The sequence below is a fragment of the Dysidea avara genome, chromosome 12, assembly GCF_963678975.1.
Source record: "Dysidea avara chromosome 12, odDysAvar1.4, whole genome shotgun sequence".
Taxonomy (NCBI): Eukaryota; Metazoa; Porifera; class Demospongiae; order Dictyoceratida; family Dysideidae; genus Dysidea; species Dysidea avara.
This window is the reverse complement of record NC_089283.1, coordinates 10,515,816-10,624,710: the sequence shown is the minus strand read 5'-3', so window position 1 is coordinate 10,624,710 and position 108,895 is coordinate 10,515,816. Positions and strand designations below refer to the sequence as shown.

General features: G+C 38.1%; 5 protein-coding genes and 2 long non-coding RNA genes across 11 annotated transcripts; 4 read left to right on the top strand and 3 right to left on the bottom strand.

The window, feature by feature from the left end:
- Positions 1–4,209: 4,209 nt before the first annotated feature.
- Positions 4,210–36,545, bottom strand: LOC136240851 (neurogenic locus notch homolog protein 1-like). Its single transcript, XM_066031911.1, has 10 exons — positions 36,330–36,545; positions 28,655–28,851; positions 20,959–21,095; positions 20,367–20,458; positions 16,752–16,828; positions 14,027–14,368; positions 10,236–10,430; positions 9,441–9,608; positions 6,380–6,520; positions 4,210–4,473 (listed from the first exon to the last, which is right to left on the bottom strand). Exons 2-10 carry the CDS (start codon positions 28,845–28,847, stop codon positions 4,379–4,381), a joined length of 1,440 nt encoding a protein of 479 aa, XP_065887983.1. The 5' UTR covers positions 28,848–28,851; positions 36,330–36,545; the 3' UTR covers positions 4,210–4,378.
- On the top strand, positions 31,176–33,600 carry LOC136239829 (52 kDa repressor of the inhibitor of the protein kinase-like). Its single transcript, XM_066030579.1, has 5 exons — positions 31,176–31,305; positions 31,542–31,546; positions 31,613–31,744; positions 32,126–33,140; positions 33,203–33,600. The coding sequence occupies exons 1-5, from the start codon at positions 31,176–31,178 to the stop codon at positions 33,598–33,600; spliced, it is 1,680 nt and encodes a 559-aa protein (XP_065886651.1).
- A 6,701-nt stretch (positions 36,546–43,246) lies between the features above and the next one.
- LOC136240548 (uncharacterized) lies at positions 43,247–91,342 on the bottom strand. Of its 2 annotated transcripts, XM_066031541.1 has the most exons (9): positions 91,112–91,342; positions 86,676–86,878; positions 71,047–71,192; positions 67,930–68,021; positions 63,914–63,999; positions 53,446–53,670; positions 48,918–49,079; positions 44,272–44,403; positions 43,247–43,525 (listed from the first exon to the last, which is right to left on the bottom strand). In XM_066031541.1, the coding sequence occupies exons 2-9, from the start codon at positions 86,872–86,874 to the stop codon at positions 43,407–43,409; spliced, it is 1,161 nt and encodes a 386-aa protein (XP_065887613.1). In that variant the 5' UTR covers positions 86,875–86,878; positions 91,112–91,342; the 3' UTR covers positions 43,247–43,406. The 2 variants fall into 2 exon arrangements, with proteins under 2 accessions (XP_065887613.1, XP_065887614.1); XM_066031542.1 differs by lacking the exon at positions 48,918–49,079.
- On the bottom strand, positions 58,269–62,562 carry LOC136240549 (uncharacterized). Of its 4 annotated transcripts, XM_066031544.1 has the most exons (7): positions 60,742–62,562; positions 60,640–60,687; positions 59,807–60,310; positions 59,428–59,593; positions 59,154–59,378; positions 58,608–58,836; positions 58,269–58,549 (listed from the first exon to the last, which is right to left on the bottom strand). In XM_066031544.1, exons 4-7 carry the CDS (start codon positions 59,587–59,589, stop codon positions 58,500–58,502), a joined length of 666 nt encoding a protein of 221 aa, XP_065887616.1. In that variant the 5' UTR covers positions 59,590–59,593; positions 59,807–60,310; positions 60,640–60,687; positions 60,742–62,562; the 3' UTR covers positions 58,269–58,499. The 4 variants fall into 4 exon arrangements, 3 of the variants coding, with proteins under 3 accessions (XP_065887616.1, XP_065887617.1, XP_065887615.1); XM_066031545.1 differs by lacking the exons at positions 60,640–60,687; positions 60,742–62,562 and having other exon boundaries at positions 59,807–60,544; XM_066031543.1 differs by lacking the exons at positions 59,807–60,310; positions 60,640–60,687; positions 60,742–62,562 and having other exon boundaries at positions 59,428–59,796.
- On the top strand, positions 65,747–66,239 carry LOC136241640 (uncharacterized). Its single transcript, XR_010694362.1, has 3 exons — positions 65,747–65,822; positions 65,871–66,071; positions 66,122–66,239. It is a non-coding gene; the product is annotated as an uncharacterized lncRNA (long non-coding RNA).
- On the top strand, positions 66,422–67,082 carry LOC136241641 (uncharacterized). Its single transcript, XR_010694363.1, has 3 exons — positions 66,422–66,673; positions 66,901–66,978; positions 67,036–67,082. It is a non-coding gene; the product is annotated as an uncharacterized lncRNA (long non-coding RNA).
- A 1,125-nt stretch (positions 91,343–92,467) lies between the features above and the next one.
- On the top strand, positions 92,468–97,875 carry LOC136239828 (uncharacterized). The gene is made up of 3 exons (XM_066030578.1): positions 92,468–92,512; positions 92,578–96,582; positions 96,694–97,875. Exons 1-3 carry the CDS (start codon positions 92,468–92,470, stop codon positions 97,873–97,875), a joined length of 5,232 nt encoding a protein of 1,743 aa, XP_065886650.1.
- Positions 97,876–108,895: the final 11,020 nt, after the last annotated feature.

The window sequence follows — 108,895 nt, the reverse complement described above, 5'->3', positions numbered from 1 at the left end:
ACTATAAAGCAGTACAATAACAATAACAATATTGATCAAGTAAAGCCTAAATATGAAGGGGGGGGGGGGGCTTCAGCCCCCAAAGCCCCCCCTGGATCCGCCCCTGATAGGTGTCCTAGCTGTTCCCTACCAATAGGGAAAGTCTAGATACGCCACTGAGCCACTGAGAATTTATATGCCTAAATATTTCGAGGGGAAATTTTCGCAGATTTCGCGGTTTTGGGGTTATCAGCGAAAATTTTAGCTTTGAAATATTTAGACCTCCATATAGTCTAATACATTTTGGGAGTGTTTGCAAATCCGCGAAAATTTTATTTTCAGCAACATTGCTCAACCTCGAAATATTTAGGTGCGTAAGGCCATACCTATTTGAAAAGTTGTTGCTCGGACCCGACCGACCCTCTTTTTATAAAAGACCAAAAAAAAACTCACGTGATTGTTATGTTGGCGGACTTGTAGCCGAAATGGCGGCTAATGCGTGGTTATCTGTTATAGCGAAGAAAGGAGCTGTTGTTGTGTACCCTCGTACAATTCGTTGTCAACAATGGAATGAAACGTTTGGAATGGTTTTTAAAAAAATATGATGTTTGTTTTCCCCGACCTACCGACCCTAACTTTTCCTTTAAAAATCCGAGCAACAATTTTTCAAATAGGTATGGCCTAAAAATCACCAAAACAATAATTCTTTTTAGAAGCACCTATTTCGTGTAAACCGCGAGCCGGGCTAGCAATTTCAAGTGATTTATTATTATTATCAAACCTCAATTGTAGACTATAATGCATATATTAGCTACAGATTCATTAATTAATACTTGTGTAATTCTGCAGTTTCTGTGTAAATCGTTACATGTATAGCTATATCGCCATGAGAGCCATCTTTGCATGTGAGAACACTGATGCTGTTTTGTTGGTTGATGCCAGTAATGCCTTCAACCAAGTTAATCATCAAAGTTCCTTGCACTGTTCACCTATGGGGTGCCTGTTAGACTTTTTATTACTGGAGCGGGGGAAATAGCTTCTACAGAAGGCACTACACAGGGTGATCCTCTTGCCATGGCAATGTATGCTTTGGCAGTTACCCCTCTAATCCGCTTTCTTCATCAGTCTCAGCGGATGTTTCGCAGGTGTGGTATGCTGATGATGCTACTGCAGCTGGACAACTTGCCCCTCTATTGCTTTGGTGGAAACATCTTTTGACGTATGGCCCAATGTATGGCTACATTCCCAATGTAGCAAAGACATGCCTTGTAGTAAAACCTGATCAACTTGATTCTGTTCAGACAATATTTAATGGCACTAATATCTAGATATCTTGTGAGGGCCAACATCACCTGGGTGCTGCAATTGGAACAAGATCATTTACTGAACAATATGTCTCCAAGAAAGTAAAGATGTGGTCTGAGGAGATTCTTGCTTTATCTAATATTGCTCAAACACATCCCCATAGTACTTACAGTGCTTTTACTCACAGTATCAAGTATTGCTGGAATTATGTAATGCATACCATTGAATCAGTGGGTACATTGTTTCAACCTCATGAAGATGCTATTCACCAACATTTTCTTCCTGCCTTAACAGGTCGGATGCCCAGCTCTGATTGAGGTAGAGAGAGAACTACTTTCTCTTCCTTGCTGCTTTGGTGGATTAAACTTACCCAACCCCACCTGTAGTAGTGATTTTAAATTTTCATCATCTAGGTTGCTGAGTGCTAGCTTAGCAGCCTTAATACAGCAACAGACTGAGGATTTCCATATCCCCTGCCTTCAGCAGGCTCGTTCCACCATTCATCGGTCCAGACAACAATCACTGATATCCAGCCTATAGGATATTAAGTCTCGTGTAGATTCTCAACTTCAACAAACCATTGATTTAATTAGTGTAAAGTGTTCCTCACTTTGGTTGACTACTCTTCCACTTCAGGAACGGGGATTTCATTTGAATAAGCAAGAGTTTAGAGATGCACTGTGCCTCAGGTATGGCTGGCAATTGTCAAATGTTCCAAGTCACTGTGTTTTGTGGAACTGCTTTTAGTGTTGCATGATCATGCCATGATTTGTCAACATGGTGGCTTGACTTTTATCCGTCATAATGAATTATGAGATCTCACGGCAGAATGGTTACAGGAAGTGTGTCATGATATTGCTGTTGAGCCTCCTCTGTTACCTCTCGCTGGGGAATCCATCACACCATCTTCTGCTAATTGTAGTAACAATACAATGGTTGATATCCATGCAAGGAGCTTTTGGGGCAGATGGCAGGGTGCATTATTTGACATAAGGGTTTTCCACCCCAACGCACCAAGCTATCGCCAGACCCAAGTTGCTTCCCATTTACATGAGCTTGAGAAAAAGCATGAATATGGAGATCATATATGCATGCAATGTTGAATGTGAATCTTTCACCCCACTTGTTTTTTCACTTTTGGTGGCTTGGGCAAATAAGCTACTGTTTTCTACAACCATCTTGCCAATCTTGTATCCCAGAAGCATGGTACTACCTCCTACAACCAGACACTATTCTGGATGCGTTGTGTTATCTCATTTTCTTTATTACTTCCTGCTGTGCTGGCTATTCGAGGGAACACAACGCCGCAGCCATCAGAGCACCCTGCTGTCTCCACTGAACTGCATTTAGTGGAGAACCGAGTCAGTTAATTACAATAGCATTTATACACTTGCTGTATTTAATTTTACAATATGCTATTTCCATTTCTAAAAGTATTAAAGGAGTTCCACAACCTAATTGCTGAGGGGAAAATGAATGTTGGTAAAAATCACAAGCACATTGTAGGTGTTGTAGATGGTGTTAGTGCCTACGGGTGTTACGAGTAACAGATGTAAAATTATCAGGGAGAAATAAAAATCAGATTCTTTAACAGTTTTGTAAGTTAAATTTAGTTTTAAGTATGATCTTCTAGTTTCGAGGGTTGGCCAGCCAAGAGAGTTCAGCAAGCTAGTAACACTGATATTGTTCTGATACGTGTTAAACACAAACCTAGCAGCTCTTCTCTGAAGCATTTTTTGAATGTCCTGGTTAGTATGGGGAGCCCATATCATAGAGGCATATTCTAGAGCTGCATTAACTTTTGACAAAACTTGTTTGATATGTTCTTTCCAAGAATCTATCACTATTCCTAAATACTTAACAAAAGTTACTTCTTTTATAGGGACATTGTTAATGTGGTATATACCACTTTGACACCTCAGATCAAAGGAAATCACAGGGTTATATATCACATATTGTCCTGACCACAGGGCGATATCTAGATATTGCCCTGTGGTTAGGGCAATATCATGATATAGCTCTGACCACAACTGCCTTTGATGCTGAGGCAGCTACAAAGCATCAGTTCCCTTTGATTGTTTATATAGAGATGCTTAAAGTTTTGCATTGTGGGTTTGAGTTAAACATGACTTAGTTAGGGGCATTGTTGTGAAGTAAAAAGAATTGAGTGAATCAGCATTGCATAGTTCAGTTACTAAGCATCACTAAATAATCATTTTTGCAATGTGGGGATTGTTTTTCTACAGAGTACATTTCAACTGCATGAAAAGATGCCTCAAACATTCACAACCTATGTGTTTAATTGTTTATTTTAGCACCTTAGGTAACTTTATTCATCCACAAAGTGGTTATTTGGTTTAAAATAGTATCACTACAACCAGTGAAACCCATGATCATTTCTTTTTGTGCCCACAATTTAAACCCACAATCGATTTTTGCAAACCTTTGTATAAAAGTAATGTGGTGAATGCAGGTTTGTCTTCCTTCACCTATTAGGTGAGCATGCCAGAGTGGTATATATTACTTATACCATGGCCACTCGGGATTTGCCTGATATATATGCCCTCGGGCTTGGGCATATATATCAGGCAAATCCCTCGTGGCCATAGTATAACTATTAAATGTAAACTTGAGAGGTGACCTTCTGTTTGTAACCTTAAGAAATTCACATTTAGATGGATTAAACTCCATTTACCATTCTTTAGTCTATTTTTTCTAATATATACTAACAAACCCTTTTGAAGCTGAATGCAGTCATTTAACATGCTTATAGGACTATACACTAAGGTATCATCGGCATACATTCTTATTTTACTTTTAATGTGGTAGGGTAGGTCGTTGATGTAACAGATGAACAATGATGGTCCTAAGAGTAGCATAATTTCAATAGCATAATTTCAACCAGATAACCAAGTCAAAGAAAACTTCACACAATTTCTAACAATTATGTTTGAATATTCAAATGTACATGTATGTGTACATATATGTGACATATGTGTAACACCTAACCTAAATGCAAGAAAATATTTTGGTAAGCATGCATTCTATTAACTATAGCAGTTCAAATCATCAGTTGGTTTGCATTCAGGAAGAGCTAGTTAACAAACCGAAATTTCTTTGTCCTACTCGCTCTGACAGTGATGATATGTTTTCCAGCGTTTTGGACCTTAAAGCTGAAAGGACTTTCACCTATAGGTTAGACAATTACAACAGCATAACAAGATAAAGACTCAAGTCTAAGTATTAATATATGAACACCACGATTACTGTATGTACAGAAAAAGTATATCAATACCAGACTTTAATGATTTCCATTTACCACCAACATAATAATCTGTTATTTATATACAGTGGTTAGCTAGTCCTCTAACATAAAATAGTTGCACATGTATATAATCTCTCAAGAAAGTATGCAGCACATTCATAGGCTAATTGTGTTATGGATCGTTGTATTAAACTTTGCTTTGCAGCATGTGCCTTCTGGCTGATAGTAATATGTTTACATGCATGTGCTTTATTGCAAGGTCTTGCACAATATGGCAGCATTACCTATTAATACCACTAATTGCTTAAAAAACAAGTTGATGTTGTGTTACTTCTAAAAACCAGGTGCCATGCTCATCTGGAATTAATCAGCTATGTATGCATACTACATGCTATATTTTAGCTAATACGTTTTTGTTTTGTGTATATATTTCAATTTAAGTTATTGTAATTTTGGATTTTGTAATTCATGATATACTACATATTAGTTATGTAGTTACAATGCTATGCACTGCTAAGGAAGCACTATTCAAACAAACTACTCTAAACATAGTGAAACCTCAGGCAGTCTGTTACATCATCTGTATTTCAGAAATGTCTAATTAAAAATTGCATGCTATTATGCTAAAGTGACTGATGTTGTTATTGCTATCAGTTAGTAGGTAGAGGGGGAAGTCACTACAGAGCATTAATGATCACTCCCATGAACTGCAAAAATGCATTATCATCTAACAACCAAGTGGTATTAGTAGCCACCAAGCAGACCTCTAGTCTCTCTCCTTGTGCTTTCAACACAATTTCCCACTGTAAATAAGGTTAACAGACAAGGAAGCCTATCTATAGTTGGCTGTGACTATGTCTACCATAGTCACGTGTCAGCAACCACAGTCTCATGTTCCCCTGAAGGGGAAGCAAAAATGTGACTGGATTTTGGAAAAACGATCCAAATCGCACATTGGAAGTTCCGAGATAAACGGTTTTAAAGAATTGAAGCCAGCATAACTCTCCAAGGATAGCAAGCACGCGTATGAAATTTACACAAAAGATGCATCAATCTGTTACCTTTCAAGTCACTTCCAGTACTTGTAGCTGCTTGTACAGTTTCCCGCCAAATAAGATAGAAAATCTGAGCAGTTGGACGAGCGAAGTAGTATCACAAGTGCTCACAAAGGGGTGGAGGTTGGGGGGTGGCGGGGAGGGCAAAAGTTAGACCTCAAAATGGAGGCAGACCACGATTGGAGTCCAGACACGAGATTACAGGGCTGTGCTGGCTCCTTAGTGGCTGATATGTAGCAAAATCAACAGAGAACACGTCTGGCCAACATTATAAGGCTGTCCACCAGTAAACCACTGACTCTTGCCAAGCCAGGTCCTTCACAAGGCCTGAAACCGCCATTTGAGCACTCCACACCACCCAGAAAAGACGTGTGCAAAAACCAGCCTCGTGTAGTTTGAGTAGTGCTGAGGGTCAAAACTTGTAGTACGATAGTGTAGCTATCCACTGGTGGTGTTAGTTTGATTTTGCCTGATGTGCGATTTGGATCGGTTCTGTAAAATCTGGTCACAAATATCTATGCATGTAGATTACACAATCTTTTGTGGACTGCAAGGCTGCAGGCCCCCAGCACTCTTAAACCAACATTGACACTGTTCACATTGGACTTCCCCGTGCTGTTGATGTACGAGTTTTTCAGGTGCACACACACACACACACACACACACACACACACACACACACACACACACACACACACACACACACACACACACACACACACACACACAGAGTCACATAGCAATATTTTGGAAGAAGATACGAATTTTAACTTACAACTGATGTAAGGATGCTTGTCAACTTGACATTCTGTAGTAACTCCAGAACCAGCATTGAACTCAACAGTTGCAGTCATTGTATCATTATCATACGTGACGTCACCAGTAATTTTACGAAGTTTACAAGTCTTATGATTAGCTATGTGTAAAATAACAGAATTTTGTGCACATTCATCTTTCCATCCATGTAATAAAGCAGGATGTGTATGAAACTCATATATATATATATACACACACTCAAACATCTATTCATATAATTATGTTGGTATTTTTAAATTTCATTGACATTGTAAAGGTGAAATTCCATTGACATTGAAAAGGGCATTTAACAGGGGACTAGCATTGTTTGTAATTGGCAAAGAAAGATGTGTTCAAATTATGTTTCTTTAGCAACAAAACTGATGAATTGTGAAATACAAAGAATTGCTTTATACATTTAATAACAAGTACACAGAAAAATTTGGGATTTTCAACTAGAGTAGGGACCATAGCACATCGATAAAAAGTACTGAAACGTTCATGATATTAAATCACAGTAAAACAATAAAAAGTGTTATATCCCTACTGTGCATTTCCATTATTGTATCTTGAGCACAGCAGGAATATAACACTTCTTATAGCTTTACTGTGATGTAATATTGTGCACTACTCCAGCTTGTTTCAATACTTTTTATCGATGTGCTATGGTCCCTACTCTAGTTCAAAATTCCAAATTTTTCTGTGTACTTGTTTGTTGTCAGCTGTGTTCAACCCGTTACTCAGCACTGTGAATCGAGAACTGTTCGAAAAGCACCTCTGCAATAAAAACAGCCACTATGAATAATATGAACGATTTCCATTATGAAGGGAAGCCATCACGTGCTATCGTCAAATCGACACTTTTGCTGTCAGCAAAGATGAATGGGACACAAAGGAGGACAGTGGTAAGTCCATGAAGAATGCATTGTATGTACTGCGGTATGCCAAAAGGCACCTCTCAGGCTGAAGCGACATCGAACAGTGAAAAAATCAAGTCCGTAGCCTTAGCAGTTATCGAGTTACACTTGTCTGAAGGTATCAGTCAGTCAGTCAGTAAGTAGAAAATTCTATTAAATATATTATTTTTTAAATTCTGTAGCAACTTGTTGAAAGTGTTTTGGTCAATCTGAAAGCTTTTTTGAGCTTAGTTTTACCTAACCAATACTGCCTCATCGTCATCAAAGAAAATTGAGGCTGGTTTTTGGGTGATGTTATTTCATGGGCCACTCCTACTCCTTTGTGGTCCCTACTATACAGTACTATCATACTGTATGATACAATTACTGACAACAAATTAACAAAATGGAGGTACAGGTAGTATTAATCGGGTGCTTGGAAGTAACACATCATACTATCACATAGCATAGCTAACTAGACTATTTATAGGTTGTAGATTGTCAGGCCTCAGAATGGACGGGATGTTTCACTGACACACCTAAAATAATACAATGGTGATAAATAGCTAAACTATGGTGTGTAAATTGACAATAACTTCATATTGACAATAATCATAAGGAATTGCTCATTTCAAATTTTGGATCAACCCCTAACTACATATTATTCTTCTGTTGCAACAACTTCTTGGACCACTGACAAATTACCACGTCATCCTTTATAACATGCAGCAAACCAATTGCCAACAACTAAAAAGTTTACCCTCAAAACTCAAAGAAATGGCAGAACATTCAGTGTGCAGGCCATACTAATGAACGGCATACTACTAATAACTCTACATTACTATATTTTTTTAAAATTGTTTAATTTAAAAATGAAGTAGGGATCTGTGCAACAAAAAGTAGTGAAATAAGAGACAAATGATGGTATTACAACATAGCTCAGTGGGAAAGTCCCTACTTTGGCATTGAGCAAAATAATTGTTATAGCTAATGTGCCAAAGTAGGGACTTTCCCACTGAGCTATGCTGTAATACCATCATTCATCTCTTGTTAGATCCCTACTTCACTTTTAAATTAACAATTATTAAAAATACTAGTTTGTTTGGTTTTTTTGTTGTAGCACAGCTAGCTACAATGTAACTTGTGACTGTTGTATTAGAATGACTGTTGTATTGAGTATGTCTCGAGTCAGCCAAGAGGTGTGCAGCTAGCTAGACCAATAAGGGGTGAGGTCATCTTGTTTACTGTTAAGTAAAAAGCTAGATTGGTTAAGAGGTATGGTCTCCATACTCTATCGTTATTAGTCCACCTAGATCTTTAGTTGATGGGCGTGGTCATGAACCTATATTTATTATTATATTCCGAACTTGCAGATATCTAGCTAGTATATCATTTATAGTAGCACCCGGACTGATGCGCTTCTGAAATACAGCTCAGAAATTATTCTGTGACGTCTATATTATGCTGCTGAAAGAAAGCGTTGAGACAGAAAATTAATGCCTCGATATGGCTTTGTTGGATGAAGAAGAGGACAAGCAGCCTGATTGAAGATGAAAGAAAAGACAAGGCGCAGAGGGCCTACACTCGTCGGAACCCCAAAAGACACATCCCAATGGTGAGTTTGTTATTGTGGCATAAAATGGTGGCTGTATGCTGCTTCGTTTGGCCTCTAGCCTTGTGACTGTGGTCAGTGAGGTTATAAGACTAAAATTTGAGTTTAGGCGATTTTTAAACTTTTATATTTGGCCACTTGTAAGTGTTTTGTTGTATTTAATACTGCTTTATGTATTATATGGACTAGTGCTATTCCCTAAAGGTGATTTTTGTGGTGTAAATGTCCCTAGGATGATTTTTAAAGGCGGAATTTTGTGTGGCACACGAAATTTTCACTGCAATTTACCGTACCGTTTGATCACCATTTTTACTCACGCATTAGTGAAATAACAATTCTCCTATAGTTGCATGTATGAGAAACATTAATTATGCCATCAAGGATGCATCAATTCACTAAAGTGAGTTCCTAGACAGAAACTAGCATGCAGTATTACAAGTTATAGGTGTTGGGTTGGAAATCAGATTAGTTTTCAAGTAAAGAGAAAAAGATGTTTGAAGACAAAAACAACCATACTGTAAAGTAATACTTACAACAATCTTTTGTCTTAACACAAGTATTAATTTCTTCATCAAGTACCTGTCCCAATGGACAAACACATCTTGGAGCATCACACAATGAAGGAGGGTTTGGATTATTACATGTAGCATTGAAAGGAAAACAATCCACAGTATAAAACTGTCCTTTTCCTGGGCATTCCACTAGAAAATGAAGATTCTTTAACATATGCATCACACACCATAGGGATTACCAATAATTATAAAGGTATTGTAAAGACATAATAATTATAATGATGACTATTTATGGGGAAAATAGTCTTATCTTTTATTTAAAGTATCAAGAAATGCCGGTCACCAATTTTTGTTGCTATGTGTACCAAATTTCCACATGTTTTAAACCAATTCCTTACCTTTCAGACCATCCACTGTACAAGTAGCCCATGCCAGCAGCTAAATTTTCTGCTAGTTTTAAACCTGAGGTTGACTGTACCAGCAAAATGAAAGAGTAATGCGTAAGGATGAATTAGGCTAAACTATGGGCCATTCAGGTCTCAAAATTGGTTAAATAAAAGGTCTCAAAACTGGTTAAATAAAAGGAAATTTACTGAACAAGTCTTTGTTCATCACCACCATACCAAGATGTACAGCCACATATAATCTACCCCAGGTTGGCCAGAGCACCATGTAGGCCAATGCTTGCCATTGGGTTTGCAAAACAACAGCTAGTGAAAGCAGGCCAGCCTGTATTTATACGTATATGTATGTTTATAACCCTAGTATATAGTAGTAATACAGTGTCAACTACCAACCGACTGCTGTCACACTTACCAGGTTTACATTTACTACCAGGTATACATTCATTCTTATCTTCATTAATGAGTAGTCCATCAGGACATTCACATCCATTGACAACACAAACTTCAGGACATGGCAAGAAGAATAAGAATCTGTTGTCACATGTGCGATGACACGAAGAATCGCTAGCACAAGGCTTTCTGATCTGTCCTTTAATTGGACAAGGTGCTGTAGGATACAATTAACACAATACCATAATCATTAGTAGTGCATCATATTTTTAAAATCTTGTCTTAATAAACTATATACAAACAAACAGACATACGCACACTCCACAAAGACACATTGCTGCTTTTCGATTACAAAACCATATGGATGTTTATAGCAGATCTGTTAAAGTACAAACATGTAGTATGGTTTTCTGATGTATAGTTTTACTTTCTAGGATGCGTAACACAGTATCGTGAGTCTTGGTCACTATGGTTAAATGCAGGTACAACTACAACTTGTGACATGTACATCACTTCACGACTATAGTGTACTCCTTTAAAAGTTGGAGATTGAGAGGAATTTCAAAGCTAGAGGGGGTGATGCATATACAAGGAAAGAGAGCACCTACAGAATCAGATGAGATAAAAGATCACAATGTGATGAGTGAGACAAAAGGTCAGTATCACTACACTAATGTGTTACTAATAGGAAGAAAAAATGTGACTTCACTCATTCATAGATAGCTCCATATTATGTGTCAACATCCTAAGTTTGAGCATAATCATCCCAGAAATTCCTCTTCAAAAATTGACTTATATCTTCCTTTTCTTCTTTTTGCATACTTATATAAAAACCTCTGTGAAATACTAAAGAGCAAATGTATTGGCTATAAGGGCTCACATTAGTACCATATTGTGTTTGAATAGTCACAGAGTTATACCAAATTTTCACATAAATAGACCGATTGCTTGTAATGTCTGCAGGATAAACTGTTTATGTGAATAAGTTGAAAATCAGTATGTCTAACTATATAGATTAAGCTATGATGTGTATGTAGAGTATCCACAGAATAATTTTCAACTACCTCACATATGAGGATTGTCCTGTATGACTGTAGGCATGACAGACTTTATATGAAAAGTAAGGAAACAAGCTTACAGCTGAAATGAGAATGATAGATGCAACAAAAAGAAACAAGTCAAACAAGATGAGGTGAATACTTGCTAAAATGAACCACATTTTAATGCCTACTTTTGGCTAACATCTTGAAATGACTAGCTATATTGAATTAGCCAAAAGAGTAGTGCATCTCATTTTAGCAAGTAGTCATCTAGTCTTGTTTGACTACTTGCTAAAACTACTTGCTACTACATGCTAGTTAGTCCTTACTTTTTGTTGCATCTACCATTCTCTTGTCAGCTGTAAGCTTGTTTCCTTACTTTTAAAGCACTATATTGTATCTGTCCCTACTTTCTCTTAAAATTAACTTTTTATGTTTAGCTAGCTAGCTATATTGTACACAATCACATTCTTTTACTGAATTTTAACAGTAGAATAGAGTGCAGGGCTGGTCAGGCAAAGTAATGGTTTGAGACAGGTTACTACTAAATTGGGTTATTACTAAAGCTGTATGCAAAACTAAGCATGCATGCTTTTTAGGGGTCTGAATTTCCCCCATCTGGAACAAAATTCAAATAGCCACTCTGAGATTACATCTTAGAGTGTTTCGAGATAGAAATCAGCAGGTTTATTTGATGACTGTTATATTAGAGAATTTTATTGCCTGTCTGTTCTATTAGAGTATATTGATCTGTACTTTTTAATCAGTAAAACCTGCTATGGCCACTGCCGTAGTGGCTGTATAGTGCCTTGTTTCCTTTGTTCCATTCAAAGGCATGATTACCTCACCAAAAACTAAACTGCTAAGACCATAAAGCAACTAGAGATAGCGACTCCTTGACTACTATGCCCGTTCATACTTGTCTTACGAGGACACTTTACTAAAATCATGTGCAATAATCACATGTTAAGGAAGTAATGTGTGCTACAACTATCAGTTATCTTTCGGGGAGAAGGAAGGCCAATGAATGATGAAAGAGATCAGCATGGTGCAGTGGACAAAACGTAATCGAAACAACAGATTTGTGAATCTGCCATCATTACTTTGGCTGTCTGGAATTTCTGGAGCCGTACACCTAATGCTACCGTGTCTTATAGCAGGCAGACAGGCCGGCAGGCAGGCAGGCAGGCAGGCAGGCAGGCAGGCAGGCAGGCAGGCAGGCAGGCAGGCAGGCAGGCAGGCAGGCAGGCAGGCAGGCAGGCAGGCAGGCAGGCAGGCAGGCAGGCAGGCAGGCAGGCAGGCAGGCAGGCAGGCAGGCAGGCAGGCAGGCAGGCAAGCAGGCAGGCTGCTAAGTTAAAGATTAAAAGAAAAATGAATATTGCTTACACAATTGCTAAAGAAAACCTTGCCTTCACTAAGATGAAAGTTATTTGTGACTTAAAGTTATCAACTTAGTTACAGCTATTACAGTTTATCACTTACTGAGAAATCATATGACTTCGTTAATTTTTGCACTTTAAAAAGCAGCCTTGCAATATATATTTCCTGAAAAAAACCACCTGGAATGCATTAGTATAGCTGTAATGATGCTGTACCTTGGTTAAATGAAGTGAAAAGTCGACTGTTTCGATGTACAGTGAATTTTGAAAAATTTGAAATTCCTGTGCATTTCACCTGCCTGCCTGCCTGCCTGCCTGCCTGCCTGCCTGCCTGCCTGCCTGCCTGCCTGCCTGCCTGCCTGCCTGCCTGCCTGCCTGCCTGCCTGCCTGCCTGCCTGCCTGCCTGCCTGCCTGCCTACCTGCCTGCCTTTTTAAATGATTTTCAGACATCCGTTTCTCCACCGTTTTCTTCACTACCACATGCTTCCGCAGCCATTGCTCGCAGTACCTTTACTGGCTCACTTTTATCTGGACAATTTGACCAGATAAATAGAAGCTTATTCAGACATTCCATGTATTGTCCAGATACCAACGTCTTTGAATTAACTATTTGGCATCAACTTGTGATAAACAGAACATGGATTAAGCCACTATTGCAACAAGTACAGACTACTAGTTAGTGACCAGTAACACAGAAGACTAGATAGCTTTTAGTACAGCTGAGCTATTAACAATAATAATTGTCATCCGTGAAGTTGTGAAACATTGCCTGTAATATTTGTTACAGCAACAGAAGCCATTTCTTTACATGACTGGTTACTACACCTATGTATATTACACAATCTGGCACAAATACATAGGTCTTACTCACTAGTAACTGATGCAGAAGTGCTCTACTCACCATTTAGCATACCATACTAAAACTACAATTAGCTTTGCCACCAAAAGTTTGTACGAACAATGCGAATCCTCTTAAAGAAACATTCTTTACTAGTTTACCTCTACTTCCTTTCTTCTTCATTATTACTCTCTGAACAGTATATAACACTTGTGATAAAATTATGGCCCTTTTTTCATACAGCTTCCATTAGCCCAAACTGTGAAAAGGGTGCCAAATAAAAGCTAGGGTAATATGTTGGGAAATCAAAGGTGGCAGCTAAGAATGGCTAAAGTGATGCCAACACCAATCATTTCTTAACCAACACCATTACACTTTTGACATTTCCCTCTGGCTTTTTGGGATATATATATATATATATATATATATATATATATGAATATAGGCATTCTCTTTTTGATTATAAGAAACTGCACATTTCACCACCATCATTACGTTTTAGTTGAATACAGAACTATACAAGATAGGAAATATCAATCAAACAGTCATCACTAACTTATTTCACATCGTGCTCCGGTATAACCATCCTCACAGTCACAAGTAAATGAGTTAATTCTGTCAGTACAGATTGCTCCATTCTGGCAAGGATTAGGGTCACAGTCATCTATATCAACATCGCATAATTCTCCGGTATAACCATTCTCACAGTCACAGGTAAATGAGTCAATTCCATCAGAGCAGGTACCTCCATTCTGGCAAGGATTAGGGTCACAGTCATCTATATCAACTTCGCATAACTCTCCAGTATAACCATCCTCACAGTCACAGGTAAATGAGTCAATTCCATCAGAGCAGGTACCTCCATTTTGACAAGGATTAGAGTTACATTCATCTACATCTGAAAGGTACGTAAGAGTATCCTTTACTTGTTATGCTGAATAGTACATACGTACATACTTAATTACCATTATCATTGGTGTCTATTATTTCAATTTTGAAATGCATAAAAATTCCTCTAATTTCTTATTAGAATTTATAAACCTTCTTTGAAGTGTATGTGAGAGTGTTGTTATATGATTAAGTGAAATTTACAAGGAAAAATTTTGTAGATAAGGCACACCTTGCTGCTCTATTGGAGTCAGTGGTAGTATGACTGTTACAGTACAGCTCAAAGGTAACGTCGCGAGTATACACATGCGAGTAATGCTCGTGTCTTCTCGCAAGATCATTCTTTTGCAATGTACTGTACAAGACCTGTGGAACATTACGTGGATAAACACTAGTCACGCAGAAGCTCGCCATGCATGAGAACACTCGCCACTGAGTTTAGTAACTGTGACCGGATCTGCAAGAATCCCATGTTTGTGCAAGCCTACAGTAGCTACAGTAGCTATAATTTTACAGCCAGTAGAATGCAATAAATGCAGGATTAATTTGCAGGACGCAATGGGTGGAATGTTTACAGGACGCAATGGGTGGAATGTTTACAAAAAATTCCGTAAATTTTAAAACGCTTGTTTCACAATGAAGTAAAGTGATAATACCAAAAACCTTGGTAGCATCGTGATCCCCACAGCAAGAGGAGTTCCAATATCTTTGTTTCGTGTCAGTACGCCTAAGGAGACGGAAGATATGAGCATTAGTCTGCCTTGCATTGGACGAGCGGTTCACTGTAACTTTACTTATCACATTTTCGCCTTCGCCGGTTCACCCTGGTCGTAGGAAAAGCCCGGAAGACAAAACTTACCCAGCAATGGATTCGCTTGTTCATGGAGAATCCGATGGTCCAACTTGTGTCTTGGTAGAGGACTGCATTCATAAGTTATGATCATTTTATTAAGCACCTGTAGCTTATTATCGCTGTACAAAGCAATTTTTGCTGTTGCCACTTTTTAGCACTGTAACTTCGAAAGTTTTTGGCTTATAGAGCTGAAACTTCGGTTGATCATTAGGTGAGTCCTGTTATATCTCGCCTTGCATGATGCTCTAGAGTGAAGTTTGTTATCATGGAGCATTACTGTAGCCTTGCTGTATCCACGTGGGTCACTCGAACGCACCTCACGCATGTTGTGTGTGTACATGCGACATTACCCGTGAACTGTACTGTATATTAGCATGTCTGACTGCACTGTTGGAGCATGGTCTATCTTTACTAAATGGTTGCCTCATAGCTATATCGCTAAAGTAGGCTGGTAAATAACATGCACTTATTCCTACACTTTTAAATTTTATGTAAGAAGTTTGGGTGTGGGGTGCCAGAATCCTTGATTCATGAATTGTCTCTATCTGTAGGTTTTCATCCAACATTAATTTTGACTTGTGCCGCAATTATCAATTTAAACCAACACAGCATGTTAATTTGATAAACTCTGTATGTGTAACTATATTTGGTCACCATTATAAGAAGCATGGTAACTATTGTTATAGTAGTAATGGAGACTTTCACACTTATAGTCACCATGGCTGAGTAGAATGCTCATCACACATATTTTCTGTAGTGAAAAGTGAAGTAGCCCTCTGCTTTGTTTCCAGCTATGTTCCACCCATTATAGAGTGTTGGAAATAAGAACAAAAAAATAGCACATAAAGTGCCTCTACATTCAATCCACTCATTATGGACTATTTTCATGATAGAAGGCATGACACTCTCTACTAGTAAATCAACATCTATGTGGTAGTGAATAAAGAAATTATGTGACACAAATTAGAACAAAGGTAAGATGGTTGCATGCACTGTAACTGTTGTGGTATGCAAAAAAGGCACATTGTAGACCTAAGCAATGTCAAACAGTGAAGATATCAAGCCATACATAGCATTGACCATATAGTCAAGCTATGCTTGCTGAAGATTTCAGTCAGTTAGTTAGTCAATTATTCAGATTGTAAAAAATTTAGTTTGTTGGAGGCATTTAATCGGGTTGCACTAAAGGCACGTTTGGGCTTTGTGAAAAAAATGAGGGTGGTTGAATGTGATGCTTATGTGCAGAAAAGTCCTTCTCTTTATGGTCCCTACCATTGCATGACTGTATGATTACTGGGCAAAGGAATGATGTGTGTGCTTTTATATCTGTTCTGATATACTAAGAAATATACAAATGTTTATCTACTGTAACACACTATTTTCTACCATTCATTAGTGCTGCCAAACTAAATATTTAATTTTAAGTAAATAATATGCTGACACCTCAAAAAAAACCCTCTCTATGAATGTACATATTTAGTTGACTATTCAGAAACTGTATTAGCAGCTTCAACCTGTCACGAAATATCGTGTCACCAACCTTCCTTTATGCAATCTGACATCTCATTGGCCCAATATCTGCTGTTGCTCCCTGAATTGACCTCCACAAATGTGTACCTGTAAAGGTATGCAACTTTTATCACTACAATGTCTAGGAAAGCTGTGAATCAGGGTGAAAGAAGTTCTGAAATCAATTGTGGTGGCAGCTAAAATTGGCTGCAACAATGCTAACATCGTTATCTTTTGAATGAAATTTACACCATTGCAGCTATTTCTTAGCTGCCACTTTCGACGAGGGCACACCATTTTTCACAGTTGGCTGTTTTGACATAGATATCACTTCATATTACTATTAGTCACTTTCCCACTAGAGACCTGCAAAGAAGGCTACTACAAGCCTGTGTATATAGCAGGGATTCAGAAACATGTTGTTAAAACATTTTAAACTATCTTTTTTTTTCTTTTCTACAGGAACAACAGAAAGGACGTTCATATGTTTTAAGTACACTGTAATGTGTTTTTCTTTACAACTGTAATTGTATTAACAACTTTCTTATGTAATTTTGGTGACTCTTGATCATGTACTTTCTACACATGTTCAATTTTCCACTGAAAGGCTAATGTACTATTAATCTATCCACATACCAATATTTAGCTCATTTCTTTAAGTGGTTAGCCTTATCAACAAGTAGTTTTTTAATCCATGAAATGTGATCATGAGCATGTTACAAGTGCTTGGTTTTGCTTTGTACCTCAATGGCTACTATTCCAATCTACTTAAAACCACCAATAAATACTTCTGCAATGGTTACTCTATCTATAGACTAGTTTTAAACCTGATATGCATTGAAGTGATTCACCCTACAGGTGTGATAACAAACCAAGCTTTTAAACATGAATGATTGGTCAGTGAACTTCAGATTGTCATGAAAATTAGTAGTGGTGTTTGCATAATTATAAGCTGTTTTATTTGTGCTAAATTTCAGCAGATCAGGTAATGCATTTGTGTTTTCAAAGTGTAAAAAAGAAGAAGATATAAACAAAGAAAAAAACTGAAACCTTGGTCACTCATATTTTGGGAATGTCAAGGACAATTTTGCTGAAATGTGGTTGGTCTGCCATGCCTAGTGGCAATTCCGCTGTAAATTATTTATTAGAAGAAGGAGCTACATATGTGTAAAAGTAGTGTTCCATATGTTAGTAACCCATGCTGGCTTTTTGAGTCACACAACACACTACTGTGTTTCTTTGCAATTGAATGACAGTGAAGCAGTAACAAAGATTATTAGCACAGTGGATAAAATTGCAGTAGCATTGTATAAAATAGTAGTTTTTATAAATAAACAATAACCACTATGTACACCCAGTACAAGGAACTTAATGGTATGAATTACATTTCATTGACACACTTCATCTTGTAGTGCTTTTGTGTTGGTTTAGTCCTTTGTATTTTGTTGTACTGTTAATTTGCGCTTGTTTGCATGCAGGTCCAACATTTCTGTGAAAATCTTGTCATTTTAAATTCCATAAGCCATGCCATTCTTAAGTTTTTGCTCATGTTTAAATCATGTAGTACATAGGCTAGCCATCATAGCAGATGCTTTGAAAACAAACATATTACAACTACACAGTTAAAAGCAACTGTACATCATGGGGTCGAGATACAAAATAGAACAGTCACCATGGGGTAAAACACTTTACTTGAACTTGGTCAGGGATCTCCATGCTGAACACTCACATCCTTAACCACTGAACCACTGCTATCACAGCTGATCACCTCACTTAAGTTTTACTTTATAACTGTAACTAAAATCTACTTAATAGTAGTTCATACATCTACCAATGGAAATTCTAGATTGTTCTAGAACATTCTATAAAATTATTCATTCAATTAAGGGTGCTCGCTGATATTTGAAGCCGTTTAAGTGCCAGCCCAGAAACCACATGTGGCTATTGCATCATAATTGGCATTACTACGCATACTTGTAGTATCGTAGTATCAGTGTTAAGCGGACATGTTTTGCGCCAGAGAACACGAGGAAGAATAGCATGTTTTTTCGCTTCAGAATTGTCACTGAAGTGTTAGCAAATGATTGTCTGATGGATCAACAGTTACACTAACATGAATTAATTTAAAAGTAAGTGTTATTTAAGGCAACAAGTGTGAACGCACTTTTCGCTTGTAGGTGACATGCGTTTGTGCCTTGTTTTCTCGAGTGACAGGGTATGCTGGCAGTTAGTATTGTAATTGTAAGCTGCTTATGTAGGGGACAATGTTACCAGCTGGAATCACAAGGCGTTACAAGCTGCTGATGGCGTGCCTAGTGTAACCTATCCAAGAGCGACTTGGAGACTCCAGGCGGAGCAAGAAGCTGTTCCTGTGTGTGAAGAAGAGAAAACACAGCTTTTTGTGTTTAGAACAGCGTTTATGACATGTTATTTTGAAAAGTTGGTGATTGCGGTCAATAGGAATTTGTGTGGTTATTGTATCAATAATGTTGGGCGCATGCAATCTTTGCACATGTTTACTAAAAATAAAACTAGTTTTTGAGTGATAGCCATGAAGGCTTCAAATTTTGTGGGGAGATTCGCTGATAAATTCTCCAGAGGTCTATGTTTAGATTTTGTCCGTAGCATTATGGCTTCATGAGTTACGGCACCGAGAACATGAGGTTTTGAATGGTGTAGCACACTTTTAGTACTAACTTAAGTTCTATGTACGCTGTGTACTAATACTAAACATAGAGCTGTGAGTTATAATCTGAAGTTTGTTCAACGTGGTTTCCAGTGCGCTACTGTGATAAATGGAGGACTAGTTTCGATTTAAGCACTTCATAAAGAACTACGCATTGTTATAAAATGGTATAGGCTAGAAGAATTCTGTTTGGTTTGTGTTGAAGATAAAGAGAAGCACTTCCAACGCAAGTAGCATATGGATTCATTTTATACATCATGTGAGTATAAGCAACAATACAAAAATTGCATGTTGTATGGCTTCAAATAGCCGCGAGCACCCTTAAGAGTATTACATATGTGCAAATTTTTGAGCTATGTAATTTTCATGGATTGACAAATTTCAGTGGTTTTATTTTTGTGGATTGCTCAATTTTTATTCATGCTATCTAGCTGTTATTAAGCATAGGGATAGTCGTGACAATTATTAAATTTCAAGGATGAAAAATTCGTGGACAGCTAAACAACCATGAAATCCATGAAAATTACATCCCTCAAAAAGATTGTACATATATGATATAACCAAAAAATCAAATAAAACAATTATAACTTCTGTCTTCTGTTGTAAGAAGAAATGTGGGTAAAATAAACCCAGTTATAATATATAGGCTGGCTTTGCAGTCATATAGACAACAAAAATGAAATCCACACCCAAAAAAACAGCCAAGCTGTGAAAAAGAGTGTGGCCTTCAATAATCTGGGTGAAAAAAGTTGCAAAATCAAGGTGGCTGGCAGCCAATAATGCTAATAAAGCAGCCAAAAATCATTATTAAGATTTATTAGCTTTACCCATCATTGCACCTTTGATTTCACAACTTTTCACCCAGGCTATTGAAGGCCACACCCTTTTTCACAGCTTGGCTGTTTTTGTGTGGATTTATTGACAACCAAATCACCATACAAAGCACATATACTTACATACCAAAACCTGATAGCACCAGTGTTTGCAGGTGGTGCTGTCCACTGAACTGTGACACTTGACCTTTCTGAATTGCTTGTATGAGTTGCACCAGTCTGTAAGAATTTGAAGTGTTAATGTGTTGCTAATAATTGCAATAGTATACAGTATTCTCTTAAGTTCTAATCTGCTTGGTGGAATAGTAGAATATCTCGACCTTTTGTCGTACTTTAGGTGTGGTTATAATACCACATCATGAGAGAATTAGCTAATAGGAAAAAGTTTATACCCTATTAAACATGTATTTGGTTGTTCTAGACTGCTTTAGTATTTTCACAGCCCTTTCCCTATTTAACACATTACCTAAATAGAATTCTGCCTATAAAATTGAATGGGCTTTATGTATAGAAGGCCATCTTCAGTTGGCAAATCTTAAGGAGAAGGTAATTACTGATGCTAAGTCTGTTTTCTGACACTCCATGGAGCCAATACTAGTATACATAGCAAAATGGAACTGTTGTACGTATCTTGAATGCATAATAATCATAATATTTGTTTCACAATGCTGTTAGCTACATTTTATGTACTCTAATATGCAATACAGATAAACACTTACATTGCCAGAGCAAAGCTGTTTATACGCACTTCCAATAGAAGGCTTACTAAAGCTTCCCACTGGAGTATTATCTGCACATGATCTAGCTTGAATCAGAAATCCTTTAAAATTGACACTGCTTGTACTTTGAAGTAGAACTACATGAATGATTCAAATTATAACATCGTGTTTATCAATTAATAACCAACTTGCTAGGTTTTCTCAGTGCATATATACTGTAGATGACAAGTAGGGCTGTATATTCTAAATTCATACAGAAATTTACTCCAATCATTAACCATAACTTTGTTATTAGTTATTAACGAAGTAAGGATTTAAGTGATAAAAAGTATACAGTGAAAGAAGAGATGAATAATGGTATTACAGAATAGCTCTGTGAGAAAATCCCTACATTGGCATGCTATAGCAATTATTTTATTCAATGCTGAAGTAGGTATTTACTATGCTTTAATACCATCATTCATCTCTTGTTTCACTACTTTTTATTGCTTGGATTCCTACTTCATTTTTAAGTGTTTTTTTTTTAAATACACTACCGTATAGCAGGTTTTTCTCATGGACAAATTTGCTTGTGAAAATAAAATCATGTGACACTTAATCTTGTGAGGTGACAAATTTGTGACATTAAATTCCTCGCACAAATATATTATTAGGATGGAAAGCTATGAAATTTTGTCGTGTTAGCCATGTTTTTCTTTGTATCTGTGCTTGTATCCATGATGAATTGATGCAGGTGCCTGAAGTTTACCAGGAAACGAGTAAGGCAGCCATGTTCAGTGATGTTTGGTGAAGAACACGTGTTTTGTAGGGGAACGAGCAACTGATAGAGCTGTTACCAACAATCAGCAAGCCCACGTGATAAAATGTGTCGCGAATTTTAATATTGCAAAGTGCCCAAAATGCAAGATTAAAGTTCTTGCGATAAAAACCCACTATAAGGTAGTTTGTTCAGTTTTTTGACAGCTTTACACACGTGACTGTTCTATTAGGATGACTACTGTATTATAATATCTTGAGTCAGCATGTTGCCCACTAAGGGGTGTGGCCACTATTCCTTATTTCACTATTATACAGCTAGAATAGTAAGGGTGTGTGGTCAGTAAGTAGACACGTGGTCTCTTTGCTTGACTGTTAATAGTCAACCTAGACTGTAAATGGGCATGGTTTTGAAAGTTACAGGTATCTACTGGGTGTCCAATGCCTTGTACAGTAGTGTGAGTGCTTTGAAAATTTGAATAATTTTGCAGCATCTACTATGCTGCTCAAGGAAAGTGTTGATATGGAAAATTAACATCCCAATATGGTTTTGTTGCATGAAGAAGATGACGACCAGAAGACAAAAGGAAAGACAAGGTGCAGGGGCACACATTCGTCAGAACCCCAAAAGGCACATGCTACTGGTGAGTTTGTTATTGTGGCATACAATAGTGTTGTACTCTGTTTATTTTGGCCTCCAGGCAGGCAGGCAGGCAGGCAGGCAGGCAGGCAGGCAGGCAGGCTGGCAGGCAGGCAGGCAGGCAGGCAGGCAGGCAGGCAGGCAGGCAGGCAGGCAGGCAGGCAGGCAGGCAGGCAGGCAGGCAGGCAGGCAGGCAGGCAGGCAGGCAGGCAGGCAGGCAGGCAGGCAGGCAGACAGGCAGGCAGGCAGGCAGGCAGGCAGGCAAAAATTCAAGTTTAGGCAATTTAAAATAATATTATATGTCCGGTTCCTCTACATAAGTATTTTCTTGTTTTTAATCCTGTAATTGATGTTAGATGGACTAATATTATTCTAAAAGGTAACTTTGTCATGTAAGATGACTCTAGGATGATTTTAAAGGTAACATTTTAGATGATGCGCATCATTTTTGGGGATTCCCTACTTCTGTTTGAAAATGATGTAACTAACTGTAGAACACCCTTCTATATCAATCAAGACACATGGTAGTGTGTTGTGAGGCCAAGAAAGCCAGTATGTGGGTGTATTGACAAAAAGAAAGAAATCAGCTTTTTTCATGCATGCACAGCTCCATGGTCTCTCCTGCAAAACACGCAATTTTTGTATTTTAGCTATCTGTCAGGTAGGGTATGCTGCACAGAAAATTTGATTAAATTCATACCACTCATTTGCGAGATATGAATGTTCAAATTTTTTGATTTTTTCTTCTCAAGTGATAGGGGGTCTAGAAGGGGCTTTGAATTCTTTTTGCACACTTTGCAAAAATCAAGGCAAACATATAACTCCATTGCCACGGATTTTGGCACAAATAGGTGATTTACATTTGTTATGAATCTGATATATATGACTGGATCTGGGAACACTGGTCTTATCGCCCATGTCAGCAGATTTGATTTATCAAGAAACAAAACTACATGAATAAACGTTCTATTTTCACAATCAAAATCAGACTTGAGTGGTCTGCTCCTGCTGGCTGCTTTTCCCAAGCCCATGTGCAGTGTGAGTCTCACTGGAGTTCTGGTCAGCCTGAGGATGGATTTATGTAGCTGTACAGATCTGTGGTGTGGAATAAAGACCTGTGGTGTGGAATAAAGACTTATGTTGTAAATTTCCTTTCATTTAAGCCACTTTTGAAATCTGAATGGTCCATAACTTGGCCCTCTTCAATTTTTAAAGCAGCCTCTTGCCCTCCTTCCAGGCTCCACCACCCACCCCTTTTGGAGCTTACCTGATACAGTCAACCTTGGCTTAAAGCTGTCTAAAATGGCACTATTGGCTACTTGTACAGTGGATACTCTGGAAGGTAAGAAATTGGTGTAAAACATGTGAAAATTTGATACACATAACTTCAACCATTGGCGAGCTACAACACACTAAACACTTAAATCTGGGATTTCTCAATACTTTTGAATAGGTGATAAAACCAGTTTGGGTCCCAAAATATCCATAGAGTTGTGAACATTTATTTTCATTGAAAAGATCAAACTTTGCTCTTAGCTACAGGGCAAACCAAGCATGGTAATAACTTGAAAATCGGTATGCACATAGGCTAATCATTGTAGCAGCACCTTTGGATGGTTTAATAATCAATGGAGTTACAACTAGCTACAGAGTTATAAAGCAAAACTAAACAAGTGTAAAATTGTGGGATTGAGATACTATAATAATGCAGTCATCGTGGTGCACAAAAAAATTGGGATTTGAGCCAGGGATCTCCATACTTAATATCCACGTCTTTAATTAACCACTGAACCACTACTATCTTGGCTGTTACCTTAATTAATGAATATTCTAACTTACTGGTAAACATTTGTAATTTCATAGATCTACCAATTGAAATTCTAGGTTGTTTTAGAAGATTCTATGTGTGTTCTATTAGAAGTCCTCAAAAATATGTGCACTCCATTAGAGTATTATGATAATATTAAATGAAACATGCAATATCAAGACACACGGTAGTGTGTTGTGTGGCCCAAGAAGCTGGCGCCCCACACCGTGAATATATCTACAGGAAGAAAGAAAATGTCATTTTCACACTTTTGTATCTCGGTGATCCCTTATCCGAATTTGCTACAGAGTTGCACGCCAACCAGAGGAGTCTACATTCCAAATTTAAAGGAGATCGCTCCAGCCATTTCCGAGATACGAGCTGCCAAAGTTTCTATTTTTTTTCTTTGTTTTTTTCTTCTTCGTCTTTTCGCACACTTGCAAAAATTGCTATAAAATTCAAATGCGTACTCCTATCACCTTGCAATTTGGCACACAGAAAGGGAGTCCAAAGGTGAATCCTAGCATCAACTTTGGTGCAAATCCGATGAATGGTTCAGGAGTTATGACCGATTATTCGCGTAAAACAAGATCGATTTGTTGTCACGCCTACAGGGTAAACCGCTTCATGGAATGAGATGAAAATTGCTATGTAGATGGAGTAACCATCGTAGGAGTGCCTTTTGGTGGTTTGAAAGGAATCGACATAAAGCCCACGGAGATATGATACAAAACCCAACCTGTGTCACAATTATGCGATTGATTTTTATGAATAAAAAAGTATTAGTTTTTACGCCTACTAGGCAAACCGCTTAGAGCAATGAGCTGAAAATTGGTGTATAGCTGGAATAATCTTCATAGAAAGTCCTTGCAGTAGTATAGAAGAATTTGATTACAAACCACTGAGTTATGATTCGAAAGCCAAATCCGTGTAGCAAATGCGAGATCGAGATACTCTAATAGAACAGTCACCCTAATAGAGCATTCAGCTATTTTATTTGGCTTCATTAAAGAATTCTATTACATTGCAAGTTATTCTGTAGGGAGTTCAGCTGCAAACAGTTAATCTTATAGAAAGTTCAGCAAGAAGCAAGTCATGCTGTGGAGAGTTAAGCTACAAATATATCACTGTAGAGATTCAGAACATTACCAGTCACACTGAAGAGAGTTCAGCTATAAACAAGTCATGCACCCTGTAGAGACTTCACCTACAATTAAGTCACTCTCTAGAGAATTCAGCTACACAGAAGTCACTGTGGAGAGAGATCAGCTACAAACAAATTATCCTGTAGAGAGATCAGCTACAAACATAACACTTTGCAGAGTTCAGCTACAAACAAATCAACCTTTAGAGCAATCAGCAACAAACAAATCAACTTGTAGAGAGATCAGCTATAAACAAATCAATCTGCAGAGAGATCAGCTACAAACAAATCAGCTTGTAGAGAGATCAGTTACACACAAATAACCTGTAGAGAGATAAGCTAGAAACTAGACACAATGTGAGGAGTTCAGCTACAAGTAAATCACCCTGTAGAGAGTTCAGCTAAAACAAATCGACCTGCAGGGAGATCAGCTACAAACAAATCACCTTATAGAGAGTTCAACAAATTACCCTGTAGAGAGATTGGCTACAAACACATCAACCTGCAGAGAGATCAGTTGCACACAAATCAACTTGTAGAGAGATCAGCTACAAACAAATCACCCTGTAGAGAGATCAGCTACAAACAAATCACCCTGTAGAGAGATCAGATAGAAACTAGACACAATGTAAGGAGTTCAACTACAAGCAAATCACCCTGTAGAGCGATCAGCTAGAAACAAATCACCCTGAAGAGAGGTCAGCTACAAACAAATCACCCGGAAGAGAGGTCAGCTACAAACAAATCAACCTGTAGAGAGATTAGCTAGAAACAAATCACCCTGTAGAGAGTTCAGCTACAAAAAAATCACCGTGTAGAGACATCAGCTAGAAACTAGACACAATGTAAGGAATTCAGCTACAAACAAATCACCCTGTAGAGAGTTCAGCTAAAACAAATCAACCTGTAGAGAGATCGGCTACAAACAAATCACCTGTAGAGAGTTCAGCTACAAGCAAATCACCCTGTAGAGAGATCAGCTAGAAACAAATCACCCTGTAGAGAGTTAAGCTACAAACAAATATCTCTGTAGAAAGATCAGCTAGAATAATTCACCTTGTAGAGATTTCAGCTACAAAGAAACCACCCTGTAGAAAATTCAGCTACAAGCAAATCACCCAGTAGAAAGATTAGCTAGAAGAAGTTACCTTGTAGAGAGTTCAGCTACAAAGAAACCATTCTGTAAAGAGCTCAGCTGCAAACAAATCACCTGTACAGAATTCATCTGCACACAAATCACCCTGTAAAGAGATCAGCTAGAAGAAGTTACCTTGTAGACAGTTCAGCTACAAACAATTCACCCTGTACAGAGATCAGTTAGAAGAAGTTTCCTTGTAGAAACTTCAGCTACAAACAAATCACCCTGTATAAAGATCAGCTAGAAGAATTCACATTGTAGAGATTTCAGCTACAAAGAAACCACCATTTAGAGAGTTCAGCTGCAAACAAGTCACACTGTAGAAAATTCAGTTACAAACAAATCACCCTGTAGAAAGATCAACTAGAAGAATTCACCTTGTAGAGATCTCAGCTACAAAGAAACCACCATATAGAGAGTTCAGCTGCAAACAAGTCATCCTGTAGAAAATTCAGCTATAAACAAATCGCCCTGTAGAAAGTTCAGCTAGAAGAAGTTACCTTGTAGAGAGTTCAGCTACAAAGAAATCATTCTGTAAAGAGCTCAGCTGCAAACAAATCACCTGTACAGAATTCAGCTACAAACAAATCACCCTGTAGAGAGATCAACTAGACGAAGTTACCTCATAGATAGTTCAACTACAACAAATCACCCTGTATAGAGATCTGCTAGAAGAAGAGTTACCTTGTAGATAGTTCTGCTGCAAACAAATCACCCTGTAGTAAGATCAGCTAGAAGAAGTCACCTTGTAGAAAGTTCAGCTACAAAGAAACCACCATGTAGAGAGTTCAGCTAGAAGAAGTTACCTTGTAGAGAGTTCAGCCACAAAGAAATCATCACGTAGTGAGTTCAGCTGCAAACAAATCACCTGTAGAGAGTTCAGCTACAAGCAAATCTCCCTGTAGAAATCAGCTAGAAGAAATCACCTTGTAGAGAGTTCAGCTACAAAGAAACTACCATGTAGAGAGTTCAGCTACAAAGAAATCACCCTGTAGAAAATTCAGCCACAAACAAATTGCCCTGTAGATAGATCAGTTAGAATAAGTTACCTTGCAGAGAGTTCAGCTACAAAGAAACCATTCTGTAAAGAGCTCAGCTGCAAACAAATCACCTGTAGAGAGTTCAGCTAGAAACAAATCGCCCTGTAGAGAGATCAGCTAGAAGAGGTCACCTTGTAGAGAGTTAAGCTTCAAAGAAACCATCCTGTAGATAGTTCAGCTACATTTCAAGTCACCCAGTAGAGAGATCAGCTGCAAAAATATCCTGTGGGGAATAATTGGCATGTAATAAATATATGTATATAATTTGTATAATTACTAATAAAATCAAAAATAATTGAAGTATTAAAAATCTTCTTTAAGTTCTTTTCTTCTTGCTGTGGTAAAGAAAAAAACACATGAGTTAAAAAAGTTCCAAAGGCAGCCATAGGCCGACTTTGCAGTATACAAATACAAAAAGAAGTGATATCTAATCAAAAACAGCCAAGCTGTAAAAAAAGGTGTGGCCCCCAAAAATGCCATGGTGAAAAAAGATGTGAAATCCAAGGTGGCGGCCAAGAAATGGCTGTGATGGTAGGTTAATGGTAAAAATTTTAATAACGACAATTCAGGTGAATTTGGTGCCGCTTGGTCTTGGCACCAAATTCACCTGAATTGTTGTTATTAAAATGTAACCATTAACCTACCATCACAGCCATTTCTTGGCCGCCACCTTGGATTTCACATCTTTTTTCACCATGGCCTTTTTGGGGGCCGCACCTTTTTTTACAGCTTAGCTGTTTTTGATTAGATTAAACATTTACAAGTCTGTCTTCAGTAATCATCATTATATCTGTATAGATAAGAAGAAGAAATGTGAGTAATAATAAATCCAAAGTCAGCCATATAGACTGGTTTTTGGGGCCTTATAAGGTACAAAAAAAAGTGAAATTCACACAAAGCAGCTAAGCTGTGAAAAAAATGGTGCAGTCCTTATAAGCTTGGGTGCAAAATCAAAGGTGGTAGCCAAGAAATGGCTGCAATGATGCTAATGAAAATAAATTGCACAGAAAATAAATGCACAATATATTTTCGTTAACATTATTGCAGCCATTTCTTGGTCGCCATCTTTGATTTAACAACTTCTTTCACCCAACCTTATAAATTATAAAGGCCTCACTATTTTTCACAGCTTTGCTGTTTTTGAGTTGATTGTATATGTGAAATTACTTACTGACATAACTTTGGCCTGGGACATAAGCACCAATTGTAGACACATCCACTTTGTATGGAGAAGGACCAGAAGCTTGATTAGAGCTATGTAGAGGTTCTAAACTGCTGCAAGCAAAACTTGGTGCTCCACTTGGATATGCCTCAGTATTAAGAAGTATCATCAAAGTTACTGTTATTCCAATGAGCTTCTTCATTATACTAACAAAAGACAATAGCAAAGTGTATGCAATACATTTACTTATAGAAATTTATGTTATAGTTAAAGCACCTCCATGTGTGTGTATGGAAATAGAGTATGAGGGGGCGTGTTGAGAGGCTAATACAGCACGAGGCGAAGCCAAATACAGTTGAGACAACCCCTAAGTGCTATATTTTTCATACACGCAAGCATAGGCAGTGCTCTAAGTGTTACATTGTACTTCCTGGTCATCTGGCCCGGAGCGATTTTCTCTAGTACTCAAACCACTGCGATTTTCGGTGATCAGGATATCAGTAAGTGTTTAACTAATCTATTTCTGGTCGTAGAATGAACTAATAGGATTAATCTGGTTAGTTTTAGCGATATACAATGTCAGGTACGTGATCAATCGTGCTGTCTTGGAGTCGTGTTTAAAAAGCTTCATGATCAGATGATCAGTAAGTGTCTATACAATCTATTCCTAGCTGTAGAACAAACTCGTAGGATTAGTTTGGCTGGTTTTAGCGATTTACAGTGTGTTGTTTATGTAACATTCCTTAAATAAATTCTCCACAGAACTGTACTGTATTTGCCCAAGTGTGCTGTATTTGCCCAATTATAAGTGCACAACTGTACTGTATTTGCCCAATTAGCTGCATAACTGTTCTGTATGACTCATACAGTACAATTATGCAGCTGATTAGTACTGTATGGACAATACGATATGCGGAATCGCTTTGATCCTCCCACGCAAAGTACAATATATTACAATATTTGTGTACTGTTGATTTCATTACAGTTTAGAAACTTAGGCTTTCATTGCACGATTACTGAACTAAATGATAACAATAAATGAATGAACACTGCATCAAAGAGCCAAACTCAAATTGAGCTACCTTTAGCAATTGGGAATGGCTTTATGTGGTTTTCTGATACTTTAGTACTGGACTAAAAGTAGTTCGCAAAGTCCTAGACTTGGGGGTAAGGCTTCATTTGTCAGAAATTACAGAATTAAATGAGAACTGCCCATAATTTTCACACTAGATCCCATGCAGTTGCGGTGGCGGATCTACAGGGGGTTTCAGATTCCACTCAACTTCAGCCTAGCTGCAAGTCGAAGACCAAAATAAAAATAAAAAAAAGGTCACAACCTGCTGTTGAACTCCATAATTGTAATTTCAAAGGCAAAAGTATGAAATTTCCCCAGTAAAAAGTCACTATATATAACTCGCGGTGATTTTATTACCCACACAATAAGTCATCAATAAATTTGGGGCGAGCGCTATTTTCAGAGGGGGTTTCAGCTGAAACCATTGCAACCCCCCTGCATCCGCCACTGAGTTGAATTGAAAGAATTGTTTATAAATAATTGAACATGCTCTCTATGTGTAACATTGTGCCATGGAAGACCATACATTGCTGAAAATTAAACAAAATGGCTAAAGTAATTAGTATTAGTGCAATTAAAAATTATCAAACAGTACAGTAGTACTGAATAAGAAGGGATTGCCCCTAAAATGATGTGTACTGCCTAAAATTCCACTTTTAAAAATCATCCTAGAAACATCTTACTATTTGAAAATCACCTTATACAGCATTAAAAAAAAGAAAAGAAATCACTTGCAGGTGTCCGGTTACATGTCCAAATTTGAATTTTCATCTGCCTGCCTGCCAGCCAGCCAGCCTGACCACATTCGCAAGACTGGAGGCCAAATAAAGCAGCATACAACCACCATTTTATGTCACAATAACAAACTCACCAGTGGCATGTGCCTTTTTAGAAATCTGCTGAGTGTGTACCCTCTGTGCCTTGTCTTTCCTTTTATTTTCAGTCAGGCTGGATATTGTCTTCCAAAACAATATTGAGGCATTAAGTTTCCGTACCAACAGTTTCCTTGAGTAGCATATTTAGATTGCCACAAAGTTATTTAAAGCATTTATGGTACTGTAAAAACTCGGTACTTCATGATAGGTTCAATCCCCCATTAATGATCTCGGTTAATTAATGGAAACCACACCTCTTAACAATTCATTTACTTGAACACAACAACTACATCTCCTTATTGCTTTAGCTGTATTTATAATAATAACACAGTAAAAATAAGGAATAGTGACCATGCTCCTTGATGCTTGGTTCACTAAGACTTTGTTGTGCATGATATTTCTATGATGATTTTTAATGGCAGCATTTTGGAAAGTGCTGTTCCAGGGGCGGATACAGGGGGAGGGGGGGGGGGGATCTTTGGGGTCTGGAGACCCTCCCTTCAGGATATATTTTTATAGGCGCTTACTAACAAGTGCATGATGATAATAAATAAAGCGTTGGCTATTACTCATGCGCGATATGGCTGCAAAGCATTGCAGGAGTAGTGATGAGGCTAGCAACGTTTGTGGACAGATTTCTGAGACATTTCCAGTGACAAGAAAGCCAATTTGCACTGTTATTTTCCAAATACAACGTCCACGTGTACAAGGTTAGTTACAACGCAATGAGGCTGACATGCAGCTGCACGCCAGCTGAGCTACTGTGTGGCTTCATCACTAATTATAATTTTAAGGCTTCTGAGTTGCTAGATAATCCGTAAAATTAATTTTAACGTATCATCGCGTATCATAAAGCTAATTGTAACTATAATTGTAGTGCAATGTAGCTAGCTAGGTAATTTAAAACTTACAGTATAGTTATGCATTATACTTTGTATTGTCACAGCACTAGTACTGTTGATGACAAGGCTAATGAAAGAGCAGTTTCTGATGATGATGTGATTGTGTTGGATTCAGAAGAGGGATCTTCACAGCAAGATGATCAGTGATCAGGCCATTGTACTGAGTGAGGAGAGCAATTCGGACAGAGAGTCAGAAAATGACCTAGAGGAGCATAACACTAGTTTACGCATTACTAGTAATGATGACGTTGTAGTTGACACCACCAGTCATCTATTACGGTCCACTCAGTCAGAGATTGCTAACAGCAGCGATCTTACCACTTGTGATGCCTGACAGTCTGCTAGTGCTGGTAATGATCAGACTCAATTAGCTATTCAGGATGCAATAGGTAGTGGGGATTTTGGAAAGATTGCACAATTAAAATCTCGAATCAATCTCACAGATCAACAAAAATATTTTCTGTTGAAAAGGCATTATGTTCCTTCTATCAACTACAAATTTCCCAGTCATGTGATTAACAAGATTCATCGACATTTTCAACACAGATGACTAGAGAAAAATCATGGCTTGGTATATTCTGAGTCACAAAGTGGAGGATACTGTAAGTATTGTGTTCTATTTGGTAAGACCGAGCCAACTGTGAAGGAACTTGGTGTTTTTGTAACCAGGCCCTTCACTAACTTAAAAAAAGCCTCAGAGCTATTAGGGATACATTTTTATGGCCTTGAAAATTCTAAAGGAAACAAAGCTCATCGAAATCTTGCTTTTCGTGGTCACTGTGATGATAGATCTTCTGTTGAAGAAAACCCAAACAACAATCATGGTAATTTTCTTGGTTTGCTCAAGTTTCGTGTACAGGCTGGTGATAAAGTTATTTCAAATCATCTTGAATCTGCTGCTGGCAATACTATATACACCAGTAAAACTATTCAAAACAATCTCATTGCAATTTGTGGTGACCTAATTCGTAACAAAATTTTAGAGAAAATTCATCACGCATGTTGTTTTTCTGTCCTAGCAGATGAAGCTACAGATGTGGCCAATGATGAGCAGCTATCAACTACCATCCGTTATGTTGATGAAGGATCTCCAACAGAAGTGTTCATGGGATTTTATAAATGTGTCTTGGGGGTTACTGGACAAGCAATTGCTGATGAAATGCTTTCACAACTAGAAAAATGGCAATTGCAGTTGCAATTTCTTCACGGTCAAGCATACGATGGAGCTGGAACTATGGCTGGAAAATCTATAGATGCAGCTGCTTGTATAACCACAAAATATCCTAAAGCATTGTACACTCACTGTGCTTCACACAGACTAAATCTCTGTGTGGTCAAATCTTGCACTATCAGAGAAATCAGAAATACGATGCAGTCAGCTGATAAAGTATCACGATTCTTTAGCAATTCTCCAAAAAGGCAGTTGGCTATGGAGAAGTGTATTGACAATCTGTTTGCCAATGAAAAGCATAGGAAGATAAAGGAGATGTGTCGTACTCACTGGATTGAGCGATATGAGGCTTTTGAAAGTTTTGTGGATTTATTTATGCCAATTGTATGCTGCTTGGAGGAAATAGCCAACAGTTCTCCAGCAGAACGGAATGCTGAAACCAGATCAGATGCTCAGTCACTGTTTTTACAGTGTTCAGATTTTAATTTGTCATAGCTTTGGTGGCTACACATAATGTGCTGTCATACATCAAAGGGCTATCCGTGAAGCTTCAAGGTCGCTATGCTGATGCAATTCGGGCTCACAAAAAGATTCAGAATGTGAAATCTACTTTGGTTAAGCAAAGGTGTGATGTGGAGAGATTTCATTTGCAAATATACAATGAAGTTACAGTATTATGTCAGAGTGTCAGAAATGAAGAATCGGTACCAAGAGTTACTAACAGACAACAAAACAGGCAAAACCTTCCATCCGATAGTCCTAGTGAGTATTATAAGTGCACAACAATTCCTATGCTTGATCACCTGGTCAGTGAACTAAATGTTCAGTTTACAGAGGCATCATCTCAATTTTTGTTACAGTTTGCTCAACTTCTACCATCAGAACTAATAAAAACCTCACAAAGACCAAGAATACAGATTTTGATGATTTAATATAGTTTTATGAAGATAATTACCTCTGTCTAAGGATTTTTCTGCAGAATTAGAGTTATGAAAAAACTACTGGTCATCAGAAACATGTAAAGCTGATGCAGAAGCCTTAAACACACCTGAGAAGGCATTAAAACAGCTTGACAAGGATTTGTATCCTAACATTTATACGTTGTTGACGTTGGCTGCCACTGTTCCAGTCACTAGTTGTGAGTGTGAAAGATCCATCAGTATGCTCCGATTAATCAAAATTTCTTTAAGGAGTACTATGACACAAGAAAGACTAAATGGCTAGCAATGATGCAGTATAATCATCAAATTCCAGTTGAGGCTGATGAAGTAGTCAAGAAGTTCACCACTCGACAGCCAAGGAAACTTCTGTTGTAATTTACCTGCATGAGGACAATTCAGAACAGCTAATATATTCAATTGACATATGTAGTAGTAATCTACTAGGCTGTAGCTACCTATAATAAAATACACTGTACATAACAATAACATAATTAAGTCATTCAATCTAAGTACATAAGTATGATATATGGATCTTTAATGTGTACTCATTCCAGGCCATAAATTTGTGTCAGATTGAATCTCAGAGGGTTGAATTTTCAAAATTTTTCTGGGGGGGTATGCCCCCAGACCCCCTAGAATGCTCGTCCTTCGCACACTGTGCAGTGACTCCTACCTTTAGACCCCCCTTCTAAAAATCCTGGGTCCACCCCTGTGTTCATCCCTACTAAAGTAGTACTACTACTTTACTGCTTGATTCAAGGTTTGCATAATATGTCTGGTGCCTTTTATTTCATTGATGTTATAGAAAGAAAGGCTGAACAGATATGAAATTGTTTTTGGTTTCTATGACAAGAGCAAATAACCCATTATTTATGCACTTTTGCCTGTTGTGCAACTCTAGGCAGAGACTTTTCATGAAGAGGTGCTGAGGTGGAAGGCAGACTCATTGGCAGGGGGCACAAACCCCAAGATACTGATGACACTTTAATAATTACATGGCTCAAAATCATTAGAAATTACACATTTGTAGACAATTACAACAATGATTTTCACGTACATACATATAATACAGTAGCTGCTTGCAAATATGAATTACAATCCTATAACATTGCATTGCAATTGTGCTGGTATAGTGTCTATATGTAACTGTGAGGATGTATGGAAGAATGGCCCAATCAATCAATCAATCAATCAATCAATCAATCAATCAATCAATCAATCAATCAATCAATCAACCAATCACTCAATCAATCAATCCATCAATCAATCAATCAATCAATCAATCAATCAACCAATCACTCAATCAATCAATCAATCCATCAATCAATCAATCAATAATCGATCAATCATCATTATTCCAATATTATTTCATTTCCTAGTGTTGAATTCAGTACTGAAATACTTTAACAATTAAAATATCATCAATTCTGTTCTGAAGTAAATGCATTAATAGTTTGTTCAGTTAGCAAGCACTCCTAATTCTTTGTACACTAGAGAAGGACCTAACTATGTGGAGTATGTATGTGCTGTTGTAATAGTACCATCAAAAAGAGGAGGGGCTGCAACCAACACATGTGCACGTACTCAACTGAGCTGTTAGCTATGTGCTCATCTGCATGGTTCTCTTCAGTCACGGAAGTGAGCGCTGCTTACATACTGTCATTGCTGCTGCTGCACATACTGTCATTGCTGCTGCTGCACATACTGTCACTACTGCTTGCAGCAACTCCAACAGCAGGAAATCAACAACACTGGAGTACTTAGCCTTTTGTACTCTTCTTTGCTTTTCCTGTCAGATTCCTTATAGCTAGCTGGCCTGGTTGCATGTGTTTGACAACTTTACCATATTGCAATGCGTATGTACTACAATAAACATGTTCTCATATTTATTAACTGCATGCATGCTCTTCACAGCACAGTAAAAACTAACTAGTGAAGGTAACTACTAAATGTAGTGAAGGTCACTGTCACAATATGCACTATTTTTGTGTAGTGATGTTTACTACACAGAGTAGTGAACGTCACTACTTAATAATAGTGAGTATTGTGGCAGAAATTAGTAGTGAAATTCACTACTAACTTTTACAGTGAGACTGATGTGGGGAAAGATCTATGGAGGTGCCAGACAGCTAGGATTCCGGCTAGGGCCATTATATTAAGTAAGGCACATAGACAAAACAATGTTGCGGAATTCGACCTGAGGGCATATCAAGCTGTTATGGAAACAGATTTGGGTGGTGGTCGATACTACGTACGCGGTTCCTCTAGTGTGGTTGATAATGGGCATTTTGTGCATGTTCTGCTGGCGCCTACCACACATATTGGCTAGTCCGCCTGTAGTTATAGGATGCCAGCATAGCTAGCTCAGCACGCGGTCTCGCGCGATCAGCCTGACGGATTTGTATAGCTATAGGGAGAAATTTCTCCGCTATAGTTATACCGCGGCCGAGAGAGAGCTGGAGAGAGAGAGAGAAAAAAAGCCACAGGCGGCGGTCCGGATCAGCTTGTAGCACCTACGTAGCGCCTATGATATCTCATCATGGCCGGATATAGCTACGTAAGTCCACCACGAAGACAACTACATGTCGGTAAAATTGTAGGTAAAGTTTTGCTGGTTGTTCCACATCTGAGTATAAGATCTCGATCATATGATAGATATATATAGGTACGCAACTAGTATAAAGATATATACAGTGATAGCTAGCTATATCATGACATACCTGGATCTACTGATAATCGTTTGGATGACAAAATTGCTGCAGAGTAGTGATAGCTGGTCGCACTATGGTCACACTGACAACTCCAATCAGTATACTGCCTTATTGCTTGCTCTCTGTCGGCTTGACCTCTGAGCAATATTAAAGCTTAGTAGGTTAGACGGTTGCCGCTATTCCAAAAATCAAATTGTTCTTTTAATACCGTACTGCTACAAGTCACCAAATAGCTAATTGTACACACAGCATGATTAGCTCAGCCTATATACTAACGTATAGTGACGTCATGCATTATCATGACTTGAGAACATGACTAAACAATGCTCAAAACAATGCATGATTGGCTATATGACTATGATTTTGCTTAGCTACTCAAACCACCTAGCTACACAGTTTGTATAACGTAGAGCTTTTCACTGTAGCTATAGCTACTGTGAAATATATCACTTGAATCATAGGTAGGGTTACTAGGGTATATACTATCTATGCTTGAATACATGCATTGTAGTTTATAGCTATAGCTAGCTTATTTGGCAACATCAGTGATGCATGCATGCATGCCCTTCTCCATTTCACTGCAGTATTACCAGTATATATATATATAGGATGAAGGTAACCCTTTTGTGCTGATTAAAACTTTACATTGTATATTATATAGGTTTTGAGGCATATACACTGTAAATTCAGAAGTATGAAGTTCATACTAATGGTATATATAATGCTACCTGAGGTCACTTAGTATGATGTACGTACTTCAGAAGTATGATATACTAAGTGACCGCAGGTAGTATACCAATAGTGTGAACTTCATATTTCTGAATTTACAGTGTATGGTTGGGATGCTCCAGTCTAACCAATCATATTGTCTTGCATATATTCATGAGTTAAGTAGTTATACACTTAAGAGTTCACCTATATAGAGTCACGCAGTGATTTTTGGGTTTACCTTTCAACTTTGATCATTAAAAGTTCATGTATACCTAGCAATGGTCTTGTCCCAGCACTATATAAGACTAATTAGCTAAGTGATTGTAAGCCCAGATATACTCTGCATGTATAATAGCTATGTTTATTTATTTTATTATGCATTACAATAACAGGAGCCTACAAGCTAAAGAGATAGCGCATGTTGTTATAAAACATATAAGCAGATATAGACAATATATCAACATCTGGCTATGAATTATGCCATTCACCTTCATGCTGTTTGCTGTATTGTACAGCCATATAGCTACATGGACTACCGTATTACTATATGTAATGCATGCATGCTATCTTGTGCATGAATTTGTGACTGGTTTAGACAGTGCCACTCCTTGCATTCGTTCTTGTTTTACTCTGGGCTCCCCCTTAATTGCCATCATCATATAATATGATTGCAGTACATGGCTAATGTATACTCTGATGATACTCGCAATTAACACATTGCAGCATAAGAATTAAGCTTCATCATTGTAATACTGATATGGGACAAATTGTAGCTATATAATGTGTATTGATTAACAGAGTTAGTCTAAAAAATAAATGTACAATAATGCAATGTTTGTATGACTATATGTATAACAGACCTCAAAATGCATGCGTGATAAGAGCATGCACAAGACAGCTATATGGCACGTGTCTTGCTCAATGTACACGCTAATCCCAGCTCATAATAATTTATTTAATTGCCCACTGCTATACATAAATATTTACTTATGATCAGTATTGCCTCATGCTTATAGTAATGACATCACAACAATAATATTAAAAATAATGGTGCATCACTCATAGTCATATGCATTGTAGACTTGTGAGGCATAGTAACACATGTCAAAAGGATAGTGATAGCTAACTAGATTTGGAAATGAACATGCTTATCATAACTGAAACATGCCTATTATGACTGGAATGCAATACCTACAATAACAATTCCAAACCACAAACCACCATAGTGTAATAGTCATAACCCATGCACAAATCACTTTAACCACAGGCATTGTGAAACAACAGGTGCATGTGAAATCATAAGTGATGATACTATATTCTGTGATGACCACAACAACTGTCATGTTCCAATAACAACATTCCTTTGACTGTAAAGCAGGGATATCCTTTTTGTAGCTAACAACAATGTAGTCATACCAGTGATGAATATCTATCATCGACTTGTATACATTGATAACTGCCTCATGTGCTGGACTGTGACCATGATACATACTGAAATCAACCCTTCATGTACATCATGTAGTGCAAGTTGCCTAGTGATTAGAGACAAAACTTACTACTACGCAAATCTTTTTCAGCCACTTTAAAGATCAGTGTGTTTGTTATCATGCAATAGCTGGTTGACACCGCTGACAATTTCTGGCTTAAACCACCAACTATTACTATTTTCACACCTAGTGGCAAGCTGTGATGCCTGATTATGGATGACATCAGTAAATTTATGAAATTTGGGTAGGAAACCATAGTGCCCTGTACTCTAGAGTGAGGCATTGTTATCCAATTCTGGTCATTTAGAATGTAGAGTTGTTAGGACAATGGTTGCTGACGTTGTTTGTACCTTCACACAGGTGCTGCAAGAATGACTGTGGTTAAGGGAATGGTTCCAGTTGTCAGCTGAACACTTCATAATGAGAAGCAGCCTACATTTCAACCAAAACAAACATCAACAGTAATTCATTTCCTGCGTGCCTGCCAACCAGAAAGCCAGCTTCTTGTAGCAGTGGTAGCAGAAGGTTCCAGGCCATTACTAGCAGAAAAAAGCAAAGGAGAGAAACATGCTTGCACCTTCTAATAACAAAGACCACCTCTTTATAAAGACCATTTTACTTTAATGTGTAAATTGCTGCTATCTTGTTGTTTTAGAGTGTATCCCCATAGGATGGTCTTTAACATGCCTAGAAAAGTCAGAGTGGTTTGTAATGTAACAATACCCCATGCAAAAAAGCTTGGCTGTAAAAAATGACGTGTCCATGAAAGTAAAAGTAACTGATGACTAAAGGAACCAATATCTGTTGAGGCCAAGAAATGAATGTTAATACTGGCAACTAACTATAATTTATAAAAATGTGGTCCATTGATTCATGCGGTCTTGCTGCATTCCTAATTAATTCCCTGTAACTCTAATCAGCTAGTAATTTGGTCAATTTTTTCTCCTCTACAATGACTGTTGGAGAAGGTACCAATTTACTAGCCAATTAGATTTACAGTGAATTAATCAGGAATGCAGTCAGACTGCACGAGTCAATGAAAAAGGATCGATGTTATATAAATTATAGAGGAAGACTGAGTGTGGCCCCGACTAGACATTGGGTGACCTGCAGTTCGAATCCTGGGGTTGGAGGGATTTTTTCCTTACTTTGGCCCCTTTTCTGTTACACCTTATTCAGTCAGTAAGTTAAGTCACTAGGTCTAAGCCTTTGTAGGGTAGGTAATCCTAAGGCTGCAGCACATGTTGCTGTCAGACCTTCAGTGTTGGTCACTGTAAAGTGCTAATAATAAAAAAATAGTTAGTTGCCAGTATTAACATTTATTTCTTGGCCTCACCAGATATCAGCTCCTAGTTTTAGTTGTCAGTTACTTTTAGTTTTATGGACACATCTTTTTTGTACAGCTAAGCTGTTTTTGTATGGGTATATTATTGTATCATAAATCAGATATCACTCTGGCTTTTCTAGGCGTAACATGTGGGCGCACAATTCATCGATAAGACTGTCCCATGGGGGTATATATACTCTAAAACAACAAAGAGGTGACCACTAAGTGAAATTATCTAATTACCGTTCCATTCCACTGAATCCAGATGCCCGGAATGTGGTGGAACGGAATGGTGAATTGGATAACTTTGCCTAGTGATAAGGACCACCTGCACCTTCTAACAAAGGCCACTTTATAAAGACTGCTTTAATTTAATGTCTAAATTGATCTTGCTATCTTGTTCTTTAGAGTGTATCCCATATATAGGATGGTCTTATTGATCTATTTGTACACCACATGCCTAGAAATGTCAGAGTGGCACATGAATATCATACAGTAAATAATACACCATGCACGTTAGGAGATGGTCTTTATAAAGAGATGACTATTAGGTGAAATTATCCAATTCACCACTCCATTCTATTCCACCACTCCATTCCACAGACACCTGTCGCCTTGTAGCTATATTCCGCTGTTGTTTTTTTTTCTGTCTTGTAGTTTGGTCTGTCAAGCCAGACAATGGGCACCTGTGCTGTCACAGTTTATTAGTATTACAGGTAAAAGAAGGCTCAAGGAGCCTGTAAGCCTAATCTGTACAAAAATTAATGAACCGCTGTTGTTCTTCTGATATATGGGCAGGCAGGGACACAATGAGTTAAAGCTGTTTGATGCCTATTTCAATGACTCTATCTACTTCAATCATGGTTATACTCTGTATATGCATAATTGAAGCAGGGATTAAATGTGCTCTAGTATATGCAGCTATTTCTTTGTTTCATTGATTTGTATTTCTTTGATCCCTAGTTCCCTACCCAAATGTAAAATTTCTACACTTGTCACAGTATGATACAAATGAATGAATCTGGATAACAAGCTCATTGGTTAAGGGTTTAGGTATGGAGCTGACAGGAGATCTGTTATTTGAAGTTCTGACATCCATTTACTATCTACATGCTTTATTAAGCCTGGTTGACATACACTCCACTATGTAACATTTGTTTGGTTATTTTAATTGTATAGCTAACTCTGAAAGTGCTAGTGTCAGTTGGATTTCTTTTAAACCAACAAAAGGCACTGCCACTATGATGGTTATTAATTCACATACACATTAATTTTCAAGTTAGTCCTATGCTTCAGTACCTGTGATAATAATTGTTTTTTTTCATGAATAATTATTTACAGTTCTCAACAAATTTAGTGCATGAGTTTACCTGCATAATGTCCTTTGTATGTGCAAGAAGATCAAGTTACAAGTTTATTAGTTTATATACTACTTTGACACCTCAGATCAAAGGAAACCGCAGCTCTATATAAATTATCAAAGGGAACTGATACTTTGTAACTGCCTCAGCATCAAAGACAGTTGTGGTCAGGGCAATATGTGAAATATAACTCTACTTAAAGTTTTGCATTGTGGGTTTGAGTTTAACATGTTGGTTTAGTGCGCCCCCCAGACGCTGACGACATTTTCACAATTGTATGGCTCAAATCATCGGAAATTACATATATTTCAAGGACAAAACAATGATCACATATATGCACATAACACAGGAGCTACCTAATTACAAATATGGATTAAAACCCTACATAACATATATTGTATTACAATTTACATGCAATTGTACTGGTATAAATGTCTCAGTATGTATTATATTTATTTATTTCCTAGTGTTAGCTAAATGTAAATGCTGTAACAATTAAATAATCAATTGTGACCGGATTTGCAAAAAGGTACCCTTTTCACACATGAAATATGACCCATTGTTTCAACTTTCAAACTTTGTAACTTTTGTATCATTGCACGCATGTGCCTGTAATTTTCCATGAGTATGCCTACATTATGTGGCTACAGGTTGATACAAAAATAAAGTCAATCAGTGCAAAGAGTCAACAGTTGTGACATTTTGTTTGCTGGTATGTCACATGTGTAAAAAGGGTACCTTTATCGCAAATCCGGTCACAATTCTGTTCTGAAGTAGATGCATTAACAAGTTGTTCAGTTAACATGCACTACCAGACTACTTAACACTTTGTACACTAGAGAAGGATCTCTGTTGTTGTAATTGTAACAGCTACCATCAATAACGGAGAAGGGGTACACCCAACACACGTACTTGGGTACTGACACACAAATATATACACACTTCTTATTCAATATTATCCACATTATTACTGTTACTAGTGGTGTTTGCTGTGTCATCACCTTTGCCTTCGTCACTTCCATAAACATTATAATTGGAATATGTTAGTTGCAATCTTGTACTCCAATCCTATTCATCTCTGCACGTGGGAGACACGTGACATCGTGTTAGATTGTGAATCCATCATTTTCTATACTTCTGAATCACAAATAATCGCACTAGTGTTAACAGCTAGCCAATGGCGAGCTGCAACATCGGAATCGTCGAGGTAATAATCGTCATCGTGACCGTCACAGAATCCATAGATCGATCTATGTAGAAATCTCTTTTGTTTGATCACGTGATCTATTTTAATTACTTTGCGGCGCGCGTAGACAAATTTGTGGGGGTGCTCCATTTAAAATAGTATCACTACAACTAGTGAAACCCATGCACAATCATTTCTTTTTGTGCCCACAATTTAAACCCACAATCAATGCTTGCAAACCTTTGTACAAAAGTAATGTGGTGAATGCAGGTTTGTCTTCCTTCACCTATTAGGTAAGCATACCAGAGTGGTATATATTACTTATACCATGGCCTCAAGGGATTTGCCTGATATATATGCCCAAGCCCTCAATATATATATGTATGCCCTTGCCCTCTGGCCTGTGGCCCTCGGGCTTGGGTATATATATCAGGCAAATCCCTTGTGGCCATGGTATAACTATTAAATAACCTTTGGTAAAATTTGTGAAAAGAAAATATATAGACCCAAGGAAAAACGGAAGAAAAATTTTACTTGCATGTAGTTATCTTGAGAATGGCCAAGGAAATTTCATTCAATCTTGGTATGTGATTTTTCCTACCTAGTGGGTATCTACATTGGAAATAATCCAATTTCTAAATATAATTGTATAAAAATTGATCTTCCTGCTTATAAAGTGGATAAACATATGTTAACTATCTGTAGCTAATTGCATTGGAAGATTGCTTCACATCTAGTGAAAGTATTTTTGATCACTGAGGAATTAATAGTAAATGATTCAATTCTCCCTTAAATTTTATCTTAACAAGGTGCATTAGATATATTATAGGGAATCTTTAACAGCAGCATAACTATTACAACTCAAGATGTACTTTGCATTGATAAAGACATGCACAATGAGTACATAAAAGTAATGTTTACTCACACCAATGTTCAATAAACCTAAATACTGAGTCAAAATCCTAGAACACAAATAAACTTATTCAAAATTCAACTGCAGTTAGAGACAGCCAACTAACGAATTCGGAATCCAAACTTCTTGGTCATCCTATCATTACTGCCAGGGCATCTGGCTCTGACAGTGATTGTATGCTTTCCTTGACTCAGAGCTCTATAGGATTTAGGGCTGGTACCTGTGATTATGTTATTATATAGACAGTCAAATATATTATGGCATATGTACATGCACATCCATCCTTTAATTAACAAAAAGTTACCTCTTTTAGATTATGATACAGATTTAGTAACTATGTAAGTTATTTTGGCTTATCCTATAAAGTGAAACTGTATTCTATGTGTGTGTGTGTGTGTGTGTGTGTGTGTGTGTGTGTGTGTGTGTGTGTGTGTGTGTGTGTGTGTGTGTGTGTGTGTGTGTGTGTGTGTGTGTGTGTGTGCGCATTGAATTTTTTCTGCATTCTTCATATTTTAGGTACATATGCATATGTATGTGTGTGTGTCTGTGTGTCCGTTTAGCAGCCCACCCAGCTGTACCGTCAATGCATGGATACCTGGTGTTTACTGGAGAAGAAATTGTCAACTGTTCTTGTCTTGCTTATCATGTTGGGATTGTTGTGTTCCACTCCATGAAACCTGGACAGTCTTCCTGTGGCCATGGGTTTCTAATCCTACCCCAGGAGGATTTTCCAGCACAAGACTCAAGTGCCTGAGTGTTGCACAGGAATTCCAGTGCTGGTTTGCTAGGTGGCAATAGCTGGGTTTTGCATGGCTTTTCTCTGTGCATGTATATGTATGTGTGCGTGCATGCGTGTGCGTGTGCGTGTATGTGTGTGTGTGTGTGTGTGTGTGTGTATGTGTGTGTGTGTGTGTGTGTGTGTATGACTTATAACAGTTATTAATACAACATCAAGGTGTGGCTTACATCTCTCAAAATCTCCTCTATCAAGTCTGCACAGAGTAGTAGCAGTATCATCAACAACAGAAAATCTGAGGGTAGCAGTTCTTCTCCTCTTATTAACTCTGCCTCTAATTTGACTAACTTCACAAACATTAGCTGCAATAATCAATGCACAAAATAACACTAGTAATAGTGAATTCAGCTACATACACATCCTTTCATTTGATAACATTTTCTTAATCTAGATAACCAAAGGATTGGTTCACCAAAATTTCAGGCCTAGAAGCCAGTAGCTACAGTACTACAAAGCATTAATGACAAAACGATTGATTTGTATGGTAATAATATGGACAGGAGCCTAATATTAATGGTTCTAACTTATAAGCATTAGGAATTTCCAGTTTCTTAGCAATTATAGAAATATAAAAGTAGTGAAACAAGCGAGGTTGCCTACACACTAGTGGACATTAAATTCCTACTTTCAGTCTATACCCATGACTGGATTAGGGATTATTAATGTCCACTACTAGATATTTGGGGGTGATCAACCTATCTTGTTTCACTACTTTTTTTTCTATTTCTAAATGGAAATTATCCGTATTTTTCATACTGGTTACTTTAATTGTAGAAGTACTTTTTGAACTGTTTTTGATTCGTAAAGCCTTGAGAAATGGAAAGGTTTAATTGATCCCAAAGTTGTATACTCGAATGGTCAATATTCATTAGCATCACAATAAAATTTCACCAAAATTGAGTATATTTACACGTAAATTTTCAAATTTTCCTGGGGGAGCATGCCTCCAGACTCCCCTAGAATCTGAAGTGGTTTACTTAATATTCTAGGTTGTGCCCTGCTTTTTAGACAATATTTGGTAGCTGGGGTGTGCAGCGCTATTTCTTGGTATGCATGGGTTCACCAGTCATAGTAATTCTATTTTACAAAAAAAAAAACAAGTACACAAAAAGTTTTTTCAACTACATAATTATAGAGTAGGAAGCATGCATAACACATTGATAAAAAGTACTGAAACAAGCTGTAGTGCACAATATTAAATCACAGTAAAACATCCCTACTGTGCTCAAGATACCACAATGGAAATGCACAGTAGGGATATACACCACCATAACACTTCTTATTGTTTTATCGTGATTTAATATTGTGCACTACTCTAGCTTGTTTCAGTACCTTTATATTGACGTATCATGGTCCCTACTCTAGTTGAAAATTCCAATTTTTTTTGGGTACTTGTATACAAGTATAAGGAAAATTAATTTAAGTTTGATTAGGGATCATAGAAATAAAAAGTATTGAAACAAGGGAGGTTGTAGATATACTAGTGGACATTAAATCCCTATTTCAGTCTGTACCCAGGGATTTAATGCCCACTAGTATATCTTTAGGTGTAAGTGACCTCTCCTGTTTCAATACTTTCAATTTCTATGAACCTATACTTGTTTGTTTACTTTTTTTGCAACATTATTATGACTGGCGAACATAAAACAGTACGATAGTACTATTTAAGTAGGAATTTCCCTGAAAATTTCACGTGCCACTCAAAATTCTGCCTTTAGAGACATTTTATGCAATGTAAACCACCTTTATGGAATAGTACTAGTCCAAATAATATATAAAATATAACAAAACACTTTCAGGTGGCCGGATATAGAATTTTTTAAATTGCCAAAACTCAAATTTTAGTCTCATTGCCACACTGCCTGCCTCACTGACCACAGTCGCAAGGCTAGAGACTAAAAGAAGCAGCACATGGCTACCATTTTACGCCACAATAACAAACTCACCAGTGGGATGTGCCTTTTGGGGTTCCGACGAGTGTAGGCCCTCTGCACCTTTTACCTTCGATCAGGCTACTTGTCTTCTTCTACATCCAACGAAATCATATCAAGGCTGTAATTTTCCATATGAACACTTTCTTTCAGCAACATATATAGACGCCACAGAACTATTTCAGAGCTGAAGCGCTTTAGTCCTGGTGCTACTATACTGAGATATATGGTAGCTAGATATCTGCAAGTTTGCGATTGGGATCCCGTTCACGATACAGTGTAAGTTTGTGACCACACCTATCAATTAAAGATCTAGGTGGACTAATGATTGGGATCCCGTTCGCGATACAGTGTAAGTTTGTGACCACACCTATCAATTAAAGATCTAGGTGGACTAATAGTGATAGAGTATGGAGACTACACCTCTTAAACAATCTAGCTCTTTACTTAACAGTAAACAAGAAGACCTCACCCCTTATTGGTCTAGCTAGCTGCACAATGCTAAACTAACCACTTGTATTATTCAAATAGTTTGATACATCCGTAGATGGAAGCCCTACTGTAGTCTATTAACACTATCAGCAGTACAACCTTGACTGATGGCCATGGTAAAGAAGGATAAAAGGTAAGACAATCGCACAAGCATAGTATTTTTATCAATGTACCAAAGATATTTTCTTAAAATTAGAAACGTTTCTGTGAAAAAATTAGGGCTGTAGCTGTAGCCAATTTTCCGCTACACTTGACTGAACCCGTCAGGCAGGCAGGCAAGCAGGTATTGGAAATTCCATTGAATAATTGTTTTTTTTAATTTTGTAGAAACTTGACAGAAATGTTTTGGGTCGATCTGAAGACACTTTTTGGCTTGATTTTACCCACACAATACCCCCTGTCATGTTGTTGTGAGGAAAGATCAAGGCAGGTTTTTGGGTTAAATTATATCATGGGCCATGCCCACACCTTCTACTATACAGTACTATCGTACTGTATGATAAAATAATAACTAGTATTTTTTTTAAATTGCTAATTTGAAAATGAAGTAGGGATGTATGCAATATGAAGTAGTGAATCAAGAGATGAATGGTGGTATTACAGCATAGCTCAGTGGGAAAGTCCCTACTTTGGCATTGAGCAAAATAATTGTTATAGTTAATGTGCCAAAGTAGGGACTTTCCCACTGAGCTATGCTGTAATACTATCATTAATCTCTTGTTTCACTACTTTTTATTACATAGATCCCTACTTCATTTTTTAAAACAATTTTTAAAATACTAGTTTGTTTAGTTTTTTGTTGCACCAGAGCTAGCTATTTGAATATCATACATGACTGTTGTATTAGAGTGACTGTTAGTGTAACAATGTGGACGTGTAGCAACATGTCATAGCATAGCCCTGCTTCTTTTGTGAGCCATGCCCACTTATGTAAATACCTGTCTGTAGGCATATGGTAGCTACGCCCATTTATCAGTCTGTAGGTATGCACAAATCCACGTTTGTCTGCAGGCTTATGTAGAGCCATGCCCACTAACCAGTTGTTATTGTATGAGTCATAATCTAGTATATAGTGCTGTGATTAATTCTATAATATTGTGACTGGTTTTGTGAAAAGCAGGCTATTTAGTGGTCATGAGCTTGCAAAAAAAGTATAAGAAAAAATTAAGAATTTTAAATTAGAGTAGGGACAGTGTATATTGCTGCAATAAAAAGTACTGAAACAAGCTGGATCGGAGTAGTACGTAATGTCCAAATACTGTAAAACAATAAGAAGTGAACATCCCTACTGTGCATAGAGTTTCTTATACTTGTTTATATATAGTGGTTCTAAAAAAGCAAAGTTTATAAAAACACACATTACAATATATAGTAGATCTATGATTTTTCCAATGTACATCCAGTGAAATTTTAAAAGAATTGGTGTTAGTCGTCAGATGGTGAAGAATTCCATCACTTCCACTGTAAAATTATATTTCTTCGCATTTGTTTTAACATGGAGTTTAGAAACTTCAGTCCATTTGATCTTGTTGTTGTATTGAAGCCATACAGTATTTTGTGTGTTAAAATCATGTACACCTTTAATCTTCTGTAATACAATGAGGGCAAGTTTAAGGCCTTCAATCTATCAGATTAAGTCAGGTGTGCAAGATTAGGTACCAGCCTACGTATATAGTAACTTTTCTTTGAACAACTATGACTGATGGCATACCACATTAGAAGAAAGAATGGCACCAGGCTTATTGTTTTTGTCTGAACACATGCTCCAACTATCAATTATTAATAGCAAAGTGGCCATTACACTTCATTTTCAGCTATGTTACCCAGCATTACAAATGAAGAACACAACAAGAAGGACTTCTGCAATCAATCCAGTCACTATGGAAAACTCAGATAACTCCCATTACATAATTATGTTGCTAGGGAAGCCATTGCACGGTGCTAGCTACTGTGAATCAACACCTTGCGCTGTCAGCAGATACTTTAAATGGGACACAAAGGAGGACACAGGTATAAGCATGCATTGTGCATCCTGCAGTATACTACTAAAAGGCACCTGTCAGAATGAAGCAATGTCAAACAGTGAAAAATCAAGCCTGTAGCCTTAGCCATTATCAAGTTATACTTGTCTGAAAGCATCAGTCAGTCAGTCAGTCAGTCAGTCAGTCACTAGAAAATTCCATTAAAATAATTCATAGCAACTTGTTGAAAGCATTTTGGCTCGATCTGAAGGCATGTTTGGGCTTAGTCTTACCTAACCAATACTGCTCCGTCATCAGGGAAAGTGAGGCTGGGTTTAGGGTGATGTTTTTTCATGGACCATGCCCACACTTTTGTGGTCCCTATTATACAGTACTATCATATTGTATGATAGTAAATAAACAATGACTTACAGCAATCTGTAAGATTGACACATGCATTAACTAACTCATCAAGCACCAGTCCATCATCACAAACACATCTAGGAAAATCACATATTGCAGGAATATCGGGATCATCACATGTAGCAAGAGCAACACAATCTCCAAAAACCTGTCCATCTATAGGACATTCCACTACAGAGTAACAAAAACATTATGTTTATTCACAATTATACAAATTCAAAATGCAACGATAAGCACATTGTCTGTGAGGGTTCATTGCAGTTCTTACAATCATAGTACATAGAAATTTAAAAATAATATAGGGATCCAAGCGATATTGCCAATGTGGGAATTTTACCACAAAGCTATATTGTACCATCATTCATATCTCTTGTCTCACTAGTTTTTATTGCTTAGATCATATAATTTTACCTACACCTGCAGATATATTAGTGAACATTTAATCCCTACTTCAGTCTACACCAATGACTGAATTAGGTGTAGGCTAGTCTGGTACTGCCGACCCTATTTTAGGCACTTATAATAAGCCCCCCGAAAAATAGGGTCTGGTCTGTCTAGCATTCAGGACTTGCGCTTAGGAATGTGTAATTACACTGTGGCTCGCATTAACAACCATATTAAGAGATTACAAGTAGTGAAGAATTCCATCAACAACAGTGATGTTTTAGGGATTTCAATCAGTTATTTTCTATGGGCGGTTGATGCTTAGACTGCGGAGGTGATATTTGTACTTTCCGAGGGAAGACATCTATTACAGTGAAACCTGTCTAATCAGGCCACTGCATAAAGAGGTCACCTGTCTAAACTGGCCATTATAAAAATCCCCACATGTGCCAGCTGTATATAAAGTGACCTCTTAATGCAGCCACCTCCTTGATGAGGTCAGAAAATTTTGTCCCTATGATGACTGGAATAGACAGGTTTCACTGTACACATGAATGTTAAATGGAAAATCGTCCCTGATTTATTCACCCTGACACAAAAAACTCACGCTTTCGTGACTTTTGTCCCAGCATTTATTCACGTTGTACGGCCACAATGCATTTAATAGGAAATGCTGCAATTTTATTGGAAGCACCAGTTTTTGGTACCGGTGGCACAAGTCCTTGATTCTAGACAGATTACAAACTATTTTTTGGGGCACTTATAGGCACCTAAAATAGGGTCAGCAGTGCCAGACTAGGTATAGGCGACCTCCCTTGTTTCCCTACCTTTTTTCTATGATACCTTAAAATCCCAATTTTCCCTTATACTTAGTTGATTACTTTTTTGTATCAATGCTATGCTTGGTGAACCCAAGCATACCAGATCAAAAGTAAGAATAGTACCAGAGTTAATGTTTTCATACGAACGAGTGCCCCAGATATCAATTACTGATTCAAAAGTGAAGTGGCCATTCTGCTTCACTATTAGCTATGTTCAGCCCGTTACACAGCACTACAAATAAAGAACAGTATGAGAAGCACCTCTGCCTGTCACCATGAAAAATATGGACGATTCTCACACTTAACTATCAATTGCTGACTAAAAGTGGCCATTATGCCTTGCTTTCACCTATTTTCAACCTGTTACACAGGATTACAAATGAAGAACAATAGTCACCACGGAAAATATGGACAATTCTCATTTACTAATGGGAAGCCATGCATTGTGCTACCATGAATCAACACCACGGTCTGCCAGCAAAAAGAAATGGGACACAAAAGAGGACAAAGGTAAGTCTATGATGTGTGCATTTTATGTACTGCAGCATGCTAAAAGGCACATCTCGGGACAAAGCAATGTAAAACAGGGAAAATCAAGGCCACAGCATTAGCCGTTATCAAGCTATGCTTGTCTGAAGGCAGGCAGGCAGGCAGACAGGCAGGCAGGCAGGCAGGCAGGCAGGCAGGCAGGCAGGCAGGCAGGCAGGCAGGCAGGCAGGCAGGCAGGCAGGCAGGCAGGCAGGCAGGCAGGCAGGCAGGCAGGCAGGCAGGCAGGCAGGCAGGCAGGCAGGCAGTAGAAAATTCCACTAAATGAATTTTAAAAAACAGTAGCTACCTATTGGAAGCATTTAAGGTCAAACTGAAGGCATTTTTTGGGCTTGGTTATACCTAACCAATACTGCCAAGGCAACAGGATGATGTTGTGAAGCTGGTTTTCAAGTGATAGTTTTGGCCAGAAAAACCCAAACCTCCATGATCCTACAGTACTACTGTACTACATGGTATCCAACATGGTTGTTGTATTAGGGTGACTGCTTTATTGGAGTATCTTAAGTGGGCTTTAGCCAACTGGATTATATGTGATATTTACACGCATAGCCATGGCATGCCTTGGCTACTAATAAGACACATGTATTAATGGTCAATTGCAGCTAGATTATTAAGAGGCGTGTCATCATTATTGGTCCAGCTGTACTAGATTGTAAAGGGGCGTGTTGCTCAATCGTTAATGGTCCAGTCAGTTCATAAAGTCCTATTGTGCAAGTACAGTGTATACCAACTGTAATAAATTTGTGGTGTCCAAGTGTTGATACAAAAAATTAATACCTCAATATAGTTTCCTAGCATGAAGAATAAGACGAAGATGAAAGAAAAGGCAAGGCACACAAACACAAGCATTTTAAATTTGTCCTTCGACTGGACAAGATACTGTATAGAAAAAACGATACTTACAGTAGGTGAAATGTTTGTATGGAAATGCATAAATGTTGCTATACTACTCACCATTACAGCAAACCCTATTACAATGCTTGCACATAGAGATCGAGACACACGGTAGTGTGTTGTGTGGCCAAGAAATCCGGTGTGTCACACCATGAGTATATTGGCAGGAAGAAAGAAAACAGCATTTTCATGCGTGCATAGCTTCTTGACCCCTTCCCAAAAGCACATCATTTTTGCAATAAATTAAAACATAAATATTGAACTAAAACATGCATTACAATACATTTATAAGTCTATCTTCAATAATCACTACTGTGTCTGTATAGATAAGAAGAAATGTGAGTAAAATCAAATCCTAAAGTCAGCCATAGGCTGGTTTTGGGGCCTTATACAAGTTTTTTTGCAATTGAATTCATCACCTTTGCAATTGAATTCATCACCTTTGCAATTGATTTCATCCTGTTTGCAGTACACTTTGTCACTTTTGCAGTAGAATTCATCCCATTTGCAAATGAATTTGTCGGTTTCGCAATTGAATTTGTCACTTTTGAATTAGAATTTGTCCTGTTCGCACAAGAATTCGTCCATAACAAGAATGGGAGCTACAGTAAACATGAAACCTAGATGTAGCAGCTGCTTCATGATCTTGTTGAAGTACAACTGTTGTAAATAACTCTTTATAAGGCAATAATTCTTCTGCTACAGCTTCTTCAACAGCATTCGCAAATGTGCTTCACCATTGGCAATGGGTTTGGTCACTTGCGAACAAGTTGATTAATTTAAATGGCTAATTTGGCTTCTTATATAACCAGCTCCAGTTACCCTGTATAGTGTCTCAACTGGTATTCTCCATGGCAAAAATGATCCACCTTGTGATGAGCAGCTGGTTATTGCAGTCAATGTAATTATGATGAATTCTTGTGCAAACGCAACATATTCTAATGCAAAAGCGACAAATTCAATTGCAAAACTGACAAATTCAACTGCAAAAGTGACAAAGCCTACTGTAAACGGGACAAAGCAAATTGTAAAGGTGACGAATTCAATTGCAAAAAACCTGTAAAATGCAAAAAAAGTGAAATCCACACAAAACAACCAAGCTATGAAAAATGACCCTATTAGAAAGCCTGGATGAAAAAGACTTGTATTTACTGTATTCGAAAAGGCTATGTTAATTCCTAGTGGGATAGCATTCACAGAATAGATCTAAAAAGCTTGAGTTTTTATAATTTCACAGTTGCAAGTTGTAAAATTAATATTAGCTAATCAGATAATACAATGTTATTGTTAAAGTGTTAATGAGAACTATGTGATGCTGCTAGTTTTTAAGTGTGTGAGCATCTTCATAAATGCCACATAAATTTAATTCTCAATAAAGCAATGTGTATAGATTCTCTGATAGTAATAAATAGTTTGAGTTTGGCCGCCTTTCCTGTATACAGCAATGCTACGAACAAAGGAAAGGTGGCCAAACTCAAACTATTTATTACTATCAGAGAATCTATACACATTGCTTTATTGAGAATTAAATTTATGTGGCATTTATGAAGATGCTCACACACTTAAAAACTAGCAGCATCACATAGTTCTCATTAACACTTTAACAATAACATTGTATTATCTGATTAGCTAATATTAATTTTACAACTTGCGCACCTCGCACATGGCCGCATTATGATATCATTACTTTTTGTCGCAGTTAACTCTGCTTTACTTAGACGCGCACTTTTTTTACAGCTATAAGCTGTTTTTGGATGGGATTAATATATACAAAAGATTACAAAGTTGGTAGTAAATGCAATCAACTGGTTTTAGTTGAGGTGTATGGCTTTGTAAGTTCCTATATAGCTATGTCATGTAGCAATGAAAGTCTTGATTCCTTTACTTACTTGGAGTGCAATCACTTGGAGTTACACATTCATTTTTATCTTCATCAATTATCATCCCATCAGGACACTCACATAGAGTTAGTGGTTGTTGGGTGCTATTGACTTCTGCAATTGCACATATTTCTGGACAAACAATACCAAAATTGAATCTGCTGACACAAGTGGTTTGACATGAAGGATCAGCAGCACAATCCTTCTTAATTTGTCCTTTGACAAGGCAGGGTTCTACATAACAAAACAATATTGGTAGTAAAGAAGCTACTATGAGCAGTATTGCATGGTAGGGATCCCTCAAACAAAACGATTCCCCCAAAAATCCAGTCATCATAATTATCATAGTATTATTTTGTATGACAAAAGGCACCTTTACACGCCCTTCAGTAGCTTACACAAACCTGAATAATATCCAAAGCCCAATTTTGGTCTCTCTACATGCTAGCCTGTCTGACCACAATACACTTTGCATTGCATAGCCACCATTTAATTTACACCACAATATACCAAACGGCATGTTCCTTTTGGGGTTCCATTGAGTGTCTACCCTGTGCCTTGTTTTTTATCTTCAATTACAACTCCTAAATAATCTAGTTGAACTTACAGCTATTGAGCATGGCACCCACACTCCCTACATTGGCACTTGGTGGTATCGTGGTGAAAAAACAAGACAAGATAACGAAATATCACTAAGGCCAGAGGCTCACTCGAGGTACTCTAATAAAATGGTTATCATAATACAACAGCCATGCATCAAATTCTACTAGAACAGTCAAATTGTGTATATCACAGCTATCTTATAGTACAAAACTAAATTTAAAATGAAGTAGGGATCCAAGCAATAGCAGTACTAGTCAGTGGCGTAGCCAAACCCGGGCAAGCCAGGGCATTGCCCGGGCATCAGACTTCTTTGCCCCACCATCAGCTCCTAGAGTAATTGTAAAGACGTGGGCTGGATAGCTCGAGATTTTGCTAAAGTTACTTAACTAGTCACTGTACAAGAATAAGTATAGCACAACTTATACAACACTCACCGTGCCATTTTCGCTGATGGTTTCCTTCTTTTTGGCTAAACAGAGTTGGGGTTATCCAAGGGATTTTCCCTAGGAGTAACTTGATTGTGCACAAATAGAGGAGGCAATAAATAGAAGCAAAATCACGTGATTACAAAAAACCGCGCAGCATTGTGGCAAGGAATGAAGGACAAAGAATTGGTTTCACTATAGTGGGCTGGACGGTTTACATTTGGATTAAGTGATCACGGTAGCTATTGGTGTGGTAAAAACTCGGGAGGCAAAGCAGTCTAGAGGTATTTGTGAAATTAGCACCCATCTATCCGTGTGGATACTGCTCAGTTCAAACGGTATGGAGTTTTTGTTCAGTCAGCAATTCTTTTCTTTTTGTTTCCACTTTTCTAGGCTAACAACTGTAGTGGCAGAGCATAGTCATCACGTGATAGAGCGCCTCGTGCTTTAATTCAAGAATCTTTGTAGTCTGGTATTAAGACACATGTAGCTAGATGTATGTAATGTTAGAAGGCCAATAGCTAGCTAGGCGTTCGCTTCTATTAGTCATCTTGCATGCAGTAGTGTAGGATGATACATAATGCATTTTAAAAATGTTATATTGATGTCCATATGAAGATGGGCATGTGTACGTGTGTTGCATGGGAAATGGCTTGCCCACCCATTGCCCAGGCATGGCGAAAAGTCTGGCTACGCCACTGGTACTAGTAGTGAAACAAGATATATGCTCACGGTATTACAAGATAATTCTGTGATGATTCATATATCTTGTTTCACTTCCAGATAACTTTGTATTACGCAGTATGATATCAAGACACACAGTAGTGTGTCGTGCAGCCAAGTAAGCCAGTGCACCACACCATGAGTATATTGACAGGAAGAAAGAAAACAGCTTCTTCACATGTGCATAGCTCCATGGTCCCTTCTCCAAAGCACACCATTTTTGCATTACAGCTGTCCCCTAGGTAGGGTACGCCACACAGCAAATTTGATTAAATTTGCTAGAGCCATTTGTGAGATACAGGCGTTCAAAGTTTTGTTTTAACGTCTTTGTTTTTTTTTTCATTCTTCTTAAGCCATAGGGGGGCTACGAGGGCTTTGATTTCTTTTCATACACTTTGCAAAATTTGCTATAATACACAAACGTGTAACTTGATTGCATTGATACTTGGCACAAATGAAGAGTGTATAAAGGTGAATTCACGTAACAAGTTTGCTATGAATCTGATAAATATTCCAGGAATTATGAGCGAAAAAAGATGAAACTTTTGTCATGGCTACAGGGTAAATCGAGTAGGGGAATAAATTGTGTGTACATAGGCTAATTATTGTAGCAGTGCCTTTTGGTGGTTAGAACGGCAACAGACTTACAGCTATAAAGTTATAAAGCATAAACCAAACAAGTGTAAAATCGAGATACTCTAATAGGGCAGTCACTGCGTGGTAAAAAAGGTGCATAAAAATGTAAAAAAAACTTTTCATGCAGAGTTCAAACCAAGGACCTCCATACCTAATACCTGCATCCTTAACCACTGAACCACTGCTATCTTGGCTGATCACCTCACTTAATTTCTACCTTATAAATGAAAATTCTAGCATTCAATAACTAAAACTTAGATCTACCAATAGAAAATCTAGAACATTCTATGTGAGTTCTATTAGATGATTTCAACAAAAGCAAAAATGAGCATTCTATTAGAACATTAGCACCATACTATTGTTGTAACACTTTGAGGCTCAGTCTAGTAGCTATTTCATTAAATCGGAGCCATTTTCATATCGATCAATGGTATATTGGTAGTATTAACTTAGACTCGCCCCCAGATGAACTGTGAGTAGACTTGTATGATTGATTTGCACCAATTATCACCATCATAATCATCATAATAAGTGCTATGCTAGCAAAACTTGTGATACAACAGCTTGGAAATCACATCCCAGTAAAAAAGGTGCAGGATTTGCTTTGTTTAAAGTTGAGAAACTGCATCTTTTCATGTTTGCATGAAAAATCGAGATACTCTAATACAACAGTCATTGCAACCTAACTTGGAAGGAATTATAAATCACTATAGTTGAAATAAATTACATATAATAATAACTTTATATTATGGCCATCGTGCATGCATGTACAAGCAAATAATGTTTGTGGTAGCATGTGTCCGAGGACATTCTTATCTATATTTTCCATCAATCATCAATAATACCAAGAGTTCATAATATAAAAACAGAGGAGAGTATCCTACTCTGTACTAGAGTATCCAAACGCGTAGCGAATAGTTCTGACGCAATATCCAGCTGGAACATGATTGAAAACATAGAAGTGCGTATCCAATAACGAAAATAATAGAGTCGTCTTTATTATTTCCTGTAGCAGAAATTGATGCGTGTGCTGCGACTGAACAGGATCCATCGCCAGATTCAGATGAGGTGCCATCACAGAAGCGAACAAGAAAGTTGATAACAAAAGCCAAGAGATCGACTGGTACGTTTTGTTAATGGGATCCCTGTTCTCGAACTGACACCATATAGCCTCGACAAAACCAACAGTATACTAACTACCCATCGTGATGTAGCGGTGAGGGAATTTAGCCTTTCACTAGAACCATCTGATGTCCAATTTGTTGTGACGTTTTTGCGGAGGACATTCTCTGAAACTTACCAGGCTTTAGGAAAGGGTAAAGATAAATTCATGACTTTTCAGTATAGATGGCACCAGCAATGTAGTATAATTTTGATTAAAAATGTCACAGACCTTTCAAGAATGGACATTGACCCACAAGACGATGGAGTACTGATTCGCCAGCAATGGGTTTCATTGTATGATACAAAAAATGTTACCTGTGCTGTTGCCAAAACATTTATGATTGTGTTCACATCCGAGGTGTACAATGAAATTCTCCGAAGATGCCATGTCATGCTTCAGCCTCCAGCACTTGATGCTAAGGCTGTTAATCCAGATCCAATAGACGTGTACTACAGATTTGGAGGTGCAACACTTGCCAGCATGTTGCACACACGTTACAAAGCAATCAAAACTTGTCCAGTGAATCGTAAGGAGCAGCTGGGAAAGGAAATTGGAATTCTTCAACTGCTGAACACAAAGGACAAGTCTAAAGTACCAAAGTTCCTACAGTACAGAGACAAGGGGTATATGTACTTTCCATGCAATGACCTGTTTCCTTTTCTGCAATTGGTACATGTCAAAGTCAAGTCCTGCGCCAATGAGGAGAACTTTAAAGTGCATGGGAAGAATCTTGTACAAGTAGCTACTGCTAGTATTGAAGATGACACTGAAATCAAGGAAGCCTTCCATACTGTATTGCAAAAACGGATTGAAGGGTTTGACCAAGATTTAACTGACGTCACAGGTATAATGAAGGAGTTCATTCGAAAGCTGTGTAATACTCGACTTCAGGAATTCATTGACTCTTTCAAAACAGTTCTTGCAGCTAAGAAAGGCAGTGCTGCTATCTCTGGACAAAATTTACGTGACACATTATTGTCTCAACATGTACACTTAAAAACCAAACAATCATAATTACTGTATACAATTAAAACTGAAGAGACTTAATATTAATTTGTTTTCTTATTGTATTTCTTTCTGGTCAACTCTACTTCACTGGTATGTAATTTGCCATCCCTATAGGCTGCACCACTATGGTGAAGAGCAACTGTCTGCCTTACTAGTTGTGCAGCTCTTGAGGTGGCATAATTTGCTGCATCCAACTTCCCAGCTGCTGAACGCTTGTATTGGCTGAACAATGTTTCAACAGCACTCCCAGACAGGCGAAGAGGACTAATAAAATAGCCAGGAGGGTGACGTGATGTAAAATCTTCAACAAAGTGAATAAAACCATACAAACATATCCTCAGTAAATCCCATACTAAAAAGAGAAAAGATATAGTTTTAGATATAGAGTCTTGTGTTAAAATATTAAGCTATTCTGGTCCCCCTTGGACGTATCAGTAATTACTGGCTGTCCAGTATAACAAATAAATAATAATGATCAGTTAACAATACAGTTTGGTTATGAATTAACTTTGCCACGCCAGAAAGTTTCGACTGTTAAATGCATCCTTGTCATCTAAAATGAAATGACTAAGTGATAACCATGTAAATTTTGAATGTTTATGTGCACATACCTTTCGGAAGAAGTTCCTGGTGCCAAGAGCTGAAAAAATTAAACCCTTCTAGAATAGATGTAACAATTTTGCAATTAGTTGAGTCTACCCTCTCGTGACTTAAAAAACCACTCTCCAATATCTTGCTACATGCTTCTAGATAACGAAGTGTGTTTTTCACAGAATGGTAATCATCAGGATGTGGCTCTTGATCCAAATAGTCAAATAGCTCTCCTAACACCTGTTCTTGCTAGCAACAACAAAGATGTAATAATAATTACATTCAGGAAGCAAGGTATGTTGCTTCAACCAGTAAGCAAGGTATGTTGCTTCAACCAGTAAGTATAGCATTTGTATTGTGTATGTTTCAATTACAATGTTTGTAAGCACAAGCATATAATGAAGAGTCAAACTTGTTCAATCAAGTTAAGGCCATCTGTCTAAATTGGTTACTCTATTGATCCCTAAGTATGTTGTTTGTGTACAACAAGTATCCACCTTACGTTACTGTTAGACTAGTTTCACGGTACAAAATTACATAAGACATTTTCAAGTACACATGCATACCTGCATTAATTTGGCTGGTGCGACATTCAGTTTTATCCATGAGTCCCTGATTACGTGAACTTCTCGCAGCTTAGGTACCATCCTAACCGTTCTGTTTTGTATACGGCCACATTCCCTCATGTATAAATCAATTATTGCCTGCCAGCCAAATTCACTGCCATTCAACAAAAAATTTTTGGTTCCTCCACTCCTTGAAGAATGGAGGGCATTTATCATGTTTTTAAGCTATAAAATTATTGCATTTTAAATTATTGATACATTAGAGCAGACTCACTTGATGGCTAGGACAAATAAGCCAGTGGACCAACTTGGGAGGGTTGAAAGGATTAACAAACCAGGATTTGATCTGGTATGGATCAGGCAATTCTTTGTTGTAGCCATAAGCACCTGAACAATTGTGTGTGGATTTAAAGAAGCAAACTGGTCTCGAATCCATGTACCTACAAGCATACCTGTGTAATACTGTACCATCTAACACATAGTCACAGTGTATATTATACATATAGACATCTGTGCATACATTCTGGTATTCCAAACAGATATACATACCAGCCAAACTATTAGCCATTCATTATTATTATTACTAAATTATTAGCCATACCAGCCATTCACAAAAAATATTGCAATGGATGGAAGCATTTAATGTAGTTTACCTGAAAGAGTTTCATGGTCTCAAGAACACAAGCAGTAATGAACTTGGCATTACAGTTATCAGAACTTGTGTAGTAAGGCCCAACTATGTCAAATGATGAAGTAAGGTCGCCAAAGAAACTGCAAAATGTAAGAAGTTTGGCACACTTTTTCATCACCCTTAAACATCTCATATATATCGTGTAGAGATGCTTGTTCTTCTGCTGTCATAGCTAGGCCAATTACATTTTGACTCCTTGAGTTCCACATCAGTCGAGATATCACCTTGGCCTCGTCAAAGATTAAGACACCATCAGCACAAGGCAACTGTTTCCCAGATTGCTTACATTCTGTAACAAATTTCTCAAACATCTCTACTTGCTGGGAAATACAGTCCCATGAAGCTCCAGCTTCATGCAAAAAACATCCGGTGTAAGCTTGAAGGGTACTCCGTGAAGGCAATTGAAGAATATTAAAACTCTTTAATGCTTCATAGGCTGAAGGACTTCGGGTGTATATGGCAAGTGCTACAATTATATACATATATAATTAATATTCCTATATAGAGTTCACAATATAAAACATGGGTGGTGGAAATTGGGGGCCAAGAAATTGGGACACCTAATAGAGCAGCCAGCTAATAGAACAGTTATGTTTATGTATCCCCCACACACACTCTGACCTTCTCCATATGAAAAGAGAGATATGATGAACTATTGTCTATAATATTGATACTTAACAATTTGCAGGAGCACTCATAACTTGGAATTGTAATGTTAAATGAAGTGATGACCTATTAAGATGTTAAATGAATTAAAGGCCATTTAAGATAGGGATTCCATTCTATATTGTTTACCAATTCGTATAGTGATCATGTTCCATCTATTCCCATGTTTTTTATTTCCTGTATAAATGACAAATATAGTTAGTGATTAGATATTATAGGTGCCACAAATACCTTTCTCCTGATCATCAAAAAACGCATTGCGATCTTTATCCATTTTCCAAACCTCCCGCAGCGACTTCTCCACTCCATGTGCTTTTGCTTGTTCATAAATTGTTTCAAGATGCTTGGTATTCTTGTCAACCTCATTTCTGATTTTACACATTTCATCGTGTTGAGCATCATCAAGAGTGACATCTGTCTTAGCATATCTAGCCAACAATGCTTTATGGCTGGAACGTTCAGTTTGTGTGTTCTTCTTCCTTAGTTTCACACTATTTGGTGACAAATATTTTAAGGGATATAATTGGAGTTTGCTGCCTGTCGTTTTACTTTTCTTTCTGGACTCTGGGACTCCACTCTTTCTTTTTGACATTCTAAATCATGAATGAGCTTCTTACACACAGTGCACTTCACTTCATCAGCAACCTTCTCTTCCATACTTGCATTGTGTGATAGCTTAAACCACTTTAAGCAGCGTTTAGAGTCTACACGTTGAAATGGTAGTTCAGTTACTTGTACTTGGCCACTGTGAAACCGAATCACATTGTAATACTGCTCATGATATTATTTATATCCAATCCCTGGACAAAACGTATAGTATTGGTAGTTCATTTCAAATGTACACAACATTGTAAACTCATCTTCAGTGGCAATTACACCACTCTGAATGGTTTCAAATAAAACTTGCAAGTCGTAGCTGTACCCTGTACACGTTGGTGTGATGACCATTCAGATGCGATGGACAAATCCAGCAGGAGGATGATAATGTACCTCTTGATGTTTGATCTCTAGCAGTGCTCGCCCAGCTGAATCGTACAAAATGGAGGCCATTAACTTATGAAACTTGTGAGCCACGATTGACTGCATATGTGCCAAAAATCCACCACATGTTTCAACACTCATCAAATTCTGCTGCGAATTCTCCCGCAAAGATACGCTTGACACATCGTTAACACTGGGGTTCATCACTGTACCATTCACAAGTGTATTCGCCCCTACATCTCTCGCTGTATCACCACTTTCTTTCTCTCCACAAAGGCGGGCATGCAAGCTTGGTCCTCTTGGTCGTTTCGGTGTAGTTTCCATTCCACTGTGTCCCTCTTGCTCTAATGGTTCTTCTTGTTCTGGAGCGACTTCTAGTGGAGGTGTTGTTTCTATCGCACGAACAAATCCTTTAACTCTTGGCCATTTCGGTGTAGTTTCCATTCCACTGTGTCCCTCTTGCTCTAATGGTTCTTCTTGTTCTGGAGCGACTTCTAGTGGAGGTGTTGTTTCTATCGCACGAACAAATCCTTCAACTCTTGGCCGTTTCGGTGTAGTTTCCATTCCACTGTGTCCCTCTTGCTCTAATGGTTCTTCTTGTTCTGGAGCGACTTCTAGTGGAGGTGTTGTTTCTATCGCACGAACAAATCCTTCAACTCTTGGCCGTTTCGGTGTAGTTTCCATTCCACTGTGTCCCTCTTGCTCAAATGGCTCTTCTTGTTCTGGAGCGACTTCTAGTGGAGGTGTTGTTTCTATCACACGAACAAATCCTTCAACTCTTGGCCGTTTCGGTGTATTCATACTTCGAAACCTTTCTTAACTCAAAACAGAGAAGGTAGTAGACTGGTATCGGTAATTGAAGCAGCGCCAAAATCAATAATCGTTAGTAAAACACATTCGGAGTATTACGTAAGATACCGGAGAAACTATTCGCTACACGTTCGGATACTCTAGTACAGAGTAGGATACTCTCCTCTGTTTTTATATTATGAACTCTTGATAATACTGATAGTTTTCTCTTTGTTGGTAGCTGTTCAGAATGAGTAGGTAATTTTCACTTCACTTGTATGATCATCATTGTTCCTCTAGCAGTTATGATCCATAGATAAGAAGAAACAGTAAGCCTCAAAGCCTTAGTTATGAAAATGCAAAAAAGAAGTGAAATCCACTCAAAAACAGCTGATCTGTAAAAAAAAAAGAGTGCGACCTTCAAAAACCTAGGTGAAAAAATAACATCATTGCAACCATTTCATGGCCGCCACCTTTGATTTCACAACTTTTTTTCACCCAGGCTTTTGAAGGCTGCACTATTTTTTTACAGCTTGGCTGTTTTTGAGTGGATTCATTATACACATACGTAGTTTTACTTGAGAGCTTAGCTGTGCTTTCTAATCAAGACACGTAAAATAGTGTGTTGTGCAGCCCAAGAAGCTGGAACACCACAGTGTGAGTATATTGACAGAAAGAAACATGATTTTCACATATATGTAGCTCCATGACAGTTTATCTGAATGGGACAACCTTTACAGTCAAGTTGCCCATCTGGAAGGGAAGTCCGCATACCAAATTTGAAAGAAATTACGTTAGCCATTCCTGAGATACGAGCAACCAAAGTTTTGGTATTTTCTTCATTTTTCTTTGTCTTTTTTCACACTTTACAAAAGTTGTTATAAATAACACGTTATCTGGTAGCATCAAAATTTTGCAGACCCAAAGTAGGTGCAAAAGCAAATTCTAGTACCAAGTTTGATGCAAAATTAATACGATGAAAATTTTAGGAGTATTACAAATAATTTGGTACAAAACAAATTATGTTGTCAAACCAATAAGGTAAACTACTCCAAGAAATGAATTAAAAATTGGTTTGTAGATATATAATAGATTAACCATCATAGCATTGCCTTTTGTTGGTTTGAAAGGAATGATAAAAAGACTGTGGAAAAATAAAACAAAACCAAACGTGTGCAATGACTGTGCAATTGAGTTTCCTGAATAAAAAAACATTAGTTTTCATGCCTACTAAGCAAGCTGTTTAGAGGATGAGTGAAAATTGGTATGCAGATGGATTAATCATCATAGAAAGGCCTTTCAGTAGTATTGAAGAATAGGGTTAAAAGGTCAGTAGAGGGTCCAGTTATGAAACAAGTTATCCTATACAGAGCTCAGCTAAAAAACAAATCATCCGATAGCAAGAGTATACTCTTGCCGATAGCTATAAAACAAGTCACCAAGTAGAGATCAGCTATTTATTTCTGGGCAGGTAGCTGGTTAGCTTAGGAAAATATCAAAATAAAAACAAACTTTACATAGTTACAATGATTACACACATATGTAAATTAGGACTTATTAATATAATTTGTTGTGCAAAACCCATAAGCAGTTGTAAACTATGTACTCTGATAAAGCGATAATTATCATATACCTTCCTCCTGAATAGTATCTGTCATTTCATTATCCCAATACCTACTTTGATTTTGACTTCGTCTGTGTATATCCACCATTGTATACCTATGCATAACAAATATAATACTACTTTCAAGAGTAATTTAATACCATAATATATATGTATGAGAGCAATTAATGGACAATATTCAAGATTAGTGGTAAAGTACAGTTCTTGTCACTTGATTGCATAATTGTACCACTGGCTGCAGTGTGTAGCAACATGCAATTCATGCCATTAGTAGTCATATCACCAGTATGAAGTAATTATAATCCCCTCAAAAACACCTTTGCTGTAAAAAAAAGCACGTCCAAGAAACTACAAGTATCTGTAATCCCATGTTAAGTTCAGCTGTTGAAAGACTCCATGAAATGAACTGGTAACTGAAAGAGCTGATATCTGGAGCGGCCAAGAATCAATGTTAGTACAACTGGCTATGATTACCAAAGATTTACCAAGTCCATGCAAGAATACCTCGGTTGTAAAACTTAACTGGCAACTAAAACTGTTACAGCTGATATCTGAAGTGGCCAAGAATAAAGTTAACTTGATACAACTAACTACAATTATTAACTTGCAACATTAAATCTTGATCATTTAACTGTGTTCTATACATCCACCCTTGCTACATCCTAAATTAATTCTTTGTAACTCTAATTGGCTGATAATTTGGCAGCCTTTTTTTCTTTACATTGACTATTGAAAAAGGTGGCCAAATTACCAGCCAATTAGAGTTACAAAGAATTAATTTAGGATGTAGCAAGGGTGGATGTATAGAACACAGTTAAATGATCAAGATTTAATGTTGCAAGTTAATAATTGTAGTTAGTTGTATCAGTTTAACTTTTATTCTTGGCCACTTCAGATATCAGCTGTAACAGTTTTAGTTGCCAGTTAATTTTATTTGCCTGTTTTACAGCCAAGGTATTCTTGCATGGACTTGGTAAATCTTTGGTAATCATAGTCAGTTGTAGTAATATTGATTCTTGGCTGCTCCAGATATCAACTCGTTCAGTTACCAGTTCATTTCATGGAGTCTTTTTCAACAGCTGAGCTTACATGGGATTACAGATACTTGTAGTTTCTTGGACGCACTTTTTTTTTTTTACAGCAAAGGTATTTTTGAGGGGATATTACTAATTTTTGTCAGTTATATAATTTATAGACTCAATGTTCAAGCCAGGGGAGTGTATGATGAATTCTGCTTTGTAGAGGTGTTGCAACCAAGAACAAATCTGCTGATAAGTGGTGAGCATATAACATACAATCCTATAGTAGCTGTTAATTTTTATTAGGACAAGATCCAGTGGAAATTACTGCAATTTATTGATCAGGCCAAGTAATGGCTAGAGTGAGGGTTATCAAAGATGTGTGTAAAGTACTTATTTGCAAAGCATGTTTTTCTAGGTGATCTTGGGGAATGCAACCATCTTGAAAAACCAGCCTGAGATTGCATCTGGGATCTGGAAGTGTTTTCAGACAGAGATGTAGATATTCAGCTATATTGTTTGATGACTGTTCTATTAAAGTAATTTTATTGCCTGACTGTTCTATTAGAGTATATCAATCATTCTGTACTTTTCAATGAATAAAACTGCTACGGCCACTGTGTCCTGAGGACAACTTATAAACTTGGTTTGCCACTTGTAGAGCAAGATGCTTTGCTGAGGGTTTTTAAAAAAAGAGATACTAAGAAAATTTTGTAATACCTCAAGGGTGTGATGAATTTTCAGCCCCCAAAATCTGTCATTTGCGTAAAAAGTGACAGGTTTTAAGCTGTGCTGTGTTTAATGTCTGCCGTCAATTTTACATGTACAGGGTACTTGGTCATAGCATGCAGTTCTCACGCTAGCAGTGATACATACGTAACTTGGCAACTAATATTGGGGTAAGTTTATAGACAGTGGAATTTTATAATGTTATGTGTGTTCTTTAGTTCACAATTGTCAAGTGTACGTGGACTGTAGTAACATCAAGTACGTTGTGGATCTCCAGGTTAATCTGTGTATACTAAGAATGGTGTGATGAATTGTACTTAAGGCCCGCCTGTCAATTTTACAGGTACAGGGTACTTGGTCATAGCATGCGGTTCTCTCACTAGCAGAGGTACATACGTAACTTGGCAACTAAGATTGGGGTAAGTTAATATAGACAGAGGAATTTTATAATGTTATGTGTGTTCTTTAGTTCTCAATTGTCAAGTGTACGTGGACTGTAGTAACATCAAGTACATTGTGGATCTCCAGGTTAGTCTGCGTATACTAAGAAATTTTGTATTACCTCAAGGGTGTGATGAATTGTATTTAATGCCTGCCTGTCAATTTTACAGGTACAGGGTACTTGGTCATATAGCATGCAGTTCTCTCACTAACGGTTGTGGTACATATGTAAATTTACGACTAAGATCAAGGTTCAGGTCAGTTTATATACAGAGGAATTATATAATGTGTGATCTTTTTGTAGTTGGCATAAAAAGGGATGGATTTTAGCTGTATTATATTTAATGCCCGCCTGTCGATTTTACAGGTACAGTGTACTAAGAAATTTTGTATAGCTCAAGGTTGTGAGGTCCACAAACCTGTCATTTACACAAAAAGTGACAGATTTTTAGCTGTATTGTGTTTAATGCCCACCTGTCAATTTTATAGGTACAGGGTACTTGGTCATAGCATGCGGTTTTTTTGCTAGCAGTGCTACATATGTAACTTGGCTAGAGGCAACTAAGATCAAAGTTCGGGGGTAGGTTTATAGACTGTCAAGTGTATACATGGACTGTAGTAACATCAAGGTCGACGTTGTAGATCTCCAAGTCAGTCTGTGTATACTAAGAAATTTTGTATTACCTCAAGAAATTTTGTATTACCTCAAGGGTGTGATGACTTTTCAGGTCCCCAAATCTGTAATTTGCATAAAACGTGACAGAGTTTAGCTGTATTGTATTTAATGCCCGCCTATCGATTTTACAGGTACAGGGTACTTGGTCATGGCATGCGGTTCTCTCACTAGCAGTGGTATACATACGTAACTTGGCAACTAAGATCAAGGTTCGGGGGGTAAGTTTATAGACAGAGGAATTTTATAATGTTTTGTGTGTTCTTTAGTTCTCAATTGTCAAGTGTACATGGATGATGAGATTCATCTGGCCTGGTAATATCTTAGCATTATCTCAGTTGATTATAATCTTCTGAATTTCCAGGATGGGGCGTACAGTTGTTATGGGACTAAACTGGTTATGTAACTATCCCATTTTATTGTTAATGTCACAAACAATTAATTCGATATATTTTGTTATGTAACATGTGTATTAATTAAGTGACATGCATGATGAAAGCCACAATGGGAGTGACTACTTGGTGTTAGGGTGGGTAATGCTATGTAACAAGCTGGTTTGAGCACCACCAGAAGTTTTATGAAACAAATCTAATACACCATGTGTGGTGTGGCAACAAGAATTATGCTTGGAACACCTTCTCTAGAGATTGTACATTCTTTACGCTTCCACACCTTGTTTCTGCCTCGCATGAGGCGTGGCACTAAATGGAGTTTAAAAGATTTCTGCTTAAAACAACTTCCCTAGGGAACTTACAGTTCTACATGCTTTTACAACTTGTTTATCAGACATTAGGACTTTCATCCAAATCGTGTCTTTAAAAGCTATTGTAGGGATTAGAGGTTTGATCGAAGAAAATACGTGTATGAACAAACCAGGATTAGATAATGTTAGTGCTACATGGACTGTACAAACATGGGTACGTTGACTGGTATAAGGTGACACTAGGTGTAACACAAGGTTGAGAAATAAAGCGAAATATGTCTAAATATGCGTTCAATACCGGTCAAACTATTGAGAGATGTTGCGTAATCCGGGCTAATATTGCAAAACTGTCCCTACACGTAAATAACTCACAGCAGTGGCCGTGCGTCTTTTAATTGGGCGTTCACTTTGTAGTTTCTTGGCCGCGCACCTCACTACCGTGAGTCTTGATATTGCTAACCTAAATCGAATGCAACCAGTTCCACTAGATGGTGCAATCCACATTAGCTCAACACATGTCTTGTCAGTTCTGCTAGTGTGGGTAGCTGAAGACTGTGAAATCACACCAACACATGTACACATATGAAATCATGTGGTTCATAGCAAAGTTTATAATGGTATGAAATTATGATAAAATTATATGTGAATATATAAACAATGTACTGGCATAAAAGGTTTCCCATATATAGTAATATGCCAGCAGATACTATCCTCAAACTATGAATTCAAAATCCCATTATGAGATATGAATGCTCTTTGCAGTTGTTCCATTACAATGCTGTATCTCTACTATAGTGATTATTAGCTGAATTTAACAACAGAAACATTTGTCACTCCATATCATCAGCATAAATTATGCAAAATAACATACCAGTTTGCTAATAGCAATTATACAGTGGAACCCCTCTTAACAGACACCCCTGAATGGCAGACGGCCTCTTTATAATGGACAATTAATAAAGTCCCAAATGCAACTTCCAATACCTGTGTGTATTAATGCCCCCTCAATAGCGGACACCTCTCTATTCCGTAAACTGGACACTGCACAATTCCCAGACATGGCAAGCACTACAGTACAACACCTCGCTAATCGTGGACAAAAGTAACAAAGGTTCATTGTCAGTTACAACGATCAATGAAACTACATCATTTAGCTAATGCAGGAAAAGCAAGACAAAGTGCTGAAGTTATGAGAAGCCATATGAATTCATATACAAGTACTGCTGTTAATTTTCTTACCCAGGTCTTCTGAAAATAGTAGCTGGTGCACTTTAAGAATAAACTGCACTACAGGATAAAACTACATAATTTGTATAGCCAACCATCTTGATAACTAATCAAATACAGAGTAATCTGGATAAGTCTTTATGGGAGCATGTATAAACTTTTTGTGGTGCCTAATTGTCTGGGTAGTGTAGTAGGGATCACACAATACAGGTAATCCATGCTCAATAACATCTTGTCCCACCACTTGGTCTAGTCTCGTTAAAACTGATTATTTTAAATTTTTAGAAAATGCCTTAAATAAGGTAACTTCCATATAAATGACATATTTCATTTTCCCAATGGTGTCCATCTTAGAGGGGTTCCAATGTAAACACAAAACTGACTCAAGTACGTACTGCACCAAGTAAGGCTTCACACAACCAGCCTGGTTGATCATTTGGTAATGCTAAATCAAAATTTTAGTTCTATAAACAATAAATTGTGGTGTGTAACGAATGTACAATACATCCTCCGAAGTTTCTTTTGAAAGTGTTACCAAAGCTTTGTTACAAATGTTATGTCAACAATTATAATATTATTAATGAACAAAATTAATGGTTATCAGGGTGTACACTGAAAATTGGTTTCTGGATAGGAGTGCCTTTTGGTGGTTTGAAAGTAATCAAAATAAAAATCATGGAGATATGACTCGAAACCAAAGGTGTGTAACAACTGAGCAATCGAGATTCGTGAATAAGAATACCAATAAGCTTCACGCCTACCTGGCAAACCACTTAGAGCAATGAGTTGAAAATTGGTACGTAGCTGGAATAATCATTGTAGAAAGTCCTCGCAGTAGTATAGAAGAATCGGGTTACAAACTACTGAGTTATGATTCAGAAGCCAACTACGTGTAGCAATTATGAGATTGAGATACTCTAATAGAACAGTCACCCTAATAGAACATTCATTCACGTTGATAACTTACTCCATTATAGAATTCTATTACATTGCAAGTTATTCTGTAGGGAGTTCAGCTACAAACAAACAATCTTATAGACAGTTCAGCCAAAAATATATTGCTCTAGAGATTCAGAACATTACAAGTCATGCTGAAGAGAGTTCAGCTATAAACAAATCACCCTGTAGAGAGATCAGCTACAAACAAGTCACTCTGTAGAGAATTCAGCTACAAACAAGTCACTGTGTAGAGAGTTCACCTACAAAGAAACTACCCTGTAAAGAGTTTAGCTATTCAAACAAGTTACGCTATAGAGATTAGCTACAAACAAGTAACCTTGTAGAGAGTTCAGCTACAGGTATACAAACAAGTCACTTCATACAATGTTCAGCTACAAGTAAGTCACTCTGTAGAGAGTTCAGCAACAAACAAGTCACTTTGTAGAGAATTCTGCTACAAACAAGTCACTGTGTAGAAAGTTCAGCAACCAACAAATCACCCTGTAGAGAGTACAGCTATACAAACAAGTTGCTCTATAGAGAGATCACCCAGAAACAAGAGAGAGCTCAGCTAGAAACAGATCACTTTGTACAGAGTTCAGGTAGAAACAAGTCACCCTGTAGAGAGATCAACTAGAAACAAATCACCCTGTGGAGAGATCAGCTAGAATATCACCTTGCAAAGAGTTCAGCGACAAAGAAACTACCCTCAGCTACAAACAATCAACCTTGCAGAGAGTTCAGCTACAAACAAGTCACCATGTAGAGAGCTTAACTACAAACAGATAACCCTATAGATAGTTCAGCTAGAAACAAGTCACCCTGTAGAGAGAATCCTGTCGAGAGTTCAGCTACACGCAAATCACCCTGTAGAGAGTTCAGCTACATTTCAAGTCATCCAGTAGATAGATCAGCTGCAAACAAGTTATCCTGTAGGGAATAATTGGCATGTAATAAATATATAATTTGTACAATTACTGATAAAATCAAAAATAGTTAAACAAAGAAAAAAAGATAGGTTAAAAGCCGGCCTATTTGGGGTATATAAATACAAAAAGAAGTGATATCTAATTAAAAGCAGCCAAGCTAAAAAGAATTCGGCTCCCAAAAAGGCTATGGTGAAAAACGATGTGAAATCCAAGGTGGTGGCCAAGAAATGGTTGTGATAGTAGGTTAATGGTAAAAATTTCAATAACGACAATTCAGGTGAATTTGGTGCCAAGATCAAGCGGCACCAAATTCACCTGATTGTTGTTATTAAATTAACCCTACCATTACAGCCATTTCTTGACTGCCACCTTGGATTTCACATCTTTTTTCACCATAGCATTTTTGGGGGCCGGATTCTTTTTTTACAGCTTGGCTGTTTTGGATTAGACTAATATTTAGAATAATTAAAATATGAACATACACTGCCACTACAGACTGTCTTATAATTAGCATCTGAGCCTGCTGAAGGTTCCATAAACATTCCAACTGGAGTTCCATCTGCACAGGTTGTGGCTTGAATCAGAAATCCTCTGAAATCAGTATCAGTACTTGTGCCACATATCATGACTGCAAAAAAATAAAATAATAAATCCAGAAAAAGTATAGGAATATATATCAATAGTACTGAATGATTCTTTTTGTAATAGTGAAATTTGTACTAAGAAAGGAACAGGTCTGTATTAGGGTTGGGCGATATTGAATTAGTGACATGCGATTATTGCATTGGTCATTTAATGCGATTATTGCAATATTGCATGTGAAAATTGAAACACAACCACATAATTTGAAAACTCCATATGACTGCTTGTTTTCACTAAGAATTGGTTTACAAACACAACTTCTTTGCTAACAAATTAACTAACTGACATAGTTAGCAATAATATGCACGAACTGTATCGAATATGAGGCCTAGAAGAGACACAAATTAGATGATAAATGCAATAAATATTGTCTATGCGATAATATTGTGAAGGCAAAATACATACGATAATGGTATTGCGAGCACTTGCTTAGACAATATTGGCGATTTATTGAAATACTGCCCAACCCTAGTCTGTATCCAGAAGGTTTGGTGGGTTTGGATAAACCATCCTCTTTATAGAAGGTCCATGGTAGTGAGTTTAGCATAAGTGTGGGAAATATTTTAATTGCTTCACAACCACTGGACGCTGTGGTTAGCCATAAACTGTACAGAAACCATTGGGACACTGACAACCTTGAACACAAAATGTTCGTTATACAGAAACAAAATGAGATATGCCAGTGTTCTAAAGAACACTGGATACTACATTGATTTCTACACGTTTTGGTGGTTGGCTATTCATCATAGGTTGTGTGGTTGGCTAGTTACAAACTGGTATTGGAAACAGTATTGAGGAATACAAACAGATGCTTGTGATTGAAGAACTCATGAACAAGCATTAGGATCATCTGGATAGTGCTTACTGGTGCACTAAACAACATGTTTGCTTGTCAGTCTATTTGATGGATTGTAGCATTCATATTCCATGGAATAAATGAAATTATCTATGTATTACCTTTGCCAATTGGTTTTCATGTAGAAACTCATGAATATCAGCCATGGAAATATTGTTTCGAATCTTAAACTTTATGGCTCCATAACTCACTGACCCTATATCAAGACACACGGTAGTGTGTCGTGCGGCCCAAGAAGCCGGCGCGCAACCCCGTGAGTATATTGACAGGAAGAAAGAAAATGCAATTTTCGCACCTCCGTAGCTCTGTGCTGCCTTGATGAAACAAGACAAATTTTGCTGTGTACATTCCCTCCAACTTCAGTACTCCACATTCCAAATTTGAGCGAAATCGCTTCAGGCATTCCTGAGATATGCGACTTCAAAAATTGGCTTAGTTTCTTCGTTTTTTTTTTCTTCTTATTTTTCTTCCTCTTTTCGCACACTTACAAAAACTGCTATAAAACGCGAACGCGTTATCCGATTGCCTTGAAATTTGGCACACAGAAGGGGGGTATAAAGGCACATCTCTGTACCAACTTTGGCTGGAATACCATAAACAGGCAAAGAGTTATGAGCGATTATGCACGAAAAATAACACCAATATGTTGTCACGCCTACAGGGTAAACCGCGTATGGGAAGAAGCTGAAAATCGGTGGGTGAATAGGTTAACTATTGAACCTCAAACCTTTTGTGGTTTGAAAGAAATCGAGCTAAAAACCAGGAAGATACAGCGAAAAAATCAACAGTGTGTAACAATTATGCAATCGAGATTAGCTAATTTTTATTATTATTATTATTATTATTATTATGCTTGCCAAGCCTACCAGATAAACCACTTGGGGTAATGCTTTGAAAATCGCTGTACAGATGGAGTTATCATCTTAGAAACGCTCTTCAATGGTGTAGAAAAATCAGACTTAAAGCCACGGAGTTATAACACGAAATCCAACTTGGTGTAGCAAGTGCGAGATCGAGATACTCTAATAGAGCAGTCATCCTAATAGAGCAGTCACCCTGAACAGAATTCAAGAGATCAGTTAGAAATAAGTAACCTGTATAGAGATCAGCTACAAACAAATCACCCTGTAGAGAGTTCAGCTACAAACAATTCACCCTGTTCAGACATCAGTTAGAAGAAGTTTTCTTGTAGAGAGTTCAGTTACAAACAAATCGCCCTGTTGAAAGATCAGCTAGAAGATGTCACCTTATAGATAGTTCAGTTACAAAGAAACCACCATGTAGAGAATTCAGCTACAAACTAGTGACCCTGTAGATACATCAGCTAGAAGAAGTTACCTTGTAGAGAGTTCAGCTACAAAGAAACCATTCTGTAAAGAGCTCAGCTGCAAACAAATCACCTATACAGAATTCAGCTACAAACAAATCACCCTGTAGAGAGATCAGCTAGAAGAAGTTACCTTGTAGATAGTTCAGCTACAAACAAATCATCCTGTAGAGAGATCAGCTAGAAGAAGTTACCTTGTAGATAGTTCAGCTACAAACAATTCACCCTGTACAGAGCTCAGTTAAAAAGGTTTCCTTGTAGAGAGTTCAGCTACAGACAAATCACCCTGTAGAGAGATCAGTTAGAAGAAGTTACCTTGTAGATCGTTCAGCTACAAACAATTCACCCTGTAAAGAGATCAGCTAGAAGAAGTTACCTTGTAGAGAGTTCAGCTACAAAGAAACCATCATGTAGAGAATTCAGCCGCAAACAAATCATGTATAGAGAGTTCAGCTACAAACAAATCTCCCTGTAGAGAGATCAGCTAGAAGAAGTTTCCTTGTAGAGAGTTCTGCTACAAACAAATCACCCTGTAGAAAGATCAGCTAGAAGAAATCACCTTGTAGAGAGTTCAGCTTCAAAGAAGCAATCATGTGAGAGTTCAGGTACAAACAAATTGTCCTGTAGAGAGATCAGCTAGAAGAAGTTACCTTGTAGAGAGTTCAGCTACAAAGAAACCATCATGTAGATAGTTCAGGTACAAACAAATCACCCTGTAGAAAGATCAGCTATAGAAGAAATCACCTTGTAGAGAGTTCAGCTACAAAGAAACTATCATGTAGAGAGTTCAGCTACAAACAAATCGGCCTGTAGAGAGATCAGCTAGAAGAAATTACCTTGTAGAGAGTTCAGCTACAAAGAAACCATCATGTAGAGAGTTCAGCTGCAAACAAATCACCTGTAGAGAGTTAAGCTACAAACAAATCTCCCTGTAGAGAGATCAGCTAGAAGAAGTCACCTTGCAGGGAGTTCAGTTACAAAGAAATAAACCATGTAGAGAGTTCAGCTAGAAACAAGTCACCCTGTAGAGAGATCAGCTAGAAACAAGTCACCTTGTAGAGAGTTCAGCTAGAAGAAGTCACATTGTAGAGCTACAAAGAAACTACCATGTAGAGTTCAGCTGCAAACAAATCACCCTGTAGAGAACTCAGCTACAAACAAATCGCCCTGTAGAAAGATTAGCTAGAAGAAGTTACCTTATAGGGAGTTCAGCTATGAACAGATCACCCTGTAGAGAGTTTCGGAATAGATCGCAAAGTGGCATACATAAATAAAAAATACCATTCCGGTTTAATATGAATAGGAGTAACTAAAATGTCGGCCTCCTTAAAATTCTCGGCATCACCCAAATAATCCGGAAAAAAATAAACAATAAAAACAAACAAAACAAAAAATAACATATTTCCCGATAAATCCTTTACCGTATAATAAGGATGAAACGGTATTTTCTCTACATCAGAAGGCAAACCCATAGGATTATTCGACCCCACTTTATGCAAAAAATGCAAATGAACTAATGCCAAGAAGGACAAAACAAAAGGAAACAAGTAATGTAAACTAAAAAACCTATTTAAAGTCGCATTACAAACCATCGGCCCACCTCAAATCAAAACAACAATATCCTGCCCCACATAAGGAACAACTGAAATAAAATTAGTGATAAACAAATCACCCTGTAGAGAGTTCAGCTACAAACAAATCACCTTGTAGAGAGTTCAGTTACAAAGAAACCACCATGTAGAGAGTTCAGCTGCAAAAAAAATCAATCACTCTGTTGAGAGTTCAGCTAGAAGAAGTCACCTTGTAGAGAGTTAAGCTGCAAATAAATCACCCTGTAGAGAATTCAGCTACAAACAAATCACCCTGTAGAAAGATCAGATAGAAGAAGTTACCTTGTAGAGAGTTCAGCTACAAAGAAACCACCATGTAGAGAGTTCAGCTGCAAACAAATCACCTGTAGAGAGTTCAGCTAGAAACAAGTCACCCTGTAGAGAGATCAGCTAAAAACAAGTCACCCTGTAGAGAGTTCAGCTAGAAGAAGTCACATTGTAGAGAGTTCAGCTACAAAGAAACTACCACGTAGAGAGTTCAGCTGCAAACAAATCATCCTGTAGAGAGTTCAGCTAGAAGAAGTCACCTTTTAGAGAGTTCAGCTACAAAGCAACCACCATGTAAAGAGTTCAGCTGCAAAAAACTCAATCACCTTGTAGAAAGATCGGCTAGAAGAAGTTACCTTGTAGAGAGTTCAGCTACAAAGAAACCACCATGTAGAGAGTTCAGCTGCAAACAAATCACCTATAGAGAGTTCAGCTATAAACAAGTCACCCTGTAGAGAGTTCAGCTAGAAGAAGTCACATTGTAGAGAGTTCAGCTACAATGAAACTCCCATGTAGAGAGTTCAGCTGCAAACAAATCACCCTGTAGAGAACTCAGCTACAAACAAATATGCAGTGTAAAAAGATCAGCTAGAAGAAGTTACCTTGTAGAGAGTTCAGCTATAACGAAACCACCATGTAGAGAGTTCAGCTACAAACAAATCACCTGTAGAGAGTTCAGCTAGAAACAAGTCACCCTGTAGAGAGATCAGCTAGAAACAAGTCACCTTGTAGAGAGTTCAGCTAGAAGAAGTCACGTTGTAGAGAGTTCAGCTACAAAGAAACCACCATTTAGAGAGTTCAGCTGCAAACAAATCACCCAGTAGAAAGTTCAGCTATGAACAGATCACCCTGTTGAGAGTTCAGTTAGAAACAAGGAATCCTGTAGAGAGATCACCTAGAAGTATCGCCTTGTAGAGAGTTCAGCTACAAACAAATCACCTGTAGAGAGTTCAGCTACAAACAAATCACCCTGTAGAGAGATCAGCTAGAAGAAGTCACCTTGTAGAGAGTTCAGCTATAAAGAAACCACCATGTAGAGAATTCAGCTGCAAACAAACACCCTGTAGAGAACTCAGCTACAAACAAATTGCCCTGTAGAAAGATCAGCTAGAAGAAGTTACCTTGTAGGGATTTCAGCTACAAACAGATCACCCTGTAGAGAGTTCAGCTACAAAGAAACCATTCTGTAAAGAACTCAGCTGCAAACAAATCACTTGTACAGAATTCAGCTACAAACAAATCACCCCATAGAGAGATCAGCTAGAAGAAATTACCTTGTAGATAGATCAGCTACAAACAAATCACCCTGTAGAAAGATCAGTTAGAAGAAGTTACCTTGGAGAAAGTTCAGCTACAAAGAAACAATTTTGTAAAGAGCTCAGCTGTAAACAAATCACCTGTACAGAATTCAACTACGAACAAATCACCCTGTAGAGAGATCAGCTATAAGAAGTTACCTTGTAGATAGTTCAGCTACAAACAAATCTCCCTGTAGAGAGATTAGCTAGAAGAAATTACCTTGTAGAGAGTTCAGCTACAAAGAAACCACCATGTAGAGAATTGAGCTGCAAAGAAATCACCCTTTAGAAAATTCTGCCAGAAACAAATTGCCCTGTAGAAAGATCAGTTAGAAGAAGTTACCTTTTAGAGAGTTCAGCTACAAAGAAACCATTCTGTAAAGAGCTCAGCTGCAAACAAATCACCTATACAGAATTCAGCTACAAACACATCACCCTGTAGAGAGATCAGCTAGAAGAAGTTACCTTGTAGATCGTTCAGCTACAAACAATTCACCCTGTAGAGAGAGCAATTAGAAGAAGTCACCTTGTAGAGTGTTCAGTTACAAAGAAACTACCATGGAGATTTCTGTAATCAATATAATATTATGTGACCGGATTTGCGAAAAGGGGTCTTCCACACACATCCAATTCCGTAAACGTTGGAGACCATACCTCAGTGTTCAAGTAACATATTAACCTGAAAATGTCACCACTTATTCAGCTATAGTGGTGCTCACCACTGTCCAAACTTCAAGGCAATAGCTCTTTCCAATCTGAAGTTATCAATTGTCAAAGTTGGCAAATTGGATGTGTGTGGAAGACCCCTTTTTGCAAATCCGGTCACATATGTATTATACAGTATATATAATTTGTACATTTACTGATAAAATATTTAAAGTACATCTACTTCATCTTTTCTTAGGTTAAAAAAGTCCCAAAGCTGGCCATAGGCCGGCTTTGGGGTATACAAATGCAAAAAGAAATGAAATCTAATCCAAAACAGCCAAGCTGTAAAAAAAGTGTGCGGCCCTCAGAAAGGCTATGGTGAAAAAAGATGTGAAATCCAAGGTGGCGGCCAAGAAATGGCTGTGATGGTAGGTTAATGGTAAAAATTTTAATAACGACAACTCAGGTGAATTTTGTGCCCAGACCAAGTGGCACCAAATTCACCTGAATTGTTGTTATTAAAATTTTTACCATTAACCTACCATCACAGCCATTTCTTGGCCGCCACCTTGGATTTCACATCTTTTTTCACCATAGCCTTTCTGAGGGCCGCACACTTTTTTTACAGCTTGGCTCAGCTGTTTTGGATTAGATCCTATTAACAGCAGACTATGAAAGAAAAATCAATGTAGTTCCTATCTAGAAATTGGAACATATACTATGTAAGTAACCAAAATTTTATTGTTGGTTGTCGTCGTTTTCCCAATGGCTTCAATACATTTTATGAAAACATTTAATGTTAACTGCATTCCTAGATGCTTATACTAAACTCCACTATTTACTACCACACCATACTCAACACAAAACTAAAATACTCAGAGCAGTCAAATACTATAATGTGTTAATCATTTACCGTATAATAATTACACAAGTACACGAAAAAATTTGGAATTTTCAACTAGAGTAGAGACGACAGTACATTGATAAAAAGTACTGAAGCAAGTGCATAGGGGTAGTGAACAATACTAAAATACAGTTAAATAATAAGACGTGTTATATCCCTACTGTGCATTTCCATTATGGCATCTTAAGCACAGTAGGGATATAACACGTCTTATTATTTAACTGTATTTTAGTACTGTTCACTACCCCTATGCACTTGTTTCAGTACTTTTTATCAATCCTACTCTAGCTGAAAATTCCAAATTTTTTCGTGTACTTGTTTGTTAACTTTTTTGTAAATAATTTTATTATAGCTGGTGATCCCACGCACACCGCATCTGAAAAGGCACCGCGTGCCCCAGCTATATCAATTATTGTGTGAAAAGTGAAGTTACCATTACACTTTGTTGTCAGCTATGTTCAACCCGTTACACAGCATTTTAATCAAGAACTTGTTGAAAGCATTTCGGGTCAATCTGAAAGCTTGTTTGGGTTTAGTTTTACCTCACCAATATTGCCTCATCGTTGTAAGGGAAAATTGAGGCTGATGTTTGGGTGATATTATTTTGTGGGCCACGCCTACTCCTTTGTGGTCCCTACTATACAGTTACTATCGTACTGTATGATAAGCCCTACTCTACCTTTTACACATTCGTTAGCTATAACTTTGTTAACAATGATGTTACCAAATAAGCTATGCTTTTTTTGTACCTGTCATAGGTTAACTATACAGTACACATTGATCATTGTAGTGGGAATATGGTGGAACACAATAAGTAATTGTTGCACATAAGGACGATGCTGCTGGAGCGACTGACAACTGACAAGGAATTGTGACAAAACATAATATGCAGGGTTTCTATGAGATTATGCATTTAATACATTATTATTCATGCATTGAATTAGAAGTTTTGTATATGCATTTTACACTTAATAGTGTTAACAGCTTTAGATAATTATTTGACTACTCCAATCATGTATGTATATGGTTTTGCTGACTTGTGTAGACAATAGTAAACACATGCAAGGATACATAAAGAAGTGTTAATACTGTAATAGCGAAGAATGTGTTAGTCGCAAAGAAATGCATTCAGAAATGCAAGCAGTTAAACCTAGCTGCTAAACAACAAACATACTAATACTAAACAAGATGTCTTACGCGTGTATCTTGTCGACGACGTACGATAGATCCTGTATAAACCAAACGTCAAATCACAAACGTATTCTAAAAGTTTGGTGCGATAACACGTGCATTCACAATGATTATGGAAGCCCTATTGATATGGAAGCCCTACTGATGAGCAATGGCCATAATAAAGAAGGATCAAAGGAAAATCAGTAAGCAATAGCGCATACATTGTAGGATATTTAAAATACTAAGTTTCATCTCCATGAAATTCGAAGCATTTCCGCCAAAGAAGTAAGGCTGTAGCTGTAGCCAATTTTCCACTACGCTTGACTGAACGCATCAGGCAGGCAGGCAGGCAGGCAGGCAGGCAGGCAGGCAGGCAGGCAGGCAGGCAGGCAGGCAGGCAGGCAGGCAGGCAGGCAGGCAGGCAGGCAGGCAGGCAGGCAGGCAGGCAGGCAGGCAGGCAGGCAGGCAGGCAGGCAGGCAGGCAGGCAGGCAGGCAGGCAGGCAGGCAGGCAGGCAGGCAGGCAGTGAGGCAGTAGAAAATTCGTAAAAATAATTTTTTTTTCAAAATTTCGTATTACCTAACCAAAAATGCTTCTGGTCGTTCTGAAGGCATGTTTGGGCTTGGTTATACCTGACCAATACTGTCAAGTGGCCGTGAAGGGTTTGCAAAGATAATTTTGGCTTGATTTATCTTCGTAGACCATGCCCACATCTTCGTCGTCCCTACCATACAGTACTATTGTACTGTATGATATTGAAATGACACTACAGTAAATTGAAATCAAGACACACGGTAGTATGTCATGTGGCCCAAGAAGCCAGCACGCCACACCATGTATAATGAATGATAGTTGAAAGAAAATGTGATTTTCACACATATGTGACTGGATCTGTGAAAACCGGACATAATAGCACAATTATCAAATTCTTTATCAGGCCATCATTATTAAATTCCTTGTTTCCCGTCACCGCCCGCATCAATTTTTTGATAGCCGCACCAATTTTATTTGATTAGAGATCACGTGAGTGCACTATTTCATGACAGAAGGAGGCAAAGAGTGACCAAGTTTTAAGGTAAATGCATTAGCTGTGCATATAAACATAGCAGAAGCGTGGAAGTCCCTCCACTCTTGTTCAACAGGGTGCATGAGTGGCAGCCTTCAAGATCAAGATACTCTAACAGAGGAGTCAGAGACTGAAATAACAAGAGAAAAGTGCACCTCCCGCCTGCAGAAGTTTTTGTTCAATTGGGTGACGGGAAACAAGCAATATAATGATGGCCTTATTAAATATTTACAATCTAATTATCCAAGTGCTCTGGCCAAGTTTTTAGCCTTGTATGCCAACAACTTTTGGAGTTATAACCCTATAAAATAGCAACAGCAGAAAGATCGATTTGTACAGTAAGTATTGGGAAAATAAACTACATTCACTAACAAAAACCGCTATAACTTACACATGTAATCCAGTACAGAGTTGCAACTTGTACCATCATGTTCACTATGAATAAGGAAGTCCATTTGTATGTAAGTTTTTTTCTTCTATCACCTTTCTTCATTACATAAAGAGACAAAATCAGTGAAGAAAGATTGATCACGTACAATCGCTTCGACATGATGTAAAAAATTTCCATAACTCACATATCCTTTAGTCTACTGCTATGAAACAAAAGATTTTCAAAACTCCCCTTGAGTAGGCGAATAAGATGATATCCAGGTTTTAATCATAATACCCTTTCTCCAAAGCATTTAAAAATTTGACAATTTTTTTTCATTTACGTAATTATTTTCCCCATCACAATCAAATAGCCTAAACTGAAAATTTAGGCTTGCACCATTATGTTGGGTTTTCACAGATCCAGTCGCATTGTTGCTCTGTGATCTGCCATTATCTGATTGAAACCAAATTGGTTACAGAAGTGCCTTCCAGGTAGGGAAGTATACATACCAAAGTTAAGAAATCCCTTAACCATTTCCAAGATATGAGCGGCCAAAGTTTCATTTTAATTTCGTTTTTCCTCTCCTTCATTTTGTACACTTTGCAAAATCCACCATAAAACACAAATGTGTACTCCAATCAGGCTGAAATTTGGCTCACTTAAAGGGCTCAATAAAGCCAATCTCAGTACCAAGTTTGGTGGGAACCCGATGAAGATTCAGGACCTATGACTGATTATTCATGTAAAATAAGAACAAATTTTAGTCACGCCCACAGGGCAAACCCCTTGAAGGGATGACTTGAAAATTGCTATACACAAATAAATGGAGGAAATGTTGTAGGAATTCCTTTGCGTGGTTTGAAATGAATCGAGATAAAGAGTACACAAAACCTAACCTGTGTTATAATTACACGATTGAGTTTAGTGAATAAAAAAAGCCAATAGTCATGTATAACAGACAAACTGCTTAGAAGAGTGAGCTGAATACTAGCATGTAGATGGAATAATCATCATAGAAATACCTTGCAGTAGTGTAGAAGAATCATGCAGTACAGTAGTACTGTATATTAGGGATCATGGCTTTTCTGGCCAAAAGTATCTTTTCTGGCCAAAAGTATCACCCTAAAACCAGCCTCACAATACTTTCATAGCACCTTGGCAGTATTGGTTAGGTATAACCAAGCCCAAAAGAGCTTTCAGTACAATCTGAAATGCTTCCAAAAAGTTCAAATTTAAAAAAAAAATTATTTAGTCGAATTTTCTGACTGACTGACTGATTGACTAATGTTTTCAGTCGACAATGGCTAAAGCTATGTACTTGATTCTTTCACTGTTTGACATCACTTTGTCCAGAGCTGTGCCTTTTGGCATACTGCAGTATGTACAATGCACACATCACAGACTTACCTTTGTCCTTCTTTGTGTCCCATCTCTTTTCACTGACAACTCAATATGTTGATTCGTGGTAGCTAGCATGATGGCTTCCTTATGGAAATTGTCTGCATTTTCCATGGTGACTACATAGGCATTTCTACTGTTTTTTGCATATAATGCTGTGGAATGGGCTTAAAGTAGCCGAAAGCAAAGCGTGATGGCCACTCAGTTACGAGTCATAAATTGATAGTTTTAGCATACGAATTGTATGTATTTTTCACGGTGACTCGATTGATTGCAGAGGCACTTCTATTGTTCTTCATTTGTAGGCTGTGTAATAGGCTGAACATACAGTAGCGGTCAAAAAAAAGTTCCCGTTGCGTTCGCCAAGTGTTTTAAAAAATGCAACACAATTGCTCCACTTAGAGAAGGCTTCCAAGAACGCAAATGGAACACAAGCAATCCTAGTTCCTAACAAGCAGGTGGCTGTACAATTTCAAACTATTTTATAAAGGCTTACAATTTTAACAGTGGTGACACAAGCAAGAGCTGCCGATTCATTAGCTACCGATTCATTCCAAATGCTTCACTAGCAAAAAGGAGTATGCGGTGGTAAAAACCTCCGTCAAACTACAACAGCACAATGTAGGCTAAGCCATTGATAATAACAGCTGTTGTCTATACGATTTAATTAATAGTCAAAGATTATTATAATTACTGTTATATCTTAGCTGTAATCTCCCTAATGGCAAGCGAATGGTGTTTACAAACAAAAATTATGCCTAGCATGTACTCTATCTGATGGCTACTATAGTTTATATAGCTGTTTCTAACCCATGTGTGTCTACTTTTTATCCAGCTAGACAACCAACATTTACTTTGCCAGCAGTAGTGAGGGAAGAGGAACTCAAAGAGGAGTTACAGCCAACTGGCTAACCTACCAGCCAGAGACGAAACTCTTCATTCTTATGTAGCTAGAAATATTCATTTAATGTTCTGCATTATACTAACATCAGTAAGAGGCAACTAGTTATATGTAGCCGAGTAGTGGCTTTCCCAACTGACACTTCACAAAACAAATAACTGTTACCATTTAAACCCCCATGGTCACACCCATTTAGTGATTAAGCAGCTTGGGCTCGGATTTACGCTCTCACAGCCATAGGTTAGCTTAATCAGTTTGTATTTTGTGTAACTCATGGCAGCTTATATGGATATATCCTCATTGACGACTAACTCAGCTGCTTTGTAGACTTTTTGAGCCCAGTCACAGCCAGTTAGCAAATGAATCGCTTATTAAACTTTCAATAAATATGCTATGCAAATTATTTCATAATGTTTGTGTGTGTGCTTGTGGTAGTTTTCAGTCCAGTTCCTACTCGGTAGACTTTCCTGGCTGGTCACCGTAGGCGCTTTCGATAGAATCTAAATTATAGAAATGTACAAATACAAAAGATAGCTATATGATCACTAACCTGACTGTCATGCTGCTGAATCCTGTGTCTCGTCCATTTATTACCAGCCTTCCTTCAATACTCTGTAAACTGGTAAGCCTAAAAATGCACGAAAACCAGAAAGCAGATAGAAGGCAACGAGGAATGCTAACGCAACGCTAGGGCTGCACTGATTCTAGTATCGGTATCGGTATCGGGCCGATACTGCTGTTTTCATGGAGTATCGGAATCGGCCATTATATTGTTGCAGATACCGATTCTTATCACGTGCTAGAATAAAATAACGTTCGTTTGTACTTGCTTATTTTACTAGCACAGTGGATGCCTAAAGCATCAAGTATAACACTAATAGCTAACTACCAGTAAAATTACTGATCTATGTTGAAATCTATGTGTGAAAACGCTTTACTGAGAAAAAGATCGATATACTCTAATAGAACAGTCAATAACTCTAATAGAGCAATCAGGTAGAAGTGGCTGTTTCAGTATTAGAATATTAATTTTGTGTTTTTGTAGACCATTATGATATTATCTACGCTTCTCCAGAAGAATACTGGAATATCCACTGGTATGCATTTCAGTGACTTCTTTCTTTGTGAATCTTGATTGGCTACTTCATTATAAACATGAACCATACTGAAAACGTATACAAGAATACCATGAAATGCACTATATAATAAATGTGTGCACTATGAAGTAGCTACTTTAAGGGTACTTGGTATCGGTACTTGTACTTGCAGATACTTCCCAGCTGAGCACTTGGTAATTGAAGTATCGGTAAAAAGTGGAATCGGTGCAGCCCTACACAACGCATAGCGAATGCAACGCAACCGCAATGCAAACGCAGAGCAACCCAACAGAAACACAACGGGAACTTTTCATTGACCGCTATTGTAGCTGAAAGCAAAATGGCTGTGATGGTAGGTAAATAGCAAAAATTTTAATAACAGGTGAATTTTTACTCAGCAGCACAATTGTTTTGTTTTAAAATTTTTGCCATTTGAATTTCACCATGGATTTTTGGGGGTCACAACCTTTTACACCCACACTCATTTTACAGCTTGGCTGTTTTGGATTAGATTTTACGCACTTTTTTTCTCAAAGAGGGTGGTTTTATGTGATCTAGAAGATTTAAATGGTCAATGCTATATTTAATATCTTGGAGGTGTGTGATCTGAATTTTGGAATTCCTTTCTCTACTTTTTTTGTGAAAACATCATTGTACAGCTTTTTTCATCATAGTTACAATGCTATCACTTGAAGAAGTGTTCTTCAGCAAAAATCACCTACTTTTTGTTGTATGACACACACTTGTTTATTACATACCTACAACAGTTTCCCTCCGCCCTATACCATATATGGCACACCAATATGTATTACTAAGACGAAAAAGTACATGGAATATCCTTATGATATGAACAGATATTCAAAATATGAAAATTCAATCATGAGACCGTATCCTCATTGTATACAATTAGATATTACACAATTTTGTTTACTATTAAAGCTTGCCAAAGCTAAATCTTGTGTAAAATTTCTAAAACTTAGTTATCTTTCTGTTGTTCATCATGGCTGTTGTGCTGAAACATTAATTTAATTGTTTCATTTTATCCAAATACCTAATACCGCATAGTTATTTTCAAACCAGAAGTTTTTATAGGAACAGTAAAATCTGAATTTCGAAGATTTTAATTTCGAAGAATGCATATTTCGAAGTACAGGTGGATTTCAAGCAAAAATAAATTTGTGTCACAAATTACAAAAATACATAGAGTCTACATGTGCTTGCCTTACTGATGGAATTAGGATGCAATAACCTCCACTTTTGCACACTGGAAAGAAGACTGAGTTATAAGTGGAATAGTTAACAGCCACTGGCAATTTGGTACAGCAGCAGCAGACAGCAGTGATTCCCAACAATGGCCATTAAGGATAGTTTAGTGGCTGTTGATGCAGTAATGATACTGTTCAACTTTTATTAATAATGCTGAGCTTAAACTTACAACTAGTATTTTTTTAAAAAAAGTTAATTTAACAATGAAATAGGGATCTATGCAATAAAAAGTAGTGAAACAAGAGATGAATGATGGTATTACAGCATAGCTTGGTGGGAAAGTCTCTACATTTGGCATTGAGCAAAATTATAGCTAATGTGCCAAAGTAGGGACTTTCCCATTGAGCTAAACTGTAATACCATTATTCATCTCTTGTTTCATTACTTTTCATTGCATAGATCCCTACTTCATTTAAATTAGCAATTTTTTAAAACACTAGTTTGTTTAGTTTTTTGCTGTAGCACAGCTAGTTACAGTGTAATTAACTTGTGAGCTAGCTATTAAGTTCCTGTACAGCTTATTAAAGTACGTACTGTGCCAAAATTGGAAGTACACAGATAGGCCTGTAGTAACGTGCATAGCTTACCTTTGATTGTAGTAGCAGTGGCGATCAGATCTATGACCTGTCTCAGTACGATGGTCCGCGTTCTATTCACCCGGGCCGGAAGGAACAGACCCTTTCAGTTGTCTGGAGCTTAGTTTCAACTAACAGGAAAAACTAATACAATTTCCACTCAAGTAATATCCAATCACTTGCTGATCTCACCGTCAGGTGATTTTTGTGGCGTGACATCTCTAGGATGATTTTTAAAGGCAGCATTTTAGGCGGTGTGTGTTACTTTTGATGCAATCCCTACTAAACAGTACTACCGTACTGTTTGATACAGGAGCAAATATGCGTTGTCGGCGATCACGTGGAAGCACACTATTTTTACTTGTAGGAAATTATTTTTGAAGAACAACAGGACTTAGGAATTTATTTTTGAAGAGAAAGGCCTCTTCGAAACATCCAAAAATAAAAACCCTTAGAAAATAACCAGCTATACGGTACTTTGTTAGAATACTATTATATGTAACAAGAACATTGAGAATGCATAAAATTTTAATTTGAAAAGGATAATTAATAGGATATTGATAAATTGATTTTACTGCTTATTTGTATATTTATATAATCACTTTGCTAAATTTAGCATTCTTTGTTTGGGCATTATTGTCTAGTATAGAATGCCAGAGGTTTCAAGAATTAAACACGCACAATTATACTTGTACAGGAAATGACTCTTACTTGGATATGTTTGTCCTCCAGAGTAGGAAGCGCCAATACTAGACACATTTACAACATATGGAACTGGACCAGTCGCTTGGTTTGCTAAGTGTCGAGGTAAGAAGTCACTGCAAGTTGAACTTGGTGCTCCTCTGGGGCGTGCCTCAGTGTGAATGACACACACAGTGATTACTGTCATCAGCAAAACAATACTCTTCATTTCTCTAAATTGATCAAATGATAGTAAAATAGTTTGTGATAACCGTAAATGTGTGTGCAACTAATCTCACATAGCCATATACACAAAATAAAATATAGCTATTACATTACTACAAGCAATTGCAGTTACATGTATATATACAAGAATAAGGAAAAATTAGGAATTAAAGAAAAAAAAAGTTGCAAACAAGGGAATAGCTAAAAAGTGAAACAAGGAAGGTTGCCTATACCTGCACATTACATTCTTCAAGTCTCCAGTTCCAGTTTGTTGGGTTAGGTTAATCCAAAGGGCTGTAGCACATGTTGCTGTCAGACCTTCAGTGCTGGCCAATGCAAAGCTTTAATAATAATAACGTACTGGCTATTGAACCGACAGTAAAAAAAAGTGCAGCATCCAGGATTTGAATACCATCAGTGTGATGGTTCTGTGTACCAGTCGCGCTACCGCTGCTAGCTCCCCAACTCCCTTTCTTTTCTATATTACAAATGTGACCTAAGAAGTACGCTAAGAAGAATGTAACCTAAAAGAAGAAACCCTTAATACTATGAATACATGGGGCAACTATTAGATGCATACCCTAATCGTAGAGTGTGCTTGATACTCAAGTAGATGGATGACTGTCAGTTAATTTGTGTCATCCGTGAAAAACCTTTCAGTTCAGTAGCCCCTTCCATTATTTTTTGATTTAAAAAAGCTGACTGGTTTCCAGAAACCAGTGAAACCCCTTTAGTACCCAGTGGCGTAGCCAGGAAAAAAATTTTACCGAGGCAAAGTTGAGAGGGTCTGCTTCTGACTCAACTGATTCACAAAAACTTTCAAGTATCGGTGGTACAGCATTTGCAAGTTGACTCTCTGGTTGGATGGAAGAAACTGTTTCAGAGTATTTTTCTACATGTCATAAGTAATGCTCTGCTATGCTTCAATTATTACTCAACACAAAAAACTGACTTACTCCACCGAAGATATTTTGCATGGTCAGGTCATTGATGGACTGCAATGCATGGAGGCCATCTACTTTTATTGATCTCAGTGATGTGATATTTTGTAGCTATCTCTTTCATGTGGTACTCAACTACATGTGCTAAGCACGTCAAGCTAGGGAGTATGGGAACATGCTCCTTCAAGGAAAATTTTGAAAATACATGCTTTGAAATGGCACATGGAGGCTGTATTTGTAACTGCTAATGCATGATATGAAACGATCAATTAGCTCAATGCAATACCATGCAGTTGTCTCACTGGAACTCAGTTTGAAAAGTACAATTAACATATAAGATTTAGACCAAGCACTGTAACGAGAGCAGTGGCTGTAATCTGTACTGAATGCTCTATTAGAGTATATTACGATGACTGCTCTATTAGAGTATCTCGATCTTTTCATGCAAAAAGTGGTCCAGCCAATGCTGGACCGTGTCACCGTGGGCTCTGGCCCTGCTTACTACAGCCATAGACTCTATTATGTGTGGTAGTAATGCTGTCTAGTAGTAACATTTGAGTAGAAAACTCAGGGTGTCAAAACTCAGGCCTGCTCAGCCTGAATTATTGAGAATTTTTTACCGAGGCAGCTGCCTCAGTTGCCTCAATGGTAGCTACGCCACTGGTACCGTACCTGCCATACACCATACTATTGATTTTAAGCCTCAGTACTACTGGCAGCTGGTTTTATGAGCCATCTTTTCTGTGTAATGTGGCAGGCTTGAATAATGATTTCTGGCCTTGGTAAGGACCTGACTTGATGAGAATCAGTGGTGCACTATTAACAGCTTAGCCAAATGATTTCTGTGTTTATTCTGCTACAAATTAACCACTATACAGAGATACCCTGTAACTTCATATCTGGAGTTTAATCGTGATGTCCCTCCATTTTGCAATCCATCTCATGTATCTCTTGCCCACCCCACCCCTTTTGACTTTCTTGTGAGATTTTCTACCTTAGTTAGTGGGTACAAATATAAGCGGCTATTATGCAAGTGCCGGAAATACTTTGAAAGGCAATGCATTGATGCAGAGATCTCTGGTATAAGCATGTTCACTATCCTTGGAAAGTTAATTGTATGACTTGAATTCTTTTACTTGAACTGCTGTCCAGCTAAACTGAACCACTGAACTGCCATCTCAATTAATACTGATGAACAATTTGATAGGTTTGGCCACTCCAACTGTTTCCTTCCACTGTACATGTCCTGTCAGTACTACAATATTCCATTGTTCTGTATTATTCCATTTTCTTGTATACTATACAGACTCAGTAAAATCGATCCTTCAGGGATGTCACCTCGTGTGTCAGTGTGCTATAAAATCAACACTATTTTAATTTTGTGTCGAGTTGTGTTAACTATTAAAGCACAAGCTTGAGCAAGCTTTTATGCAGTTAGCTATGGCTGGGAGCAGACAAATAATGCTGCCAATCTCACAATAGAATAGTGGAAATGGACCTCCCCACCCGCATACAAATAGGTATGCCTGCATGGGGGGAAGGATGGGAAACAGAATCTATTTGGAGTTCCCTTTTCCAAAATCCAGTCATGTTTGTAAATTTATGGGATCTAGCCAATGTTCAGTGACCTGATTAGACAGGTTTCAATTAGTCGGATGGTGGGGAAATAGCTATATCATACATAACTAGATTACGGTACATATCAAAACTTTGCAAGATATTCTGCATTTCCGAATAGGCTAAGTCTGTTTCATATAAAATAACACTGTCTTCTAAACAAGGCACCATAATTTCCGCGTACTATGGTTGACAGACATGAGGTTTGGTTTATCAGATACCTCGATGAAAGGCGATTTGATCCATGTGTAAGTTCTTCATGTAGTAACAAACGAGAAGCTAAAATGGAGCCTTTTACCACGAAACTTACGTGTTCAGAATGCCCGTAAAAACACGTTTTTCAACATATCTCTGTAAACCAACCTGTTTAACAATTTGTACGGTCGAAGTCTTATTAAGCATCCTTCACTGCATAGAATGATACCAAATTTGGTTGAGGCCGGATAACAGCTTGTAAATTGGGATTTTCCTGCAGAAATAATTAAATTTTCCAATAGGCTAATGTACGGAGCGCCTGTCATCATCAGCAGTAAACAACTGTCGCTATGGCAACATATACCCGTTTGTATGGTCAGCATTGGGTAGAGAAATTTAAGGGCTTTCTTTCATTGTATGGTGTGCTGTAGAGATTTTGTGAGTTAAAGGTAAAAATTAGTACTTTTGTATGTAGTGCAAAATACATTGAACAATGAATAACAAGGAATGATTAAATTATTTAAACCAGGCGCGCCCACAGCCGGCCAAAGGCCGGCTGTGGGCGCGCCTGGTTTACTGAAATTGTTTTCGTAAAAGTGTGTGTGTGTACCTATCTACCTATCTATGTTTGTCCGTACACACCCACGAGAACAAAATCGTTTAATAACGGTAAAAGCAGCTTTTACGTAAGAAGTAAAAGTGAAATGAAGTCTGTATTAAACTTCTGCACAGGTAAACTTTGCTCTGAGGTGGTTTCTTTTCGGCGGACTGAAATACGGGTGTGGTGGGTGACTTTCCTCAGACTACCTTCCCCTTGAGGTTTTCAGGCATTTAGCAACTGAAAAACAACGGTGCAGGCCTCGTACACTACCAGGAATAGCCTATCGCTTCCAGTTGAAAGGGGGCGTATCCCTTACGTACGCGAACAAAAATGAAGAGTAGCTTTGAGGCTTTGTCGAGAGAATTTGTGGGAAAAAACACATTAGTCACACTATAAAACAGTTTAGAAGATAGTTCTGTGTGTAATATGGTAAAAACGGTTTGTTTAACAAACGCTTCCTTAGCAGTGCATAGCAACGTAATTGAACGAATTACGAATATTTCATGAATTACAAAATATGAGAATTAGCTAATAATTTTATTGCACAACCCAAAACTACCCTATTGTAAAGCAGTAATACATAGTTGGTTAATTCATAGTAGCATATACTGTCTATAGTTAATTCCAGATGAGTTAGCTAGCTGCATGACACCTGGTTTTTAGAAGTAGCATAACATCAACTTGTTTTTTATGATGAGCCTGTTTTATCAAGCTGAGGTTTCAAAAAAGATATTAAACTGATATTAGATTTATCTATTGCATAATTCTTAAATTTTAAGGGGTGTTTTGAGAACTTTTAATGTTAATTAGCACCTGAAAATGCTTGATTTGACAATTTCCATACATAACTAATAATGTAATTATATGTTTTGATATATGATACGCACCTTTTATACTACGGAAGCGGATAGCTACTGACTAGCCCGAGCTAGTGACTCTGGTCTCCACAGAAAGCGTTGGAAATCACTTAGTCAGAACCCCGGTCAGAACACACACTCAGCAAAATCCAGATTCTTTTTTGTCGTCTGACTCGAGGCCTGTGCTCTCCAAAGTTCAGCAAAGTCACTTCGTGTGTTGAGTTCCTCTGTTGTCTCGCCAAAACCAAAAGCCGTTTAAGTGCCAGCCCAGAAACCACATGTGGCTATTGCATCATAACTACGCATACTTGTAGTATCCGTGTTAAGCGGACATGTTTTGCGCCAGAGAACACGAGGAAGAATAGCATGTTTTTTCGCTTCAGAATTGTCACTGAAGTGTTAGCAAATGATTGTCTGATGGATCAACAGTTACACTAACATGAATTAATCTAAAAGTAAGTGTTATTTAAGGCAACAAGTGTGAACGCACTTTTCGCTTGTAGGCGACTTGCGTTTGTGCCTTGTTTTCTCGAGTGACAGGGTATGCTGGTAGTAGTAACCATTAGGGAAAGCACATTAGCATACCGTAAATCATCCCGTAATCTATATCACGTGATTAGTCTAGTCTTCCTGGCCACGAGGTAATGATGAAATGCCTCGCGGAATACAGTACGAATGTTCATACGACTGGTTAGTCTTTTATTTAGTCTATAGATTAGAATGGTAGTGAAGGAACACTTTCCTGAGCCTGTTTCGTCTCGAGGTTAGAGAACTGACTAGCTTTAATGTCACATCGGGTAGTAAAAGTTAGGTTAGGGTTAGGGTAAGAGTTAGGCAATCTTTATAATCTGTTAGGTTAGGGTTAGGGTAAGAGTTAGGCAATCATTTATAATCTGCTAGGTTAGGGTTAGGGTAAGAGTTAGGCAATCATTTATCATCTGCTAGGTTAGGGTTAGGGTAAGAGTTAGGCAATCTTTATAATCTGTTAGGTTAGGGTTAGGGTAAGAGTTAGGCACTCATTTATAATCTGCTAGGTTAGGGTTAGGGTAAGAGTTAGGCAATCTGCTAGGTAGGGTTAGGGTAAGAGTGTTAGACTTTTATAGCTAGAATTAGTAAACATTATACATGTAGTCACAGTAGTGAAGCAGTAGTGCATGAGGCTTGAAATCAAGTGGTCGAAGGTTCGATTCCCGCTGTAGTTCACTTTTTTTCGCTAGAGACTTTTCAGTTTTTTTCTAAGTTCAGTACAGTCTGAAAACGTTTTCAAGACGTTGTTTATAGATACCCACCATTGATTTCAGCTAGGAGGGGTATAAAAACAATGCACTGAAATTCACACTTGATGTAGCCTTGGAGCTGCAAGTCCGGAGTGAATGCACCCGGACGATGACATATCACACAACGTGGGCTTGTGTGACATCATCAGGTCACGTGAGGTTTAATTTCACGGAGTGCTAATGTGCTCTCCCTAACGCCTAGTGTGTGAGACTTCACAGATCGAACAGGAAATAACTGAAGCTGAAGTCGTCTCTGCTAAGATACTTGCGTGTAAACAGCGCATTTCGGAAGCCACCAAACGACCCAATGAAATTCATCCACCATCTGCCAGTCTGTCTGTCGGCTCTCCTCCAGTCCTTAATAAACCAAAGCTTCCTAAATTAACATTACCTAGATTTCGAGGCGATCTGACATCATGGGCCACATTCTGGGACCTTTTCCAATCCACTGTACACAGCAATGCAGGGATGTCCAAGATTGACAAGTTCAGCTACTTGAAGTCATTGTTGGAAGGGGCTGCTGCAAGAACTATCCAGGGGCTTACACTATCAGATGCAAACTATGATGCAGCCATAACATTGTTGGAAGAACGTTTTGGAAGATCTAAGGAAATCATTGCTGCCCATATGGATGAATTACTCAAGATACCAGGCTGTACTGTGGATCGTCCCTCTGCACTTCGTTCAGTTTATAACAAGATCATTGTTCATGTACGTGGTCTGGAGACTCTTGAGGTAACATCTGACCAATATGGAAGTATACTCACTCCAGTCATCATGTCAAAATTTCCACCTGATGTTCGCCTCAGAATAGCACGAGAAAGTGAAGGGAAGGTGTGGAATATTGTTAATGTGCTAAAGATAATCAAACAAGAAGTAGAAGCTAGAGAAGCAAGTGAGAACACACATGTCAATCCTCCCAAGTCTACCAATCAGTCCGGTCGTCCACCAAGTAGCCATAACTCCACTGGAAGCTCATTAGTGATAAATGGGAGCAATGTCAGCTGTGTTTACTGCCATCATAATCATTTTTCGGCTTCTTGTACTAAGGTTGTTGAGCTGAATGAGAGAAGAGATATCTTGAAGAGAAGTGGGCGCTGCTTTAACTGCTTGCGCAGCAACCATAAGTCTAAGGACTGTGACAGCTCCAAAAACTGTAGATATTGTCATCGTCGACACCATCAGTCAATTTGCGAACAATGTCCTACAATCAAACGTGAACCTGTGACATCAGACAGAGGGATTCCTTCTCAACAGAATGCTGATCAGCAGGTTTCTGTTAGCAACTTTGCTAGCCAGGTTGATGGGAAACGAATTGTACTGTTGCAAACTGCACACGTTGAAGCCATTGGAGATCAAGCTGCCGTACCAGTTAGAGTATTACTAGACAATGGAAGTCAACTGTCCTACATCACCACTTCGGTAAAGACCAGACTAAACCTTAAACCCATTCAACAAGAAAGACTGTCCCTGAATACCTTTGGGAGTAATTCCTTTACTACAAGAGGCTGCGATGTAGTCAGACTGGCCTTGCAGAAACCTGGACACAGTGAGAGGTTAGAAATAACTGCACGTACTTCACCTGTTATTTGCTCAAACTTGCCTGTGCTGGTTAATGTCAGTAAGTATATCCATCTGCAGGGACTTGATTTAGCTGATAGTAGTAGCAACCACCAAGGTGACATTGACGTGTTAATTGGATCAGACTATTACGGGCAGATTGTAACTGGTGATGTTGTCAGTGGCGAATCTGGACCCGTTGCCATGAATAGTATCTTCGGTTGGCTCGTGTCAGGACCTATCAATGACTCCAGTGTTGTCAATTCAAAATATTCCTCAAATTTAGCTATTATTGGAGATCAACACACAGTGAATAAGCACAATGACCAGCTTACAGGAATGCTGAGACAGTTCTTGGATACTGAAACCATTGGAATTAGAGATGTACCTGAGGGGGAGGAATCTACTACCTTCATTCCAGATATTAAATTTGAGAGAACCAGGTATGAAGTGAAGCTACCCTGGAAGGAAGAGTGTTCAGGTGATAATATTCCAACCCATTTTAACCTATGTTTTAACCGTTTGAAGTATCTGCAGCAGAAGCTACTGAAAAGGCCCAGTATCTTGAAGGAGTACAGTAAGATCATCAAGGAACAACAGGATCGAGGAATTATTGAAGCCATTCCCAACCTTACTAGTGGTGAGAGAAATTGTGAAACCCATTCGCCAGTTCATTATCTTCCACATCATGCTGTTATTCGCCAAGACAAGGAGACCACCAAGGTCCGTATTGTGTATGATGGGTCTGCAAAATCGGCTGATGATCCCTTATCCTTGAATGACTGCTTGCAGACTGGTCCAAATTTGATCCCTAAGCTGTTTGATATTCTTCTCAAGTTCCGTTGGAATCCCATTGCAATCACAGCAGACATCGAAAAGGCTTTCTTGATGATTTCCATTCACCCTAGTGACCGAGACACAATACGATTTTTATGGCTTGACGACCCTGCTAACTTGAACAGTGAGCTGATTCATTTCAGATTTACTCGACTCGTATTTGGATTACGTCCATCGCCAGCCATCTTGGGCTCTGTGATCTCTCACCATTTGAGCAAGTATCGTCAACTATACCCTGATGTGGTTGGCACAATAGAGAGCTCACTGTATGTTGATGATTTGATAGCTGGTGCAGCTAATGTTCAAGATGCATACAACCTTTATGTGAAGGCCAAGTCAATAATGGCAGAGGGTAACTTTAATTTGAGGAAGTGGAATTCAAACTCTCCACTGCTTGTTGATCAAATAAGAAAGGCAGAACAACATCCCGAGATAGTGCCCAAGAAAGCCACTGACCTCAAGATAGATGAGTCTAGTGCTAAAGTTTTCGCTACATCCGATAATTCTTGTATTGAATCTGGACTGACGAAGTTGCTTGGAATTACTTGGAACAGTGAAGAAGATGTGTTTGTGTTTTGTTCCACTGAATTAGTCACTTTTGTACAACAGCTCCCAACTACGAAACGTTCCTTACTAAAAACTTCAGCCAAGATATTTGATCCCTTGGGCTTTCTGAGTCCATTTGTTATTAAGCTAAAGATTCTATTTCAAGTTTTATATGTTGAAGGGTCAGATTGGGATGAGCCATTGAAGGGTAATGCCCTAGACCAGTGGAATCAATTTACCAATGAGTTTGCAATGCTTAGAATACCTAGATGTTATTTTTTGTATGGGTCAGATCCTGTTCATGTTCAAGTACATGGTTTCAGTGATGCTTCTGAACATGCCTTTGCTGCTGTTGTGTATATAAGATCCAAGTATTCTGATGGTAGAGTTATAACAAGATTGATTGCTTCCAAGACAAGAGTGGCTCCCGTTAAAAGACAGTCTATTCCTCGACTAGAATTACTTGGAGCATTAATACTGGCAAGGCTCACTGAAACTATTTTGACATCTTTGGGTAAAGATATTGAAGCAGTTTACTGGTCAGATTCAATGCCTGCTCTTTGCTGGATCAGAAATGAAAGACCATGGAAGCAGTATATTGCTCGCAGAGTCAGTGAAATTCATCGTCTAACATCCAAACAAAATTGGAGACATTGCCCTGGCCCTCTGAACCCTGCTGATATGCCCTCTCGGGGATTGAATGGACAGAAGCTCTTGCAAAGCACTTCATGGTGGGAAGGACCGGCTTTTCTACAGCTACCAGCAGATTCTTGGCCTGATGAGAATACTGCAGAAGATGATATTGTATGTAAGGAACTGGCAAAGAATCCACCACAACCAACACATGCTTTAGCTGTCCCCAGCACTGCAGTTCCACAACTTGAGGAAGTTATAGATTGTAACCGATTCGGTAACTTTAATCGTCTTATTCGTGTAACAGCATATGTTTATAGATTTGTGAATTCCCTTAGGAAAAGAGGTGCCAGTCATCATTCCACTGTTCAGTTATGTCCAGATGAGCTGTGTAAGGCTGAGACATATTGGGTGAGTCATGTTCAGTCACAGAAGTTTCCCAAGGAGTTGCAGTATTTAGAGAAGAAGAGTGGTCAAGCTGCTCCAGCTTATGTGAAACAGTTTGGAACCTACCTGGATGATAGCCACCTTATAAGATGCCGAGGAAGAATCAACAACGCTAACATTGCATTCACTCAGAAGAATCCAATATTGTTGCCAGCCAAGCATCGTTTTGTTGATCTCCTGATCAAGAACTTTCATGAAAGGGTAAAGCATAATGGAGTCAATGACACACTTGTCGCACTTAGAGAGAATTATTGGATAATACGTGGTAGGCAAGCAGTCAAATGAATTGTTAGGGCCTGTGTTATATGCAAGAAGTTTGAAGGCTCACCTTATTCAACACCCGTAAGTCCTGATTTACCTGCTTGTCGTGTGTCAGCTGATCCACCATTCACTCATGTTGGGCTGGACTTTGCTGGTCCACTGTATATTAAGGCAGGTAGAACCTCAGCAGAAGAAAGTACCCAGAAGGTATACATTTGCCTCTTTACTTGTGCCAGTACAAGGGCAATACACTTAGAGCTTACTGAAGGGCTTAATGCTGAGACATTTCTTTTAGCATTTCGACGCTTCTCTAGTAGAAGAGGGTTGCCTGCCACATTAGTTTCTGACAATGCTCGAACATTCAAGTCTGCTTCCAAGGAAATCCGTAGTATTACTTGCTCCCGTGAAGTATTCTGCTATTTGACAAACCAACGAACAGCTTGGCATTTTATAGTAGCTAAGGCCCCATGGTGGGGTGGATTTTGGGAGCGTATGGTACGAAGTGTCAAGAGATGTTTACGAAAGATCATTGGTAGAAGCTCACTTGGATCAGTAGAGCTACACACATTGTTAGTCGAGATAGAATCTGTCATCAATTGCCGACCACTGACATTTGTTTATGATGACCAAGAAGGAGTTAGTTTTGCTTTGACACCTTCTCACCTGATTTATGGTTGTAGAATCACTAATGCTCCTAATGCCACACATTTTGAGATTATGAGTACTCATGTATCCCTGAACCGGAGAGTGCAGCATCACAGACGACTGTTGGAGCAGTTCACCAAGAGTTGGCAACGAGACTATCTCTTGAGCCTCAGGGAACATACAACCAACAAGCAGCGTTCCACAGGACAGAGTGTGAAGGTGGGTGATGTTGTATTACTGTCTGACGAAGGGTCAAAACGAGCATTCTGGAAGCTTACCTTAGTCAATGAACTGTTACCAGGAGAAGATGGACACGTTCGGGCTGCCGTGATTAGAGTGGCAAATGAACAAGGACCTGCCAGACTACTAAAGAGAAGTGTTCGTCATTTGATACCAATAGAGGCATCCACTGATGATGAAGCTAGCCCACATGATCACTCCAGTAATGAGACTGACCAACCAGAACCGGAAGCACCTCAGGAAGTCATCCATCCAGTCACTCCACAGAGTTCATCACTACGACCCAGACGTCAGGCAGCTGTTGAAGGTGAAGCCTTACGAAGGAGTTGGACCATGAGTAGTGTTTGATCAGGGATCAAACCCTGGGGGAGTGTTACAACTTGAACTAGAATTATGTAATGTATTTTTTGGCCATTTTGATATGATGTAATGCACGTGATGCAATATTGTTGTAAGTTTCCTTTTGATTGTTAGAGATTAGTAGAAATTGTATTAAAGTTAGCAGCTTGTTTCTGTGGCTCGTGTCAATTCGACCGTATCTCCGCAATAGTGGATGAGAAACAAGTAATCAAGATAGCCTGGCCTAATCTCAGCTGTCCAGGTAACTCTCCCATTGTCCTTGACTATCTTAGTTATTAAGAACTGGTTGTGACACTATATATACCAATCCCTAAATGAACATCATCGATCATGACCCTGTGAAGCCCCTCAACCAACAAAAAAGGACTGGATTTTCTGTTACTCTTGATCAAGGTATGTATACCTGGAGACACAAACAGTTTTACAAGTTGAAAACTTCAGCACCTTTTACTTTATGCTATCTTTCTAGTGTTAGCCCTCTTAGTGCTATCCCGTGTGCACTGCCTTGTGTCAAGCCTTTTTACTATTGAACATACTTATACAGCCCTTATAGGAATGATAACATTAGTACACAAAGTCACTTAATAATGACCATGTACTTATATAGTATATCATTAGCAGAAAACATACAAAACTGTCAATTTTGTGACTTGGCTGAAGCAATGCATATTCTACAAAACCAAAGAGATGCCTTAGGACTTTGATTGAGATATACGGAAGCAAAGTAGAACCATGTTAAGCAACAGTCATACACGATAGAAGACTGTGTCCTATCTGAGATGGCTTGAGTGCATCTCCCACAATAATATGTTGGCTGTTTTTTGATGACATCTACCACTTGAAGCACGGCCTTCCAGGCATCATTGGTGAAGTACTTTTGGCAAGAAGCCAGGCATACATTTTCATCCAAGCAGGATGGTGATACTCTTTCTGGTTGCACCTCCATCTCATCTTCTGTAACAAGTTGGCCTTTTAAAGCTGCATCGGCTATGTCAGGGTCTACAAACCATCATAGTATTACTATATGGGAAAATATAGGAAAATGTATATAACACCTATCAAATACACTATCAATACTACATAAGTATTATTCTATTACTGCTCCAATAAAATCATACTACATAATACAGAATGTGACCATCATAATTAGGTATACATATTAGGTTAACCACTAAACCCCTATGATACAACTGATGTGTGCCATGCCTCTAGTAGACTAATACTCTTTGGTGGGTGGCTGATATGGGTTCAACCACTGGCTGAACCCATATCATTTGAAGAGTGAATATTATGGAAGTGCGGGACGATTTAAAATAAACTGAAATCCAACTTAACTACTGATGGAATAATTTCCACCCCTGCACATTTTAAAGGAGCTTCAAGTGGAGGAAATTAAAATTTTAATCAGCTACTGGCTCAATTGTATTACAGCTGGACAACATCAATTCTGAACAATGGCCATTCTGGGTCAGCTATTACTGGCTATTGATACCCGCTATATGACAGATTTTCCACACTGCAGCAGACGTACATACAACCTTCATACAAATGCACACACGTCAATATATGCATGTTACACATACACTACACACACCCCCACATGCACATACACTACACACACACACCATCATATGTACCATCTTGTCTACCCCAGCACTAGTGTTGCACCAATAACCAAATTAACCGATTATTCCGATAACCGATATAAAGCAACATAAATTGGCTGATACTGATAAGATATACACTAATAACACTAACACTCAACCTCATCAATATTAAATTACTCCTATTAGTGACATAAGTATTGATATACAGCTCATTCTAGGCTAAAATGTAGAGTTAGATGTATACCACAAGTAAAAGCTACTCATGTTGACAAGCACTTTGCTACTGCTGTACAGTTGAGACAAGTGGCTGATACTACATAGAAACCTAAAACCTCAGTTTACTGTTGGCATGGCCTAAAACCTGAGAGTTTATTATAGGCATGGTTTGTAGTCACTGCTAAACCATCAACACATGACTTAATTGAAATGCCAAATAACTTATGTCTAGCCTCCCCCACATCATTATTTTTATTACACAGCACAGTGGAGATTAATATTGGCTTTGATTTATCAAAACCAATTAATCAGCTAGTAGCTAACATAGGCCAATACTGATTATTGAACCGATTATCGGTGCAACACTACCCAGCACTACTTCATCACCTAGGTCTTGCATTGAGTGCAGCAACCACAGAGGCAAGCTAATTAAAATTCAGTTTAAAAATTAAGGGGAATGACCACAGGACTAACCAAATATGGTTACCATAAAATGATCCAATTGGATTGTTTTTTCTGTGATAATATCCTAGATCTCACCAAACACTATGTCAGACATGAACAGTTGGAATTTATTGCAATAATATCTGGTACACATTTAAACTAGAGCTGAGCGATAGTTGTAATCTATCGCTTATCATGATAGTGAGTAACAACCATGATATGGTAGTCTACAATCGTACTATCGCGATATATTAAACACGTCTGTGCTTAGTCAAAAACTATGGATAACAGAAGCAAACATAATAGTATTGAAGTTGAGGAAACTGTACAAGTCTAGTTGATCATGCACAACAAAGATTACAATTGTAATATGTCACAATGTTTACCAAACAAGTGTTAAAAAAACAGATACGTGGTATGTAATTGGATTATTTATGCGCTATCAAGACACACGGTAGTGTGTCGTGCGGCCCAAGAAGCCGGCGCGCAACACCCGTGAGTATATTGACAGGAAGAACAAAAATGCAATTTTTGCACCTCTGTAGCTCTGTGCTTCCTTGAAACAAGACAATTTTTGCTGTGGACACTCCCTCCAACTTCAGCACTCCACATTCCAAATTTGAGCAAAATTGCTTCAGGCATTCCCGAGATATGCGACTTCAAAAATTGGCTTAGTTTCTTCGTTTTTTTCTTTTCATATTTTTATTCCTTTTTGCACACTTACAAAAATTGCTATAAAACGCGAAGGCTATATCCGATTGCCTTGAAATTTGGCACACAGAAGGGGGATATAAAGGCGCATCTCGGTACCAACTGTAGCTGGAATACGATAAACAGGTAAAGAGTTATGAGCGATTATTCACGAAAAATAACACCAATATGTTGTCACGCCTACAGGGTAAACCGTGTATGGGAAGAAGCTGAAAATCGGTGGGTGAATAGGCTAACTACTGAACCTCAAACCTTTTGTGGTTTGAAAGAAATCGAGTTTAAAACCAGGAAGATACAACGAAAAAACCAACAGTGTGTAACAATTATGCAATCGAGATTAGCTACTAACAAAAAACGACTGCTTGCCACACCTACCAGATGAACCGCTTTGGGTAATGCTTTGAAAATCGTTGTACAGATGGAGTAATCATCTTAGAAAGGCTCATCAATGGTGTAGAAGAATCAGACTTAAAGCCACGGAGTTATAACACGAAATCCAACTTGGTGCAGCATGTGAGAGATCGAGATACTCTAATAGAGCAGTCATCCTAATAGAGCAGTCACCTTAAAGAGAATTCAAGAAATCAGCTAGAAACAAGTAACCTGTATAGAGATCAGCTACAAACAATTCACCCAGTAGAGAGATCAGCTAGAAGAAGTTACTTTGTAGGGAGTTCATGCAACTATATGGATAGCTGAACTCTCTACAAGGAAACTTCTTCTAGCTGATCTCTCTACAGTGAGATTTGTTAGTAGCTAAACTCTCTACAGGTGATTTGTTTGAGGCTGAACTCTCTACATGATGATTTCTTTGTAGCTGAACTCTCTACAAGGTAACTTCTTCTAGCTGATCTCTCTACAGGGAGATTTGTTTGTAGCTGAACTCTCTATATGATGGTTTCTTTGTAGCTGAACTCTACAAGGTGATTTCTTCTAGCTGAACTATCTCTTCAAACAAATCACCCTGTAGAAAGATCAGCTAGAAGAAGTCACCTTGTAGAGAGTTCAGTTACAAAGAAACCATCATTTAGCGAGTTCAGCTACAAACTAGTGACCTTGTAGAGACATCAGCTAAAAGAAGTTACCTAGTAGAGAGTTCAGCTACAAAGAAACCATTATGTAGAGAGTTCAGCTGCAAACAAATCACCTGTAGAGAGTTCAGCTACAAACAAATCTCCCTTTAGAGAGATCAGCTAGAAGAAGTTTCCTTGTAGAGAGTTCAGCTACAAACAAATCACCCTGTGGAAAGATCAGCTAGAAGAAGTCACCTTGTAGAGGGTTCAGCTACAAAGAAACCATCATGTAGATAGTTCAGCTGCAAACAAATCACCTGTAGAGAGTTCAGCTAGAAGAAGATTCCTTGTAGAGAGTTCAGCTACAAACAAATCATCCTGTAGAAAGATCAACTAGAAGAAGTTACCTTGTAGAGAGTTCAGCTACAAAGAAATCATCATGTAGATAGTTCAGCTATAAACTAGTGACCTTGTAGAGACATCAGCTAAAAGAAGTTACCTTGTAGAAAGTTCAGCTACAAAGAAACCATCATGTAGAGAGTTCAGCTGCAAACAAATCACCTGTAGAGAGTTCAGCTACAAACAAATCTCCCTGTAGAGAGATCAACTAGAAGAAGATTCCTTGTAGAGAGTTCAGCTACAAACAAATCACCCTATAGAAAGATCAACTAGAAGAAGATGCCTTGTAGAGAGTTCAGCTACAAAGAAACCATCATGTAGAGAGTTCAGCTGAAAACAAATCACCTGTAGAGAGTTCAGCTACAAACAAATCTCCCTGTAGAGAGATCAGTTAGAAGAAGTTACCTTGTAGATAGTTCAGCTACAAACAAATCAACCTATAAAGAGATCAGCTAGAAGAAGCATACACCTGCATACTACCTGAGCAGAAGAAGTTACCTTGTAGATTGTTCAGCTACAAACAATTCACCCTGTAGAGAGAGCAGCAAGAAGAACTCACCTTGTAGAGTGTTCAGTTACAAAGAAACCACCATGGAGAGTTCTATAATAAATATATGTTATATATATATAATTTGTACATTTACTGATTTAAATCAGAAATATTTAAAGTACATCTGCTTCATCTTTTCTTCTTCCTGTGGTAAAGAAAAAAAGAGAGGTTAAAAAAGTCCCAAAGACGGCCATAGGCCGGCTTTGGGGTATACAAATACAAAAAGAAATGAAACTGATCTAATCCAAAACAGCCAAGCTGTAAAAAAACAGTGCGGCCCTCAAAAAAGCTATGGCTTACAAAATTCACCTAAATTGCTGTTATTAAAATTTTTACCATTAACCTACCATCACAGCCATTTCTTGGCCGCCACCTTGGATTTCACATCTTTTTTCACCATAGCCTTTTTGAGGGCCGCACTGTTTTTTTTACAGCTTGGCTGTTTTGGATTAGATACATATTTACATGAGGTTAAGTGTCTTTGATAATTGCTAGTACTATCATGATACTATCGTTATCGTGATATAAAAGTTACTATCAATTGTGATAGTGATAGTAGTACTATCGCTCAGCTCTAATTTAAACACTGTGCACACACACAGCACAAATATACTTACATACATACATACGCCACACTGAACACTAAAATCAAAGTTCGATCAATACCAAATGGCTAATACAATATTTGATACACACATCATAATATGACTGTAAGTACCTCCTGGAAAAATGGTTAATCCAGCTTAGCCATCCCAGTACACAAGATTTAGACCAGAATTTGAACGATGTAGCTAGTTATACCAACCTTTGCTGCTTCCTCTGGCCTGTACTTCTTTGGTGGTATTTTTTACCGCCATAATTACACGACAAACAGAGAGAATAGTGAATAGTAGCTTTAGGTCCTTGTTAGCATTCTCTACTCTCTTGGAGTTCTTTTCTTCGCACCTTCCAAAGTCGTACTGTCCTGACTGTGTGCCCCAGTCGAGGGGTCACCAACTGATTCGAAATCTCGTTCACCTTCAATGAAATCTTATGTTCTTATCGTGATTCTGATTACATACTCGTTCTGGTACCGTAGCTTACACTCAACTGCTCCTGCACAAAAGTAAGAATAAGATCCAATGTTCCGCTCCGATTCGGATTTGTAAGAAGCCATACAAAACTAGGAGATAATCCATGCAAACTGCTCAAAAGTAAGGATGGAATCCGATGTTCCGCTCCGTTTTAGATTTGTATTAAACAAGTTGTGGAAGCCCAAAATCAGGAGCTGTGGGAAAGAAGCCATACAAAACCAGGAGATAATCCTGCTAAGTGCTCAAAAGTAAGAATGGAATCCGATGTTCCGCTCCGCTTCGGATTTGTATTAAGTAGTGGAAGCCGCACAAAACTAGGAGTTGTGGGAAAGAAGCCATACAAACCCAGGAGATAATCCATGCAAACTGCTCAAAAGTAAGAATGGAATCCGATGTTCCGCTTCGGATTTGTATTAAGCGAGTTGTGGAAGCGAAACAAAACCAGGAGCTGTGGGAAAGAAGCCATACAAAACCAGGAGATGACCCATGCAAACTACTCAGTAGTAAGAATGGAATCCGATGTTCCGTTCCGCTTCGGATTTGTATTAAGCGAGTTGTGGAAGCCAAACAAAGCCAGGAGCTGTAGGAAAGAAGCAGCACAAAACCAGGAGAGAATCCATGCAAATTGTAAGAATGAAATTCGATATTCTGCTCCACTTTGGATTTGTATTAAGCGAGTTGTGGAAGCCAACCAAAACCACTGAGGAGCTGTAGGAAAACTGAGAAGCTGCACAATTTAAAATCAGGATCCATGTAAACCGCTCCTGCACAAAAGTAAGAATGAAATCCGATGTTCCGCTCCGCTTCGGATTTAGCTACTTAGCAAACTACAAAAACGTAGCAACACAAACTTCATAAACTTGGCAACACACAAACTACATATAGCAACTTAAGCATACAGATGCTCCTGGTTTTGTGGGGTTTCACATCAGCCAGATAGGGCTTCGACAGTTTGCTCCTCAGTCGTGGTTTTGAGGGGTTTCTCACGGAATTTCCCCTGAATGATTGACCTTGTTTCCTGGTTTTACAGGGCTTCAGCTGCAAGTCGCTCCTGGTTTTGTATGGTTTTTAAAATAATTATTTCTTAGCTTTGCTCCTGGTTTTATATGGCTTCGATGTTCTTCTAAATTTTGTGAGGCTTTGCTCTTGCATGAAATTCTATCTTTCTCCCGGCCACTATTTTTTGGTGTTTCAGAACTTGTCACTCTACACCAACCTGTAATCTGAAATCAGATTTTGCAGCTCGTGAAATCTTGAGAAATTTGTTCAAGATTTTGCGGCTCCAGTTGAATAAAATTCGCCTCTTCATAAAGAGGAAAACCTATCCCCAACAACAAAAAGCGACGCGGCATCTCTTGATTGGCATGTGTATATGGAGTCAGCCCGTAATTAATTAGCCGCTTAATTTAGGGACCACATGATGACATGCCAGAGCAATAGCCTGTGAAAATCGGGTCCGGCTGCCGGAACATGCGTACAATAGCAACTTCGTTAATTTTTAGCTGTTTTTCAGGATTCAGCTCAACGTGAACATACGGCTCAGTGTAGGGCGGATCTAGACTAGGGCGCTTATAGACTTCACTTTACCAATTTATTGAAGATTATAATGAATTTTTGTCTTAAAGGTTATCCAACAAGGGCCCAGGTCACTGCATGGGATAATCATTCGATTGGAGGTGCATAAGATCGAGATACTCTAATAGAGCAGTCACCTAATTACTCTAATAGAACATTCAGCAGATGGTTCTGCATGCTATCCTCATATCTACCTGCACCTAAAGATGTGTCTATATATACAATGAAGTGTATCTGTGTATTTGTCTATTTAAAGGTCTTTTATTATTCTAGCATGCACCTGTTGTTGTGCAATTGCGAGGTGTTGGTTGTCTGAACCTACCCAAACCTTTTCATTTAACAAATGCTACAGAGCTATACCGATCTAAATGACAATTAATCTAAATGACAATAATATTCAAATTGCAGACCCCTCTATAGAAGAGAGCTCCTTTTTGTCAGTCCTCTGGGGTTTTAATATGGCTGGTATATCCAAATTTTGTAAGTGGTCTTGCATTAACATTATTCTTTTATACTTGTAATCCATATAACTGTTCTATATTAGACCTTGATGTTTATTAGCATTTTTTCTTGCATATTTAAATTCATACTCTTGCTCTCCCTAAAACCTTTTAAAGTAAGCGTACACTGTAGTTATGCTTTATTCCCATCTTTCTGTATATTTGTGCAGTCAAACTCTGATGGGTTCACTTTGGTGTTCTGGCTGCAAGCCCTCAAAGGTGGTTTCCAGAACCCCTCCCTAAATATGCCCTGCATCATCAGTAACGCTTGATGCTATTTTATCTCAATGGATTTCATGTGTCTTATAATATAGCTGATCAAAATAATACTAGTGAATTTAAAAATTGTTAATTTAGAAATGGAAGTAGCTAGGGATCAAGCGATAAAAACTACTGAAACAAGTGATTTGAATGATGGCAACTATTACAACATAGCTTTGTGGGGAAATCCTTACATTGGCATCTCACCACGTCACCATATATGTTCAATGCCAAAGTAGGGATTTCCCCACAAAGCTATGTTGTAATAGTTGCCATCATTCAAATCACTTGTTTCAGTAGTTTTTATCGCTTGATCCCTACTTCCATTTCTAAATTAACAATTTTTAAATTCACTAGTTTGTTAACTTTTTTTGGTATAGGTATATAGCTATTATTGATCTTTGGCACTGACTGCTCTATTAGAGTATCTCGATCTTGCTGCTTGCTTATGCAAGCTGCTCAATTACTAAATTGAAAGGCACGCAGGGTTTCTATCTCCTGTTTTCTACAATTAGTTACAGCTGGACCATTAATAATGGGCGTGGTCCACTGATCGTTAAGTACGAGCGCGCGCTCTGATTGATAAGGGCGTGGCAGTGTGTTCTTACTTCGCTAGGCTGTTTGATCGCTTTGCAAGTGTTGCTATACAGGCATCTACTTGCCCTTACAGTACGGAATCCGTTATTAGTTTTGTGGCGTCCGAATACGACTGCTCTAAGGAAAGTGTCGATACGAATTATTAACGCCTCCGTGACTGGAAAAGAAGACGATCCGTAATTGAAGATAAAAGGCAAAGCGCAGAAGGCAGACTGCCTCACACTCGTCGGAACCCGAAAAGGCACATCCCAGCAGCGAGTTAAATATTGTGGCAAAGAATGGTGATCCTTCGCTGCTTCGTTTGGCCTGTAGCCTTGCGAATGTGGTCAGGCTGGCAGGCAGGCAGGCAGGCAGGCTGGCAGGCAGACGAAAATTTCTGTTTTAGCGATTTTTTAGAAATAAAATTCCAGCACTTTTCTAGTCGTTTCCTGATATATAACGCTAGAAAAAGTTAGAAACTTGAAGACTCTTTAGTAAAAGGTTTATTTGCTGTGTGAGATATTTCTAGGATGATTTTTGAGGGATCGAAATTTGAGGCGCGCGCCAAATCCACCCCGATCCCTACTTAAACAGTACTATCGTACTGTTTGATTATGCTGATTATATTTTTCTGCATTCTTATGTTTTACATGTTTCTGACTCCCTGCATTCACAGAGTATATGCTGTAATCTTTAGTGAAATATCCACACTTTATACAGTGCTTTGAGCCTTATGCACTCTTTACATGCTGACATTGAACCCCATGCAGATAAAACTTAATGATTAGTAACTGGACGATGCAATTCACATAGGATGTGACACAACAAGATGAAAAAATACATTTCTTGGTATCTGTTCTTGAAATAGATTTTAATCTTTTCAAGAATAGATACCAGGAAATAAATTTTCATGAGAAGAGTTGAACCATGCATGGAATGGCTAAGTTATCCCAAGTAGTTTCACAAATTTATTAAAGAAATTACATGAATCAAGACACTCGGTAGTGTGTCGTGAGGCCCAAGAAGCCGGTGCGCCACACTGTGAGTGTATTTACTGGAAGAAAGTAAACGCGATTTTCACACCTTTGTAGCTGCGTGATTCCTTATCCGATTGAAACCAAAGTTGCTACAGAAGTGCCGGCTAGGTAGGGAAGTCCACATTCCAAATTTGAAGAAAATCGCTCTAGCCATTTCCGAGATACGAGCGGCCAAAATGTGAGTTTTTTTTCTTTGTTTTTTTCTACTTCTTTTCGCACACTTTGCAAAATCCGAAATAAAACTTGAATGCGTGCCCCAATTGGGCTGAAATTTGGCACACTTAAAGGGCTCATTAATAGTCCAGCGCCTAAGCCAAATATTTGTTAACAAAAGTTATTTAATGCTAAAGTCACAGGTGGATAGCTCAACAAAAAACCATGAACTACAGCAGTTCAATTATCAAGCACAGAGCTTGAACAAAAGGTCTCTTGTCCTTATACTGGGCACCATATGAAAGGTAATTAAATTTATAATTTAATGAAGGCAGTTGCAAGTTGTTTCAACATCTTGTTCTCAAGTTACAGCGCTTTCAATTCAGTGTAATATAGCATAAGCAAGAAAAGTACACAGATGAGTATTAAGGTATTTCTTAGTGCTGTGATAATGCTCAAAATAAGCATAAAGGAGCTAGGTTCCAATGCAGTGAGATTTTGAACACTAAGAAGTACCTTATGACTCTTCCTTGTGCTTTTCTTGCTTATACTATATTACACTGAATTGAAAGCGCTATAACTTGAGAACAAGATGTTGAAACAACTTGCAACTGCCTTCATTAAACTATAAATTTAATTACCTTTCATATGGTGCCCGTATAAGGACAAGGGACCTTTTGTTCAAGCTCTGTACTTGATAATTGAACTGCTGTAGTTCATGGTTTTTTGTTGAGATATCCACCTGTGACTTTAGCATTAAATAACTTTTGTTATACTCCTTTAATAAAGAAATGATACACATCAGAATGATCCTTGTGCATAGTACTACACAATCATCAGCATTGAAGGTCCAAAACTTTAACAGAATCCCTGCAAATGGAAATTTTAGTGAT

Coding starts and splice junctions, on each gene's coding strand:
- LOC136240851 (XM_066031911.1), bottom strand. CDS start 28,847: ATGAAGAAGCTCATTGGAATAACAGTAACTTTGATGATACTTCTTAAT. Junction 21,096..28,654: donor CCCAGGCCAAAGTTATGTCA/GTAAGTAATTTC, acceptor TCATTCATGTAG/TTCTACTTCAAAGTACAAGC. Junction 9,609..10,235: donor TGGTAGTAAATGTAAACCTG/GTAAGTGTGACA, acceptor TTCATTTTCTAG/TGGAATGCCCAGGAAAAGGA.
- LOC136240549 (XM_066031543.1), bottom strand. CDS start 59,721: ATGGCTAATAGTTTGGCTGGTATGTATATCTGTTTGGAATACCAGAAT. Junction 59,379..59,427: donor TTATTTGTCCTAGCCATCAA/GTGAGTCTGCTC, acceptor ATAATTTTATAG/CTTAAAAACATGATAAATGC. Junction 58,550..58,607: donor CCAGGAACTTCTTCCGAAAG/GTATGTGCACAT, acceptor ATTTCATTTTAG/ATGACAAGGATGCATTTAAC.
- LOC136239828 (XM_066030578.1), top strand. CDS start 92,468: ATGACATATCACACAACGTGGGCTTGTGTGACATCATCAGGTCAC. Junction 92,513..92,577: donor GTGTGACATCATCAGGTCAC/GTGAGGTTTAAT, acceptor GAGACTTCACAG/ATCGAACAGGAAATAACTGA. Junction 96,583..96,693: donor TCAAGAACTTTCATGAAAGG/GTAAAGCATAAT, acceptor GTTATATGCAAG/AAGTTTGAAGGCTCACCTTA.
- LOC136240548 (XM_066031541.1), bottom strand. CDS start 86,874: ATGAAGAGTATTGTTTTGCTGATGACAGTAATCACTGTGTGTGTCATT. Junction 64,000..67,929: donor ACTGGTTGCATTCGATTTAG/GTTAGCAATATC, acceptor TGTTATGCATAG/GTATACAATGGTGGATATAC. Junction 49,080..53,445: donor TCCAAGTGATTGCACTCCAA/GTAAGTAAAGGA, acceptor GTTACTCTGTAG/TGGAATGTCCTATAGATGGA.
- LOC136239829 (XM_066030579.1), top strand. CDS start 31,176: ATGGCTGCAAAGCATTGCAGGAGTAGTGATGAGGCTAGCAACGTTTGT. Junction 31,745..32,125: donor GCATTACTAGTAATGATGAC/GTTGTAGTTGAC, acceptor CTATTTGGTAAG/ACCGAGCCAACTGTGAAGGA. Junction 33,141..33,202: donor TCAGTCACTGTTTTTACAGT/GTTCAGATTTTA, acceptor CATACATCAAAG/GGCTATCCGTGAAGCTTCAA.